Below are 144,179 nucleotides of genomic sequence, written 5' to 3' on the forward strand. Positions count from 1 at the left end.
ACTTCGCCCTTTGAATTCAGGCCTCCTGTCCTGCTCTGTCACCTGTCGGTCCCTAGAGCAGCAGGGGAGACTGCCTGCCAGCCTTCTTTGAGCAGGTCAGGTCTTTGTAGTTGGTGACACATCCGCTTGGCTCTCACATGTAATGCACACCACTAGGACTCAGAGGACAGAAGAGACAGCACAATCACAAAGTGAGGGGTCCTGGGGAACCCTGGAATGTTGGGAGCTAGGAAGTAGGACTTCCTGATGCTCTGCAGAGAGATTGCTTGGGGCCTCAACTGTGATGATGCTCATTGGTTGGTATTGAGGACAAAGGTCTGGAATCCGAATCACACTTGACTACAGGGACCGGAACCTCAAACTGGGGCCACACTGCAGACCAGAGTACACTTCAGTGGGTTAACTTACACCACATCGACAGGGAGGGAGTTGAGTCCTGGGGAACAGCTGTGGTTGCTGTCCTGCTACTGCCACCAGGTAGGGACCTCAGCTCTGCCAGTGACTCTCTCAGCCTCATCCCCACCTTGGGCAGCCAGGATATGCTGTGCCATGGTCCCTCTATCTGGTGGCTGACACTCCACAGTCTCAGATCCTTGAGTCTGGTCTCACTGTTTCCTGGGTGGCCGGGTCATTGTGACAGCTCCTCTGGGTTGACACAGTGTGAGATGAGGCATCGCAGCAGGGCTTGCCTACTGCAAAAGGAGGAGGGGCCCGCAATCAGACATTTTCTAGGACATCCAGGGGGACAAGGCCTCTCTTCTTCCCACTGAGGACTCTGATGAAGCCGTCCTGTTCTTCTTCAGAAGCCAGGCAGATCTGAATGCCAAGGAAAGAAAAAACAAATGTCAACAAGAAAGAAGCTAGAACCTACACCGGAATCACTGCTGACTGAGGTCAGCGGGGCATTGAATTGGAAAAGAGAGAGCAGTGTTAGGGTGGGAAGTTGTGGCTCTGTGAGAAAAGGTTTGATAACAAATTAGGCAGCCCTGGCCAGGCAGCTCAGTTGGTTAGAGCATTGTTCTGATACGCCAAGTTTGCAGGTTCACATCCCTGGTCAGGGCATATGTAAGAATCAACCAATGAATGCATAAATAGGTGGAACAAGAAATAGATGTTTCTCTCTCTCTCATTAATTTTCTCTCTCTCTCTTTTTCTGCCTCTCTCTCTCAAAACAATATATATATATATATATATATATATATATATATATATATATATATATATATATATTTAAATTAGGCAGAACCCTGGGTTTGGAACTAGTCCAGGGATTGAATGTTTTCTGAGATTCAGCTTGATGAATGAGGATCAAGAAAAGCTTGAGAATCTACCATTTTAGGAAGCAGTGGCAGAGCTGGGAACGTTTCCTTTCATTCAGAGGTGGAATGGAAAGACCAGCTCAGAAGATTGATTGTGAGTAGAAAAGGGTGGGAGCTGAGGGAGAACCAGAGGAGCTCCTTTGGGTTGAAGGGTCACAAATAGGGTGACAAACTTAGTTCGGTTTGCCCGGGACTTTCTCAATTTTAGCACTGGACCTCCCATATCCTGGGAAATTCCTCGGTCCCAGACAGGCTGGATGGCTTATTATCCTAGCAAATATTTAACTCATTAGGCTACATCAGAGACACCTCAATTGTCTAAGGAACCTGTAATTCCCTGCTTTCTGCATTCATTCATTCATTCATTCATTCATTCATTCAACAAATTTTTACTGGGAACCTACTATGTGCTAGATACCATTCCAGAAGCTTGAAAACGAGTGAAAACAGACAGACTCCTGCTCTCATATTGTTTATTGAGCAGAACTGGGAAGAAAGACATTTCATTGAGTAATTTCGTGCTTGTTGAGTGCAAGGACCATGCCTGTGTTAGTCACTGATCATCCAGTGAACAACACTTAGTAAAGCTGACTGACAGCTTAAGTAATTAATATTTTTGAATGATTAATGAGTAAAGAAAAAGGTGCTGATGTGAAATTATATGGCAATCTGATCTCACCTAGCGGGTAACTTTGTGGCACTTTGGAATGACTAGCTAGAACAATGCAGCCAGAGATGGAGGTGGTGAATGGTGTGAGATAAAGCCGGAAAGGCTGCCAGGGCCAGGAATGTGTGGACATGCAGCCATGCTAAGCCTGCTAAGTCCCTTCGCTGACCTTCTGACCAATCTCATTGACTGGACCTGGGTCACAAGACAACCACCAAAATAATCACCAGGAAGGAGAATAGGACCCATTCAATCAGTTCAGTTAGGATTTACCTGAGTCATAGAAGGTACAGATGGACAAGAAAACAAAAATCAGGACTCTGCAGCATGGGAAAAAGGCAAAAATGAATGTTGGCATCAATCAACAGTTGGGCGTTAAAGGATTTTAAGTGGAGAAAGGAGAGGGTCAGATTTATTTAAAGCAGTTCTTTTTTCCACTCCTCCCCTCCCCCCTCTTTTTCTTTTGCTACCTGTTGTCATCCTTCTGTCGCTCCTTTTTCATTCTCTTCCTTTCTTCCTCTCTACATCCCCTCTCTCTTTACAGCCAAAAGACTTACAAAGGCTGAACCAATTTTCTTCCCACTGCTGACCAATCCTGACCTGTCTACTTGGCTCACTGATAATGGTATAGACTTGACTTTGATGCATCATGTGTAGCTGGGCATCTCAATACCAAGGTGGGTGCAGCATATACAGAACAGAGGCACCTCACATACTCAGTATACCATCTTCAGCCAGCCCAGTGCTTAGCTAACTATCAAGCCCAGCTATAGCCAGCCCCGCAGCATCACTTGGAGACTTTGCCTTTCTAATATGAAACAGATACAAGTTATTATTTTCTGTCTTAAGAGATTTACCTCATTTCTTCCCTGATCTCATGCCCCAGAGCCTAGACTCTTTGCTGGGTTGCAAATTCAGCTTCGTAGTTATTCTTTAACACTTAGCATTCGATCTTTGTCTCTTAGTCTATATTATTACTACTACTTTATCACCAGTCATCCATGTTTCTGCTCCAGTTTGTGCATTTGTAGCTCTATCACTCACCTATTCTCACTCCTCCTAGTTTTTAAAGACAATGGAGTGGGCTGGATTTTCCACACTCTTGTCTCAACTTGATACCTGCTTGCTGACTCACTGCCTGGCCCTCTGCTTCTTCTCCTCCATTGTCTCAAATTCTGTTGCGTAATGGTCAAGTGCCCCTATTGGCTCATTCCCATTTGGCCTTGTCTGGTTAAAATCCTGAAGTCTTCTGCGATCACATATACTTAATACCATTTAAGGTTGTCCCCTGCATGTCCTCCAAACTCATTAACATTAAAATGATTGCCACTCATAGATGAGCAATTGTTTTATTTAAAAAGATTTTTTTTTTTTTTGCCTGGCACTCTTGGATTGAGTCCTCCTTCCCTCAAAATACCTATGAAAAGATACAGGGCTGGAGGTAGAGAAGAATAGTCATAACACTAAATGCCAAGACTGACGGCCATTCAGAAGCTGATTGGAATTTCTTTAAGACCTTTGGTGTTGAACTCAGTTGATGACTGAAGCAAGTTGTGCTGCTATGTCAAGGATAAATCTACCAGCCTAAAAGAGATCTCCTCCTCCAAGGTCTGTCTCAGGCTCAGAGATTCAGCAGCTGCCCAGAGCTGAAAACTGGGCAGTCATTTCTCTATTACTAAGGGCTCTACTCCTTCCAATCAATACTTTTCTTTCTACATTTGTTAGAAGTTGTGATCCTCCTAGAAAAGGAAATGACAGGAAGTAGGGCAAATTAGATAAATGTGGCACAAGTGTCTCCTGGGAGTTGAGGTCCCAACAAATAAAACACAGTGGGTGGGAATGGAGACAGATAGACTATGGGGGTTTCATACAAAGCTGAAAGTGGTTTTTTTATGTATTCCAGGAGTTCAGAATGTTGGGGGGAAAAAGCAATGGCAAAAGAAGCAAATCCTAACTCAACTTAGCAGATCAACATTAGATAAATGCTTCTTCGCTGCCAGAAGTTAGTACGAGTTATGCATAATTACCTGCTCCTCCAACGGAGTAGACCTGAATACACCTGAGTGGACCCTGAGCTGGATCCACACTGATCCATTCATCTTTTCAACTGGGCAACCTCCACTCTGCACTGATCACTCCTTGTTCTAGGATAAGTAAATGGCTGGAGGCTGTTGGTTGATATCCACAGTAATTTCTGCTATTTTCCCACACAGCAGAGTTCTGACTTCTGTTGTCTTTATCTCTGCAGCATGATTCAGGTAAATCCTAATTGGTGCAAGTCTGCTTCTATTCCCCTTGCTAGTGATTCTCTTAGTGGTTCCAGCCAAGGAACCAGGGTGGCAAAGTGTGTTTTCCTCTTAAAAGAGATGCATTAGGAAGAAAATGTCTCTCCTCATCTGGAAGGGATTCTTGGAGTGGCTGCAGCCATCTATGACCACGAGGGGAGGTGGCTAACATTGCGACGGTGGCAGAGCATAAAGGTAGAAAAATCTGAAGCCCTGACCATGGAATCCAAGAACTTCCTTGAATCCAGATCTCTTATTATATGAGTAAAATATACCTTCTGAGCTTGACTCAATTTGAGTTTTGTAACTCGAGATGTGTATTAGTTTGCTATTGTAACAAATTACTACAAACTTAGTGGCTTTAAACGGCACAATTTATTATCTCACAGTTCTGTAGGTCTGATGTCTGGTGGGCGTGGCTACTTTTCTCTGCTTTGGGTTTCACAAGGCCAAAATCCAGATGTCAATGGGGCCATATTCTTTTCTTTCTTTTCTATTTCTCTAGGAGAGAATCCAGTTTCAGGCTCACTTAGGTTGTTGCCAAATTCAGTTCCGTGTGGTTGTAGGACTGAGGTGCCTGCTTTCTTGCTGACTGTCAACTTCAAATGCCACCTGTATTCCCTAGCTTGTGGCTCAGTCCTACATCTTCAAATCCAGTATGGGTGGGTTGAGTCCTTTTTACACTTAATCTCTGATCTCATCTCTTTGGCCCTCTTTTTCGGCATCTCTGACTCTAGTCAGATACATTTCACTGCTGTTAAGGGTGCAAGCGATTAGATTTGGCCAACCCAAACAATCTAAGAGCTCCCATCACAGGTCCATAACCTTAATCTATCTGCAAAGCCCCCTTTTGCATTAGTTTCCTATGGCTGCTGTAATAAATTTGGCTACTTGATAGAACACAGATTTATTTTCTTGCAGTTCTGGAGATCAGAAGTCCTAAAATCAAGGTGTCAATAGGGCTGCATTTCTTTTGGAGGCTGTAAGAAAGAATCTGTTTCCTTGCCCTCAGCTATTCGAGGCCACCCATATTCCTTGGCTCCTGGCCCCTTCTTCCATCTTCAAGGCCAGCAGCATAACTTTTTCCAGTTTCTCTCTCTGACCTCTGCTTCCATCGTTATGTCTACTTATCTGACTCTGACCCTCCTGTCCTCCTCTCATAAGAACTCCTGTGGTTACACTGGGCTCATCTAGATAATACAGGATAATCTCCCAGCTCAAGATCCTAAGGTTAACCACATCTGCAAGTCTTTCTTGCTATGCTAAGGCAACATGCTCAAAGTTTTCAAGATTAGGACATGAGGCTGTTATTCTGCTTACCACAAGATAAATGGATCAAGGTTGTTACTATGAAACATAAAAAAAAAATTGCAGAGAATATGTGCATATGTCCAAAAGAATAAGTGGGTAGAATAGGTTGAAGGAAGACTTAGCCTTGATGTTTTAAGGAAGGACTCTCTTGAGGTTAAGTGTGATGTAATGAGAACATGTTGCAGAAGAAAGGGGGCTAATTGAGAAGAAAACACTACAAGGAAATGATCATGAAATTAAAATCTGTGTGAGAAGCAATGAAGGACTGAAGTGAAACTTCAGAAAATTAAAGTGAAGCAGGTCTCCTGAAATGTTCTCTTCGGAAGAAGTGGAGAGTGATACATAAAGTAGAAAGCGATACAGAGATTAACACTTGAAGGGAAATATGATAAAATGGAGATGGTTCAATCAAAGAATTACTAAGTTTCTGAAGGGAGAAGCATTAAGATTCAAGGCCAAATGATAGATCAGAAAATGCTGGCCACATGTGGTAAACCAGTTGTAAATATTCTTAAAAGACAGGAAACTTTTTCAATAGTGTAAGAAAATAGGTAAAGTACTCAAATTGATTATTTTATAAAAGAAATATAATGCCTAATACATATGTAATAACATTTCAACCTCTCTAACTATCCTGGAAATGCAGATTAACATGAAATATTATTCACCTACCAAGTGATATAAAAAATATTAATGTTCAATTCTGGCAAGGATGTGGTGACCGGAATATTCTCATAAACAGTTGATGTGGGTATAAATCAGCCCAACCTTTTTAGAGGTGATTTTGAAGAATGTATCAAGAATTGTAAAAATCTTTTACATGTTGTCCTATAAGCTCTAAAGTCTATCCTTAGGATGTAGTCAGAGTTATGGAGAAAGATTTAGGTTTAAAGATGTTTATTGTAGTTATCAATAACAGTTAAACAAATAAAAACTCTAAATATCCAACAATAGGAGAATACTTAAATACTGGTACATCTGGATTAGGGGTCGGCTAACTTTTTCTGTAAAAGACCAAATAGTAAATATTTTAAAGCTTTTGAGGCCATATTGTCTCTGTTGCAATGACCCAACTCAACCATTGTAGTGTGAAAACAGTAACAGATTATATATGTGCACAAGTCTATGTTTTAATAAACTTTATTTAAAAGCCAGGCCAGATTTGATCAATGGGTTTATCAACCTCTGATTTATATGACATGTTTGTTATACAACTATAAAGAAAACTGTGTTTGCATAAACATTTGTGACTAAGTCTAGAAAATTAGTTGGGAACTAAGCAGAATATAATAACAAAATATAAATTAGAAGAAAAGTTTGGTAGGAAATATACCAAAGTGTTTATGTTAATAATAGTTGATGGGTGAATTACTTGTGATCTTTATTTTCTTCTTTATACTTTTCCAAATTTTCTCCACAATAAATGCAGTCTAGTTTTATAATTAAAATATTTTTTATTTATTTAAAGCTTTATAGAACACAAAGAATCAATGAAAAACAGTTCTGTAGGGATGGCAGAACTGTGGAATGAACTAAAAATACTTTCATGGTGCTTAACGTTGATTTAATAAGGATACTTTTAAAATTTCAAAAATGAAGAAAACATACTCATGTCATGGCAGACTCTAGTTGTGTTCACAACAAAAGGGTAACTTAATTCTATTTGGGAACAGAGGCTCTGTGAAAAAAATAATACAATGACTGTGAGACAAATTTACCCTAGAGGCAGAAACATGATTTAATCAGAGATGCATTTATTTTCAGAATCAAATTTCTTCTATTTCTCTGCTAATGAGTTTTTGTCTCTTCATATTTTTAGGGTTATAAATATCATACTGGCTATTTTTGGATGCTTAGTAGGTAATTTTAGGTGGCATTGGCCACTGCAGATGAATTCCCCATTTAGGCTTAACTCTGAGTGATGGTGGCAGCAAAGGAAATGACCTTACTAAGCTTCCATCCTGGCCAGGCACTGTGCTGGGACTTTATACAGGTGATAACATTTAACCCTGACTGCAAGTCAAGAGGGAGATGCTACTATACCCATTTTACAGATGGGAATGTTGATATTCACAGGTGACTCTGCCAAAACCACGTAGGATATGGATCCATTTCGGTGTGGCACTGGAATCCATGTTTTTGTTACTACATTGTACTCCCCTCCATTAACAGGCATGCTTTGAAATTTTATAGCTAAAATAATTTAGGATACTAAAGTGGAGACAAATTTAAGTTTTTTCCTCAATAAAAGATTTGTAAAACGTAAATTTTTGCCCAGCCAATGTGGCTCAGTGGTTGAGTGTCAACCCAGGAACCAAGAGGTTGCAGTTCCATTCCCAGTCAGGGCACATATCTGGATACGTCCCCAGTAGGGGACGTGCAAGATGATGTTCGTCTCTCAAGGATGTTTCTATCTCTCTATTCCTCTCTCTTCCTCTCTCTCTAAAAATCAATAAAAACATATTTTTAAAAGATGCAAATTTTCTTCCAAGTGGCTGACACTGAAATTGGTTGCCACATTGACAAAGATTGAAAATAGAGAATTTGTGTAGCGATAAAGAGACCTCAGTGGCTTTTGTTGATCAATATGTAATTGGAAATAAAAATGCCTTCAGTTCTCACAGAGCTATAATAGGACTTAAAGTGAGGAAAGGAAAATGAAGGTCATTTTCAAACATTAACTTTGATCAGAACACTTGGGGAGTGTGTAAAAGAGACTGATTCTCTGCCTTTTATCCTGAAAGGTTCTGCTTCAAGGGGTCTAGGGTGGAGTCAGGAATTTTGCATATTCAGCAAGCTCCCAGCTGATTCAGGTGGTTGAAAGACCACACCTTAAGAAACACCAGGCTGGGCACCTCTCAGGGGTTATGTTACTTTCGTACAGAATTACAGGCAGATCTATGTGGTTCCAGGTTCAGGCTGAAAGCTGTGTTGTGTCTTAAACATCTATAATAATAGAAGCATAATATGCTAATTAGACCAGGCATCCTTCTGGACGTCCTTCCAGACGAAGCCGGGGCTGTGAGGGAAGCCCGGGTCCCGGGTGCCGGAGGGAAGCCGGTGCCAGCAGCCGGGGGAAGGAAGGCCTACTCTTGCATGAATTTTGTGCATCGGGCCTCTAGTGTCTAAGTGAAGAGGCTGGGTGGTATGCCCTACCCAACCCTACAGATTGCCATTCAACCATGGAATGTTGCATTTCTATCAGCAGCAACCATTACAATTAGATGCAGTAATGGTGGGATGTGGTAGTGTGTTGTGTGAGTGTGTGTGTGTGCCTGAGCATATGCAAAACTGAGGCCTAGAAAAATCACAGCAACCCTGTGTACTTTTACATCATTAGATTCAAAAGATAAGATTGAGTGTTTTTAACTTTGCTTCTTTTAAAATGTAGTTTTTAAAACTTTACACCATGAAAGTAATTTAAATGCAAAGAAAAAATCCACTTAAACAAACCTTCCAATTTTTTCTCTTTTCCCTCGTGTTTGTATTACTTTTCCACTACCATTGTATCATTAATACTTCACTTATTCCTCTGCTGTTTATAAAGCCATCATTTAAAATGGCGACACACTATTTGAAGGTTTCGATCCCCTCTCTTAGGTCTGTCCTCAGTTCTGCAAAGGGAGACGGTCCGATTGGAAATGTCCCAGGGGGTCTATCATCATCTATTAAGGCTTCTCCTTTCTGGTCCCTCTGGGAGGTCATCAGGCTATCTTGTTTCCTGTGCCAGTTTTCTCACACTCCTTCCTGACCCATCGTTCTCCTATGGGCCACCTGGTGCTGTGGGGTCCTGAGATTCAGACGGGCCTGTGTGGCAGTGGTGCAGAGGACTTTCAGGCCCCAAGTCCCCTCAGATTCACTGTTTCCAATAATCAAAACACGGCACCAGGCCCCATTTTCACCTCTCCCTTTGGGTTTACCTTGGGAGAGTGATGAGCGGGATCTGGGTCTGGATTCCAATGAGACTTGATTAAGAGAGAAAATAAATTTCTCATGTCTAATTTCTGAAAGCATCCCCAAATACATCAAGAGCAAACATGGAGGTCTGCGCACATTATTTCAGTCTACAGTGAGGACACAGGCTGTGACACGAGGGGAGTTGCAGTCCGAGAAGAGGGGGCAGGAGGGAAGCCTCTCTCTGCTGGACTAAGGGCTCAGCTGTGCCTGTCTTGTCTCTTTGTCTCTGTCGACATTCCAGGAGGGAATGGGGGAGCATGAAGCAAGGAGGTTGAAGTCATATACACTGAGTGGCCAGTTTATTATGATCTCTGAACGCATAATAATCTGGCCACTCAGTGTGTGTGTGTGTGTGTGTGTGTGTGTGTGTGTGTGTATGTGTGTGTGTGTGTATTAGAGGCCCGGTGCATGAATTCGTGCATGGGTGGGGTCCGGCCAGCCTGGCCAGGGGGAGGGGACATGGGCGGTTGGCCAGCCTGCCTGCTGGTCAAACTCCTGGTTGAGGGGATAATTTGTATATTAGCCTTTTATTATATAGGATATACACTAAGTGGCCAGATTATTATGCGTTCAGAGATCATAATAATCTGGCCACTCAGTGTAGGTACAGGGGGTTCCTGCCTCACTTCTCAGGAAATTGACGTCATCACAGTGAACCCCACATTCATCTCTACCTTAGATGTAGGGAGATATCCAGGGCCTAGGCCTGAGGCAGTCCCTGGTTAGGGAGTGTCATGGTTTCCAGGGAGCAGGCAGAAGCTTGGAATCTGCACAAGGAGACTTACGAGGGGTCTTTGTGACTGAAAGCAAATGCAATGAACTGTGCAACCCAGCAGCAAGTAACGGCAAAATATCCCCAAGAGACCATGAAAAGTGAACCACACATTCCTGGAGACCAGCACAGAGCCCCACCTGGAGTAGCTGCCCACATCTGAGACCAGTGATCCTCAGAGAAAAGCACGGGGACCAGACGTCCTCATCCTGTTGCCATGACGTTATGTACATTTCCTCTTGTGGACAGACACCACCAAGTCAGCTTCCTAACATTTTGATTTTGCATGTTTCGATCCTACTGCACTCATATGGTTGGAGTGAGGATATCTTTTCTCAAGGTGAAGACTTGGAATATGACCCTGCTCATTCAGATTTGTAGATGGCTGTTACTCTGTTTTGGTCAGACTCAATATTACTCACCTGATTCTCTTTCAGTGTTATCTGCCCCTGTTCCTTACACCCAATGAAGGTTCTAACACATCTAAAAATCTTCTCATTCTGCTGTACTCTCTGAACAAAGTTGGCTGGAAAGAAGCCAATCCTGTCTTGAATTTTCCCCTGAAAGAAAAAGGAGACATGCATCCACAATTCGTTGTAATTATACCATTCATTGTAATGACAGTCACCAAATGATTCTTTTTTTTTTTTTTTTTTAAAGAAAGGGAAATACTTACTTTCCACCAGTCTTCATTGGAATCTTCTAGAAGAGTGATCATGTCTCCTGGTCTAGAATGAAAAGTGAATGAGTTGGGTGAGAAAGCAGAAGGGGATAAAACAACAACAAAAATGCTACTTAGAAGCTGAAAGCAACAGTTTTTCATTTATACAAATGATCCTAAAATACATACTAGTAGAAATAAAGTAAACATGACTTTTACCAGTTCTTCCCACTCATGAAAATAGCTTTGTTACATATTGAAAGCAAGTAAAATTTGTATAGCTGTATTAAAAAATAATTCTCAGCTTTATTTTAATACACAAATAATCATATTTGCATTGTTAAAAACTCCAAAATTTGGATGTTGACAAGTTTCAAGGTGCAAGTTGACTTCATATTCTGCCCTATAATCTCCTCTCATTGCCCAGAGGTGACCGCTGTCAATGGTTTCCTCCTAGATCCTTCCCATACACTTACATTTTTATGTGAGTATGTATATGTATTTTGATTTTTTTGTTTACTATTGACATCTAAAATTAGTCATTATCTACATTTTCTCAGTACCTTCTTAAAACCTATTATACTTTTGCTTAGCTCTACTTTCCTGGCCTGCCACCTTTTATGTTGGCATAATTTGGAGTTTTGTTCTAGACGTGTGTGTGCGCACACACATGCACACTGTCATTCATCAAGAATTACTTGAGTTTAACTGAAGACTTACATGTTTTTGTTGATGTGGTGGTGATTTGCCTTGCCACTTCTTGTTTGATTTTCACATCCGCATGTGTGTTCGAGTGTGTGGATGTCTGTTTTAATTCCTTCTATACATTGTCATTTCTATTGGACGAAGCAAGTCATGAGGCCATTCCAGACTCAAGGGATGGGGTAATAGGTACCACCTCCGTGGTAAGAGGAATTGCAAAGTCTCATGACAAAGGGCAGGTTGGGGTGAAGAAACAAGCCTCCAGAGACAACTCATGCTCTTCAGTAAATTTGCCGAGTTCAGTGTCTCTTGGTGCTCTTACATTTACAGTTATTTCTTCCTCCCCCCCGAGCATTCTTTGGTCTCTGGCATCTTCATTGTTTTCAACCCAATTCTATATCCTAGGCTGCCAGGAAACTCCCAAGATTTTTGGGTCTCTGATAGCATTATTTCTTGTTTCCTAGTACTGGTATGGATGTACTCTTTACAAAATATATATTTTCTGACATTTTAAGGGATTGTAGAAAGAGGGGAAGTAGATTTGTGTGCTCATTTTGCTCTTCTGATTCAATCTCCTCTGCTGTCATTTTCCATTCTCAGTTAATATCTATCTTCGTAGGGGATTCCAAATAGAACAGGCTGTTGCCCCTGAAACATTAAACACAACTGGCATTTTGGTATTTCAAAAGTCACAGTTTCATGCTGATGCCACAGAACGCAAGATGGCTGAAAATTACTCGTTTCCCAGGTGAGGGATTTAATTAAGCAGCAAGGATGAAAGTCGATGCAGAAAAATCTTTCCAGCTCCAGCAGATTTTATTTAACCCAATAACCTGAGAAACCATGTGTTAGTATCAACTACAAAGACTTTGCTGATGGTTTGGTAGAAATTGTAAGTAGAAAGTAAAACTGGAGGTTGGAGGGGGCACCTTTTCCTAAGGGTGGAAGAGGATACTGCTAAATCCAACCTCTATTTTTCTAGTCTAGCTAGAGCCTCTCTGTGCCCAGAGGTGGACTGTCCCTGTGCGCATGAGCCATGTTAACTAAACACGAACGAGGCACTCCCTGGATACCAGCTATAATTTTATGAGAAATACCAGACATGCTCGTGACATTGTGATGGGGATTGTTTTTTTTCCTTAAAAAGAACTCCACCAGAATAAAAAAATTGCTTGGTGAGTAAGGAGAGTTACATTCACCCATTTATTGTTTCATTTATTTTTATTCACTGACTCGTTCAACAAATATTCTAGAATGCCAACTCTGAAAGAGCCATTTTACTAGGCACGGTCTATACTCCGGTGAATCAAGTAAGTCCCCCCCCACTGGAGCTAATATTCTAGTGAGAAGATGGATAATAAACACGCAAATATATAGTGAAACACTTAATAAATATATAAATAATAAATATATAATGTGCATATGTATAATTGCAAATGGCCTTCAGGGCAATGAAGAAAATGAACCGGATGCAGTCATAAAGAATGAGTAGACTCCTGCTATCAGTCCCTGCTCTAGTCATCTGGTGAAGACGGCTAATGCCTCTTTTTCACTGTAGGGAGGATCTTGCTCTAGGGCAGCCCTGGAATCCAAGACAGCTGGCTCTCTGCATCTGGGTCAGCTGTGGGAGTTGTGCTGCCCCATACTCCTACCTTGCCTCACCCATCCATCTCAGGATGCTCCCTGCTGAGCCTGCACTCAGAATCCTTTTCCACTGGGCTCCAGGCGATGGATCTGAGTAGGCATGCAAGATAAAACCACTCTGTGTAATATAATGTTTTAAATTTATTTTTTAAATGTGTCTTGACCCAGTTTTGAAACTCTGGGTAGAGACTAGAGAGCTTCCCTTAAGAGCCGATTAAGTCAACATCCCAAGCACTTCCCCTTGGAGCTCTCAAACTCCAGCCACTAGGCACCAGCCCCAGCCCGAATTGCTCCAGGGCCACAGACCAGACAACTAGTTACTGCTTTTGTGCCTGGGAACCTGTGAAATTATTCAAATTAGCTTATTCACAGGTAGCCTGGGAAACCTAGCTAACCCCAGGGACTGGCCCTACAGCTCCAGCCTGCTGTTACCTGACTCTCAGGTGCTAGCCCATGTGGCCCTTTTGGCAGCCCTTCTCAAGCCAGTTCTCACCTTAGTTCTCTTCTCCGTCCCATGGTGTTGGGTGCTATGCCTTGCCATCAAAGAACTAAATCCAGCCCTGGCAAGTGTGGCTCAGTTGGTTGGTTGTCATCCCATGCACCAAAAGGCTGCAGGTTTGAGTCCCAGTCAGGGCACATGCCCCAGGTTGAGGGCTTGATCCCCAGCAGGGGGTGTGCAGGAGGCAGCTGATTGATGTTTTGCTCTCACATTGATGTTTCTTCTCTCTCTCTCTCTCCCCTGTCCTCTCTCTCTAAAAACCAATAAAAAATCTTAAAAAAAAGAACTAAATCCAAGCATTCTGCCTACCTGCTCTACATAGGGGGAGCCTTGCCATTGTTGCCAAAAGAATGGAAGCCTAATGCCTAAAATTCTCCTTGTGCTGATTGGTCCTAGGATGGACACTGCCAGTCAGTGCATGACTCTCTGCCTCCAATTGTTTCATGCTTCTGTGGCTGACCAAGCCCCACCCCAGGGAACAATTCTTTCTTATTTCAGGTTAGCACATTTCAAACATGTTCTAAGTAAGTCCAGCTCTGATCTAACAGCCATTCTCTTTCTTTCAGGTGACCTGATCTATTATGTGTAGATTTTATAATTTAAATCTATCTTTATTTCCAAATTTTTGAGGATGAACCTGTCAGACTCCAAATACTTAAAAAATTTACCTTTGCTTAATTTAATCAGAACATCCTCAGCTGAGGTACAAATTCTGCCTGTACTCTAAGCCAGAATTATATACATAGCATGATACAAAGTATAGCACAATTCATATACCATGAAAGCATCCGCTTCCTACAGGTCAGGGCACCATAGCTGACCTCCCCATTTGGTTTGCTCAGTCAAAATTGTCTTAGGCCCAGAGGAAGAGTCTCAGGTTGGTTATATCATGATTTATGGAACGTCTTGAAATGATGAGGGAACTGTGAGCTATCAACAAGAGTAGGAGTAAGATAACAAAAGCTAATGGAACTATGGGTCAGTGGTGCAAAGGACAGAGTTTCTTTGTGAGTGTGTCTGTGTGCTCATGTGTATTTGCATGTGAGCTTGATGGTTGCTATCTGGGTTCATTCTCAGTAGTCCTTTGCCACCCTCATTTCTCAGCTTTCCACGTGGACATAGGAACCCATCTCTTCTATCCCCAGATAAACTGGTTTCAGGGATGCAGGGGGCACAGCATGCACTGATTATAAGAATGATGCCTGCTGAGCCCAGCCAGCTAGAGGGAACTCTTTTGCAATGTGTTATGAAGAGGGTTTGGTCTTCGATGGGTGGAAGCTCCTGGAGGGTGGAGTGTGAGTTGTCCTGAGCTCCCCGCCCCTGCTCAGCTCTCGCCATTCCCCAGGAGAGCACAGATTCCTAGGCGTGGAGATACTGACACCCCCTTGTTGAGGTCACTGTTTCTGAGAAACACCTTCCCCACGGTCTGGGACAACCTGAGCCCTCTCACCGGCCCTTCTTTGGAAGTACAAGTACAAGGCAGGCTGCTCTGGGCCTTCTGTGCTTTTACAATGTTTTGGATATACTGCATATTTTGGAATACAAAGGATATTATCTTTCTTTATCCTGCTATCTCTGCCTATTGGGCTGAAGGAAATTATATGACAAGTATTTATTGAATGCTCATGACAGGTTAGGCTTGGGCGTGCACTGAGTGTACAGAGGTGAAAAGATTTGTCTAAGCATCAGTTTTCTTATCTGTAAAGTGAAGATAATAATAGTACCTATCTCCTCAATATTTCTGATAATTAAGTGAGGTAACACTTGTAAAGCACATTTAGATAAGCCTACAATAGATGGTGGCTATTATTGTTGATAAGACATAGTTACTAACCTTAAGATGTTGGTAATTTTAAAGGGGAAAGACATGTAAATTGGTAATCTATCTCTCTCTATAAAACCCTAATATGCAAATAGACCGAACAGCAGAACAACCGAACAACTAAACAACTGGTTGCTATGACGTGTGCTGACCACCAGGGGGCGCACACAGAACATGGCGGGCATCGGCTGCGGTGGGATGGTGGAGCAGGCTGGTTGCTGTCATCTGGGCAAGCCTCTGGTGGTTACTGAAAATTCTTTGCTCCCACACACCATGGTCCTGCCCAGTACTTGCACCTGCTGCTGATGCCAGCCCGCTTGCACCCGCTGCTGGTGCCCAGCACCGGCCCTGATCGCTCGGTGCCATCAGCAGGTGTGAGTGGCAGCTGCCGGCCCTGATTGCCCCTCAGGGCTTTTCCACCTCCCCCTGCTCCTGAAGGGTGATCAGGGCAGCAGCCGCTGCTCCCACCCACTGACAGCGCTTGCCCTGCTCACACCCGCTGCTGGTGCTGGCCCCAATCACTCTGCCATCAGTGGGTGCAAGTGGGGCAGGCACCGTCAGGGTGTGGGAGCAGTGGCAGTGGGCATGGGGCTGCCACAAGACAGGGGACCAGGGGCCATGGCGGGAGGGGCCAGGCAGGGGTGCGGAGGATGGGCTGAGACCTGCCCCTGTGTCCACCATAGCCTTGCAGCACACAGTTCCTTTCAAGGTGCACAAATTTGTGCACTGGATGACCGAACGACCGAATGACTGGTTGATCAGTTGCTATGATGTACACTGACCACAGGGGACAGATGTTCAACACACAGTATCGGGCTCCCTCCTTTCTGGATTGGGCCTGTGGGGATTTGGCTGAAACTGGCTATCCGACATCCCCCAAGGGATCCCAGATTGTGAGAGGGTACAGGCCAGGCTGAGGGACCTCACTGGTGCTCAAATCCGTGCACTGGGCCTCTAGTTTATAATAAGTGTGATTACTGAAAGAGAACTATGCTGGGGGCACAAACAAATGTGAAATTTACCCTCTAAACAAAACAAAATATCTATGCCTTTAAAAGACTCAGCTACCTCAATTATGTTTCTATAATTACATATTATGCACAACAAATAGATAATGAGCTATATTTACTTTGCAAAGTCATTGTGTGGATTAAATGAGGGTGCATATGCAGATGTCTTTAGCACTGTGACTGATATACAATAAGGATTTACAAATTCTAATTTCTTCCTAAAATGTAATTTTTCACTTGGAAATTAGAAGATGTAGTGATTACTACTTTTTAATTGAGTTTCCTCTTAGGTTTTGGCAGGGACAGTTGGCTAATGAAATAGCCTTTGAACTCTCTTGTCTTAAGTGACTTCAGACACTAATCTTTGGGGTGATTCAGAGCTTCAGAAAAGCTTCTTCCTCTCTTTACATTCCCCTTACCTCTTGTCCCTCTGCTTTAGGTAGTGACCACAGAGGTATGGGAAGGCCTGAGGGCCCACCACCCGGGGCCTGATTGCTGTAAAGAGGCTGAACAGATTGAGGAGGACAGCTAAAGAGCCTTGGAGGGGGACAGCGATGTTCACTGAGTGAAGTGGGCATGACATGTTGCGTTGCCACATGAGAAAGAAGGTTTAGGGAGACTTCACCACTGTAGGCAGGGTTTGAATCCATTACTAGCTCCACTAGGGCAAGCTGCCTCTTGTTCTACTCAAGCCTTGCGAGAAGTCATCAGAACCGCCCATTTTCCTCTGCAGGCACTTGGAGATATCTTTAATATTTCTCACTCCTTCCCATTCATTAGGCAAAAAGAACCCCAAATGAAGCTTACAGCAACCATAGTCACTCAGCCAAAACAGATGTCCTGGAAAAACCAGGCTAAGGGAAACAGAAAAGGAAGCCTGCCAAACGGCTCCATTCATTTTAGATCTGCTGCTTAGTTTTTTTTTGCTAGACCCATTTCTCATTTTCCATCGTCCTGGTCCAGAGCCTCTTCCAGTCTGAGAACACGGGTAGGTAACAAGGAACTCCGGAATGATGCAATTTGATTTTGTCTGAAGCCTGGTATACATAAGACTGCCTGCACTTTCCCAAGTTCATGGACCAGCTCAGAGAAAAAGCTTTCAGCGAGAGGGCCGTTTGGATGGGATTTGGCGAATGTTCCTGAACTGTCATGGATCACGCTCCCCAGAACCTAATCGGAAGAGGCATTTGAGTGAGAGGGAGGCTGCTAAACACATTAGTGACATTCGGGAAGATCTGGGTTTCTTGACACAGTGCAGCATCAGAGCATAAAATGCATCAGAGACTTTCCTCAAATAGCCCTAATTGCATTTTGATGTCCTGGTGACTGTGAAGATTATTTTTAAATCAAATTGGTGCATTAGAATTACATTTAGTTTTAATTACGTTGATGCATTTGCCAAGCAGTAATGTACTTAGAGAATGGAAATGAGACACCAAGGGAGTCTTATTCTGTCTTAAGGGCTCTCCTCTTGTTTTATGGCAGGTGTATATAAGGCCTTACACAGGGAAGGACATCATCACATGAGTTACAAGCCAAAAATCCAATGAGTGTACTGAACCTCAGGCCTGAGACTCAGGAAACCTGCATTCTGGTTTTGGGTCTGCCACTGGCCCACTGTGTATTTTTGGATCAGTTGTTCTCAAATCTGGAGGATAATCAGAATCTAGAGAAATATTTAACATACATAGTTCCAAATGGGATTTGACCCTTTAGGATTGGATGGAGCACCAGGAATCTCTATTTTAATAATATTCTCCAGCAGGTCCTATGGCTGGTTAACAAGTATGAGCATCCCAACCATAGTTTTCTCCTCTGTAAAATACTACTTGCTTGGGTAACCCAACAGAGGGGCTGTCAGAAAAAATTGTGAAAGACTTCGAAATGGGCGAAAAAGATTGCTGATCTGGGTGTCTAGCTCACTCTCCCAAGTCATCTCCCCCCTCCACCCCCCCGCCTTCAATATCTTTGAGCTATTATTTCTCATTTCTGCAAGTTGTATAAAACTGATGATGATGCCAATGACTCTTGTCTGTCCATAGACATGCATGTGAATCGTGTCTGGTGGAGTGTAATCAATGATTACCCTGTGAATACTGACCAGCGTTGCATGTCTTTGCAAATTCACATTAGCACCCTGGATCACCTGCATATGTGTGATGCTTGAATTCTCCTTTGAACCAGATGTGACATATTACTGGTTCTCTCATTAATGAATGAGTCTAAAAATAACTTTGACATGTGTTCATTTTATATTTGTATAAGAGTCATGATTTCATCTTAATTAAAAAAATTATCCTTGAACAGGAGTGACTTTTCGTGAACACATTCTATAGATAACTAACTTCCTGGTCTTAAAAACAAGCGTAACACTCCCAATAGACTTGTAAGAAGACATGGGGTACCTTAATACACTGTCCGAATCTGCTGATTGACATATAATCGGCACCCTCATCACAGAGGAATCCTACCACAACAATGTAGGATGGAAAGCCAGGGATAAGAAAGACGAGTTGGACCCCAAGTCTGCCTCCCTGGGTTGCAGCCCTGACTCTACTTTCTATCTGTGAGTTCTGGGTTCTAGTTCTCCCACCTTATCCCACCCCCACCCCAATATGTAAAGACCTATAAATCGTCTCATTTAAATCTGAACTAAACAGCTAAGTGTCCATTCACTAAGCTTCACTGAATTTTAAGACAGTCTTTTCAGAATGAAGACGGGAATGGATGCAATTATCTAAATAAATACGCCGCTGAACCGGCAATGATTGCGCACCACCTCTTTTTGTAATGAACTTTGCATTTGCACCCCCTTTGGTGACTTTTAAAGTAATTCTGTTGGACTGTTATTTGAGCTATTCTTCCCTTATCCTTTCCTTGCGGTAAAGAGAGAATGACTGCGCACTAACGAGCTGAAGCCCTAGCATGGCTGTGATGCCACCTCCTTGCAGTCTTCCTTGATTTCCCAAGGCTGCTTGGGTGCCTCCCCACCCACAAGACCCCACACTGAAGTGCACCGTCTTATCTACTCTTCTGCCACCCACCCCAGCCCTTGCCCGCTTGAGCTTTCTGAGCACAGGGCCTGTGAATTGTTCCTCCAGCAGAGGATAAGGGTAGATGCTCACTCACGATGTGACGAGTGGAGGATAGATGAAACAAGTCCTGGAAACAGCCATGCACGGGTTAAAGTCAGTTTTAAGGTGCTTTGAAAAAAATCGGAATGAGATGAATTCAGGCCATCCCATCTCCAGAGCTTCTGACGAATATTAGCTAATGAGACAAAGAGCTGCCTGGTTTCATTCAGACGCGCCCATGGAAAAATCTGAGGTCCAGGCTGCCAGGAAGGAGTCTGGTGACTCAAGGATCTCAATCCTTATTTGGGGTCACAGAAGAAGACAGGTTTCTCTTTGAAGCGCCCTCCCTCCCCCCGATTTAGGTGTTCTGACACACTGAAGTGGCAATTAATTTGTGTCTTTCTTAGAATTGAATAAACTTGGAAAAGCAGTTCCTGCTTTCCCTCTCTTGGCTCCTAAGCTTTTTTTCCTCTTTCTGTCTCATTCCCCGCTCCCTCCCTCCTCCCCCCTATGAAACATGGTCATTATCATATAAATCTGTTTGGGGAGAACTAATAAAAATGAAAATGACTTAGATGTGGGAAGCCAAAATAGGTTCTTTGGTACAGGCATTATAGGGCCACTGAAATATGCATTGGAATCTTTAAGTCTTTTATTTACTCTTGATCCTTTATTTCAGAGTTCTTAAGATGTGTAGGGGTTTGTGTTGACTTGGAGTTATTTACATCTGCTGATTGCTTATGCGATATATCAACTCAGCAAAGCCATAAAAGTAATTCTTATTGGTTTTTAAAAAGTGTGTTGGTGTGAATAACAAGCAATGGCTCTAAGACTCTGTTTTTAGACTTCTGACCCCAAAAGCAGTGAGGATAATGGGACTGGTTACTTTGCATATGGAGGGCAAAACTTTCTTATTTAAAAAAAAATATTTTTTTTATTGATCTCAGAGAGGAAGGGAGAGGGAGAGAGAGATAGAAACATAAATGATGAGAGAGAATCATTGATTGGCTGCCTCCTGCACGCCCCACACTGGGGATTGAGCCCGCAACCCAGGCATGTGCCCTTGACCAGGAATCGAACGATGACTTCCTGGTTCATAGGTTGATGCTCAACCACTGAGCCACGCTGGCTGGGCAGGATTTAATTTCTTTAAAAAGCTAAGCATGTATTATCAAGCTCGCGCTCATGATGTGTGTGTATGAATGTGTGCACATGAATGTGTGTGTGTGTTCGTGCAGATCTGACTGTGAGTGTGTGGGAATGGATGTTCATAGGTAAGTATATCACACACATACCCACCCACTTGGCCAAGAGGATGATTCGGCACGAGGCAGTATGGGATGATAATGATGTCAATACTGATGAGAATGGGGTTCTCCAGTTTGTATTTCAAGTAGCATTTTAAAGAATTTTGCTCATGAATTAGGCTGGCAGTCCATAAAGTGTCATTTACCAAGCTCTTTATAAAGCTTGGTAATAAGGGTTATTGGTGGACATTGTCTAAGACCCTTAATTACAGAAGGTTATCTACTTACTACACAAGCTCCTTCCACTCAGAGGAACTTGGGTGGCTCATTAATGTTAGGAGACAACAAATTCTCAGCCATGAACTGAAGGTCTCACACACGATGGCATCGTATCTTTCATGTCAGGGGTAAAATTCCATACCTATGACAAGTCACACCAGCAACTGCAAAACCTGCTCAGAAGATGAGGGACAGGGTATCACAGCCTCCTTATCAATGGGCCAGTCAGAGTCTTTGACTGTGTTAGGGTTGTGTTAATGAGGTTGTTCAGAAAACTAGGAAATGAAACCTATTGTGAAAAGATGCAAATTATGAACAGAAGGCATCTAAACTATAGTGTGCACCTTGCTTTGTCCTGGGAATGAAATCCTAGCTTTTATTTGAAATTATCTCATTAAATACTCAGTCACCCTAGGAAGGAGAGAACAGAGAAGAAACAGTGTACTCAACTGAATGCAGGGAAAGAGAGGTCTCTGGTGACTGGAAGCCTGGGCAGATGGTGATGTCATTCACCCTAAGGAGCAGGTTTGTGGGAGGGAGGGAGGAGCTGCTCTTGCCATCCACTCCCAGGGTAGGCAGGTAAGGGATATGCAACTGGCAGTCGGCATGGAGATCTGGACTGCTAGCTGTTGGCAGAAAAGGCTTTCCTTACTATTGAGCAGGCATATGACAAATGCTCCGGAAGTGATCTATGACTGTTGGGCCTTCTTTGCCGTCAAGCTCATACTCCTAACATTCCCTGTACTCTCGCTTCTTTTGTTCTCTTTCCCAAGGACAATACCCAGCGTGCCCCCTGGATCAGAATGCAGGTGGATGAGAATGGTTATTTTGTTAAACAGAATTTGTTTTTCTACTTTATGGCTTAAGGAGAAAACGATAGTTCACAAAGCTCCGGTTCATTCACGGAATTACACGAAATCCCCAAAGCATAGCCTCACCCATTCTAAATCAAGCGCCTGGCTTTTAAAATGGGAACCTAGAATCTCTTGGCAAAAGAAAAAAAAAGTAAGTCTGATTTATCACTCTATTCTTGTAGTCGGTGTAATGCAGACATTTCCCTCCTGGGAATGAACGGTCCTGTGTGCCTCGCAGAGGGCTGTAAACGTTTGGTTCGTGACCAGACAATCTGGCTGTTAGAGGCCTGCAACCCACTAAAATAAGCACGGAAAGTTATGACATGTCACATCAGCATCTGCCTGACCACCACCGGGCAGCTAGACGACATTCCTCAGTAACATTCTATATTTATCAGGAATTGTGTTATTTATTTATTTATTTTTTAAATCTGATGGCTTCAGATAATTTTCTAATATAAACCGGTGGGACCCACACAATAAGTTGTTAAATTTAAAATTTTAGATGCCCCAAATGACAATCTCAAGAAGAACAAAATATGCTGTATTTATTGCAAAGTAAATATGTCATCCTTGTCTTCATCAGCAGGTAGTCCATTGGGGACCATTCGCTGAAGGGCAGGTACCACCCCAGTGACGAATCCTAGGGGGGCTCTAACCTTCAGGGCTTGTTATGTCCCCGCTAGAATAGGGCTGCACTTGACAAATGCCATCTCTCCTCCTGCACCCATGCCAGACAGTTCAGGTGGTGTTCACAACTCCAGCCAGTGACTTCAGTGTGGCAATTCCTACCCAATGGTGGAGAAAACTCAGAGCCTAAACGTCTGCAGGAATCTAAGGAGCCAAGATCCGGGCCCTGAACTGTGCTCTGCAAAGGCCCAAGAATGCCTGGGAGCAGACCAGGGCGGACACTGAACACAGCTGACCTCAGTGTGAGCCAGGAGGTACCAGATTCCGGCGGGATACGCCCATCTGCTGTGGAGTCTCACTGAATGCTGCACCTGAGGGCTGCAGGAGTTGACCCAATGGCCTATGGAACCAGGGAAACAGGGTCTAACTGGAGCCTTTTTGGCAGCTCTGTCCTTTGGAGGGGCTTTGGGGAAGAGGAAGAGGAGCGGCTGATTCCCACTGAGGTGGGAAACCACATTCAGGCAAGGGCACAGGGACTATTCCTGGGACGTGACACAAGCCGAGGACGGAGAGAAGCCCACATAGCCCAGGGCGGAGGGACAGGGCCCTCTGGACGCCATCTAAGGGGAATGACATGACTGTGACTTGGTCTGCCTGGCATTCAGGCAAGGGGAGTCCACCCCAAATGGAGGCGATTTCACTAAGACTGACATTTCAGTAGTTTTTAGTGTTAACATCTCTCCATTCTCTTCGGACTTGGAAAGAACCAATGTGCCGGGGCCCATTGGATGAGAAAAGCAGCCCTTTCTCCCCTGCTCTGGGATTGGGGAACACCAAAGCCTTCTCCCCAGATGACTTACGTTTTAGGGTCATGAATGGAGGAGGGGAGCAAAGCCTTTCCTTGGGGACAGGCCAGTGAACACACCATATTATACAGATTGGAATAACTACCAGTTACTGAGTGTCCGCAATGACCGGGCACCATGCTATATGCCGTATGCACGACTCACTTCACCCTCACAGGTATGGTAGGGGGAAGAGGTCATCCTTATTCTTTTATGTCTAAGATGTTTACAAAGCACTTCAGGTCACGCAATAAACAGGACGTGAGCAGAGGACTGACTCCACACTGAAGCACAAGGAACAAAAACTGGGGTCAAGAGAAAGATTCCCAAAGCTCACCTTCCCGTCCCCAAGTGTCAGTTACCATAAGTGGGATGGATCCTTGTGAGCCAGGCAGAGGTGCCAGTCTCCAGCAGGAGAAGCAAATGGCTTTAGTTTGATTCTTCAATCAATGCTAATTTGGGGATGAAATACAAGTTTTTTGATTCCCTGGGGACTCCACAGGATGCCAAGTGCATCTGATGCGCAACTTTCATGAAAACTCCCATTAGCAGTTCTGTTGGCAAGGTGCTAAAACCGAGCTTCTTGAGGTGTGGCCCTGGGTCAGCAGCAGCGTAGTCACCGGCAGACCAGTTAGAAATACTAGAAATTCTCAAGCCCCGCCCCCAATCTGCTGACTCAGAAGCTGCCACTGGCCCAGCAATCCCCTGGAACCAGCCTTGCAGGTGGTTGCATGCGCACTAACGTTTGAGAATTGCTCTAAATCTCCCGGAGGTAACACAAATTGAATTATTTATTCTTTCTTTCATTCTTGCTTTTTTCTTTTCTGTAAAAAAAATGCTTTTACCTCATTTCCAAATCTTCATTCTCCTGTGGTACAAATTTGTACAAGGCAACATAGGTGTTCATCTGTAATGGGTCTTTGGAAAGAGGTCCCTGAAAGAGGAAATGAAGACAAATCAGAGAAGGAAGGAGGAAGAAATGGAGAGAAGCAAGGAAAACAAAACAAAACAAAACAAAAAAAAGGAAATGGTGAAGTGAATGCAAAGTAATTCAGTGTATGGCTCTTAAGTGTTAAAATAGCTAACCGTTATTAAAGGCTGTTTCAACCATTGATTTATTTTTTAATTTCTTAGCTGAGATTGATCTTATTGCAAACCATTTGAAAACAATTATGTGGAGGTCTTTGTCAGAAATACTATAATTTTTTCCCGGCTGGTGAGGCTAAGGGGTAGAACCAAGAGGTCACTGGTTCAATTCCCAGTCTGGGCACATGCTTGGGTTGTGGGCTCAATCCCCAGTAAGGGGTGTGCAGGTGGCAGCTGATCCATGATGTGTCTCTCTCATCCATGTTTCTATCTCTCTCTCCCTCTTCCTCCATTTCTCTCTAAAAATTAATAAAAACATTAAAAAAAGAGAAATACTACAATTTTCTTAAAATAATATTTTTATATAGTTGTTCATGAAAAGTGATACAGGATTGGCCCCAGGAATGAGAATATTCTCTCTGTAGAAAGAGGGACATGTGAATAGGAGTAAAAAAACTTTCACTTCCTAAAATTCAGTTTTTAAAAAAAAAATTATTTTTCAATTACATTTAACATTCAATATTATATTAGTTTCAGGTGTACAGCAGAGTAGTTAGACATTTATATAATTTGCGAAGTGATCCATAAAATTGACTTCTTTTCAGTAAGCCTAAAATTTGGTGTCTCAAGTATCCAAGGGAACCAGGTATATATACATGCCAATTAGTTCATTCTTTCTGTGAAGAAAGCACAGATTTTGCTATCAGACAGTTTTTGGTTATTTCATGGGATCACCATCTATTGGCTGTGAAGCCTTGCAATAATGATAATAAGAACTACTGTTTTGATAGTGTACTGTGTGCCAGGCAGTGTGGTTACATGCATTAGCATACTGGATCCTCACAACAGCCCTGTGAGGTAGATTTTATTGTTATCCCCAATTTGTAGACTATAAAGAGTATTGTGTTATATAAATACTAGAGGCCCGGTGCATGAAATTTGTGCATGGTTGGGGGAGGAGGATCCCCTCAGCCCAGCCTGCACCCTCTCCAATCCAGGACCCCTCAGGGGATGTCCAACTGCTGGTTTAGGCCTGATCCCGGGGATTGGGCCTAAACCAGCAGTCGGACATCCCTCTCACAATCCTGGACCACTGGCTTCTAACCGCTCACTTGTCTGCCTGCTTGGTTGCCCCTACCTGCCCCCCTGCCGGCCTGATCACCCCTAACTGCCTCTGCCTGCTGGCCTGATCGCCCTCAACTGCCTCCACTGCCGGCCTGGTCGCCCCATGCAGCCTGCTGCTCAGTCGTTTGGTTGGCCCTCACTAACTCCCCTGCCAGCCTTGTTGCCCCACGCAGCCTGTTCGGTCGTTCATTCAGTTACTACAGTCGCTTAAGCTTTTATATAGATAGATTAGCTACTATTATTAACCAATTAAATATGAATGCTATACAAATGCTTACACTTTATAATACATATAATAAATTAAAAATTATATAATATATAACATAACTATATAACATATACACATATGTATATACATATTATGTATTATATAATATATAATTCTATACTATATTTAAATACATTATGTAATAAATATATGCTATCTATAAAACAAACAAAAGTTGTGCACAACTATATCCTTTTTATTTGATTCACTCTGCTATCCAAAGCTCAAGTATCTTTTATTCTATTGATTCTATCGATTTATTCTATTCTGTGGATTCTATGCTAAATATACAAATGAATATGAAAATATAATAAATATATACTTATGTACTATAAAATACAGCCACTATGTTATGTAATTGTATAATTTACACACTGGAGAGTCTGTATGTACTTGTGTGTAACATATATGTGGAAACAAAAACTGCCTTTGCGGCGTCCATAAATACCTGGTGGTTTATGTTCTTCGCTTGGTCTCTGAAGTCGTCCGTGCCGTTTTCTGGATACGTAAACACTGAGGAGACAAGGGAAAGCGGGAGCTTTATGGATCCAGTCACCGTGTTTTGGAAACGTGATTGAAAACTGTGGTTTCTGACTCCCTGCAATGGAGTCTATTTCACTGCTGCCTTTTCCTTGTTCTCGGTGGCTCAGCTTGCCCATTGTCTGTGGGATGCCACCCTGACTCCCCGGGCGGGCTCTGCACCGCCGGCTCTGCACACTCACACCCTTGCACACGCCTCCAGCTGGCACATCCTCTCGCTTGCCTGGCAGTTGCGTGTTTACAACTGGGTCTCCCTTGGCAGTGCTCTTCTCGTGAACAGAAACCGCGCCCTGCGTCTCTGTTACATGCATCAAATCACTTGTTAGGGGATGGAGGGTGATGTAGGGCCCGATTTAATTGGATACGAATTGCCTTTTCTAAATACCGTTTTTTTCTGATCTATTGTCCATATCTTGTTTCTAGTTTGTTAATGATATCTACATTTTATTTTTCAGATTAAAGTGTTTTAAATTTCAAAATAGTTCCTTGTCAATGCACCGAGGCAATTATTCGGATTAAAGAATAAAAGCGTGGTTTCTCATTTGGTTTGTTCTTGGGAATGCAGAATTCTCTTCCTTTTGCATTTTAAGCAGCCACTTTGTGGCCTTTGATGAGAACAGGGCTCTGAAAATGGGCAGCAGTTTCCGCTGTCCATTGCACAGCCGTGGGAGGTCCCTGGTGGCTGTGCGGGCTCTGCCATGGCCCGTTCCATGAGCCGACCAACGGCATGGCCTTATTCTCACTGCGTGTCTCCTCCTTAAACACGAATGTGGCGAATGTTTCCAAGTGTATAGAATACCGTTACGGTGTCTGAATTAACCCACCCTTGAGAAGACTCCACATTTAAACATAACACATGGCTGCTTTATTCTTCCTTTGGTCTCCCTTCAGATTACTGAGGCCATCTCAGTAGAGGAAGAGACACACACCACAGAGAGCTCGGCCCCTGCTTCAGTCAGTGCATCTCCACTGTCCTTAAGAGGGACTCAGTAACGGGTGTAGAAAACACGCTTCCGAACAAGCGCCCCTGTAAATGTGCCGAGGCTGAGTAAACATCTCTTCTCCAATTTATCGTTCCAGAGCCTGTGGACGCGATCCCATCATCCCTAGGAGGCCAATCTGCACTGGTCAGAGGAGCTCGGGTTTGTTGGTAAGTGGAAAAGGGAGGCCCAAACCTATGGGCCTTGTCTGCCTCAATATTTGGCCACTCCACAGTTGACAATGAGTAGAGGCCAGTTGATATAATGTGATTACCTAAAATCTTGGTGTAGATATTTGATCCCCTAGGTAGGAAACCGGAAACTTCTAAAAGAATATTCAATTATTGAATGAAAACACACAGAGAATCTTCCTAGATAATTCTTGATTGGAGCTAAAAAGGTGACGTACATAAGGTGCATACGCAATGAACAGTTTGGATGGCATTTACAGTTTTGTAATTCCACATTATTTTAGCTTTTTACTGAGTATCCCTTAAGTATCTGGTTTGAAATGTGTATCATTTTTGTGAACTACATTAAAAATCATTTGAAGTGACCCCAAATGTGTTTTTAGCTATATTGTTGCCAGCAGAACTGAACAGTGCCAAAATGATTTTTAAAACCCATTCCTGGCCCTGGCCAATTTATCTCAGTGGTTAGAGCATTGGCCTGTGGAACCGGGGGTCTTGGGTTTGATTTCCGGTCAAGGGCATGTACCTGGGCTGTAGGCTCTGGCTCTGGTAGGGGCGCTGTCAGGCACGTGTGGGAGGCAACCAATCAATATGTCTCTTTCACATCTATGTTTCTCTCTCTCTCTTCCCTCTCCTGCCTGCCTTCTACTCTCTAAAAAAATCAATGGGAAAAATATCCTCGAGTGAGGATAAAAAAATTAATAAATAAAACCCATTCCTTTCAAAATCAAGTCTATTTACCAAAAATATATCATACAGCTTTTGTGTTTGCTGCTTTAAATTTATTTTATTAAAAATAATTTGATTGCTAATTTCATTCAGAACAAGTATTCAAAGAATATATCCCTGATGCAGGCATATTTTTAAAATTAAATTAATTGGGGTAACATTGGTTAATAACATTATATAAGTTTCAATTGTACATTTCTATACTACATCATCTGTATATTGTACTGTGTGCTCACCATCCAAAGTCTAGTCTCCTTCTGTCACCATATATTTGACCTTCTTTACCTTCTTCATCCTGCCCCCATCCCCCACACACTTTCCCTCAGGTCACCACCATACTGTAATCTGTGTCTCTGAGTTTGTTGCTTTCTGTTTTAGAGCCTACACTAGTGGCCCGGTGCACAAAATTCATGCATGGTGGGGGGAGGGGTGGGGGAAGTCCCTCAGCCCGGCCTGCACCCTCTCCAATCCGGGACCCCTCGGAGGATGTCCGACTGCCGGTTTAGGCCCCATCCTGCAGGGCAGCAGCAGTTGGACATCCCTCTTGCAATCTGGGACCACTGGCTCCTAACTGTTTGTCTGTCTGCCGGCCTGATTGCCACCTAACCGCTCTTCTGCTAGCCTAATGGCCCCCAACTGCCCTCCCCACCCTGCCCTCCCCTGCCGGCCTGATCGCCCCTAACCTCCTCTGCCTCGGCCCCCACCACCGTGGCTTTGTCTGGAAGGAAGTTGGGTGTCCAGAAGATGTCCGGTCACCTGGTCTAATTAGCATATTACCCTTTTATCAGTATAGGTATGAGTATAGTCATATGGTTCTTATCCTTTTCCATATGATTTATTTCACCTAGCAATATTTCCTGGTGTTATAGATGCAAAATGAATCTTTAGTTTTGCCACATCCCCAAAAGACTTTCTTCTGTTCCTTTTCTATATTCTGTCTTTCTTTTTTGCTTTTGAGTCCTGTGAGGCCCATGTTCACTACTGTGTTTTCTAATGAGATGATTATTTTTATCTTTAACCTGATAATGCAGCCAGTTACATTATTGGCTTATCTGACATTGACCCAAATTTGCATCCCTGGAATAAGTCCAACCAGGTAATTATGCATTGTCTTTTAAAAATACATGATTGGATTCAGTTAACTAAGATTTTGTTTCAGATTTCTGCTTCCATGTTCAAGAGGGAGACTAGCCTGTGATTCTCCTTTCTCTTACTGTCTTTGTTGATTTTAAGGTCAGATTTATGTTAGCCTCATAAACTAAGTTAGACAATGCTGCTGTCCTTCCTCCTTGCCACTTTTTGTTGTCCAGGAGGAGCTTATGTAATACAGAAACTCTCTTTACCTTAAATGTTTGGTAGCATTTACTTACTAAGTTGACTGGGCCTGGTCTTTTCATAGTGCAAACATTTGAAATATTGATTCCATTTCTATCATGATTAGAAGCAAATCCAAGGTTTCTACTTCTATTGCTTCTTGAGTCAGACTTTGCTCAATGGCATTTCTCTTGGTATTTGCCTATTTAAAAATAGTTTTAAAATGTATTGGCATGAAGTTGGCCATGAGATTCTTTTATTTTCCTTTTGATCTCTGTTATATTCATTCTTTTTATTATTGCCTTTTGTTTTATATCTCTATTTTATTCTTAAAAATTGTTAAATTTTATGCATTTAATTTTTTAAGAACCACTCATAGGATTTATGATCTATCTTTGTCATTTAATCATTTCTGTTCTAATCTTTATTTGCCTTTCTTTCATGGGCTCTATTCTATTTTTTCTGACTTCTTAAATATAATGCTTAGATGATTATTTTTTAGCATTTCTTATTTTTTAATTGAATAGTTTCAAAGGTAAATAGTTACAACTTTAGCTACATTCCACAGTTTTGATATGTAGTGTTTTCCCTATTACTTAGTTTTAAATATATTCCAATTTTCATTTCTTTTTTAATACACGAGCTTTTAAAAAGTTTATTTTAATTCCTCAAATTATAGGTTTTCCTACTTATCTTTTGACTATTGATTTTTTGGTTGTCAGAAAGATGTGTTCTATATAATATTAATTTATGAAGCTTGCTTGTGGCCTACCATATGATCAATTTTTATAATTGTTCCAAGTGTTCTTAAAAAGAATGTGAATTGTCCATTTGTGAGATTGAGTGTCTTTTTTAAGTCAATTAGAATTGTCAAACGTGTCCTCATTTCCTCTATGCCTATACTAAATTTTTTTGTCTATCCAACTTGCCAATGATTGAAAGGTGTGTTAAAATCCCTCACTATGAAGGGGAATGCCAATTTTCCTAATAGTTCTATCAATTCCTCTTTGAGTTTCTGTAATTTAAAGGCTACACATTAGGTGGACGGAAGTTTAGAATTTATATCTTCTGGTGAAGTGCGCTTGACCATGTAATGATACTATTCTCTAGTGATGCTTCTTTTTTGGGGGGTGTTAAAGTTCACCCTCAATTAATATAGCTATATAATCTTTCTGTTGCTTAATATTTGCCTATAGTAACTTAAAATTTAAATTCTTATTTCAATTACAGTTGACATACAATATTATATAATTTCAGGTGTATAGCACAGTGATTAGACATTTATATAACTTTTGAAATGATCACCCTGATAAGTCTAGCACCCATCTGACATCATACACAGTTATTACAATATTATTGACTATATTCCCTCTGCTGTACTTTATATCCTTGTGACTGTTTTTATAACTACTATTTTGTTAATCCCTTCACCTTGGCAACCATCAATTTGTTCTCTGTATCTATGAGATTGTTTCTGTTTTGTTTTGTGTGTTTTATAGATTCCACATATAAGTAAAATCCGATGGCATTGTCTTTCTGTGTCTGATTTATTTCACTTAGCATAATACTCTCTAGGTCCATTCATGTTATTGCAAATGATCTGGATACTAATTATGTGTTGCAAAAACACACCCTAATATTTGCATTTGTAATTTGGGAATTGTCCACTGGAGGGGGACCAGAACCAGGGGCATCTGCCAACAGAGCCATTAAAAGATTTGCTTCCTTTTTTTTTTTTTGTGACAACTCAAAATTTGAGAGAGAGAACCAGTGCCTACTAAAGGCAAGCATAATTTCACAAACATGAGCTTGCCATTTTTCTTCCTGGGCAGAATTTCTTCGCTTTAGTGCAACGCAAAGTACTATTCAGCTTTGTAATATCCTCAAGTGAATGTGATCACCCAACCCTTTTAAAAGAATAGTTCTAGGAATCTGTCTTGCTTATGTTCTTTTTCCCCTGCTTCTCTTCCAGGAAAGTTATGATCACATCTAGTAAGACTGAAATGCAATTATTGAAGGCAGCCAGGAACATCATTATTTGGCATTTCATGCTGAAATATGCAGCCTAGTTTTTTCTTCTCACTTTGCTCATTACCTTGCTTCCAGTGGAGTCGCTGGCAGTTAAAGCAAAGGTGAAGACCAACAATGCTTCCCGTCTGCATTTCAGCAGTAGTGTTGAAAACAACAAACCAGAAACGCTCAGACCTGCCCAAGATCTTCTCTAAAGAAAATGCAGACTGCACTCTTACCAGTAAAGAAATGAGCATGAATTGTACCCTCTTCTTATTCTTTTTTTTTTTTTAAAAATATATTTTATTGAATTTTCTACAGAGAGGAAGGGAGAGGGAGAGAGAGTTAGAAACATCAATGAGAGAGAAACATCAACCAGCTGCCTCCTGCACACCCCCTACTGGGGATGTGCCCGCAACCGAGGTATATGCCCTTGACCAGAATCGAACCTGGAACCTTTCAGTCCGCAGGTTGACGCTCTATCCACTGAGCCAAACCAGTTAGGACATGTACCCTCTTCTAAGGTGGCTTTAGAAATATTCCTCCAGGCCTGACTGGTGTGGCTTAGTGGTTGAGTGGCGACCTATGAATCAGGAGGTCACAGTTGATTCCTAGAGAGGGCACCTACCCTGGTTGTGGGCTTGATCTCCAGTAGGGGGCGTGCAGGAGGCAATCAATCAATGATTCTCTCTCATGATTGATGTTTGTATCTCTCCTCCCTCTCCCTTCCTCTCTGAAATCATTAAAAATATATCTTAAAAAATAGTCCTCCAGGATTTGACATGCTGCCTGGCTTGGCAGAAATAATATCTGTGTGCACTGTGCATGTTTTAGAACATAAAGGAAACATGTGATGCAAAACTGCTTGTGTCTGGAAGCCCAGGCGCTGCTTCTGCAAAGCCAGCACTGTCCTCGCCATGACGGTGAGAAGACTGAGGGGACCTGGGACCCCATAAGCAGGGTGTTTTCTCTATGTTGTTTCTCAAACTGCATGGACAGGGGATTAAATCAAATCAAAGAAAATGTTCTGAAGCAAACTGCTGCATAATTAATCTCTTCTGCTTCCTAGGGTGCATTGTAAAGAAAGCTACTGCTGATCAAAGGAATGGCTAATAGATCTCCAAAGCTTTTTAGAGGTTTATTGCTTGCTAAGTCCTTTTAACAGATTTCTTTGAATAAGGCGGTAAAAATGCCCCTTCACATAAAAGAGATGGCGAATAACCAACTTTGAGTCTTTGAGTGTATTACTCAGTGCCTTAGTTTCTTTATATAACAGGATGTGTTGTGTGTATTGGGGAGGGGGGGGGGGAAGAGCGGTTTGTTCCATGATTTCTAATCCTGCTTCTCAAACTTTAACAAGATTCATATCACAGATTCACATATAGATTCTGATTCTGGTCCTAGCCGGTTTGGCTCAGTGGATAGAGCGTCGGCCTGTGGATCAAAGGTTCCTGGGTTTGATTCCAGTCAAGGAAGGGCACATGCCTCGGTTGCAGGCTCCTCCCCAGCCCAGGCCCTGGTCAGGGCACGTGCAGGAGGCAACCAATCAATGTGTTTCTCTCACATTGATATTTCTCACTGTCTTTCCCTATCTCTTCTACTCTCTCTAAAAAATCAATGGAAAAATATCCTTGAGTGAGGATTAAAAAAAAAAAATCGGATTCTGCAGGTGTCCTGGAACAGCCTGAGATTCTAACAGGCTCTCAAGTGCTGCCCAGGCTGCTGGCCCATGGGCCACACTTGGAGTAGTGAGGCTCTAGGCTGCATCTCTGACACTTGATGACCTTGGGATGACTTAGTTAAGAGCAATCCTACTTCATATTGATGATTCCTATATGAATGATGACTCCTTCACATTATAAAATCCTATGAAGACCACTTTTGGAGTAAAGAAACGCCCGGACAAATAAAGACCATAACTGTTAAGGGAATGGGCGAATGACAGCTTCAGTAGAGCTGGACCAGGGTGACTGAGGCAGAGAGGCAAGGTGGGGGGCACATACTGGGCAAGATTTTGAAGAGCAGCAGAGAAGACCTGCTGAGAGATCAGATAGGAGGAGTTAGAAGAATGGGGAGTCAAGGCTGATGCCCAAAGGTTTGGCCTGATCAACGAGTAGAAGAGAGTTCCTATTTACTGAGCAGAGGCAACCTGGGAAGAGCCGGTGTGGGTGTGTGGGTGAAGGAATCAAGCGTTCAGTGTTAACTTAAAATGCCTGTTCCACATTCAGATGACCATCACCAGTAGGCTTCAGGGGTCTGGAGGCAGCAAGGAAGCCTAGTTTTGGAAACGAGGTTCCAGAGTCATCAATGCATACATGGAATTTTCTTTAAAATTTTTTTAAAAAAATTGATTTCAGAGAGGAAGGGAGAGGGAGATAGAAACATCAATGATGAGAATCATTGATCGGCTGCCTCCTGCATGCCCCCTACTGGGGATGGAGCCTGAAACCCAGGCATGTGCCCTGACTGGGAATTGAACCATGACCTCCTGGTTCATAGGTCAATGCTCAACCACTGAGCAATACTGGCTGGGCCATGCATGGTATTTTCATTCATCATCTCATTTAAAGATAAAAATATCCTATGGATTCGGTGATAGGATTATCCTCATTTTACAGATGAGCCGATAGAGGCAGAGAGAGGCTAGGTCACTGCTTCATAGCCATGTGATCACCAAGTGAAGTCCAGCAGTCTGTCTCCAGAGCAAGGAGGGGTCAAGGACCAAATATATCCTGGGTGGATAGTGATGAGAAGTGTTGAGAAGTGTCAGGTAAGGGGTGCAGGCAGAAGTCAGACTCAGGGTCAGAGCAGCCGACCAGACCTGAAGCATTAAAATGCAGGCACGTCTGGTTTATATACCAGTCTCTTGTGAGTTTGTTCTGCAGATGCTTAAGGACTTAGGGTTGCTGTCCAAATTCAGTTGCTGGACCTGTAATGCTGGACAGACTTGGGCTGGATGGCCCTGCCGTGTCTCTGCTTGTTGCGAGGGTCCCCTGGCCGCCACACTCTTCAATTTGTCTCTCCAATGGCTCTGCTAAGCGCTCAGTGCATGTTTGCATTGGCCTGAAGTGCAGTTTTCCCCACGTGGTGCGAAGGAATCCTTACCCTCGCTGTGTGCTTTCGCAGATGTGAGCAGGCCTGGAAGGGGGCCCGTACTGAACGCTGGTGCTTATTTAGGGGGGCGAGTCACGGGGGAAGCTAAGCATGTGCTGCCTTCAGGAACTCACAGAGGCCCAGATCTCACTAGACTAGGGGCACACAAGAAGGAGTTCCTAGAACTGAGGAAGTGAAAGTGATACCTTGTCAGATAGCCACTGCCAAAGCAGCTGTGGGATACCGTTTCCAGTCTGGAAAAGGCAGGACAAACAGTCAAGTGGGAAACCGATCCAAGGGCCACATCCCCACACTTTCTGTGAGAGTCAGGAGGGGTCACCTTGAGGATGCACTCAACCCAAGTAAATGACTCAAGTCGGTACATGCAGCCTCTCTAGATTATGAGCCACCTGAGGACAGCATTGGTGACCTAGGTACCTTTGCAGGTGATGGTAAATGCTCCATAAATTTTTTTTTTTTTTAGTAACGGAGTGGAGATTAAGTAATTATTCACATTAGAGAGAATTGGCAAGATGAATTCATAAGAGGCTGGTTATGTTTCCTTAAACTCTAGTTTGGCAGCTTTTTCTTAATGTTAGCAAGCAATATATGTAGTTAGCATCTAATAATTATTTTAGAAATCATTGTAACAGGGCATAAGCAATGAAAGAATAATAGTGTGGTGAAGGAGGGGGGACAGGTGCGGATGGATGGGGGTTGTGGGGGGAAAAGAGAACATCTGTAATACTTTCCACAATAAAGATAAATTTAAAAAAAAGAATGTTTGGCTAGATTGCACATACCAGAGACTTAGTTTTCTCTGCTGGGAAGGAGCCAAATGTGAGACCCCTACTCCCCTCCCTGGCACCACACCCACCTGGTTCGAGTACTTGAGGTGCAGCATGGAGTAGCTTCTCCGTGGCTTTGCTGATCTTACACAGGTCAGTGGGGGGAATGATGCATTAACAGAAGGTCTGGAAGTGACTCCTACACCCCTTTATGTTAAGCCCATAAGGCATGAGAACGCAGGAGACAGGACTCAAGGAACCGTATAGTCAAATCACGGAAATCCACCAGCAACGATGCCCTGTTTCTCCCCAGAATGCTGAGCACTTGCCCAGGGTGCATCCCAGGGCGAGCAGAGAAACGAGGGGACTGGACATCGACTTTCCCTGCCCCCTGACTCAGGCTAATGCGATTCACTTTTGCGCTGGGACCTGATGTCCCGTTCCCTCACTCACCGCTGTTGCTGCGTTTCCGTAGGTCGTACCCATCGCCTGGCCCGTCGGCTTCTTCAGGAACCTCCACCAGGTCGGAAGTCTTGGAGAAAAGAGGGAATAGCATGGGATGAGCAATGTCACAGCACTGGGCCAACGGAACAGAGATTTCCATGTCTGAACATCGAAGGTAGAATCTGCAGGATGCTGTCCTCAGAATCCAATCGCGGCTGTCTTGTCTGCCTGGCTGACTTCAGAGGGTGTGTTCTCCCTCTTGGGCACCGTCCCTTTTTCAGATCGCCTCTTTCATAGGGCCAGATGCCCCCCACTTCTCTCTGCTTGGCTCCATAAGAGAGGAATTTAAGGGGCCTCGATGGAGAGTCACACTTTTCAAACATTTTATGTATATATTATCAGAGGAGGGCAAAGCTCTCTTCCTACCTCTCCCAGTCAGCTCTAGAGCAGTTTAGCACCAGTCTCCAGAGACTTACTTTTATTACAAAAAAGTTAACTCTAAGATTTTCCTCAGCCATTCTTACTTTCATGACATATCAGAAATAAATGTCACAGGGTCTCCTAGTCATCTGCATCCTGCTCCTCTGAAGCTCACTATTCCTGAACCAAAGTTGCTATTGTGTTAATTTTATGAAACTGAAGGCTATTCATAAGCTAGTCAGCCAACTCCCAGAAAGTGTTTTGAATTTGGTTTCAGCATGGCCTTCCCCAAGCCATCAAACCTTTTATATCCTAGAGCAGTTGAAAGCCATTAAAGGAGACATAACGATTTAGAAAGAAGCCAGGCAGCGACTTCCCGACAATGTAAAGCAAATGGCTCTATAGCCCTGGGAGAAAATCAACCTGTGGGCCCGAGCCCTGCGATGTGGGAATATGTTAGCTTGAGGGCATAACACCGCAAAAATGGCAAGAGGCTGAAATGCATTATGATTTGCCCCTGCAGAAAGGAAGCAAAAGCATTTTAAAGTACCAATCCATCGTTTCTGTTTTCTTCCGTGAGTCCAGTTGGACTCCGGGGAAAGAGTGAAGTGACAGATACTTAAGCACACTTGGATTTATCTCGGTCTCCCTGCAGGTCTCAGAACAATGCTGTCACAGAGCAAAATTCCAAGAAATCCTCACTGATGGAACCGGTACCAGGAAGCGTAAGTGGACTGTGATAAATGGACACCTTATTGGCATTCCGAAAACGATGCTCTTTGCTCCTAAAACCAGCCTGTAGGGTCCAGACATTGCTAGAAACAAGGCTATTTTAGACATGAAAGAGAACTGGACAAATGGACTCTCTGATGGGCTTGCTGCTTCTTAGCTTGAGCCCAGAATGTGGAGGCCGAAATGGCCATTGCCTGCTGGGAGTGTATCTGAGGCCGTCTCCTCCCACGGGAGCAGCGCCATGGGGTCGATGTGGACAGGTCAGGCCACCTCTGGGGAAGCCTTTCTGCTCTTCCTTCCCGGCTGGCTTTGCATCTGCCTTCCACACGGGCCAGCCTCAGGCGGGCGTGGGGGATGCATGAGCTGAGGGGATGAGGATGTAGTGGCTCACACCAGAGATGTGAGAAAGGCCTGCTCGGGATGCAGGTCAAGGTGGATGGACAGAGGTCTCCCTGCTCTGGCCAGCGCTGTCTGTGCTTTTCTTTTGGATTGCTGGGTGGTGGCCACAAAAAGTCTTGACATGCACAGAGCACTCCTTTCCAGTGAGGTAAGACATAGGAGAGGTGCTTGGGAGGGGTGACTGTCCCCTGGAGAGAAGCCCCACTAAGTCATGGGTCAAGCACCTCTGGGGAGGGTGTTTTTTTCGGTGTGAATCCAAGGGGTATACCTTGCCTTAGAGAGAAAGGATTGAGGAAATGTGAGAAATGGCTGTATTGTTGAACTGGGATGGAGCTGGAGGGAGAATGGGGCACAGTTGGGACTCCCTGCTTCTGCCCATTGTTTGAGTCAAACCTTTCTGTGTTGTTCACATGTTATCTAACATTGTTGGGGAGAGGGAGTATACAGAAGAGAAAGTCAAGGAACATGAAGCTAAGAGCGAGGTCTCTAAGGGGGAAAGTTCAATGATTCCTGGGTGTTGGCAACAGAAAATGAACCTTTAGTGGCCCAAAGCCCTTTGGGTTTCCATTTGGAGGCTCACAACAGCCCCGCCCTCATGATGCATTTAGGTGGAACCCACAGACCGCAGTGCCAGAGCCCCACCCTGCCCAAGGGCACCAAGAGGACAATTACAGAGGTTCTGTGAGGGGAGTCCGAGCCACTGCCAGAGCTGCTCTTCTTGGTCCTCTGAGCCAGGGAGGTGCCGAAGCGGAGGGCCTCGTAGACAGGGTCCACCTTATTGCCACAGGCTGCAACGGGAGAGAAAGCTCATCTGAGAGAAAGGCTTCTTCAACTCACTGTCAGGAATGCAGCCAATCACCATTCACATACCCTGGGCTGCATCAGGCATCGCCCATCACATGCACCCGAGAAGCAGGGTCTGAGCAGCAGACCCACTGCCCCCTGGAAAATGGGGCTTTGTGGTCAAGCTTTCCTCACACGTGTGTCCCCCATGACATGTGCCCATTTGCTAGGGACCCCCACTACACCTGGCACCCTCTGCTCCCAAATGCTTCCTGATGGATTGATTTTCCTCTTTTTTTTTTTAATCCACCCCCCCAGACTCCAATATCAAGGTTCTTTCCAAAGATCAGCTTTACTTCCTCGAGTGCCGAGTGAGGCTTTCCCAGGTATGAAGCCTTTGAGACCCGAAGTTTGCAGGAGGAAGCAAGTGTTTTTGAAAGAATTGGGACATTCCCAGGCTTCATGAATTGTAATGCAAAACATTTTAGTGTATAAATTTTTAGTTTACAACTTGCCGCTCTGCTCCCTGAAAGACAAACATCGATGTAGAGATTTTGTTAGGGAGAGAAAAATAGAAGTACACTGAATGGTATTGTTAAAGAATAAATTCAATGTCTATAAACATAAGGCATTTTTTTGGTCTCAGTTGAAGAACAGTTGATATTCACTGAGTTCCTCTCCAGCATTCGTCTATAATTTATATTTATTTTTTACAACAATGATAAAAAAAAAACACACACAGCCATTACTGTTCTCATTTTATAGAGTCTGACAGGTTGGGTAGCTTGTGCAGACACACATTGGTCAGTGGGGAAACTGGGATTTGAACCAGGTCTGTGGAATGCCATACCCCACGCTCTTTCCGCTCCATCATGCTGCTGATGGGTGGGTTAGCATATCAGCAGCCTTTGGGATTTGGGTACTGTTTGAGCTCCATTAGGGAGAGGATGCATATTCCTGCAGAATTGAGTCCACCTTATCTTTCCCTTCCAGCAAAATACACAATCATAACCCCATCAGCCACCAAACAAATGCACAAACACACCCCATGGGTTTTGCAGTCCTGGGAGAACAGCAGCCATCAATGCTGATGTTGCTGCTCAAAACCCGGCTCAGCCCATCAATGGCCCAACTCACCAATGGGCATAACTTCTTTAATGCATCCAAATTGTTCATGAATGAGCAAGGGGGAGCTGTAGTAACGCCGAAACCCCTTTGGCTGGGGAGAGAATGAGAAAGAGAAGGGCTTCATGTCACTGATGAGATGAAGAGAACCACATAAGAACTCTAAAAATCAAACCAGCTGATTTTTCTAGGGGCACCTCCTTCTCTCCCTTCAAGATGTTGACTTGTGCTATCATATACCCTTGGAGGGTGGCAATAAGCAAGCCACACTCCATCTAGAAAGCGAGCCTCAGCCCTGCCCTTCCCTGTCCTGCTTCTTCCCTCTCTGCGGCCCACTGCAGCCTCCCTTGTGTCTGGGGATCCTCATTCTCTCCCAGGATACAATGGACCATTATGCCTTATTTCACTACAGCTCATTATTGTGGTTGGTTAAAATCAGCTTCGGAATGGGAAAGCAGACGCCAGGGGTTGGCTTAAAGGCCTTTCTCTGTCTGATGAGCTCTACCAAGAACCATCTGCTTTGTGTTCTAGATTCCATTCTGTTTTCTGACTTCTCATCCACGGTCTTTGCCTTGACTTGTGGAAATAATCTTTGGAGGAGGAGGTAGGGTTTTAAAGAAGAAGGCATTGTCAATCAGAGTAAGTTGATGAACTCTCTAAGAACCTTGACTTACTATATTCCAGTATTGAAGGAAACCGTATTGGCCCAGCCTCTACTAGAATTCCACAGTCCTCTCCAAAGTTCCTGGCAATGGTATCCTCCTTTGTTTGGACATTGCCAGTGACGGAGGATGGATGGGGGAGCTCTCACTAACCCTGGAGGTAGGTCTTTGGTGACTTCATCTCTGACTGTTAAGACTTGGTACACACTGATCCTAGGTCTTTTTTCCTGGAGCCACTGAGGACAATAGAATCTCTCTTCTGTGTGATACGTCTTCTTCTTATTTTATGAAGATAGCTGTCATGCCCTAAGTATCCCCAGGGTAGAAATTCTTGGTTCCTTCTACAATTCTTTGGCCATCCTAGTTTTGAAATCTCTGGGTTGCTTTTTAGTGATGTGTGGCACCAGTGCTGAATGAAGCCCACACTCTTGAGATGGTATGATCAGTCCAGAATGGGCCAGGGTTACCCAACCTCCCTTGGTTGGGCCACCATGAGTCCATTAAAGTGCTGTAGATTTTTATTACTCTCTCCACTTTTGGGAGGGTGGTTAATCTCTATCCTATTTATGACTCCCACTGAGCTGTCAGCTAATTAAGTACTAGAATGACCAGCCACCCTAGTTTGCCTGGAGCTGGGATATGGTTCCTAGGGTGCTTAACTTTCACTTTTAAAACCTGGAGAGTTCTAGGATGTGGGACTTCCAGTGCTAAAGCTAGGACAAGTTGGTCACTGTGTGGAGCTTTCATCCCTTGGGCTGACAATGCTCCTCCTCTGCTCTGTCACTTTGCCAATCAGGAAGCCAAGTAGGCAGACCAGGGGTTCTAGGGCTGCCTTCCTGGTGTCCAGTTCTCACGGGTGCTGCGGAGAAGGAGTTTGAATGGAGTGATCTCAGGGGCAGGCCCTTACCAGTTTGCCCATGCACCGCTGGGGTGCTAGGCCATCCATGCACTTGTGGTGGATGCTCATCTTACAGGCTTTGCAGCGTAGTCCATGCTTAGCATTTGTTCCTGTCAGATATACAGTGAGCTTTGGTTAGGATACAACCCGCCCTTTGCCGGTGACTAGTATGAAATCTCTGGGAAAGTGATTACTTCCATAACCCAGGGAATTCTTTTCTATGACTTTTGCATGAACCTTTCAAAAAGGGCAAACTATTATGGTAGATTCTTTTACCTTCTCCCCCACTTTCTACCTAAGGTGTCAGCTTCGGTCCCCCCCACTTTTCTATTCATTACTCTAGAACATCTTAGCTGCCTCCACTTTCATTGTTCTCTCAATTCAAGCCAGAAAATTCCACTTTCTTTGCTCTCTATATAGGTCACCTGTTTCTGCTCTTCTGTATGTGCGAGTAGTGTGAATCCTGAATGATTTGGTGAGAACCCACTTTTAACTTTATCTCAGGCCAACCCCTTCTTGTTCACTATGCTCTAACCACATGATCTTCTTCAGGTTCCTTGAGAGCACAAGCTCTTTAATGCCTCGGGGTCTTTGCACATGTTGCCCTATAAGCCTGGAATGCTGATTCTGTCACTCTTCACTTGTCTTGCTACTCCTCATCCTTCAAATCACTTGTCATTTCTTCAATGAGGCTTTCTTGGAAACATTCCCCTTCCATTGTCTAAATGATCTTTTTCCTACTATTCTTTTTCACAGCACTCTGTCACAGTATTTCTAAAACCACATTTATTTATTTGAGAGTTTGTTTCTATTTGCCTTTTCCTCTGGACTATGAATGCAATGAGGCTAAGTTTGTCACTGTATAACCAGCTCTGAGTATGATGGGTGGATGTATTACATAAATTAACAAACAAATCCTTCCATAGTCACATATGTATTAAAACAGTGGTGCCTGATTTAGATAATAAATTGAGGTTGATTCATTGATGGCTTAGAGATGACATTCAAGAGCTGAAAGAGGACTTGAAGATCATTTATATGTACGAGATTATTTTTTATTTATTTTTAAAATATACATTTTCTTTATTTCAGAGAGAAAAGGAGAGAGATAGAAACATTAATGATGAGAGAGAGAGCCACTGAGTGGCTGCCTCCTACATGCCCCACACTGGGGATCAAGTCAGCAACCTGGGCATGTGTCTTGACTGGGAATTGAACCGTGACCTTCTGGTTCATAGTTCAACGCTCAACTGCTGAGCCACGCTGGCCGGGCTGTATGAGATTATTTTGCAGATATACAGCCTGGGTGTCTAAGCAGTGAAATGATTTGCCTCAGGTCAGAGAAGGTTCTGCCTGGTTTCACTCTTTCACTGCTTGACCCAAATATTTTCTCCTTTTATTTGGGTTGCTTAACCTACATGAAGATGTACTTGGTGATAATAAGGTGATAAAATTTGACATTCAGTGGAAAAAAACCAATGGGCAAATTTTTGATTTGGAAAGTACCTGGAAACCCTTCACGAGGTAATACCTGAAAAATCCTTTCAGGAAGGACTCATTTAACACAAAGCATGTCTGCTGTTATAACCACAGAAAGTCAAAGCGATGTGTAAACACATCATAAATTACTGGCTATGTGTGCTTGTTCATAAACAGTAGTTGGAAAGTCTTCTTTTCATTTTCGAGAAGAACAACTTAGCTGAAAGACTGCAATGCCTTCAAAAGACCGGACTTCCAAAGAAATCACTTATTTTTTGTTTTTGAATTAGGGAAAGCTATTTGTGCCCTTTGTGAAAATGTAAGTAAAAGCATCAAAGAAGAGAGTTATTTCATTGTGTGCTGGACTCTGAAATAGCACCATTATATATTAAAGAATGTTTTCCTTCAGACCTGAACACCATAATTTCAGTTTTCCTTGTCTGTTCTAACACAATCTGTTTTGTACGAGTCAGACCATCAGCAATTCTTTGGTTTTAGGTGTTCCAATTTCTACTCTGGAATAACAAGAATGATTGAAGAGGAAAGCTTGTATGCTGTGGCTCAGAGAATAGTTCAAAAGAATAACTCACATTTGAAGCAAGATATGGGAAATCTGTGGTCTGACATGTGCTATTAATAGTTACCACCATCACAAAGACATCACTGAACGTAACCCTGATGCCTCAATAGAGTGAGAAAAACATGAATTTAAATTCAAATCTGTCTTATTCTGGCTCTTTAAACTTAAAGAACACTACTAACATTCCTAGAGCCTCAGCTGTCTCTTCATAAAATGGTAATAGTATTAACTACTCTCAGGGTTTCTAATAGTTATAGTGTCAAAATATATGCAAAGGGGATTGTATGGGTTGAAATACTTGAAACATAAAGTATGTTTACTGGACACTGAGTAAACATGATAGACTTGCCACATGGTTTTCAATACTTATTCATACCAAAAATCCATTAAAATCACAGCCCACAATTAAAAATGGTATAAATCTCAAATAACAAGATTACTGAGAAGAGTAGCAAAAATAGAAGAGAGTTCAACATATATTTGGAAGACAGAAATTGGAGGACTGGCAAAAAATTTAGCAGAACAGAGGAAGATTGGATTTTACAACAGCAATTTGAAAAATAGAAGACCATGGACCTTCAAAATCTGTGGAATTTCAAAATTCTGAGAGAAAATAATTTTCAACCTAGAATTTTATATCCAGTCCAATTACCAACAAGTATGAAAGCAGAGTAAACACCTACTCATATCTTTAGGGACTCAAAATATTAACTTTCTATTTACCCTTTCTTAGAAAACTAATGAAGGATGTGCCTTAGAAAGATGAGGGAATGAGTCAAGAAAGAGGAAATTGCACATCCTGTGAACAACAGAATAACTGACACAGAGAAGTAAATAATATGTCCATCTGAAAACTCTGAAATAGCTCTAGACAGGTGCTGCAAGATGAGATAAGATAGTAGACTTGTGGGAAAACATGGAAAAAATTTTGAAGTTTATTGATGCTTTTGAGATTTTAATATTGTAATAGATATTGCATTTGTCAGCTATATGGGAACACTTGAAAAAAAACAATTATAGGTACATGAAAGTCAAGAAAATGGAAAGGGTAATTTTTAAAATTTTCTTTATTGATTAAGGTATTACATATGTGTCCTTATCTCCCCCTAACCACCCCCACTCCATTCATGCCCTCACCCCTGGTGTCTGTGTCCATTGGTTATGCTTATATGCATGCATACAAGTGAAAGGGTGATTTTAAATTTGAGGAAATATAAAATCCATGTAAGGAAAGAAATGTAATCACAGTACAATGCTTGAATCAGAAGTTTGCAATAGTCACAATAGTGTATAAACTGACTATCTAGTGAACACAAAATTGTGATAAAACCACTTGGGAAGATGAGAGCAAGGGAGCCAAGACTGTGATATAACTGTTTTGGGATGGTGAGAGTGAGGAAGAGGAAACAAGGGAGAGGGTGTTGGATGAGTGAGAGCTGAATGCTCATCTATTGCAGAAAACCAATAAATATTTGGTTAATCAATAAATAGTAGTAGAGCCCTAGCTGGTTTGGCTCAGTGTATAGAGTGTCAGCCTACGGACCGAAGGGTCCCTGGTTTGATTCCAGTAAAGGGCACATGCCTGGGTTGTGGGCTCAATCCCCAGTAGGGGGTGTGCAGGAGGCAGCCGATCAATGATTCTCTCTCATCATTGATGTGTCTATCTCTCTTCCCTTCCTCTCAGAAATCAATAAAAATATATTTGAAAAATAGTAGTAGAAGCACAGCATTTAGAAATATTGAAATAAATGTTAGAAAAAACCAATGAGGTTGAAAGTGGTTGCTCATTGGAAGTTAGTCTGGGTTATAGGATAAGATAGTTTCTATTGTAGAATTTTCAGTACCATTAGTACCTTATTTAAACTAGTCTCATGTACTACTGTGACAAGAAGAAAATAAATAAAGTTGCTGGAAATTGGGTCAAGTCAATCCCTTGGAATGATGTGGCCCTTGGTATTTGAAGGTCGGATTACAGGCTCCACTGCTCTAGAGCCCAGTACAGACCCTTGAAAACATGCAGAAGGAAAGTGCAGGAAACAGAGAGTTCTTCCCACGGCTGACTCTATTTCTAAGCCCTCTAAGCTGGTGATTACTCACACAATCAATAATGCATTAGGAGTCAAGGCCGCAAATGCATTAGCCGATATAAGTGTACACTGCTGTGCCTAGTTTTGATATGCTCTTACTCATGGAGTTATTTTTTTTGTTTTGAAAATGACATTGATGTCATAAGTGCCTTTAATAAAAATAGTTTTCTCATCTTGGTTGAATCTTTTAAAAGGAAGAGTGGAGCTGGAGGGGAGAAGTACAAATGGAAGAATACAAAAGTACAAAGGCAGGGCAATTGTTCTACAACTTATTACAACTTCCATGCATAAATTGTATTACATGTGTATGTTCATATCTGGATATGTGTGTTTGTACTTGCATACATGATATATAAAGAGATCATGGCGGGCTGGAAGAAGTCCTCAAAATGTTTAGATATTAGTCCTTAGCTCTGAGACATTGGACAAGGCACTTGATTATCTGAGCCTGAGTCTCCCCATCTGAGAAAGGGTGTCATGAGCACAAAATGGGAAACCCAGGGGATATAACTCACTATGCAAAAGAAAGCAGTGATTTGGCTGGAAGGTGTATTATCTGAATAGTGACTTTCTCTGAGAACATGATTCCCAGTTCCTTAAGGCTTAACTGGATGTTTTAAACTCATGACTGGATCAGGCATGACCCACGTAGAGCATGGTCTACATCCTACTCTCCTGTGTGTACCAAATCCAAATCCATCCCTTATAACTCAATTTACAGACAAGTAAGTTGATCCTTGTTTTGTAAAAGTATGTATTAATGTGATAAGTTAACTGGCCTCTAACAACCTGAGGTAGACCAAAATAAGTTTAAAAATTTTTCATATTTATTGATTTTAGAGAGAGAGGAAAGGAGAGAGAGAGAGAGAGAGAGAGAGAGAGAGAGAGAGAGAGAGAGAGAGAGAAACCTCCCAATTCCTTCTTTGAAAAACACCTATATTCTAGGAATGTGAAGATTTTGGCAACAGAATGGAGGACCTCTACAGAAGAAAACCCTTCAACAAGGCTGATCTTGGACATTAATTTAGGCAGATTTTTTGTTTTTGTTTTGTCTTCCTTCTGAGGAGTTAGACTAAGAGTCAGAAAAGTTTTTCTGTAAAGGGCAAGAGAGCAAATATTTTAGGTTTTGCAGGCTACGCGGTTTCTATGCTGTTGTAGCATGAAAAGAGACATAAACTTCTTCTTCTCCTCCTCCTCCTTCTTCCTCTTCTTCTTCTTCTTCTTCTTCTTCTTCTTCTTCTTCTTCTTCTTTCTCCTTCTCCTTCTCCTTCTCCTTCTCCTTCTCCTTCTCCTTCTCCTTCTCCTTCTCCTTCTCCTTCTCCTTCTCCTTCTCCTTCTCCTTCTCCTTCTCCTTCTCCTTCTCCTTCTCCTTCTCCTTCTCCTTCTCCTTCTCCTTCTCCTTCTCCTTCTCCTTCTTCTTCTTCTTCTTCTTCTTCTTCTTCTTCTTCTTGCAAAAAGCCCGTTACCATGCTAATGTAGGTCTTTCTTAAAAGTGGAGTGGGACACCCTTTCCTTTATGCCCTTTTGGCTTATAAAAGGTTTCATAGAAATCAACCTATTCAACCTACAGTTTCCCCATATCAGCTGATGGCAATATGATTCTTCCAGTTACTTGGGCCAGCAACCTTGGAAGCATCCCTGTTTTCCCCAGGCAGCCCACGTACAGAAAATCTTGCTGGGTACCTCCTTCAAAATATTTCATGAATCTGGACCATTCTCAATTCTTCCTGCTGTACTGTCATCTTTTTTTTTTTTTTAATATATTTTATTGATTTTTCACAGAGAGAAAGGGAGAGGGATAGAGAGTTAGAAACATCGATGAGAGAGAAACATCGATCAGCTGCCCCCTGCACACCCCCCACCGGGGATGTGCCCGCAACCAAGGTACATGCCCTTGACCAGAATCAAACCTGGGACCTTTCAGTCTGCAGGCCGACGCTCCATCCACTGAGCCAAACCGGTTTCGGCTGTACTGTCATCTCTTACCTGCGTTACTGTAATAATACCCTCCTAATTGTCTTTGCTTCAATCCTTGTCCCCATTCCAGCAAAGTCTGTTCTTTACATAGTAGCCAGAGCATCCCTTCGTAAAGATAATTAAAATCTTGTAGTTACTTTACAGTGTAAAAGCCGAAGTCCTTACAATGGCACAGGATCTCTGCCCTCCTTTCCTCTTTGCTCTTCATCAATTCTGCTGCACCCCATGCTGGCTACCTGGCTGGTATTTAAACATAGCATGCTCCTGCCTTAGGCTTTGCTCTACGTGTTTCCTTCACTTGGATGCTCTTTCCTCAGAGTTGTCTCATCTTCAGGTCTTGCTCAGATCTGATCTTACCCTGACTATCTCATTGATACAGCAACCTGCCCTTTGTCTAGGGACTTCTGATCTTCCCACCCTGCTTAACATTGTTCTTCTTTCCACATTACCCATCACCATAGAAAACTCCGTCCATCTGTTCGTCCGTCCATCCATCCATCCATCCATCCATCCATCCATCCATCCATCCATTGTCTCCCCAACTAAAATGTCAACTCTACAAGGGCAAAGATTTTTCCCTGGTTTGTTCACTGATGCAGCCTAAGTGCTTAGAGCAAAACCTGGCCCAGAGGAGATACCCCATAAATATTTGTTGAATTAGTTCCTATTTAAGTTGGGAAGAAGACCAAGATGCCTGATGTTTCTAGTACTCAACACTCTATCTATACTAATAAAAGGGTAATATGCTAATGAGACTGGGAGACCTTCCAGGAGATCTTCCGGACGTTCTTCTGGACAAAGCCATGGTGATGGGGCCAAGGCAAAGGTGGTTAGGGGCGATTAGGCCAGGAAGGGGAGCAGTTGGGGGTGATCAGGCTGGCAGGGGGGCAGTTGGGGATGAGCAGGCCAGCAGGGGGGCATTTGGGGGTGATCAGGCCGGCAGGGGGGGCAGTTGGGGGTGAGCAGGCCAGCAGGGGGGCATTTGGGGGCAGTTGGGGGCAATCGGGTAGTGGGGGGCAGTCAGGCCGGTGTGGGGGGATAGTTGGGGGCGAGCAGGCCAGCAGGCAGTTGAGCGGTTAGGAGCCAGCGGTCCTGGATTGTGAGAGGAATGTCTGACTGCTGGCAGTCGGAAATCCCCCAAGGGGTCCCAGATTGGAGAGGGTGCAGGCCGGGCTGAGGGACACCCTCCCCCCCATGCACGAATTTCATGCACCGGGACACTAGTCTAATCTAATAATAGACAAATATGCAAATTGACCATACCTCCGACATACCCACAAGCCACGCCCACAAGCCACGCCCGCCATCCAATCAGACCGAGTATGCAAATTAACCCAAACCAAGATGGCTACAGCCACAGAGAGCAAGGTTTCCTAGGTAACAGAGGAAGCCAAGCTTTCTGCCAGCCGTTGCAGGCCTAAGCCTCCACTCAAGCTACAAAGTTTCAATTATAGAAGGTAAACAAATTCAAACAAATGGAGGCAGAATGGAGCTTGAGAGAGCAGGCCAGGGTTGCTGCTGGCAACAGGGGAAGCAAAGCTTTCCACACACCCTGGCCAGGCTCACCCGCTTAAGGCAACATAGTTTCAATTATAATCCCAACACAATGGCTGCGGCCTCGGAGGGAGCCCCAGGCTTGGCTTGGCTCCACTCCAGGCTACAAAGTTTCAATTGTAGAAGGAAAATAAATTCCAGATACCACGGCCTCCGCTTGGGTTACCAGGGGGTGTGGCCGGCCTGCAAACCACCACAGGCCCCTCGATCAGGCCGCCCTACACCCCAAGGGAAACCCCACCTGATCTGGGACGCCCTTCAGGGCAAACCAGCTGGCCCCCACCCCTGTACCAGGCCTCTATCCTATCTAATAAAAGAATAATATGCAGATTGATCATCACTGCAACACACAATATAGCTGCCCCCATGTGGTCAAAGATCCTGGACACAAGATGGCCACTACAAGATGGCCAGCAGGAGAGGGCAGTTGGGAGGCACCCGGCCTGCAAGGGAGGGCAGTTGGGAGGGATCAGCCCTGCAAGGGAGGGCAGTTGAGAGGGACCAGGCCTGCAAGAAAGGGCAGTTGGAGGTGATCAACCCTCCAGGAGAGGGCAGTTAGGAGTGACCAGGCCGGCAGAGGAGGGAAGTTGGGGGCAAACAGGCTGGCAGGGGAGCTGTTAGGCATCAATCAGGCTGGCAGCGGAGTGGTTAGGGGGTGATCAGGCTGGCAGGCAGAAGCGGTTAGGGCCAATCAGGAAGGCAGGCAGGCAAGCAATTGGGAGCCAGCAGTCCTGGATTGTGAGAGGGATCCCAGATTGGAGAGGGTACAGCTGGGCTAAGGGACAACCCCCCTTCGTGCACGAATTTCGTGCACCGGGCCTCTAGTTATTAAATAAGAAAAGAAAAAATATCCATTGACGGGATGCCAATTTTCTCCAAGTAGTTCTGTAAATATACCAGAATTCTAGCTGAAATCTCAATGGGATTTGGGTGGGGGACTTCAAAAAATGATTCTAAAATTAATTTTGAAGAGTAAATACTTGAGAATAGCAAAATATTTATGAAAAATAATCTACTATAAACCACAATAATAATTAAACCAGAGAGCTATTGGTGCTGAACTAACAAAATAACCAGTAAAGTAAATTGAAAATGTAAAAAATATACTTAAGTATCTTTAAGAATTTAATGTTTGATAAAAGTGACTTTCAAATCAGCAGTGAAAGAGGAATTATTTAACAGATATTGATGAGTCACCTGGTAAATTATTTTGGGAAAACACTAATTCATAGCATATCTGAACAAAAGTGTGGATGGGTTAAGAAATTTACATGGAAGTTAAAACTATTATATTAATTGAAGAAAATACAATACCAGCTTATTTATTCTTAAGAAGATCTTTCTAAGTAAGATTTTTATGAGAGAAAACAATATACCAAAGGTTGGTAAATTTGATTACATAAAAATATACTCACTAGTACAGATAAATTGGGGAAAATATTTGCCTTATAAAATTAAGGGTATTATACTGTAATATATGAGATTTATGAGCATTTCTTTCAATCTAAAAGGAAATGATAAATAAGCCAAAAATATATTGTCCAAGACATAAACTGAGGGCTTATAAAAGAAATTGAATTGAAAGTTAAGCATGCAGTGCAGCAATTTTCAATCTTTTTCATCTCAAGGCACACATAAACTAATCACTAAGATTCTGTGGCACACCCAAAATATATTTTTTGCTGACCTGACAAAAACAATAGGTATAAGTTTGATTCATTCACCCGAAATGCTATTGTTATGTTGGCTGTTGTCATTTTTTAAATTTGAGAATCTAAGGGAAAAGAGGTCAGTGCCCCTCACTAAACAGTCAGGTATTGCATATTTTTAAAATGCTTGCGGCCCACTAGTTGAAAATCGCTGATTTAATGAATGGCAAATTTAATTAGTAATCAAAGAACTAGAAATGAAAATAGCAAGATACCCATTTTTTCTATCAAATGTACAAAGATGTAAAGTAATGAAAAAATAACTGTAAGTAGTTGGATGTGGGGTACAGGCGCTCCCAGACACTGCTGCTTGGATTAGAAAATGGTACCATTGTTTTCAGGTCACTTTGGGGACATGCATCAAAAGCTTTAGACATGTGCATAATTCTTTGATACAGCAATTTCAATTTCAGAATTGGGTCTTAGGAAAATTAAATATGTTTGCAAAGGCTTAACTACAAAGATACTTACTGTAGCTTTGTAAGTAATATTAGGAAATGGAAAATGACTAAAATATCACAGAGTAAAGAAGGCATTAATTAATGCAAGTTTGGTGCATCCATAAACAAAATACTTTGGTGCATCCATAAACAAAATACTGAGATAATTTTTTATTTAATAATAACTGACATAATATATTTATAATAAAATATTAAAGTGTCAAAATCAGGATAAATACAGAACATTCAGAAAACTCTCATTTAAAATGAGCATATACATGCATGTAAAAAGGTCTGGCAGGGCACATTAATAAGATTTCTATCTGGGTTGGTGGGATTATAAAAGCTTTTTAGTTCTTGTTTTTATTTGTGTTTTCTCATTTTCTAGAAAGAACACATTTTCCCTTAGTAATGGACACATGTAATACCTTAATCAAAAAAGAAATTGAAAAAAAAAAAGAAATAAGAGACTACATAGTTTCGAAAGGAAGTGTTTTCACTTTTGAAGAATTATCAAGTCATGTTGAGAGGAGTCACTTGGGTGGTGTTGATTTTGGAGCTTGCATTGTTGGGAATTTGTGGTTGGGTCGGGAGTCCAACAGCTTAGGAAACAAAAGGTAGCAGCGACTCTCCTCATCTCCACTTGCCGTGACCTAGGACTTGGGGAGAGCGCTGTCCTGGATGCCATGTCCTGCCATCATTCAGCGTGGCCCGGCTCCCCCTCCCTCACCCGCTGCAGGCCCTGTGCCCTGTGCGTGCTGACATGCTCAGCAGGCTTTGTTTTCCTTTCCTGGAACTATGTCCTTCAAGGCTGGGCCTTCCTCTGAGTTACCCAGGGAACATTCTGTAGCAGAATGTCAAGCTGCTGACTTCACAGACGAGGCCACCTCCATTGCCTCTGATTGACAAGGGGAAAGTGCCCATTTCATTTCTCTTTATTTTTGCTTCAAAATGTAATGGACAGCTTTCAACGCTTTATCGTTTTCAGAGAACTTTTTATTTTTTAAATCCAAGTTTTCTGAGCAGAGTTTTTCAGCCTCTACACCATGGACATTTGGGGCCTGCTAATTTTTTGCCGTGTGTGTGTGTGTGTGTGTGTGTGTGTGTGTGTGTGTGTGTAGGGGCAGGCTGTCCTGTGCCTTGCGGGATGGTTAGCAGCAGTTCTGGCCTCACACTTGATGCAGAAGTACCTCTTCCTGAACTGTGACAACCCAAAACATCTCCAGATATTGTCAGATGTCCCAGGGGCAGGGTTGCTAGATTAAATATAGAAAAGTCTAGTTAGCCCAGCCAGCATGGCTCAGTGGTTGAGTGTTGACCTATGAACCAGGACAGTGGTCGACAAACTGTGGCTCTCGAGCCACATGCGGCTCTTTGGCCCCTTGAGTGTGGCTCTTCCACAAAATACCACGTGTGGGTGTGCACGTACAGTGCGATTGAAACTTCGTGGCCCGTGCGCAGAGGTCGGTTTTCGGCTCTCAAAAGAAATTTCAATCGTTGTACTGTTGATATTTGTCTCTGTTGACTAATGAGTTTGCCGACCACTGAACCAGGAGGTCACAGTTCCATTTCTGGTCAGGGCACATGCCTGGATTTCGGGCTCGATCCCCAGTGTGGGGTGTGTAGGAGGCAGCTGATCAATGATTATCTCTCATCATTGAAGTTTCTATCTCTCTCCCCATCTCCCTCTCCCTTCCTCTCTGAAATCAATAAACTATATTTAAAACAGAAGAAAGTCCAGTTAAATTTTAAGATAACAAATTATTTTTTAATCTAAGAATATCTCAAATATTGCATGAAACAATTATATCCCCAATACTGCCTGTGACACACTTATACTAAAATGTTATAGGTTGTTTTTCTGAAATCCAAACTTAATTATTAGGTGTCCTATCTTTTTATTTCTTAAGTCTTGAACCCCTATGTGCGAGGCAAAATTGCCCCCGGTAGAGAAAGGGATGTAGAGCAACAATTATTTTTGGCTCTCTTTCCTAGCTGAGGGGACTGAGGCTTGGGGAGGGAAGTCCGTGGTCTAAGGCCACTGGAGAAAGGGTGCAGAGATGAGATCTGAGCCCAGGAATCCTGATTACAAATTCTCTCTTCTTTCTTTGTACAGGTAAGAACTGCCCTTTTTTTATTCCTGAAAAGATGAAAACTGAGAGACCGTCACGATTAGAGCCACTTGATATGGGGATTGTGCTTAGGATCACCAAGAATGAAGAACTTTCCACAAGTCCTAACACAATGATTCCTTCAAGTTAGTGTTATTCCACATTTAACAGATGGAAAATTGGGCATTGGAGAGTTTAAATCATTTATCCAGGATTATTTAGCTAGTACATGGGTAGAGCTGGATTTCTAAAGCAGATCTGACTTAATCCACACCTGACATTGCATCTCTGTTTGGTGTTCTTTCCTGATTTTTCTCCCCTTAATCAACTAGGTTTGACTGAAACCTTTTCTGATAGCATCAAGGTACCAGATCTTTGATCTATCACATTTGAACATCAGGGATAAAACAATGAATTGGTCCAGAACTCTTTTTAAATGCTATTTCAGAACGAAGCCAAGTAGTGTAACCATCTGATTTGCCTTCTGGATGTGGTGCCTTCCATGTGAGGGGTCTACCAAAAAAACAGGGAGGCGGTTAACGGGGATAGATTTGTAGGCTATATCACTTTTGAGAAATTAAGAGCTGACTCTGTTACATTTTTCTTTAAAAAATATATGGCATGTTTCCATTCTTTGTACTCAATGGGAAGGTACTTCTAAGAATTATAATGAGTTTGGTAGAGTGGGCATTAGAGGATCAATAGAACCGAAATAGGAAAGATCAACAGAGGCATTTATAAACAATGAATGCCATTAATTTTTTATAGCTAAGAAGGGGTTGGTCCTCTATTGATCCTCTAATGCCCCACTGAAATGCCACATTCATTATGGAACTTTCTTTTTAAAAAAAAATATATTTTATTGATTTTTCACAGAGAGGAAGGGAGAGGGATAGAGAGCTAGAAACATTGACGAGAGAGAAACATCGACTAGCTGCCTCCTGCACACTCCCCACTGGGGATGTGCCCACAACCAATGTACATGCCCTTGACCGGAATCGAACCTGGGACCCTTCAGTCCGCACACCGACGCTCTATCCACTGAGCCAAACCAGTTTCGGCCATTATGGAACTTTCATTGACATCTTTGTCCTCAGGTAGAACGACTGTTCCCTCATTGAGGCTTCCCAAGCACTTTGCATATACCTTGGTTCAGATATTTACATGTATGAACCCATATATTTGTTAAGTACCCCATATTTATTTTCTGAAAAAAGAAAGAATAAAATGAATATCTACACGAGAAACAAAATTAGAAGTCTTATAAAAATTTAGAATTAGCTATTTTCTCTGTTAATTCTGTACTTCATTTTCTCTTTCTCAGGTACCTAAGGCCGTCTACACAATTCTTAGGGACTTTCTGACTTAAAAGTGTAACAGAATTGATTAGGAAGATACCTTAGTGCCTTGTAACTTAAAGTGGGGCCCATAGTCCAGCATCATTGACATCACCTGAGACCTTGTAAGGAATGCAGAATCTTAGGACCCAAGCTGGACCCACTAAGTCAGGATGTGCATTTCACCAAGCTTTGCAGGTGATTTGCATGCATATTCAATTTCTGAGAAGTCCTACCTTAGAGATCAGTAGCCTGGGAGTGGCAAATACATAGTATAGGTGTTGAAGAAGCCTTTCATTTTGTGTACATGGCAGACATCACTAATCAATCACAATAATTTTCTCACTGGGCTATGGTGCCACTTCAGAAGCTTTTCTGGGCAATCAGTGTCAACCAATTAGTATGGAAACCAACTTGCCTTCTCAGATATAGCTTCTCATTTTGCAGATAAAGAAACTGAGGCTCAAAGAAGCAAGATGCTTTGACAAATATTACACTGTTCCTCCGTGGCAGAGCAGGAATTAAAATACTAGTGTCCGGGCTCTTGGGCTAATGGTCTTCCCATTGCAGCATGCTGGGAAGGTAAGCAAAGCTCAAACCAGAGTTTACAATGACCAGTTTCTCACCACCCTAAAAGGACCCTAGGTGACCTGTCACTGTCCTCAGAGTGGTGTACTGCAAAGAGCTGGAGCTTTGGAGTTAAAGCAATACAGCTTAGACTGCTCCTAAGCTTTAGATATCACTCAGTAGTTAGAAAGTTTTCTGCTAAAGGGGAAAAAGGGGGAACATATTTTCCATCACACTTGAACTCCAGACCTTGATTAAAAATAACCCATCCTATCTCTCCCCCGCTATGAGTTCAATTGAACAAGACGGTTTCCAAGTTTTCTGGGAAATTCAGTAATATAGTCATTCGCCAGTGACTTGAAATGCTACTAAGCAAGCAGAAAGGACCATTAAAAATTGTGTGAAGACCCCTAGGCCACTTTCCCCTGCCTATATTACCCACTCCTTGCTACATTACAACTTTTCCAACCCCTTCTTAGCTATAAAAAATTAATGGCATTCATTGTTTATAAATGCCTCTGTTGATCTTTCCTATTTCGGTTCTTGACTACTAGTGGAAAAACTCTCCCTACTTCCCCCGCCCCTCACCCGCACTGAACTTTAAAAATAGTAACAGGAGTTGGGTTGGCTCAGAGCTTTGAATTTGGAGTCCATAGCCTTTCCCCCCTGGGTCATCAGTTCACATTGAATATCATGGCCACCAAGCTGTCCTTCTGTTATGTGTGTTTGGCTTAAAATTCTGAGAGGAGATGTCCTCCAGGATAACCACTTTCTCATGACCATCTGGGAAACGTCTGGACTTGATACCCTTGACCCCGGTGTTAATAATCTCTACTGTCTGCCTCCTCTTCTCTGAGGTCTGCGGTTTGCACAGTCTCATTTGCTTTCTTCACAACTATTCTTCCAGCCTAAGGCTCGAGAATTTGTATGTATCCTCAGGTCTTCCAAGAATGGATTGGCCAATTGATGTGCTACACCCTCCCTGTCCGCTCCCCCCTCAAAGTGCTTTTCTAGGAATTTGGCATAGTACTAGTGTCAACCTTTCATGCATAGAGATAGCTTTAATAATAGTGAACAGTTTTTAAGTTTTATAGTTCACAAAGAACATTCATTTATGTCACTTAATTTGTCAGGAATTCCATGTATTAGGTGTTTTCAATGCCATTTGAAAGACACTGGGTTGAGAGAAGGTACATTAGTGGTCCAAGGTCAGTTGAGCTACTAAGTGCAGAGCCAGAATGCAAATACCCACCTGTGACCCCTGCACCATTCTGCCCCTCTCCCGGCTCCCTCTTGCAGGTCTGTATTGTGAGTTTGTTTGTAATGATCCACTTACTTATAGATGCTCACCAGTGCTATTGATGATGACTGTCAAGAGTAGCGAACAAAGTTTCACCTTGTGCAAATCAGATGGGACAAAGTCCTTATTTCTTCACCTTTATCAGCTCTCAGAGGCTATAGAATAAGCACCAAGCAATTCTTTAGGCAAGGAGGCAGTACAAGCATTCCTGAGAAAATCAGCCATTCAATGTCTGTCTGCTTTCAGAAGAGGTTTGGCAGCATTTGTAGAGATGGATAGAAAGAACATCATTTAGGAAGTTCTTGAAACAGCTCATGTGAGATGTGTTGAAGACTGGACTGGGGCAGGAGCAGAGAGGAAGAGAGGAGGGGGTCTGACCATAGAGAAAGCACAGAAGTAGAATAGACAGTTGGTTCATAGATGGGCTTTCTGGAGAGCGGGAGAAGGGAGGATTCCAAGATGGCCTTGAGATTCTGGCCAGGTAGCTGAGAGCACACAGGTGCCATCTGCCCCAGCAGGAGAGGACCTCAATGAAGTGGCAGATCGTACGGGGGAAGAAGATGCGTTGTCCCACTGTGGACACATTTAAGTATTTTGGCATCAACAAGGGATCTGGCAGCAAAGTTCTGGCAGTTGAAGTGAGAGGCTAGACCTCGGGAGAGAGGGCAGGTCAGCAGCAGGGCAGGAAGACAGGGAGATGCCTGTCTTGTTACTAACTGAGCCCTACTGCCTTTGAGTACCGACTCAATCTTTATATCACCTCTAGCAGATAGATTTTATTTCTCTCTTTAAAATCAGAAAACAGATGCTCAGAAAATGTTCCTTGAAATCTCTTTTTCAAACGGGAATACCAGGCAGATCTCATGCAAAGTGATCTAGCCCTTCTGGGTGAGAGTCAGGCTGGTTCATTGTCCCTCCTCTCTTTTAATGATATGTGACTCTTGCTACTTCTTTTTATGGCATTATGAACAGAGTAGGATGGTGCTTGGGTGTCAGGCTGAAGTGGTTGTGAATTCTTTAAAACATGATCCTGCTATGTCAAGGGAAACACATTTCCTGTGTGGTGAAGGTGAGAGAGTGTGTGTATGGTGCATACATCTACACACGTGTATAAGTATGTGTACACATGAACTTGTTTGTTGCCATGTTGTTGGGGTGGGGAGTGCAGCAGAGCTATAGGCTTTTGGGTTTCCTTTCCAGATAAGCTTAGCATGTGAAAAAATAACCTATGTTTTGTTTTTCTGCTTGTGCAACCAGGTAGTGTTGATAAGCTACAAAGAAATGCCTTAGTAGGATTTAACCACGTATTTCTATTGCCCCATCCTTTTTCTTTAACGGCTGGGTCACAATATATAGGTGTCTCCCATAGACACACACAGAGGGCTGTCCCATTTTTTACTACTGGCCCCGTTCTGTCCTTTTATGACTTGGTATCCACCGTGGCAGCACACCCAAAGTGACCATTCTAAAGTAGGTCAGTGGAGCATTCCCTGTATGGCAGCTGAATGGAAGTGCAGGGTACACATTTTCCAACACGTCTTTATCTCCCTGTGTTTATAGCAGGAGGTGGCCTTTTCCTACAGATCCCTCGCTTCCACCATGGCACTGCTCATGGGTCTAGAGGCAGGTGGCCAATCTACACTTGTCTGTCATGCTTGGTCTGAACCTCAAGCAGGAAAAGAGATTGTCCCTCTTAAATTATAGATCATGATGTTTGCAAGGAAGGAAAGGCATTTCAGATGTTCCAGAAGCAAAATGCCAGGGCAAGGTTTGCAGCTTCAAGTTCAGAAAACTCTCCAAGTGTATCCAGGATTCACAGCAGTGTCTATGTTCTGTTTCCAAGCTCCATCTTGAGTGAGTTCTCCTCCCTTCCTTCTACCTGGGCACCATTTTTATTTCGTGGTGAATGGGGCAAGGAGAAAATAAATGAAGCACAGTAGGTTGGAAGAACATGGAAAAAATATATTTTTATGTATATATATATATTTGTGTATACACACACACACACACACACACACACACACACACACACACATATGCAGTATATATTTGCTGTGATGTTACTAAACAGCATGTAGCTGGTGACCTATAGGAAATGACTAAAATTTAACAAAAGACCATTTTAAATTGTCATCTCCACCGTGGTCAGTTATATACACAGTGAAAATACTTTCCTGTATTGTCATTTCTTTCTGCTAAGGTATGGTCTTAAATGGCTCCTAAAATACAAATACACTATTTTTCTGAAAGATCACCTCTATGCCATGATTCAGCACTTGCAAACATCATGATCTATAATTTAAGAGGGACAATCTCTTTTCATTGGCTGGCATTTTAAAAATTATTTTTCCCAAGTTTGACCATTTAAGCATTCACTCAATTACTGGTAAAATAAATAGTTCGCAGGAATGAAGTTCTGCATTTTCTTTCTTGCATTGATAAGATAGCAGCAGTATCTGGCAACTTGGGAAATTTTTATTTTCTGGAAAGTTGCACATATATAAAGATTCTCATTTCACCACTTGATCCCTTTCTTGTTCTTTTTCTTTCTTTAAAAAAAATACTTTTATTTATTTCAGAGATGAAGGGAGAGGGAGAGTGAAATAGAAACATCAATGATGAGAGAGAATCATTGATCAGCAGCCTCCTGTACGCCCCCAATGGGATTGAGCCTCCGCAACATGGACATGTGTCCTGACCTGGAATCGAACTGTGACCTAGTTCACAGGTTGATGCTCAACCACTGAGCCATGCTGGCTGGGCACTAATTACTATTTTTAAGTGCCCACTAGTTGCCAGGTGTGTGCTCTACTAGCTGCTGTGGGAATAGGCACATAATTCAGACCTGGTCATGTCTTCAAGGAGCTTGCTCAAATCTAGTCTGTTTGGAAAATGACATGCAAATTCAGAGAAAATAAGTGGTCAGGCAAGACCTGCTGGGAGAATTTTAATTGGGTCTTGATCGATTTGAGACTGGAATAGATGGAGAGACAGAGAAGGAAGGAAAGGCATTCCAGATGTTCCAGAGCAAAATGCCAGGGCATAGAAAATGGGCTCAGGAAACAATATTAGGACCTTCCACAAGGAAGACGTCTGAGGAAGAATGATGCGCAATATGGTACCAAGGCTAGTCCTCTCCACCTCCCTTGTCCTGTCTTCTCTTTTGGTGGCAGGTCACGGGTTTTTACCTTTTCAAGGCGATGACCTGCAGGTCCCATGGATGCCCCAGAGCATCACGCTGGCCCCCAACACGTGTCACTTCCATTTCTGTGTGAGACTCTAAGAGACCTCCTTCCTGAAGGCCAGCCCATCTCCATTTCTGCTCCATCTTTGCTGGATGGAATATGGTTTACTTTCTCATCTAGGTAATTTTCAGGGAGAGACTTCTTAAAAGAAACAGTGCTTGGCAGCAGGCATACAATTTCAGGAAACTAATAGAAGATGCTAGCTTAAAAGTATTTTGTGTCCCTTTAGCTCAACGGTGCTGGGTACAATGTTTCTTGAGAACATTGGGCCTGAACTGAAGTCTTAATAAGTCTTTAATGAATTTGCTTTTGCAGGCATCAGAAAGGCTCTCTGCATTGGTCACAGTGCAGAGATACATGCCAAATAATGGGCAGTAGCAGTCAAGATGAATTAGGGAAGAGTAGATGTTAGGAGAAAGAACTCTTCTGTTATAATCCATTTGCTCCACCACTGAGCACAAGACTTGGCAGTTTTCAGGATAGAAGGACTTTGAAATGGTAGTGTGCTATGAATAGCCAAGGGGAGGATAGTGTACAGAATTTTCTAAACATATTTTTACCCATCTCCTCTCCCCAAATCTATAGTGTCTATTTCATTGTTAATCCTCACATGTGGATATTTTTCCATTGATTTTTAGAGAGAGTGGAAGAGAGGGAAAGACTGAGAGAAACATTGATGTGAGAGAAACAATTGGTTGCCTTCTGCATGCACCCTGACCAGGGCCAGGTCCGGGGAGGAGCTTGCAACCATGGTACATGCCTTTGACCGGAATTGAGCCTAGGACCCTTCAGGCCGACGCTCTATCCACTGAGCCAAATTGGCTAGGACTATAGTGTCTATTTCTGAAATTACCTTTAGGAGCTCCTCCTTTTAGTCTTGAACTCTGCCTCACTGTATCATCCAAGGGTCCACTCGGGGCCCTGGGGGAGTTTAATCCCTCTGCCAGACAAGGTCTCCTCAGCTATTTGAAGACAGTGATCAGGCTCCCCCAAGTCTTCTCCAGGCCAGTCACGGCCAGCTCCTGCAAGCATTTCTCATCTGCTCAGGTCACCATCTCCTTAGCCTGACTGGGCCCCAGTTTCTTACTCTCACATTCAGTCGCCAGAATCAACATGAGTCTCTTGAGGGAACCAGATGAGCAAAAAATACAAAGCAATTACTTCTGTTGAACTGGGGATTCCATGGCATTTTTGTCCCCTAGTAAAAAAGTTAGTTAAGTTATGGCTACTTTTAAGCAATTAAAACACCAGAGATTAACAATCCCATTGGACAACCCACTGAGGTCTGGGCACTGTATTTTAGGAGGGACCCATCCCATGGCTCAAAGGAAAGTATCTACTGGAAATTAAAGAAAATGTTTCTAGAGAGCATTTGTATTTTCTTATTTAGGCTGTACAGCTCCTAAAATAATGGTCCAGTTAAATGATTGATGGCACCACAGAGTTTTAATTCCATTCTGAGAATACACAAATTTGATATTTGCTTTAAGTTTTTTTTAAAAAAATATGTTTTTATTGATTTCAGAGAGGAAGGGAGAGGGAGCGAGAGAGAGAGAGAGAGATAGAAACATCAGTGATGAGAGAGAATCATTAATAGGCTGCCTCCTGCATGACCCTACTGGGCATGTGCCCTGACCTGAAATTGAACTTCATCCTCCTGGTTCATAGGTCGACGCTCCAACATTGAACCACACAGGCTGGATGACATTTGCTTTTTAATATTCCCCTTGATTTCTGTTTGGCATTTCCTGTCAAGAGACAACTTAATTGATAGCTTTGTCTTTTTTAGGTGTGTGTGTGTGTGTGTGTGTGTGTGTGTGTGTGTGTGTGTGTGTTCCAGTCAAGTTTGGTTGATCTGGCTTTTTCTAAGCAATTGGATGAGGTCAGAATAGGTCAGGAAACAACTAAACTAATGGTCAAACAAGAGCAGAGCAGAAAGGTCCTGGACTCAGCGTGATGTAATATTTCCTCATGTTATATTATCCTATATAATAAAAGGCTAATATGCAAATACAGTGTGCTCCCACAGGGGAAGCGCTGCTCAGCCAAAAGCGGGGCTCATGACTGGCAAGCACAGCAGCGTGGCAGGAGCCTCTCCCACCTCCACTGCAGGTGGGCAGTAAGGAGTGAGGGGTCCCGGACTGCGAGAGATCCGGACTGTGAGAGGGATGTCTGATTTTCATGCACCGGGCCTCTAGTTTATTATATTAGTAACACAGTGTTATAGGTACAACAATGCCAAGGGTCCAACTGCATTTTAAATTCATTCCCAGTGGAGGATGCTTTTATATTACATCTTGTAGAATTAATATGTTTACAAAGGTTGTGATGCTGTTGGTGCCTTGTCCAGATCTTATTTATCATACTGATGCTGTGAATGATGGCTGCTAAGGCTCACAGTTGCCTTTTTTTCAGAGAATTGTTCTCAGCCTAGTGGGTCCTCCTTGCCTGGGATGTCACATCCCCACTGCCTCTTCGGGGCAGCCATGGCCAATGACTGAGTGACAGGAATATACAAAGGCCAGCACTTTGTCTCAAGGTGGTACCACCAGGTGAAAGCATCTGTGTTCCTGAGCTCCCCATGGGTAGGACCAATCTGAAGCCAATTCCAGCTGAGACCACATCCTTTCTCCTTCCTCTGACCCTCCTGCTTCTCTGACTCCCCTTCTCCTGAGGGCACCCCCCACAACAAACCACATTCACAAGAACCTCTATCTCAGGCCCTGCTTTAGGGACTTTTACCTAAGACAAAGCCATTGTTATTTCCCCCCTCGTGGTTGCTACTGGACAGATCGAAAGTGGATGATTCATAGACTATGCATTGAATGTATAAGGAAACTTGAAGTTTTAGGCAGTGAAATCCAGCCATTTTGCGAAATATTTGTATAGAAAACATGAATTTATTTAATATGCTGTGTCTTGTAATTGAATGCCAACTAAAAAACATGTAGTTAATTTAAAAATACTTTTTATCTATTTGTAAATAGAAGAATGGAGTTCCTTGGAAAAACTTCCTTGATTTTTGGAGTAGTGCATGTTGACTTTTTCAAGTCTTGAAACTTCAATAAGATGCAGATTACCACAAGGAAATCCAAAACTCTCTTGAAATGAGTCTTTGTAGATAGTTAATTTAATGTAAAGACAGAGTGTCATAGATGGAATATGTTAAGTTGATGCACAATGAAGATGAGCTCCCACCAAGGCCTAAGGATGGCAAGAGTGGATGTGATTGGTGGAGGGAGTATGTTTATCTAACCAAGTACAAGAAGATTCTCCTAGTCTAAGACTGAGTACTGAGTCCTTTTGACTCAAAGACTGGGACATCCAGCATTGGGTAGACAGACACACCTGACTATCTATTTCTCTGGTGTCTCCAAGAAAGCTTGGATTGATCACCTTGAGCTTGTATAGGAGACCAGAATTTCTGGAAAGGGATAGTTTAAGGAGGATCAGAAAGGGTAGCAATGTCCTAGAGGCTTCTTAACCCAAGTGGCATGGGAGCCAGATCAGTTGGGGAGGAACAGCCTCAGGTGTCAAGTCCAAGGGCAAGGGCAAAGCTGAAAATAGGGAATGAGTTACGGAGTGAAGGAGCTAAGGAAATTATAATCAGATGGGCAGGGACTGAGGCTGGGGTCCAGGTGTACTTTTACTGGTCACTTTCTTGTGGCAAATGTGTAGCCTTTCCAGCTTTCAGGCACAGCAGTCAGGCGAAGCCCAATGTGAGGCTTTGTAAACCCAACTCTGCATGTCCATTCCAACCTAGAAATCCTAGACAGCGAGAATGCCAGTTTCCTTTTATTTTTAAACAAATATCCACCAGCTGGAAACTGCTAAAATGAGATTTGATTGTTCTTGGCCATCATTATATAACCCTTGGTTCTCCTTGGAAGGAAAAAGTACCTGCTTTAATATATTTTCTGAAATGTCAATCTAAGAGGGTAACAGCAGGTGGTCTTTCCCTCAAATTTAGAATATAAAGATGACCTGTGGCTTGAAGAAGCAAATATTCCAGTGAGAATATTTGAGAAAGGAGACTAGATTTGAGGAACAAAGAGAAAAGGGGCAGAGCAACCATGCTCTGTTATCACAGATGACAAATGGCAGGCATTGTTTCAGGAAGTTAAAGCACTTAGCAGCCTCTACTTCACCTCACTTCTCTTCCTCTCCTCACCTCCTTCCTCTTCTCTCTCCCTGTTCCCTCCTGCCTCTGTAATCCCTTTTCTCATTTCCTAGAAGGAGCCTACTATTTGGTTTGCTTTCTCATCTTTGAAAAGAACAGCATGCCTTGCTGACTGTATTTTTTTCTCTTTCTTTCTTAAGAAAAAAAAGGCAGCTACAATGTACATTTAATTCTGATAAGAGAAAAGTATAGTGCAATTCTCTTCAGCACAGGGTCTCTTTGTGTGTGATTTTTTTTTTTTCAAAATAAAGTCTCAAAATTGTTGCTGTGCTTGAGGTGTACCTAGAATCCTGTTTAGGGTAATGATGGTGGCATTCCTCAGAGGTGAATTCATTTCCCTTACTCATTTTAAAAACACGTGTTCTGTTTGTCTTTTCACACTGGTCACAATGAGATTTAAAATAGAGACTCATCATCACCTACTTCAGGGTTATGAATAGCACTGCCTTGAAAAGGCCTGGTGGAAATTTGTGTGGAAATTGATGCATCAGACTCAGAAGCTAAGGAGGCAGACACAAAAACTAAGTTGGAGGCCAAATTGCCTAAGTATTCTGAGCTCGGAACATGGTGAGACACCTTCCCCGCCATGCTCACAGTCAGATGCCAGGCATCACTTCCAGGTGGAAAAGTGAAATGGATGGGTGGTATGGATCCATGACTTAGCAGAATCTACCAAACAAAATAGTTTAATGATCCAGAGGCCTTCCTCAGCACTGTGATAGGTTGAATGACTGACCCCATTCTTCACGTATCCCTCTACCTGTGCCCTTTGCCAGGTGGCTTTAAAGTCCCTGATATCAAGGCAGAGTGAGTGCACTTCTCCATCCCTTGACATGGGGTTGGCCCCCATTTTCCTGGAGGAATGCCAGTAGAAGGGCAATGTTACCTCCAATCCAAAGGCTTAAGAAGAGCTTTGTAGCTTCCACTTGTCCTTGCCATGAGAAGAACATGATATGGTTACCCCACTGGTCCAAGGAAAGAGTGAGAAAATAAGGAACAGAGAGAAGACAAAGTAACTGAGCTGAGTCTGGATCAGCTAAACCCCAAATGATCTGAAGATGCCTGAGTGAGAGTAAAAGTAAACTGCGTTAACTGCAAGAGTATTTTTTAACCAGCATTACTGTGGAAATCCTTGACTGACACAAGCACTGATCCTCGGTGTGGCCCGTTTGAAGGAAGCACATGAATAATAGTGATGAGAAAATGAGAATGTGAGTAGATAATGGTTTTCAACAAGGATGGCCCTGTGTGTACAGTCACAAGGGGGGCTGACATTGCTCTCATTCTGAATATTATACTCCTTAACTGGGTCTTGGTCAAAGGTGAAGGGAGTTGCAGAATTCTGCCTTCCTGACCATATTGGAAACCACAAGTTCAGGTTCAATGATGACAGCTATTGGCTTCTTTGGGAAGCAACAAACATGCCATGTTTCATTTGAAAGAATATCAGATATTTAAGTAAAAAAAACAACAAACTTTTGAGATTATCTATGCCTGACAGAAGTTAAATCACATGCTACTTACAAGACAAGCCATTCAATGGCAGGTCAAATGCATCAGTTAAAAGGTTAGATTCTCACTCAGCCAGCGTGGCTCAGTGCTTGAGTGTCAACCTATGAACCAGGAGGTCACGATTCGATTCCCTGTCAGTGCATATGCCTAGGTTGTGGGAGGCAGCTGATCAATGATTCTCTCTCCTCATTGATGTTTCTATCTCTCTCTCCCTCTCCCTTCCTCTCTGAAATCGTTAAAAATATCTTTAGAAAAAGGTTAGATTCTCACTGACATTTGCCTTTTAACTTTACCCCTTATTTCCAACCCTTTCCTTTTAAAGCCACATAAAATGGGCCTCTTGATTTTTCCAATGCAGTCTTTTAAAACACAACTGTACATCTTACATCTTTTCCACACCAAACTCCCAGGGTGTCCCCACAATTTTATGTTGACATACCTGGAGGAAGTGGCAGGGGAAAGACTTACCCACGATCATGTGGTTGCAGACATCACAGAAAGTGGGCTTCTTGAAGATGTGCTCCTGAAAGGCATGGGCCTTGCTGCTGCCTGGGTGCAGGCCCACCCTGGTGGGCGTGGATGTCAGGCTTCCCGGGGCGGGGAGGGGGCTGGAGCTGGGGCTGACCTCAGCCAGCATGTCCCCTTGCAGCTTCACGTCGCTGTTGGTTCGCTGGAAGAAGTTGTCAGCACTTTTGCTCCGTAGACTCTTGGTCTTGAAAGAAAGTGATCGTTTTAGTTTCTGGAGCTGCAATGCAATGACAGAACAGACGCTCTTATGATCGATCGTGCAGACTCATGCTGGGGGGAGGCGGCTGCTCCATGCACTGCACTGTTCCCACTGACACCCTCAGCCCCTGGAGGCTCGTAGAGGTCCCTGTGTGGGTGGGCTGATGTCAGTGCCAGAGGGAACTCGGCAGCCAGACTACAGAAGGAGGTTCCTTGTTGCCTGAGCTTCTGCCACTGCTCCTCCTCCCTGCCTCCTTGAGGTCCCTCCAATGTGCTGTCAAAATATTCCATGACATTGGATTTTGATACCACTTGCCTTTAGAATTTGAATTGTGGATTGCCTTTAGAATTTGAATTACAGTACAAACTCTTTGGGCTCCAAGGCTGGGTCTGTAAGGCTGGGGCCTCTGCTGGCCTTTCTCATGGTCACTTAGATGCTCTTTGTCTCTTTACACAGCAAAGCAGGTGAGGTCACCGTCAAACCCAGAATCAATCTGGCTTAACCATCCAGAGAACACAAACCAGTAACTCTCAGGCATGCTTCGGTCTGAAGCATATGAATAAGTAACTTGTGTATATGTGTGTGTGTGAGAGAGACACAATGTGAAATTATCTGTTTTATATTCTCTGCTCTTTCCCTTGCCCTTCTGCTCATTTTTGGCCATTTGGCAAACTAGACTATTTCTTCTTTTCCTTTGGGACTCATGAAAAAGCTTGGAAAAGTTCTAACTTCCAAAAGTCTGGGGTTGGTCCAGTCCTCACCTTGGAGCTAGAAGGATTTTTTGGAAACAGAGATGTGAGCATGTGTTTAAAATTCTTTACAAAGTTTCATTTCTTCTTAAATTTAAATGAAAGCTCATTGTCACAGGCTCCAGTGACTGGCAAATTCTGGATCCCAAGGACAGTGAGCACCACTGTCCACCTTGCTCTGTCCAGCCCAGCCACAGTGGCCTTTTAAAAGTCTCTGGTACTTACTATGCATTCTTATCACATACAGTTTTCTCTCTGCCCAGATAAAAGAAATGAACCACTTAGTGGCTACCTGACCTACATGCAATAGGTCACTTTACTTTTAAGATAGTTCACATAAGGTGGCTGATCTGGCTCTGCATCAAACCCCCGACTTCTCTCTAAGAAGATCAGAAAGATGGGATGATTTTAGTGCTGGGCACAAAAACACCATAATTCTCTACCTTTCCCCTTACCCATTCCCCTTTGCAATATGACTCTATGGCTCCTCCCATCAAAGGGGGAGCATGTTTCCCCACTTCTTGAATCTTGTTGGTTTGGGGAATTTGATCCATGGAAAGTGGCAGAAGCGACCTTAAGCGAGTTCCAAGCCCAGACCTCGAGGTGTATTGTATGCTGCTGCCGTCCCTGTTGGAACTGTGCCAAACTGCCATATGAACAAACCCAATTCAGCCTGAAGGACGATATGAGACACATGGTCCAGTCACTTTCCATCACTCAAGTGAGACCCCAGAGGCAGAGCCACCTGCTTCCCTGCAAGGAATAAAGGAGTCTCAACGAGAACAGAAGAACTGTCCAGCTGAGTCCCGCTCAAATTGTCAACCCATAGAACCATCAACTAGAGAGATGGCTAGTCTTTTAAACCAAGCTGGGTGTCTATTGTGTGTACGCGACACAATACTGTTCTCCTCACTTTCCTAGTATGTGGTGGGAATGTACTTTGTTGCTCATTTGAAGTTGACTGTGGCCATGTGAGACCAACTTTGCACTTCAGGTTCAGAGGGGAGGCCCTGCAGGGTCCTCTAGAGAAGCCCCACCGGGCATCACCAGCCAGAAAGGGCTAGCCAGAGAAGCAGCAACATCATTCACAGAAAGGTCAGAACCAGTGGGCCAGCCAAGACTTTTCTCTTGTCTTGTTCCCTCTGCCCTACAGTCCAAACCCACCCGAGGAGTTGGGGCTGTTGAGGAAGCAGGAAGAAGGAGATGCTCCTGAGTTATTTTGGAGTTTGTTGCTGTACCATAACCTAGCACATCCTGATGGATGTAGGAGGATGGAGTCATGTGCCCCTGGGAACACCACGCTTATTTGGAAGCGGACCCTCCATCTCCAGCAAAGGTAAGCGAGAGGGAGGTACGAGACAATCACTCTTTGAGACTGAGCCACACTGAGGTGAGCACCTGGAGCAGCACAGGAGCAGAACAGACTTTGTACACTTCAAGTGCTTCTGGCTATATGCTGGCCTAGTGTGGAGAAAGGGAGACAAAGAGGAGGTGAAATTGGATTTTACTTTGAACAGGTTTTAATAAAGTGACCAGGAAGTTAAGGAATCTGCTGAGATCTTGGCATGGGCTGTGCAAACCGGGGGGAGGGAGGTTTTTCAAAGCCAATGCCACCACATCGCAAAATAAAGTCATAAAGCCATTCAGATGGTTCACTAAATTGGCTACCTTTGTAACAAAAATAGAACAATAACACCTTCTCTGATTATATCAGGGCACAATTGTGAAGGTAGTAGAAGATAACATATGGAAGAGCTGGGTTGTGGGCTCGATCCCCAGTGTGGGGTATGCAGGAGGCAGCCTATCAATGATTCTCTCTCATCATTGATGTTTCTATCTCTTTCTTTCTCTCCTTTCTTCTCTGAAGTCAATAAAAATTTTTACATATATAAAAAACTTGTCCAAGGTCACACAGTGTAGGTGAGTAAACACCAAGGTTCAAAATTAAATCTGCCTTCCTCTAACCCCCATGCTGGTGAGTTGACAGAGATAGATGTAGGGACGGAGAGAGCTACCCCTCATTCCCAAGGGGATGGAAGTACTGGTGGTCAGTGAAGGTGGGAAGGGATGCAGAGTGGGAAAGAAAATCTGCTAGTTGGAAGCTACTTAGTTTATTTTATACTAGAGGTCCTTTGCAGAAAGATTCCTGTAAGAATAGGGCCCCTGTCTCTGCCGCCCTGCTTGCTTCTCCGCAGCTTCGCTCCCTTCTGCAGCACTTGGCTTCCTTCTACGCTGTCTTCAGTCTTCGCTCCATGCCTATGTATGCAAATTAACCACCATCTTTGTTGGGTTAATTTGCATACTCACTCTGATTGGCTGGTGGGCGTAGCGGAGGGACGGTCAATTTGCATGTTTCTCTTTTATTAGTGTAGATATTTCAAATTTCTTAAAAATAACAAAGGGACACTCCTTGTTGATCAAAGCGAAGCATCAGGCATCACTGTCTGGTCTTCTGCTGCTAATACAGGGAAGGGATGGGTGACACCTGCATGTGTGCAGTCTGGTCTCCCTTCTGTGCTCATGTGCTTCTTTTCTCCCTTCAAACCCATCCATCACCTGCTGTTCTGTGTTCTCCAGAAGTTTAGTACGATGCCAAGAAACCTGTTGCATTATCCTTGCTCTGAGAGATGTAGCTGGAAATTGTCAGACCTTCCGAGCCTGCCTGCTTCAAAAGCTGGAGAATTTGCCTTGGAAGCCAATGTGACATTTCTTATTCAAGTGGACAGCTTAAGAGAAATGCCTACAAGTTAAACAAAGTCTGAGCAGCGAGTTCAAAGGAACCTGCTTTCTTCAATTACCCCTACAAGAGCAGAGGCCAGATGGGAACATACAAAACGCAGAAATAGAAGTAAACGCTGATAATAGCAGATGTCACAAAATGATTAGCTTCCATACACCACTGCCACCTCCCGTCCATTCTATTTATAATAATAATGGTAAAAGGAACAGATAGTCTTGGGTCCTTTACCGTGTGCTAGAAATTGCTCCAAATACCTTACTCCCTGCAATCATCCCAGGAAACCTGTGACTAGAGAATCATTCATTCATTTATTAAAATAGTTCATTTAATGAATGGGCTACTACTATGAGTCAGACATAGTCCTTGGCTTTGGTGATATAGCAGTAAAATAAGCAAATTCCTTCTCGTTAAGGTTTTAATGTCTAGTGGGTATAGATAGAAAATAAATAAATAATCAAAGATATAGAATAATATGGGTAGGGGTAACAGCTAGAGCCAGGCTTTAGAAAGTGACAAGCAGGGCTTCTGGGACAGGTGACATTGGAGCAGAGACATGAAGGAAGTGAAGGTATGAGCTACTTTGGAGAAGAGCATTCTGGGTAGTGGGAAAACCCAGGGCAAAAGCCCCTACAAGAGAGCAAGAAGGGGTGTTTGAGGAACTCTAAAAGGGCAATGTGGCTGGAACAGAGTAATGAGGGAGAGAAAGCACAGAGAGGTCAAGGGCCAGCTTCATGCTGGAATTTGCAGGTCATGCCAACGGCTTTGGAATTTATCCTAAGGGTGATGGCTTTGAGCAGGGAAGTGACAGGGCCTGACCCTTATTTTAAAAGGGTTACTCTGGCTACTGTGTGGAAAATAGACTATAGGAGGGCATGGTGGAAGTAGGGAGACCAGTTGGGAGACTCTTGCAGTTATCCTGGTGAGAAGTAATTTTGGCTTGGCCTAATATAGTAAGACATGGTTGAATTGGGGGCACAATTTGAAGGTAGAACCAATTGGATTTATTGAGAGACTGGATGTAAGTATGAGGAAAAGAGAAGAGTCAATAATGATTTCAAGAATTTGGGCTTGAGCAACTAGGTAAATGGGGGCCACTTCCTGAAAGAGGGGACACTAGAGAAGAAGCAAATGGTGTCGGGAGTGGGGTGGGGATCAGAGTAGAGTTTTGGGTAAGTTTGAAATGCTTGCTTTGAATCCCAGTGTTGCTGCCAAGTAGGTAGTTAAATACATGATCCTGGCATTCAGAGGACAGGTCCAAGCTGCAGTAATACACTTGGGAGTCACGAGCAAATAGATGGTATTTGAAGACATGAGACTAGATGAGATCACTGCATAGTGAGTGCAGACACCGAAGAGAAGTGATCTGAGGACAGAGCCCTGGACGTCAAGAAGATTAAGAACAAACAGTTAGATGTCAAGAAGATTAAGGACAAACCAAGAAATCTGAGAAGGAGGGGCTAGTGAGGAAGGAGAACAAAAGAGAGGGATGTTTTAGAATCTACGGGAAGAAAATGATTCAAGAAAGAGAGAATAACTGGCAGCTTCCGATGGAGCTTGGATGTCAAGTCATTGGAGGTGGAGGGGTTGGCCATTGCATTTGGCAAAAGGAATGTCTTTGGGAGATCTTGCTAGTAGCCTTAACAGGAACTTAACATATTCGGTGAAGTGGTGGGACGAAAACCTAACTGACCCGATTTTAAGAAAGAATGGTTGGAGGGGAAGTGTGTGTGGGTAAAGCATGGGCAGTTTTGCTATAAAGGGGATTAGTAAAAAGAGGCAGTCATGGAGAGGTTTTCTGGTTTGCACTGTTTAAGTAAAGAAGATTATTTTAGCATGTTTTTAAGGACTCAGGAGAGAAGTGATGACCTTGAGCAGATGAGAGCTGATGAAGTGCAGTGCATGGGAGGAAAGGTTGACTTTAAATTGGAATGAGGCAGGTGTCCATCAGGAGAGAGATGCATAAGGAGACAGTTGGAGCTGGGTGGATCTTCTCTTTTGATTGTCTCTGTTTTTATCAATGACAATGGAAACAAGTCTATCTCCCGAGTGAGCAGAAAGGGGGAGCGGACAGAGGAGATGTTGGAAATTGGAAGGAAGAGAAGATACAGAAGAGCTATTTCAGAGAGTAGAGAACAATGCCCAGTAGAAGGATGGGAGGGTGGCACAGAGGGTCCATTTCAGGTTATGACCTCATTTTACAGAGTCAAATGGCTAGTAAGTTGCAGAATGAAGATCCACATATGGGTCTCTCTAATTCCAAAGCCTCTTAAGCCCAAACAGACTTTCAGGAAAAGGTTTTCCACCCTGACTTCTTTTTGGTGAAATTCCTCTGCTTCGTGTGCTTTAGAGCCAGCTGGAATTTCAGCAGTAATCCATGTGGTTGCCATGTTGAGAAGCACTTCGATGGCAATTAATTGGGGGAGAGCAGAAATCAGGCGTCATTAGAGCAATGGAACACAGAATCACAGCCTGAAGGTGACTATAGTGGCATGCCTATTGATTTACCAGTCTGTTCTGCAGTGGCCCATAAAGTTAATTAACCAGCATGTGCTTGATCATTACAGTCAGGATCTGAGGTCTGCACTCTGTGGGGAAGGGGCAGGGGGAGGTTTGAGAGCAAACAAGTCTCTGCCCACACAGGCATAAACCAGGAGACACAGTCACCATGTCAGTTCAGTTTCCTGTCGGTTGACATTTAACCATGAAGTCGCCTCTATGGACATTTCCTTTGCTATTGAAGACCACACCAATAATGCACTGGCTTTTGATCCAGAATGGAAATGAGGTCATCAGAGAACATTCCATGAGCAAATGTCCAAATGTCTCATCCAGGATGCTCATGTGTGATCTACATCTTTGATTTTAGGATGAACGTGCTTTTCCTTTTCACATTTTAGATTTTTTTAAAAAATGAAATAGGGCTGTGCCTTTTGTCGAAATGCTCACTCTTTTCTTTGTTTTCCTGAAAAGTTATTATTAAATCAATTGATGACAAGGAAATAGGTTATTTGTCATGCTGCAGCAAGCTGCTCAGTCCCTGCGAATTGCCTCTGAAACCCAGCTCCCTTCACACTCCATCAGCCACGCAGCTTCACTTCTTCTATTCCTAGTTAGGCTGTGGTTTGTCAGAGCTCTTCCCACACTCGCCCTAAATATTTCACCCAGGGCTCTACAGGGAGGGAGTGAATATTGGGGTCTTTAGACATGTCATGCCCGTGATGAGGACCAACTTTCTTGCCAACATTTTTACCCACCAACAGCCTCATTTCCTTGAGGCAGGCACAATATATTCCAGCTCCTGCTTTGATTTAGTTTGGATAGAGAAGTCAAGGCAGAAACCATCTTCTTGCATCTACCTGGCTCTGTCACAGCCGCAAAAACCAGTGGCTAACGAATATATCAGTAAAGCAACAGCTCTGCCACCAATGAGTTGTGTGGCTTAGCAGGTCCCCGAAGCTCCTTGACTTGGGTTCCACCAGTTAATGGAGAGGATAGGTTCAGTGGTTGCTAAGTTCCCTCTAGCTCTGGCAATTCAGCACAATGAGGGAACACAAAAGACTTTCAACAGTCTCTACTTATAGGAAGTTGCAGATCTAATCTGGGGACAAGTACCAATGCTTAAAACGATCTGAGGGTGACATAAGACCCTATCTTTGTATTATCAAGTGATGAGTAGAGTGTTTTGATTGCTGTCTGCTGTAATATGTCAGAAAAGGAGACGATCAATGGGGGCTGGAATAGTCAGAGACATTCTTTCCAATCTTGAAGGATGAGCCAACTATAAAACATGTAATTCAACTGTTTACTAGTAAGTGCTTTGATGGCCCCCTCACTTCTAGGTCATAACCAGGTTCCTTCTGTGGGATATAAGACCGTTCCTGATGGATGGGGGCACCCACCTGCCCATCGTTATGTCTAGTCACCCCTCCTTTACCCCAGGCACACAGATACACTAAGACTAGCCACCAGCTTTTCAATGATTTTTCAAAGGCCTTCAGTGCCTTTATCTGCCTAGAAGATGCCTGACTCAATCTATGTGGGAAAATGCTGATTCTCCTTAACTGCTTAATTCTTTTTGGCATCCTGCTTAAACTTCCTGGCTGGTGATTTGAGACCCTCTCTTCTGTGTGGACCCAGAGTTGTCCACTCCATGCAAAGTAGACAAAGGTGATGATCTAAGATAGAAGCAGACTGTTTTGTAACTCTGCTAAACACCTTACAATAGCTTTTCATTACACTTACAATAACCTCTAACCTCCTTTCAATGGCGTATAAGGCCCTACATGATCTGACCATTCTTAACACCATCCTCCATCACTTACTCTATTTCCATCCCTCTAGTCTCTTTGCTGTTCCACAAACACACCAGAAACACTGCTGTGTCAGGGGCTTGGCTTCTGTTGTTCTGTCTTCCTGAAATGCTCTTTTCTTTTCAAAGTTTGCTAACTTCTCACTTCTATCAGCCTTTACTCCAAGGTCATTTCACAAGGGACTTTCCCTAACCCCAATGCTCCATATTCAGAGCACTAATTATTATTTTTTAAAAACTTTATATTTTGAAAACCTTTTAACCCCCAGAAATCTGGCAAGAATATTTCCAGGACTGCTGATAATACCTTTCACCTAGATTTACCAATTATTAACATTTTGCAAAATTTGCTTTTTTTTGTTCTCTCTAAAATATAGATATTATTACAATTGTTGTCATTGCTTTTATCATCATTACTGAACTATTTGGGAATAAGTAGCAGTCATTATCACCCTTTATTTCTCAATACTTCACTGGGTATCTCCCCAAAACAAAAGTATTTTGTTATGCAAATACAATATAACAAACTCGTGTTGCAACACTATTATCTAATATGCAACTCATTCAAATTTGGAAAATTATACATATTTTGAAAAAATATTCTTGACAGCATTAAAAGGTCTGCTTCTAATATTCAATATGCATTACTTTTAATTTTCATGTATTTTTAAGTCTCATTTAATTTGGAATAGTGTCTCAGCTATTTTTTCTCTTTTGTGACTTTTTATTTTATTTTAAAGAGTACAGAACAATTGTTTTGTACTACGTCCCCCAATCTGGGCTCATCTGATGTTTCTTCATAATTAGATTCAGGTTACATATTTTTGGTAGAAATATCACAAAAGTGATGCTTTGGCCTCGGTATTTCATATCAGAAGGCATATGATATTTATTCCTGACTTTATATTTTATGTCATATACTCATTTACTTGCCTCCCAAGCTAGAATGCAGGCCCCATGAGGACTGAGGTGTTTCATAGGCTCACAGACTTCTCAGCACAGTCACGTTATCCCCGGGAACATTGGGAAACTTCTGCTCTACTCATCACCTCTCCAAGGTGGGCCATGATTGAGTCCTAGAGCTCTTGTTTGTAAAATTCCCTATTCATTCAAAAGTGGGAGAGGTGTGTGGTAGGTGGAGAGGAAAAGCAAGGTGGAGGCAGAGTGCAAGGACAGACCACTGCTCACGTTCCCAATGCAGGTTCTCAACCCAAGGGTTGGCCTGAGCTGGGGTGTTTGTGGATCGAAGCAAGGAGACGGTTTGGTGGTGGGGATGAGGGGAAGAGCAGCGAATTCACTGTCAGACTAACATTTTGCTTCAGATGAACTAAACTCTTTATTGATTTCAGAGAAGAAGGGAGAGGGATAGAGACATAGAAACATCAATGATGAGAGAGAATCATTGATCGGCTGCCTCCTGCACTCCCCACATGGGGGATCAAGCCTACAACCCGGACATGCCCCTGACTGGGAATCTAACCATGACATCCTGGTTCATAGGTTAACCCTCAACCACCGAGCCACGCCAGCCAGGCTGGACTAAACTTTTAATACCTGACAATGAGATTCTTTATGATCAACAGCTATGACATATGCCCAAATGTTGTTAGGATGCAATGAACAAAATTCTAACCAACCATGTTAGAAGAGTGTGAGAGGAGAAAAATAAGGCTGATAGCTGAGGGCACCACACCGAGTTCAGGCCCTTAATAAACTTGTTTCCTTATCTCTATGTAAGAATGATAATTAGGGGCAGGGGCAGGACTTGAACCCACGCTTCTGAGTCCACGTCTGGAGACCTTTCCCATAGCCTGATTCGGATATTTTGTCTGATAGTAACTCACATATTTATGTCTTGAAAAAATGTGGCTAATAAAGTCAACTTCTATGCCGAATCCTCTGTGTGTCTCCTACACTGTGCATGATCCTTGACTGTTCCTTTTCAAAGCACTGCAGAATGCTTAGATTTACAGGAATCTAGTGAATGGGTTTCGATTAGACAGCTTGCAGCTTTAAAGGCTGCTTGGAGAATCAGAGCAGCAAGTAGTACCCCAACTCTTTAGAGACTCATCAGGCCTTGCTCTGGTTTTAACAATCTATCTCACTAAGGATAAGATAAGGGCAGTTTCCTTTGCCAAATGAACAAAAAAACTCTGCTTCTTCTTCTAGATAAGAAAACAAACCCAGGGTCAGAGTATACCAAATGAAAGACTACAGATTTTAAACATTAGCTATTAGGTGTTGGCGAATTATTCTGAACTTTCGATTTAGTAGGCTGTGGATTGCTTGTCTATGAAAGAGCAACCCAGTGATGAATTGCATGTTTTATTTCTTTTTTTCCAACTTTTCACTTTAGAATAATTTTACTCACACAGGAAATTTGTAAAATACCTTTCACCTACTTTTCCCTAATGCTAAGTCTTACATAACCATAGTAAATCAGTAGCAACCAGGAAATAAACTTTGATATAAAACTATTAACTAATGTAAGTTCTTATCAGAATTTTGCCAGTTGTCTCATAATGTCTTTTTTTTTTTTTTTCTGGCCCAGGATCCAGTCCAGGATTCCACATTGCATTTGGTTATGTTTCTAAAGTCTCTTCAATCTATATCAGTCTTTCTTTGTCTTTCATAACCTGGACCCTTTTGTAGACTACTAGCAGTCTTTTTTTTTATTGCATAGATTTTTCTTTTACTTAAAAAATATGTTTTTATTGATTTTAGAGAAAGAGGGAGGAAGGGAGAGAGAGAAAAACATCAATGAGAGAGAAACATCGATTGGCTGCCTCCTGCACTCCCCCTACGAGGGCTGGAGCCTGCAACCCGGGCATGTGCCCTGAACCTGTAACCTCTCAATTACTGAACGACACCAGCCAGGGATATTTTATTTTAAAAATATATTTAAAAAATTTTAAATTACAATTGATGTACAAGATTATATATTTCAAGTGTACAACCCAGCGATTAGACATTTATATAATTTAAAAAGTTGATCCCCCTGATAAATCTAATATCCATCTGACACCATATGTAGTTATTAAAATATTATTGACTATATTCTCTATGCTGTTCTTTACATCCCCATGATTATTCTGCAACTTCTAGTTTGCATTTCTTAATCCCTCCACCTTTTTACCCATCTCCCCAACCCCCTCCCATCTGGCAACTGTCAGAATGTTCTCTGTGAGTCTGTTTCTGTTCTGCTTGTTCATTTATTTTGCTGTTTATAAGTGAAATCATCTGACATTTGTCGTTCTCTGTCTGACTTATTTCACTCAGCACAATACCCTCTAGGTTCATCCATGTTGTAGCAGATGGCAGGATTTCATTCTTTTCCATGGCTGAATCATATTCCATTGTGTATATGCGCCACTTTATCCTTTCATGTACAGATGGGTATTTAGGTAGCTTCCATGTCTTGGCTATTGTAAATAACGCTGCAATAAACATATGGATATGTATTATGTCTTTTTGATTTAGTGATTTGGGTTCCTTCAGATAAGTGCCCAGAAATGGAATTGCTGGGTCATTTTTTGTCCGTTGTTATTTAGCCTTTGTTTTAAAGTTTATTTTGCTTGGCATACTAGTAAGTATTGCTACCAAGTGTTGTTTTTTTTTTTTTGGTTTGTTTCTTTGTTTCCATTTTAATGAAATACCTTTTTTCATCCCGTTACTTTCATTCTCTGTGTGTCTTTCTATCTGAAGTGAGTCTCTAGTAGACAGCATATGTAAAAGTCTTGTTTTGCTATTTATTCAGCAACCGTATGTCTTTTGATTGGAGCATTTAATCCTGGCTGAGGCCACTTAGCAAGATGCACGGGGCATGCTGAGGCCAGGTGCAGCTTATTAGGGATTTGTGAACCTTTGAGTGATTTTAGGAAAGTCAAAAGCATGAGCCAAGATTGGCTGTTTCTATGGGAAAGCCACTGAAAACTGCTTGGGTTTGGCTGGCCAGTTGGATGGGGCGGGGTCTCAGACACTAGGGCGGGGCTAACGGTGTTGTCCAAGTTATTGGAGTCTCAGTACATGGCTCCCACGGGCTTTGCTGGGGGAGAGCTCAGCAAAGGAACTACAGCCGCTGCGGGCACTGCTATGTGGGAGGAAGCTGCCCCTCCAGCCTGATGCTAGGCTACTCAGCTCCAGCCCGGATGTCCCTGGTGCCTTTTGAGCTGCTGCCCCATCGCTGGAGCTTTGAAGGAGTGAGTTTGGGTAAGTTTGGGAGTGAGTACAGACCCATTAAGAGGAATGCCTGGGACCCCAGCAGCCCCCCGCTGCTTTTCACAGTCATAAGTTATGGGGACTTTTTCTTCCCAGCCCTAGAAATCCTGGGCTTGGGGGGCCTGGTGTGGGGCTGGAACCCCTGGCTCTTCAGGGGAGAACCTCCACAGCTGAGATCTCTCTCCTGATTTTTATCTGCCACACCTGGGTGTGGGACCAGCCTGGATTGCCCAATGGTGATGTTCTATTTCCATCAGTCCTTCTATATTTATTTATTTTTGTTTATCTTGCCATTGAAGTCAAATCCACGAAAACATCTCTGAGACCAATATCCAGAAGCTTGGTACTTAAGTTTTCTTCTATGTATTCCATCTGCCTCTTTGCCCCTCCCACCAGTCTCTATGTGGCTTCTTTAGATCCTTCGTTGGAGGATTTATGTTCAACTAGGTCCGTGGTCGGCAAACTGCGGCTCGCGAGCCACATGCGGCTCTTTGGCCCCTTGAGTGTGGCTCTTCCACAAAATACCACGGCCTGGGCGAATCTATTTTGAAGAAGTGGCGTTAGAAGAAGTTTAAGTTTAAAAAATGTGGCTCTCAAAAGAAATTTCAATCGTTGTATTGTTGATATTTGGCTCTGTTGACTATTGAGTTTGCCGACCACTGAACTAGGTGGTTCTAAATGATGGCTGTTCTATAGCAAGCATGTCAAACTCAAAGGCTAACACGGGCCAAATAAACAAGGTTTAAGTTTATGTGGGCCGCAAAGAAACAAAAACTTCAGTTTTCATAGAAACGTAGGTTTATTTCGGTAGAGACATGCTGAATACAAGGGGCTGAAATAAATAATTGTTAACATAAAATAATAGAATATTTTAATAAAAATTAATATTTTTTTCTTCAACATAAACTGACCAGACACTGAATAACTGCACAAGTTAATAAGCGTAACACAAATAAACCTATTTTTCTTGTTCTCCGAAAGCAAAATATTTCCTGTTGCATACACCAAACAAGTCAGTCCAAGACTAATGATGTGGCCATCGGCTGCTAAAATATTCGCTGCTGGTATTAGTGGAGAGAAATGGTGTGCCTGCACGTAAGGCACGTAAGGGAAATGAATGCAACACGATTATAGTAATCAGTCATTAGCGAACATTGTAGTTCGTTATTAATAATTATGTATAGCAGGATATTGTAAAAATTAAGTTACAAAATTTTGATTAAAATGTTTCTTACATACGTTTATATGGGCTGGGCTGCAAAAATATTCATTGTGGGCCGCATGTGGCCTGCGGGCCATGAGTTTGACATGCTTGTTCTATGGCTTAGTTGTAATTTTGACGTGGTTGTGGGAGGTTCTGAGTACCGTCTTTTCCTATGCTGCCATCTTGACAAGAAGCTCGACTAGCCAGTGTTTTGTAGAATGTTCTTTAATTTGTTTTTTTCTGACGTTTCCTCACTGTTAGATTGAAGTTATATATTTCTGGTAAGAATAGGACAAAAGTGATGCATTCTTCTCAGTGCAGCAATATGATGTCAGTGTGTCCCATTACATGTGATATTAACTTTGGTCTCTGGGTTGAGGTAATATTTGCCAGGTTGTTCCACTGTAAAGTGACTAGTATTCTCTTTGTAATGAACACATTTCATGGAGGGGAAATACTTTGAGACTATGCAAATATCCTGTTTGTCATCAAACATTTGCCTTCTAATTTTAACATCCATTGGTGATTCTTGCCTAAAAAACTTATTACCTGGTGTTTGCCCAATGGTGATGTTCTATTTCCATTAGTCCTTCTATATTTATTTATTTTTGTTTATCTTGCCATTGAAGTCAAATCCACGAAAACATCTCTGAGACCAATATCCAGAAGCTTGGTACTTATGTTTTCTTCTATGTATTCCATGTGGCTGACATGGGCAGAAAGTAAATGCTCAAAACTTAATCAGTTTTTCTAGTAAGTTATAGATCTTTTCATTGATATGTAAATGTTTTGTAGATTTAGGAAAACTGCCGTTTGTGTGGTATTTTTCTCAGTTTGTCATTCATCTTTGACTTTATTCACTGACTGTGTTTACAGTGGATGGATTTAAATGTTTATGGAGTCAAATTTATCAATGGTGCTGCTGCAGCTAATACCATAATGACCAACATTTATTGGGGATTTACTATTTGCTTGTTCTAGGTGATCCCTGAGGCTGTGGTACCACTCAACTAATGCTGTGCACTCACAACGACTTCCTGTCTAGCTTAAGATATAATACAAGATCTCTACCAACATCCACACGAATACTAAAGTGATCATAGGAGGCCTCCCTCACTATATTTAGGCACAAATTTCAGATCTTGGAGACCTCTTTTCATTTATAAATGAAGGAACATAAAACACACACCAATAATACGGGGCCTGTGAAAACTCCTAAAACAGAAAATGAGTAAGGATTAGAATACTCAAGTAGAAAAGGAAGAACTTAATTATAAATATACTGACAATATTGGAATAAAAAGTAGATTTTACATATTCTCTACTTTGTGCTCTCAATAAATTTGAAGAAATATAATTTTATTATGAAAATATATAAAAATAGAGTAAGATATGAAAGCTGAGATGATTAAAGTAGGTTAGAAAGGGAGGGGTTTGGGAGGGAAGAATCTGTAGCAACTGTAATAGCCCAGTAACATTTAGCCAAAGAACTTATATGCATACTAGAGGCCCGATGCACGAAATTTGTGCAAGGGGCTTGGCCCTCCGAGCCTCAGCAGCTGCCTTGGCCCTCGCAGCCTGGCTTCATCCGGAAGGTCATTCCACTGTTTGGCCGTCCGGTCTAATTAGCATATTATGCTTTTATTATTATAGATATGCATAACTCATGGACACAGACATTAGTGTGGTGAGGGTCTGGTTGGGAGTAGTTGGGTGTGAACTGGAAGGGGTCAATGGGGAAAAAAGGGGATATCTCTAATACTTTTAACAATAAAGATAAATTAAAAAATAGGGAAATGTAAAAGTGAGAAAGGTTATTCAGTGATAAGGAGGCATGTTTGAAAAGCTCTCATGGAATACCAAGTAAGTTGAAAAATCATTAGAGAAGATACTATTAGAGAAGATCTAAAGAAAAAGTTGGGTCCTGAAGACTTCAGAATGACTGACTAGAGCAGAAACATTCATAGATAAGAGAGTTCCTGGGCTAAAGGAGGAACGAAGATCAGATCTGTCAGGAGGGAACCACGTTGTATCGGGTCAGCCCAGTGAAAAGAAACATCTCTTTTCCTGCCAGTGGGTTAGAGTGCCTGTCAGAACCTTCACGTGTCAGCGTGGAGCAGGACATCCACGCACTCAGGCAGCAAGATGGGTCATCCACGGAGAAAGAAACCCGAGCTTCATTTCACACTTCTCTTCTATCACACGAAACAATGTAAGATGAAGCTATGACCCAAGTGTTCTTAGCCCAGACAAATGACCATTCATGAGCAAAGAAAACAAAGGATTGGAAACTATGGAAAACATGAAGCATAAAAGGACTTGTGCTTGGAATAATTTAAACATGGTTGAATTAAAAATGACTGCTATAAACAGTTCACGAAGAAAATTCACCTGTTATAAATACTTAATGAAACAGATGACACATAATTTAGAAGTGTCTTAACAGTAATAAAAATACCATGACTTGTAGTAACAAAACGCAAGCAGTGGAGGCAGGTGGGGAGGGGGGAGTGAGGATGGGGGTGGGGTTGGGGGAGATGGAGGAGAAAGTCAGGTTGTGAAGTAACAAGACAACAACAACAATGGCACCTGTATTAGTTATAACTGACATTGGAGTCCTTACTATGTGTTACATACAGTTTAGGACCTTAGCTGTATCATCTCTTTTAGGCCTGCAATCCACCCTATCAGACAGGTCCTATTTTTATTACCCTCATTTAGGGTACAGGAGGAGACGGATATGCTATTTCATTCCCAATATTAATAATTAGGAGCACATAGTTGCAACGTGTTAGTCAAATTTTAAAAAATAGACATTAGTATATTTAAAAAATTGGATTGTCTTCAATTTATTGGGAAAAAAGTTCAGATAGAAAAGAATAGTTTTTTAAAAAGAAAATAAAAGAGTAAGAGCATGAAAGCCTCCAGAAACAGAAAATAAAATGACAGAGATAAAATCAAACACATGACAGTAAATGTTAACAGTTGTGTTCCTCATTAAATAAATTGAAAATGTAGATTAGAAGATCCCTACTAAAACCAAAATAACTCCTGGAGATTAAATAAGAGAATGAGCAAAGAGTGACAAATGCTGGCAAAGGAGATAATATTGCACAGAATAGAATTTAAGTTAAAAGAGTTCGTGGGGCGGAGTGGGAAGTTAGTCAATGGTGAGTGGTGCAATCATAATGTAGTTTAAACTGTTATGCACCAGATCACAGAACATTAAGAATATATAAGAGGCAACTTTTAAACTGTAAAAATGAAAAAGAAAGAAATGAATCAGTAATGAAATGCTTTAACTGGTTTCCTTCAGTCCATGACAAATCTAACATCGTAAAAGAAAGTATAAAATATCTGAACAGTTGAATTTATAACGTATTTTTAATCATGAGTATCAAGCTCTTTACACTTCAGTAAATACATATTCTTTTCAGGGCCTATAAGACACCCACCAAAAATTATCTGATAAGCAACCACAAAGGAATCCTCAATGAGTTCCACAAAATAGATGATTAGACAGGCTACATACAATGAGCACAGAGCTATAAAATAAGAATTTAATAACCAAAAGGCAAATAACATAAAAACACCTAACGAATTGGAAATTAACCCCCACCTTCTCACTCGCTTGCATGTGCACACACACACACCTACTTCTGATTTACAGTGCTCAGAAAATAATGATGGGAATAATAATCATAAAAATTGAAGAGATATAATCATGGTTGTATTCAGGAATGATTGCAAAGCCATAAAAGCTTTCATCATAAATGACAGAATGAAATTTGATGAACTATGAGTGCAACTAAAAAAATTATAAAAAGAACAAAGCAAGTACAAGTAAATCAGGGGACAGTGCTGAATAAATAAACACGGAAATTAAAGAAAATCATAGATAAATCCAAGAACTAGTTTTTTGAAAAAAAAAATTAAAAATAGAAAGAAGTCTAATCAAGAAGAATGAAAAAACATCTCCACTAAAATATGCAAAATTTTGAATGATAAAGGAGGTATAATCATAAATGCAAGTGATTTGAAATCCTTTACTGATTTACTTGAAAATTTGAATTGGAAGGATGACTTTCTAAGGAAATATACATTGCTAAGATTAATTTAGAAATGTCAGTATATCTGATTAGCTCAATTACTATAAAAATGAGAAATTCTTTTAAAATAATTATCTGCAAAAAGGTGGCTGGACCCAATGGTCAATGGGCAAGTTGCCCCCAAATTTAAAGGACACATAAATTCTATGCATAGATACAAATGGGTGATGTTCCAAATGCATGCTGTTGTTCAATCTAAAATAAACACCAATGCTAGAAGTCAATGAAGAGAAGGTGCCCAAAATTATACAAACATCCACATTATATATATAAAACTCCCATGGGTATATGCAGATTTTTGAGAGTCAAAATATTATTGCAGGAAAGTAAATCCCTGCAAAATTGTGAAATATGAAGAAACTGACACTCAGAGAGGTTAAGTGTTTGCCTTTACTGTCATGCTAACAGTAAGTGGTGAAGTCAGGAATCAAAATCCAGGTCTCCAAAATTTATGACTGTGCCCCATCCGTGTTGCCTCATCACAGGATGTGCGTGCTGCTTGCTGTCACATCCCTTGGCCTACTGGAGATTCAGGCACCTCTCACTACTGCCCCTCAGAGATCACACCCTAGAGGAACACTCTTTCCTGGGCTTAACGCCCATGGCCTCACTTCCTATGATGGGGGTGCAACTTTGTTGTAAAAATATTGCCTATGTTACTTGGATACTTCTGTAAGAGCCACTTTATAACATTCCCTACCAGCACCCTTCGATCTTGGTCACTCTCTCAACCAGAGATGGGAATGTATTCTGTGTGTTTGAGGAATGGTAAGGAGCTTGGCTGTTCAATGACTGGAACAGACTGAGAGAGGAGGAAGCAAAGGATAAAGATAGTTACGATGCAGAGGCTAGATCCTGTAGGACCTCAGAGGCCTTGGTAAAGATTTTGGATTTATTCCCAGTGTGATGTAAAGTCATCGTCTGGCTTTGAGTGAGCTGTATATTAATACAGGATTGCACTGGCTTATGTGTGGAGAAAGGACCACCATTCTATAGACAGATGGTGGCTTGAGCAGGGCCATGGCAATGCAAATGGTAAGAAATGGTATGTTTTGGACATATTTTGAAGTACAGTCAACAAGATTTCATAGTGGGTTGGATGTAGGGTGTGAGAAGTGAGTAACCAAGGATGAGTCTAAGGCTTTTGGTCCGAGCAGTTGCCACTGGAGAAGCAGCCACTCACTGAGACGATGGATAGTGGGAAGAAGCATGTTTGATGGAAAGAGGGGACGAATATGGGGCAATTGTTTTTGATGGGTTAATCTTGTGATGACTTTAGATATCCATGTGAAGATGTGGTGTAAAGACACTTTAAATCCTCTAAATTTACAGTCCTAAACACGGCACCAAACTGTTTTTATAAGCCAGAGGCCAGATGGCAAGGCACCAGAGTGAACCGGATGAATTATGAGATATGTTTGAAGCTGAAGACAAAGATCAATCAGGAATTACAAACAGCCCGAGTGTCTAGCTTTTCAATCTCAATTTGTGCTGAACCCATCATTATGTTACCTAGAAGATGGGTATGTTTATTTGTTTGGTTAATTATCTCAGCCTGAGATATGTACCAATTCTATTTTAATGCAGATAATAGAGAGAACTGCTTCCCTTAAAGATTTTCCTCCAAAACAAAAATATATAAACACGGTTGTTATACAGCATGGTAATGTAATCAATGACAAAGGGCTCTGGGGAACTGATTGCCCAAAATGGTCAAGCTGCCTGGGTTTGAATCCTGGTTTTGATTCCTAGTAGCTCTATTAACCTCCTCATGAATGGAAAACATAGGCTGTTGAGATCATTCAAACAGACAATCTCCATAAAGCTCTTAACACAGAGTCTGGGACATAGCTGCAACCCAATAAATATTAGCTGTTATTTCTTAACTTCACAGAAGCATGCAATACAGACACACAATCCATTGACCCTGTATCTTTACACCCAGGCACTGATAAACACACAGTAGTAAATCTACATCTATGGTACATGCACGCATATGCTGTAGAAAAATGCCTTAAATTTTCTCATTCCCTCACTGCCTGTCTTTGCCTGCCTTTGACTTGATAACATTTCCTTTTCATGCTTTTCAAGAATGGAAAGATTATTTTCTTTTTCTTCCAAGAGCTGTCTGTTACTACGGATGCCTGCCATGGCTCATGGCTGGCTGTCCTCCTGAATGAATGACAAATACTCTCAGTAAGTCACTTTTCTCTAAAAATAGACCACCACGATGATCTTTAGCTTTAATTCTCAGTTCCATACACCTTGGAAAGAAAAATTTCATTCCTCTTAGATATTTACTGCTAATCTATCCCAAGCAATGTGATTTGGTGAAAATGAACAAATATCCTCTCCCATTTTGCAAAAGCCCTAGTTTTGCATTATCTGTTGATTGGATTTATATAAAATAGAAATGTGGCAGATTTCTCCTCTCAGTTGGATATTCATTCTGTTTGGCTTTGGGGAGCCTTTTACCTGGAGTACTCTATCTGGATAACTTAATGCGTGACTTGCCTGCTCTATGTCTTCCTCCAGATGCATATGAATGAATTGAGTGGGTACAGGATACCTTCAAAGTCAAAGTCACTGTGTAGAAGGAGCTAGATTACTCTTAGCACTATACGCCAACTAAACGTTTGATGGACATTCCTCCCCAAGAGTTCACTTGGCTTTCTGGGGCAAGGTCTACTCAGTTCACATCATCTATACTGCTGCAATGCATGTTTTTGGCAATAAATAAAAAAAATACAACACTTAGAACACTGTATATGGAAAAATGAGCACTTGTTGGCACAGTGCTAATGGAGCCTAAGCATGAATTCTATTTATCTCCTTACAACCTTAATATCCATAAACCAATTAAATTTGGAGTTGGACCACCCTGCTCCCCTGATTTGGGCTGGAAAGAGGTAATCAATCAAAATCTTAAGAGGAGCATCTGAGATCGTGCTTTACAGCCTATTTTACCAGTTTGGCTCAAACAAAGTAATAAAAAAAGAGATCTTAATACCAAATCATTAACAGCTCCTCTGAAGCTGTCTTGGCACACTTACTCTGGATCTTCCCACTGGGGAACCCAAAATCTGGAAGGCTACTGGAAATATGTCAAATCTATATTTATGTCCTAGATATCACTCAGTAAAATCAGGGGCAATGGATTTTGCGAATTTCATGCTGGTGACTTTGATATCATTCTCTGGACAGAGGTAGGTCCTCTCTACATTACTGCTGTTTTTATCTTTTAGCAGTCATCATCATTATCATTATTATTAATATTTCCAACCATAGTATGTGAAGAAAGGAAGAAAGGAAACTATAATATTTTGCACTGATACACACACACACAGACATAATCATTTAGGTACCTACAGTGGCAAGTATTAAAACACCTAGAGTCAACCTGGCTTAGCAATAAAGATATTACCTCAGAAAACATGAGGTGTAATGCAGGGAGACACTGGAGATGGAAAAGTCAGTAGCAGAATGACATCATGAGGGACTCAAGTACTTTTCATCAATTCACTTTGCCTTCCTCATTCCAGCCTTGAAGCTGGCTTCCTTCATGCTCTGAAAGGCTACCTGTTTGCAAATATTCAGTAGCAGAAGGCTGATGGCACCTTCCCTTAGTCTGTCCTTATCAGCCTGCAGACCCTTTCCCAGACTTCTCATCAGAATTTCCTTCTCTCATTGGCCAACATTGTAACACATGAAGGACACACATGTCCTTCCTCAACCAATCACTGGTGAGGTAAATGAAACCACTATGAGGATTTACCTCTTTGGTAGAGAAATTGAGAACAGTGTTTCCTAAAGAACATGGCTATATAGAGAAGAGTGGAAACCTCAGAGCAGTGTTAGCATTCTATGAGAAAGAGGAGTAAATGGCTCTGGGATTGGCCACCAACAGTGTCTTCTAAATATCCAGGGACCCTGGTGGAGAATGACTGGAATAGTGGTAGGCGAAGGAGGAGCTGGAGGAGGTGGAAGGGGAGGCAAAGTGAAAGAAGAAGATAAGAAGGACTTAGGGAGCAAGAGTATGTAATTCCCTCCCCTGGGGTGTGGGCAGGGCCAATGAATATGATGGGATAGTCACTCCCTTGGTTAGGTCCTATGACATGAGAAAGGTGTGGGGAAATCACTCTGGTGATTATTATGTTATATTAAACTCCATTCTAGCAGACTGGAGTGAGACCATCCTGTTGGCCTTTAAGAAGTATGTTTTCATGTCATGAGAGGAGGGTGGCCACGTGGCAAGGACCTGAGGTAGCCTCTAGTTACTGAGAGCATCCCTGGCCTGCAGTTGGCAAGAAAATGGGGACCTCAGCTATAAGGCTGCAAAGAACTGAATTTTTCCAACAACCTGTGAGCTTGGAAGAGGACCCCAAGCCTCAGATGAGATAGCAGGGCTGGCTGACACCTCAGTTTCATTCTGGTAATATTCTAACCGAATGGGCCCTCTGACTTGTACCTAGTTTTTTGATCCATAGAAACGGTGAGATAATAAGTATGTGTGGTTCTAAGGTGGTAAATTTGTGGCACTTTGTTATGCAGCAATAGAAACTAATACACCCACTATTGACTATTGGATGAGTGAGAAATCAACGTATTCTTTGTGTCAAGCCATTAAGCTTTGGTGGTTCATAGCAGCTAGTGTTACCTTAACTAAATACAGTGGCATTAATAAGGATGCTCATGGAAAGGCAGTAAATGCCCCATCAATTGTGCAGGGACTGTCTCCTCTGGAAATCTTGTCCTGGAGAGGGTCTCCTGGGGCTGGCCCACAGCATTGCTGTACCTGATAATGAAATGGAATTCAGAATAGCAATGACATATTAGTTGTCACCTCCAAATTACAGCACTTTTCATTTATGGGATCTGGCTTGCTCCAATTAATTAGAATCTGGGCCAGATACATAAAGCATGATACCTCTGAGAACCATCAGGACTGTCTGTCACATTTATGCAGTAGAAAAGGCATTGTATTTCTGGCAGGACCTAAGGTGGTTGTTGTTGTTGTTGTTGTGTGTGTGTGTGTGTGTGTGTGTGTGTGTTGCTTTGTTTTAATAAAGCAAGCATGCTAACATCTAGTCTACTCCAATAGGGGACTAGGATTCCAGACTTTTTCAGCTTTAAAATGTCATGTAACTTTTAGAATAGACCCCCTGTCTCTCACGTAAGTGAACATATAGTTAATACCAGGCACTGTGATGGTAATTCATATATACTTTCTCATTTAATGCTTACTATACCCTGAAAAGAAAGTATGAATGAAAAAGGGGCTATGTACAAGTTTAGTGACCCAAAGTGACCCTTCCTCCCTATCTCACTCCTTCCTAATATATTTTCATAGATGGTACTAGAATATTATGAAGCTTAAACTGGCAGGTGGCATTTTAATCTCACCATTGGAAATGAGGTCAAAGCTTATGCTCTCTCCATGGGCCTCTGTCTGTCTCCCGGCTGCTGTCCAGAGCCTAGGAACCCGGTACACGATCCGTGAGGGCTAGATTCAGGCGCTCCGTGCAGCTGCCTGACCAGGCTGTGGACAAACTTATGAATGAAGTTCCAATGAAGAACCAGAAGGGGTCCTGCCATGAAGCTAGATGGCTGGGCATTTTGCTCTTGGATCCTGACAGACAAGTTTAAAATACCTCCCATCTTCAACCCCATGATTTATTACAAATCAGATGATCAGTTTTTTGACTTCCTGCTGTCTGCAAAAGTCACCTTATGGGTAGTCTATGATAGGAACATTGCCAAAATAATTCTAATCATAAGAACAAACAAACAGGTGATCACATAGGAAAGAATGTATATTACTTTCTGAGACAAATTCATAAAATCCATAAAATTTTAGAGCACGGGCATCATCAGAATCAGATTAATGTTATTCCTTCTGGAAGAAAGACCACTCACAATGATTAAGAAGCAGCACCTGCCCTGGGCGGTTTGGCTCAGTGGATAGAGCATCAGCCTGCGGACTGAAGGGTCAAGGGCACATGCCCGGGTTGCGGGCTTGGTCCCCAGTGGGGGGCATGCAGGAGGCAGCTGATCCACGATTCTCTCTCATCATTGATGTTTCTAGCTTTCTCTCCCTTTCCCTTCCTCTCTGAAATCAATAAAAATAAAATAAGTTAAAAAAGAAGCAACACCTTTGAGGGGCTGCAGTGGGGCTGAGTTGTGGTTTGACATGAAGCCTTTTGCCTTTTACTCATGTTCTTTCTTCTATTCATCAGAAGAGCCATAAATTGCATGTTCAGTCCTCACCGAAGAGTATATTTTTATTGATTTTTAGAGAGAGAGGAATATCGATGTGAGAAACATCAATCGGTTGCCTCCCATATGCACCCCTACCAGGGATCGAACCCACAACTTATTGGTATATGGGATGATGCTCCAAACAACTGAACCACCCAGCCAGGGCAACTGTACACTTTAATTTGGTAAGGTGGATTTTTTTTTTCCCTTTTGCCATCCCCCCCCCCATTTTTTTTTTTTTTTTTTGCTTTGTGCAACTTATTCATGAGATGCTTTTTTGATCATTTCACTTACAGGCTATCTACCTGAGTAGAAGAGATAAAGTCCAATATAGCAGTTAGAAAAAAATTCACTCCATGGAAATCGATAATAATGAAACCTCATACCTAGGAATTTATCTTTTAGAATGTTATTTGGAAGGTCGTTGTCCACTGGGGATGATCACTAGCAAACTGATCAACATATTAAGCATCCGGTAAAAATGTGTTAATGAAACAAATGAAACCAGCAACTTCAGCTTAATCACATTGCCTTTTCAATAAGAATGAAGGACTATCAAACCTAGCAGGGAAACTCAGCAACTGACTTCTAGAAAATGCAGCCAAGAACTAGGAAATGTAAGCAAAACTTCTGAGAAATCACTACCAGGCGAATCATTAAGTAAAAATTAAAAAACAACAGCATACTATTCCTCACCCCCCAAATCCTCTATTTCATTGCCTGATATTAGGTTCCATTTCTATTTTGCTTTAAGGAACACGAAATTCCAACTAGTTGGATGATTTATTTTCCAATACGAAAGCAAATTACAAGGAGCAAATTAGAAGCCTCAAAGAAGCCTGCAGAGAGAGAGGGCCTTTGTGTGGGGAGAGTGAAAAATGTTGGACTCACACAGCAGTATGGAGTCATTAGTACAAGGGAAGAAACGACACCACGCAAAAGTTCAATAACTGGTGTTTAAAAGGGCGATTCTGAGTAATCAGGAAAAGGAAATTATAAAAACAATATAATTGCTTTGAAACTTACAAAGCATTTGCAGTTCTGTTGTATAGGACTGAAATTCCACACAGCGTATTCTGCTCTCGACAGTAAGGAAATAGAAACCAGATTATAGAACAATTTGCAAGCAAAATTCCCAACAGGGAAATGCTTGGGACATAAAATGACATGTTCTCTCTTATCAGGACGGCTGGCCTCTCCAAGATGCCTCCTCTCTTGAGCACTCTTGCCTGATGAGGTTTCCCTGCACTTCTTTGCGATGGAAAGAACTCATTTCCCCCAAAATATGGAACTCCAAGAAAATGTGTCAGGAGGAAAAGTAGCAACTAACTTTGTAAAGTAGCAATAACGTGTTATCAGAAAATTATTTTAGCAATTTCCAATCATGAATCTCATTTAAAAAGACTCATTGCATTTGTGCCATGTGATTTTTGTCATTTTTCCAAGGAACTTCTCAAATTTCTTAATGAGACTTGGTAGGAAAATATTGTTCCATGAACAGAGATCCAGTCTGCAGTTGACTTTTCATAGGTACACCCAAGTCATATGTATCCCACTTAATGAAACTTTGGTTCAATATCTGCTGAAAAGATATAGTTAAAGAAACCAGTCTAAAAATCTCATTAAGCTTATTGAACTCCAGGGTGGGCACTTCCATTGTACTTTTAGAAAAAAGATTAATCTGGGGAGGAGGAAACAGACCTGTGCCAAAATGATGATGAGGGATGTTTTTCTATTATAGAAATAACTAGTAGCCCTGCGCACAAATCCATGTGTCAGTAGGTCACTGCTGCCCTCCTGTAGCTCTCTGCCTGCTGCCCCGCCCTCCTGTAGCTCCCCCTGCCCCCCCATAGCTTGCTGCCCTGCCCCCTCCTGTAGCTCTCCGCCCATCCCCCCTTGTAGTTCGTTGCCCCACCCTCCTGCAGATCCGTGATCCAGTCGTTATGTGGTTGGTCATTAAGCCTCATGGTGTAATGGATAATTAGCATTTTCCTCTCTCATTATATAGGATAACTATTATTTACTAGCAAGACCCCCTGACTGAAGGAAATTATTCCAATCCAAGGCCTTACTCATTGACCCGCACCTGGTTTTACATTTTGTGGAGAGATGACCTATGCCCATGGACCCCCAAAATCAAAGTCTTTTCTTGTTGGACAATTCTGGTCTTTGTTGCCATCTTCTTGCCACATGAGGAGATTACTGTGACTCACAACCAATCCTTCCAACTCAAGGTTGTCTGTCAACCTACATGGACCAAACAACATTGCAGAGAAGAGCTTCAGTAAAACACGATGTTCACAGTCTGAATTCTTGATGACTTTGTTTCTACCTCATTCCATCCTGCTTATTTTCTTTACTGCTAACATTGGCTCTTAAATGCTCTCTTGACTTCCTTACCTCACCCTTTGAGATTTTCCTGTCTCCATGGTTTTCTCATCTTGCTATTCAATTATTCTAGTCGCTGACTCTAACTGTAGTCTCCGGCCAGCTAAGGGCCCTCTTGGTTGAACCCAGCGTCCACCCCCAATCAATCTCTGTGAAGTGACTCTCTGAGGAGGAACCAGGCAATTTTACTTGTCTTTGAAAGTTCTTTCCTGTGTGCTCTTTCCTCTTCCTTCCCATTTTCCCTCTGTCATTTTCTTAAGACTGAATTGCTCACCTCCCTGGCTTTAGGTTCTCTCTATGACAATCTTCCTTCACTTCAATATTACACCATTAATGGTTCCTCTTATCCTCACCCTTCAAAGTACAAATGTGAGCACTGCTATTTAACTCTCCTGACTCCCAATCCAGATCTAAGGAACTAATGTTATACAAACAGAGAACTACAAACAAGGGTGTTTGCAGGATAGGAGCACCTAGCAATCCTGCCAGAGTGATGAGGAGATGAGGTTGAAGGAAGGTCTCTGGCTGTCCTACAATAACGCATCCAGAGAGGTTAGAAATATTTAAATGAAATGGATAATTTTCTGGCAAAATAGAAGCTAACCAACCTGACTTGAGCAAACTTAGAAAAAAAAATAGAATGAAAAAGTGAAAAGTTTTCTAAATTTTTTTAAGAATGGGTGCTAGATTTAGGTATTATTGACAGTTTTTCCTCCCCGCAAACATTCAAAGAGGAGATGGGTTCTATAAACTGTTCCACAGAAAAAACAAAAACATCCGTGGAATCTTCACAAATCATTTTTAAAACTTGGCATATTCTTAAAAATAAAATCTGACCAAGGACACAAAGTTACAGTCAGAGAACAATCTCCCTTATGTATATAGATGTAAAAATAATAAAGCATTGGCCATCAAAACCCAGCAGTTTATTAAAAGAAAATCCCCATGGCCAAGTAGGACCTTTTCCAGGAATGTAAGAAGAGTTTAATATTAGGCTATCTATTAATATAATCCATCACATAAAGAGGCCAAAGGCTCCCCAAATCACATGATTACCTTGATACTTGCCAAGAAGTCATTTGAAACAATTCCACTTCCATTCCTGATGGAAATTCTTAGTAAGCTAAGGAACATTACCCGTCTCTCACACAAGAAAGACAGTCTTAATTTAATTGCCACATGAATGGGAAATTTGGACTTTGTGTAGAAGGGGGGCTTGAGGAATGATTTAGTTGGAAATGGATTTGTCTTGAAGTGAAATTTGCAAAGCACCACCTTATATTTCTCAGGCTGTATGTCTAAATTTGCAGTGGTTTCCAGAGTGGCTTGAAATATAATAGAACTGAGACCACGCCTTAGCACTAAAACTGCACAGTGCATACTTATAGACAATGTACACTTACAGCAAAACATCGGTCCTACCCTACTCCCCCGAAAAAGGGAGAGAATGAGAAAAGCAAAATTATTATTGGAGATATTATGACAATCTCATATAATAGCTAACATTTACTTACTCTGTACCAGGTGCTATGCACACACTAATTAACCCAAGTGACAGTGCTTCAGAGGGCATTATTGTGCTCACTTTGCAGAAAGAACAGTGATGCTCAGGAGTCAAGGACAGAGAAGCTTGTTAAGTGGCATCCCAAAGTGGCACAATGGGATTTCAAGATGGCTGCGTCTGATTCCAGAGCCCATGCGCTGAGCCAGTAAGCAACACTGTATTTCTTTACTAATGAGTAAGAAATATAATCTAAAGTATCTTAGATTATAAGATTAATATAAAGCAAATGTCCTAAGTCAGCCATAAGCAGTTAAGAAAATATAAGAGATGGTTCTTAAGAGTAACCCAGAACAAGAGCTAACAGAGAAGTAGGCAGGCAATTATTTGAAGAACATTACCAAGCATATATGAATGGCATAAAAGACATCTTAGTCACTAAAGATATATACTATATTATTGGATGAGAAATTTCATTATTTGTAAAGATTTCACTAAAGTTATCTTAAAAGTATGCAATTACTTTCAAAATATAATTTTCATAACTTGAAGGAAAAACAAAAAGGTGAGTGCAGCTAAATAAATAAATAATAAAACTCCCAGGAGGGTACTTGTATTATCAATTGTCAGTCTATTATAAAGCTACAATAATTAGCCCTGGCCAGTTTGGCTCAGTGGATAGAGCATTGGCCCATAGACAGAAGGGTCACAGGTTCGATTCTGGTCAAAGGCATGTACTTTGGTTGCAGGCTCGATCCCCGGCCTGTTTGGGCTGGTGTGCATGGGTGACAACAAATCAATGTGTCTCTCTCACATCCTTGTTTCTCTCTCTGTCTCTCTCCCTCCCTTCTACTTTCTCTGAAAAGTAATAGAGAAAATATCCTTAGGTGAGGATTAATAGCAACAACAAAAAGTTATAATAATTATTTAAATAGTAATGGCAAAAGTACAGTGTAGTAATAAATGCAATTAGAAATAATAAAAATCATTAGAATGTAACAGATGACTCTAAAAGAGAACCCAATACATATTGTCATTTATTACATAATAAATGTAACATTTCAAAAAAATACATTATTCAACAAATGGTTATAGAAATACTTATTAATCATTTAGGGAAAAATTGTATTTCTTCTGTACCCCATATCAACATAAATTCCAGATGGATTAAAGTGATAAAAGTAAAAAAATGTATATGTTAAGGATCTAGAAAAACATATGGGTTAATATTTAATCTGCTCCCAGGGTGGGGAAGACTTTTCTAAATATAAATGGAAAGAAGGAACCATATATGAATTTGTGACATTTAACAACATAGAAAAAAAAAAGAAATCTTCTATGTTGAAAATGTAATAAAATTGAAAACAAATTATAAGTTGGAAAAATGTTAGCAACATATATGGAAGATCATGGTTTTAATATTTACAAAGAATTCTAAAAAATCAATAGGAAATGGATGAATACTTTATTGAAATGTACAAGGACATGGATAAAGAATTCACGAAAGAAAAAAGACAAATAATTTGAAAAATATGTAAAACAATCCTCTCTAGTGAATAAATGCAATTCAAACAATAAGAAAATTAAATGTATCTTTGTCCTTCAAATTTACTGGCTCAGCAAGAAAACAACCCAATTTAAAAATGGGCAAAGGCCTTGAATGGATATTTTTCCAAAGTACACAAATGGCCAATAAGCACATGAAAGGATGCTCAATGTCACTAATATTAAAGAAATTCAAGTCAAAATCAAAATGAGATATCATTTCACACCCATTAAGATCTAAAAAATAGAAAAAAATAAGTGTTGGTGAGGATGTGGAGAAATTGGAACCCTTTGCATTGCCGGTAGGAATCCGAAATGGGGCTGCCATTGTGACAAACAGTAAGATGATTCCTCAAAAAGTTAAACGGAATTACCATGTAATCCAGCAATCCCACTTCCTGCTATATATTCAAGCAGAGACTTGAACAGATATTTGTGCACCCAAATTCATAGCAGCATTATTCACATAGCCAAAAGGTGGAAACAACCCAAGTGTCTATCGACAGATGAGGGGATAAATAAAAATGGATAAACAATTGTGGTATAGGCACACAATTGAATATTATTCAGCCTTAAGAAAGAAGGAAATTCTGACACTTAACATAGATGGACCTTGAAGGTTTATGTTAAGTGAAATAAGCTGGTCACAAAGGAACAAGTATTACATGATTTCTCTCACATGAGGAATCTAGAGAGGTCAAATTCATAGAGACAGACAATAGACCAGTGGTGGCCATGGGCTTGAGTGAGAGGATGGAGAATTAATATTTAATGGGTACAGAGTTTCAGTTTGGCAAGAAGTTCTGGAGACAGATGGTGGTGACGATTGCACACAATGTGCATGTGTTTCATGCCACAGAACTGTACACTGAAGAAATGGTTAAAATGGTATGCTTTATGTTATGTATGTTTTACCACAAATAGAAATAAATGTAGGGGGTGGGAATTGGATGCCTACATGAATTGCAGATCTGAAAAAGAGGAAGGAATGAACTAAAAACAAACTTCTCACCACCTTAGGCAGATGATCAAGAAATCTAAGCATAGCTAGTAAATGAATGAATGAATGAACGATTTCCTTGAGAATTCATAATCACAGACCTGGGGCTCAAATTTTGATCTGGGAAGTCCCCACATGCAAAAGTAACGCAATTATGTTCTCAGTTAATGAGACCCCAAATGCAAAAGTAATGAAATTCTGTTTTCAGCTAATGGCCGAAGAAAACACACCGGTGTGGAATATATTATTGGAAGAACTTGTCGTATAAACATGTCCTCTCACTCCAAATGGATTTCTAGATTTATTGCAACACCAATCAAAATCCTAGCAGGTGTTTTTGTGGAAATTGATTAGCTGGTTCTAAAATGCACATAGAAATGCCAAAGGCCCAAAGAAACCAAAACCATTTTTGAAAAAGCAGAGCAAAGCTGGAAGACTTAATCTGCTGGATATCGAAACTTTTTCATAAAGCCTTTACATTAAGACAGGGCTGCCTTGGTACAAGGATAGACAAACAGACCAATGGGGCATTATAGAAACCTCCACGTAAACTGGATATGTCGTCACCTGATTTATGGCAAAGTCGGTGGTGCAGTGCAATAATGAATCTTGACCCCCTACCTGACACCATACCAAGAAACCAGTTCTGAATGGATTAGAGAGCTATGTTGTTAGAATTCTGTCAATAAGTTGGCAGGAGAAAAGACATTCATTGAAATAAGGGACGCTGAAATGGGAATTTTTCCTTAGTATTCCATGTTCTCTGTCAAGCACTTAGAAAACAAATTAGGTTGTGGTTTTTCTGGACTAGTTAGTGGAAAGATAGATGGGTGAGGTTCATGGCTTTCAAACTCTTTCAACTCAACTAATTTGATGAAAAAGAAAACCATATGAACTACATTGCCACTTGTGCTTACAGGAAGTTGCTCTGAGGAAACTGCATTGGGGTATCCAAAGTTCAAGACAGGGTTTTTTTTAGACAGGGGTATTGCCAGTAACTAGCTGTGTGATCTTAGGTAAGTCACCACCTCCCTCTGGGCCTGGATTTACTCAAGAGACAAAATAAAGGGGGATATTTAAATAAACTTTGAAGGTATAGACGCCTTACTGATCTGGTATAAGCTAACAGTCCATTCCCCAGACGATGCACATGTCCATGTGCTTGCACAATTTTGAATGTTCTGGTTGTTTATGGATCTTCAAAAGATCATTCATGAACCTCCAAAGAATACATTGACCCTGGAACACCTGGAATATGTGATAATGGGTTTATAAAATGAGGCATTGCCTTTTAGAGATGTGACCTGAAATAGTTATGGATGAAATAATTTGATGTCTGGAATTTGCTTTAAAATTATCCAGTGTGTGTGTGTGTGTGTGTGTGGGGGGGCGTTAATAGATGAAACAAGATGATAAGCTGATAATTGATGAAGCCAGGTGATCAGGTACATGATGTTTCTTCATACTGTTTTCTCTACTTTTGTGTCTGTTGAAATTCTCCACCATAAAATAAATTTACATAATGAAATTACCCATCATTTAAAAATTACCTGGAATGGGGGGATCTTTAGTGTTTCCAATTCTGATACCCCAGGATTTAGCATTCCAAAGCGTCTGCAAAGAAATGCGTTTCGGGAAACATTTTATGGGCTCCAGGCATTGAATCATCATCATTCCTCTTCCATTGAACCCTCTGGACTAAAGGGTTTGTCCTGGGCCCCACTTTCCAGACGATTCTGTGATATTCCACTTAATTACTTCCACAAATGTACTTTCAGGGAAAGGGCAGCAAAACCAGAATCTAGAACCTGGACAAGAATTGGTTTGTAATCATTTCATGCGGTACTGTGGCTCAATTCATTTTCAAATATTTCTTAAGATGAGAAGGCCAAAATAACTGCTGTAATTGACTCTTAGTGGCATGTAAAAGACTTGGTTAGGATGTTAGGTGAACTGGGAGATGTGCTGTGGTTGAGAACTCACACTCCAGACCAATGCCACCTGGGTCCCTGTCCTTGCTGTGTCACTCAACTACGAGCTCTTGAGGGTTAGGTCACCTTTCTGAGCCTCCACTTCCCTATCCATAAAATGGGAATACCAGTGCAATTGCCCTCAGAGGGTAATCCTGAACAGTCGGGTTGTGCCCAACATGTAGCAAGCATTGAGTAGATGCGCACCACTGTTCTCTCAATTGTGCAAATGTAAAAGAGATGAAAAAGGACATATGACATAGGTCAAATATTATCAGTAGCTGCCTGTGGGTTGAAACCAATAGGCGATCTTATTCTTTTCTTTATTTTTGCTTGGACTTTGCAAATTTCTACAAAAGTGTTTGTTACTCTTATCACCAGAGAGAAAAGTTTCCTTAAAAAGTTATTTTAAAAATGTTTCTTGAGAAAGTTTAATGCCCATGATTGAACCACTCAGCGCTTAGACAAACAAAGCACTTCAGAGGAGTGAGATGGAATGATTACTACTGTCTTGCTCACATATTCCTCACCAGGCTCTCATCTGGAAGATTCTTGCAAATGCCAGTGAGCCTTCAGATGTGGCATTCCCGGTGTAGAATGAACGGAGGCTTCCCCTGCCCCCGTTTCTCGCCATCCTGCCTCCTTACCACACATTCCTCCACACCAGAAGTTAGCTTTTCGGAGGGGCATGGGACCCTTAGAGAATATCACCAAGGCCATGCCAAGAAGAATTCATTCAGGCACACTGTCTTGTATTCAGTGTGCTGGGGCTCATGTCCCTCCCCCACCCACCACCTATTAATGCACAGCCCTTCTCCACTGATTAAGAGCACCTAAGCCATGACAGCAAATTTAGGAATGTATAAACAGACTTCAGGCGTGTTTGAGAAAAACTGACGGGTACAAATCCGAAACCATAAGCCAGATAAATTGATGGTTAATTATGGGTATTACATAGGTAGTTTTTGTGTTGCCAAAGAATTTACATTAGGTTATCTATAAATAGCAAACCCATGTGGTGTGCTTGAACCCTGCTGCTGTGTATCCAAAAGCTAAGCACTTTCCAGAACTCGCCTACTGCAGACAACAGGCCCAATTCAAAAAGTTCAATGCCGTCCTGGCCGGGTGGCTAAGTTGGTTGGAGCATGATCCCATGCACCAAAAGGTTTTGGACTTGATTCCCCGGGTCAGGGCACATACCTACCTAGGGTGTGGGTTCGATCCCTAGTTGGGGTGCCTACAGGAAGCAACAGATTGATGTTTCTCTCTCCCATTGATGTTTCTCTCTCTCTGCCTCTCCTTTCCTGTCTCTAAAACTCAATAAATGCCAGCTTCACTCTTGAGCAGGCATCCTCAAACTACGGCCCGCGGGCCACAGGCGGGTGTTTTTTGCCGTTTTGTTTTTTTTACTTCAAAATAAGATATGTGCAGTGTGCATAGGAATTTGTTCATAGTTTTTTTTAAACTATAGTCCAGCTCTCCAACGGTCTGAGGGACAGTGAACTGGCCCCCTGTTTAAAAAGTTTGAGGACCCCTGCTCTTGAGTATAGCTACATTCATTTACAGTATTCTAGATCACATTTGAAATGGCCGCTAACCCATATCACTTAGGTCAGTGGTCAGCAAACCGCGGCTCGAGAGCCACATGCGGCTCTTTGGCTCCTTGAGTGTGGCTCTTCCACAAAATACCACAGCCTGGGCGAGTCTATTTTGAAGAAGTGGCATTAGAAGAAGTTTAAGTTTAAAAAATTTGGCTCTCCAAAGAAATTTCAATCGTTGTACTGTTGATATTTGGCTCTGTTGACCAATGAGTTTGCCGACCACTGGCCTAGGAGACTGATGGGGAAGGACGGACAATGAGACACCCAGACCCTTCTGCTTGGAGAAGAGTGGCGCATGTGTGTGGGTTGTGCGGCTGCTCTGGAGCCGATCATCTGGGGCGGGATGGATGCTATCTCCTTTTCTCAGGTGGGAGTATACAGGGTGGACTGCACGATGACTCTGCAGAGTGAGGCTTTTGCCCTTCTTTCCAAGTGTTTTAGAAAAGTTGACACACATGCCCCAGGTCAGACATCTAGCAGAAAAATTTGCATAAAAATAAGAAGCATGCAGAGCTCTCTGTCTTGGATTACCTTGGAACTTCGGGGGCTGGGATATGTACTGGGCGCTTAAACTGAAAGCCACTTAGCTGTGATTTTGCTCCTTTGATGTGTCAGTGGCTTCCAGGGGTATGTGGGAAGGCAGAGAAGGGGGGTTCCTTTGCCCCCTCAGACCTGCCCTCCAAACTGTCACCCCTCTTTCCTTCACTCTTACACAACGAACTCCCCTCCCCCCAATATGCTGGGGGAACTCACTGGGAGAGCTGTATAAAGAGCCGGGAACCTTGCACTTCTAAAAAAAAATCCATCTAACTACCAACTCCATCTCACAATTCTCACTCCAAATGGCATCTCCCTGCCAGCAGCGGCATTTCCCTTGATCCTCTTCCAAGGTTTCCAAACATGTGCCTGGCGCCCACGAGAGTGTCAGAGCAGCAGGGGCAGGAGAGGTGCTGCGGGTCGGTTCTGTGCATGTGTTAGTGGAACTCATAGAAGCAAAGGAAAGTTCTGCGAGTGTTAAACTTCCACCAGAGGAGCATCCACTTTCCCGCCTTCACAGCCTTTCCCACCGCCTAGTTTTTCTGAAACCCTCGGCATCGGAAGTGAGGGCTGAGCTCTGTTAGCAGAGGGTCTCGGAGACCCTTGGGATACAGACCCCCCCTTTGCTGGCCCGCAAACGCCCCGGCTTTTCTGGAGGAATATCCCTGGGCTGTCTTGTCCCCTCAGCCCCCAGAAGCCGCCTAATACCTGCGCGCCTTTGGGGCACAGATAGGCAAAGAACAATGAAGCCATCACCACCCAAGAGAGCGATCCCTGACCCCGGAGTCCAGGTGAACTGCGGGAGCTCGCGGGGTAGAAGCCCCGCGAAGCCTGGGGTGAAGCCTGGGGTGCGTGAGGGCGAGGAGGCTGGGTCCACAGGAACGTGGTCCCGCACCCTTAGCAGCGAGTGGAGCCGCACAGCCAAGTCTCCAGGGAGGAAGAGTCCTTGAAACCCGGTGGACTTAGGGCGCACGTCTCAGCTCCCCCCGCGCCAGCGCCAGTTGGGAGGAAACAAAGGTGGCCAGAGAGAGGGAGCCGAGGAGAGTTTGGTTCTCTCGGGGGGCATTCGGCGCGGTACCTTGGATTCCTGGCTGCCGGTGGATGCTGGAGAGGGCGGCTGCTCGGCGCTCGCTGCCTCCGGGGGCAGCCGGTCCCCGCCGTCCTGGCGGGCGCAGCTCGGAGGGATCATAGCGGCGGGCGGCGCGGGAACGGTGTTGGGCTCCCGGAGGAACCGCGGGGCTCGCCTGCCTTCCTCCGGCGCGCCCTCCCCGCCGCGCGCGCTGGGTCGGTCGCTCAGCTCCGGGTTCCAGGGACTCCCATCCTCGCCGAGGCTCCGAGGCGCCCTCCACCGGCCTCACCCCCGCCCTGCCCACGTCCCCCTGGCGCTCCCGTGGGGAGAGGAGAGCGCGCCCCGCCCAGCCCCGCCCCGCCCCGCCGAGCCCACAGCCCCCTCGCTGGCGACCCAAGGGTGGTGCCTGCCCCTCGGCGGCGGGTGAGCGGGCTCAGATTCAGGCTCGATCACCCCGGAGAAGCGGGAGGCGGGGAGCCGGCTCCGGGCGGGGCTGCGGGGCCAGGGCCGGTGGCGAGGGCAGGCAGGGGCGCGCGGGTGAGAGCCAGTGCTGGGGGCTGGGCGCGCGCCCGCCCGGGTCGGGTCGGGTCGGGGCGATGCTTTCGCAGGGGTCGGGGAACATTCAGACCAAACCCAGAATGAATAGAAAACCCGAGAGTGACTCAGCCAGGAGGAACCACCTGCAACAGCTCCCTCCCTCCTCACACTGAGAAGCAGCCACTCCAAGGGAGGCAGTGACTGAGCCAAGTTATTTATAGGGTTCGGTGACGGAGATCGGGGACCGAAGCTGGGGTTCCCTGGCTTGAGAGCGATCGGCTTCCCGCCATTGAGCGTGGGACTAAAACCGAGAGAGAAGGAAACGCGCTTGTGTCCTCACTCGGTTGTGCTTTCAGGAGCTGAAGCCCCATCAGGCTTCTCATCTCACTGAAAGCCCAGAGCCACTCTATTGGGCTAGGTGGGTACCACTGCTTCCATTTTATAAATGAGGCAACTGAGGTTTTAGGGAGGCCAAGTGCTTTGCTTTAAGTCACTGAACTAGAAACAGTGGGGCTAGAACTGGAACCCATTTTGGCTTCAAAATCCATGCTCTTTGGACTGGGGAGCTTCCAATCTCGGCCAGATCTCCATCGCTGTAGAGCAACTGGGTGTTGCCCTGTAGACATGAGTTCAGGGCCGCTCACAGAGAGGCAGGCCATTCTGCCTGAACAGACTTTATGGAAACATAGACATGGCCCCTTTGGATAAAGCGGCAGAAGGAGCCAGTATATGTTTTTAAAATATATTTTTACCGATTTTACAAAGAGGAAGGGAGAGAGACAGAGTTAAAACATCGGTCAACTGCCTCCTGCACCACCCTACTGGGGATGTAGCCCACAACCAAGGTACATGCCCTCGGTCTGGAATCGAACCTGGGACCCTTCAGTCTGCAGGCCGATGCTCTACCCACTGAGCCAAACCAGTTAGGGATTTATGCGAAAGAAACACATGAGCCAAGTCTTGACCAGTTTTGGAAACTACAGGTTATTCCAGTTTCCTAGGAGAGGTAGCTATTATTCATCAGACCAAGGATTTCTGTTACTAGTGAACATGTTACCTAGTCAAATTGTCTTATTCTTCAAAACACATCTCCAAACATTTTTTTTTTTTTACTCTTGAAATCTCCTTCCTTGACCCCATTCGTCTGATTTAAAGTCCCAAACCATGTTCTCATGGCAACCTCTCCTAAGTAATCAAGGATGAAGCGGCCTGTCCTCCCGCTGGGCTGTGAGCTGCACGAGGGCAGGGACCATGTCGTGTTCATCTCGTTTCCTCAGCCTCTGGCACCGTGTTTGTTAATGAGATGTGAAATGAGATTGCCCGGGTAGCCCCCTGAGCCTAAACGTAGCCTCGGCCTTAGTTACTCCAAGTGCCCTCCGTGCCCTGAATGGAGAAAGACACCGGATGTTTCTACAAAGCAGTGAGATTTAAAATTACACAAGCTTCTTGATAGTAAGGATTTGGTATTGATTGGATTGAGAGGCTCTTAAAGCTGAGAGTCACGGCTGTCTGTGAAGGTGCGGTTCATTGGTTTGCATGAAGGTAAAGGGTCACAGCTCATCTCTGGAAATAGGAGTGGGAGTGGACAGGGTGCTGCTTTGTCTGAGCCTGTGGGTGGAGGACTGATGGCAGAAATAGATGGCGCTCTATTTGAGTAGGATGCCTTGAGGCTTGGGTCACACGCACTGCTGCTTTGGGACTAGATGGCCATGCTGAATCTAAGTCCTGGAGGGATGAGTGTCTTCCCACGTTGTCATGAAAACCAGCCCTGACCTGGTACTAAGGGGACGTTGAAATATTGATAGTAATGCTCAGAGGCTAGTGGAGAGGACTGATGTCCTTCATGTATTGGAGGCCAGTGGATGGTAGGCCAGCAAAGTGATTCCCAGGGGACACCTGATAAAGCACAGATATGAACAGAAGTGTACTTTTTCATGGTCCCCTGTGAGATACCCCTCAGGACTCCCCCTTAGACTGGGGGTGAGACCTCACAGAAGACTGGAGGTCCTGCATCAGCAGCTGTGGTGATGTTTTAGCTATGATGGCCGAGCTTACTTCTTCTGCAGGCTGGTGAAGCTTGGGGAAATTCAAGTTGCAAAGAATTACCCTGCGTCTCCAGTTTGTATCAGGACCCTGTGATTTTTGTAGCTTCCTTTCATGGTCCATTTATTTCACTTTGGTTGCTGGTTAAATATCCAGCCAGCAGAAGTATGAGGCATACAGAAATTTATCTCCACAAACTTGAGCTGGAAACTCCCACTGCTGGTTCATTTACACATTTATTAATTTCTAAAAAGGGCAAAGCCTTCCCCCTGATCACATACACCTGCGTTCGCAGTAACACTGCTCAACAGAACAGTGTATAATGCTTTCAACTTTCTCTCATTGCTTTGCTCCAAATCTGGATAAAAGTTTCTCATAACTATTGGTTCTTGGTTTTAGTAATTAGCATTTAACTTTGCATACCCTCTTCTATGAGTTCGGGGTAATAGTTTCAGAGGCACAAGATCCTGCCTGCCCTGGCCTTTTTGCCCCTCAAAAATGCCAGGTCTGTTCGCTCTCCCAGCTTTGATGCGGGTGGCCATTCCCTGCATCTGAGAATCCCACCGTGATTCCCAAGGCCAGCTCCCCTCTGCTGTTGGACCTCATTGCCTACCATCTGAAAACATCCTGTTTTTCTTTTCTTCTTTGGTGTCTTTTAGAATATAAGCTCCATGAAGTTGAGGGCCTTTTCTTTCTTCTTCATTATATATCTCTGATGTTTGGGTGCTCATATGATAGGTCCTCTGTGAATATTTATTTAATGAGGGAAAGATAAAATGTCAGTGCTGGAGAGGAACTTAGAGGTCTAATGAAAAACCATTTTGTAGAAGGTGAAATGGAAGGTCACATGGTTAAAGCTTGTGCAAAGTCAGTTAACGCAGGGCACAATGAACCAATGTTTATTTACTTGCTTACCAATGATCTCCACAGTCATTGCTTTAGTCAGCTTTGTGATATATGGCCACACTCCTAGCTGGACAAATTTCTTTTCTGAGTTTTCAAATTTATTATGACATTGTGCATAGTGCGTCTAAATACTCTCTTCCCAAACATTAGTTTATCATTATTTAAGCAGTATTCAAAAGAATACTAAAGAAATGAAAAACCTTCCAAAATTCCGTAACCTCTTGGTAATAGTTACTAGCATTTTAGAAAACCTTCTTTTAGAAGCACATGCATGTATAAGTACATTTTACACTTATATATTTACATACAAATGATCTCAGGACACTAGGTGCTTTGTAACTTCCTTTCCCTTCAGTAGGATGTCATAGAGGTAGTTCTGTGCCAACAAATATAAGTGTACTAGAGGCCCAGTGCACGAATTCATGTACCAGTGGGGTCCCTCAGTCTGGCCTGTGGGATGGGGCCCAAAACCGACTCTCTGACATCCCCCAAGGGGTCCCAGATTGCGAGAGGGCATAGGCCAGGCTGAGGGTACCCACCAGTGCACAGTTGGGGCCGGGGAGGGACACAGGAGGTTGGCCAGCTGGGGAGGGCTCCAGGGCATGTCTGGCCAGTCTTGCTCAGTCCCCATTGGCCGGACCCCAGCAGCAAGCTAACCTACCGGTCGGAGCGTCTGTCCCCTGGTGGTCAGTGCACGTCATAGTGAGCAGTTGAGTGGCCTTAGCATATCATTAGCATATTACACTCTGATTGGTTGAACGGCCGACCGGACACTTAGCATATTAAGGGACCATGCCATTAGAGCCATTTTGTAGGTGAAGTCATCGGAAGCCTGAGAAGCTGTATGACTTCCCTAATTGGATATGGTAAGTGCAGAGTAGAGAGTCCAGTCCCCAGGTCTGACTCTAAACCTCAGGCTCCTCACAGTGTAAGCGGATGTTGTATAAGAAGTCTGCACAGCATGATTTGAGGGCACAGGCAGGGGAAGGATGAGGTCCACCAAGGGAAGGGATGTTGGAGAAGGTTCCATTGGAATTGGAAAGGTGACTACAGTCTTCCCTGGAAGGAATCCTGAGCAGAATATATAGTATCAGCAGAGACATAGAAGTGTGCTTGTGCAGGGGATGCTCAGGTTTGGTTCTTAGAACACCATGGTTTCTTTTATTTTTTTTCTTTAAATTGACTTTTAGAGAGAGAGCAAGGGAGAGGGAGAGAGAGAAAAAAACATCGATGTGAGAGTGAAACAACGATTGCTGCCTACTGCATGGCCCCTACGAGGGGATCGAGTAGGTGCCCTGACCGGGAATCGAACTAGCAACCTTTCGGTGCATGGGACGACACCCAACCAACTGAGCCACACCAGCCAGGGCTGTTTTCTTTTCTTTGTAACTTTTAAAATGCTTAAACAAACAAACAACAACAGCAGAGGGAAAGCCTGGAGCTGGAGAAATTCTTTGAGTAATCATTTTAAGTAAGTTTACAAATGGCTGTTGGAGAGAGCTGGATCTCTGTCAGCTGGGAAAGACAGTTTTGGTTAGTAAGAGAGGGAGGGAAAAAAGCATCATAAGGATTCCTGGAGGTTTAAATGGGTCACAGATTATGAAAGGGCCAGCATGCCGCGAGTTCTAACAGACACATAGAATCTTCACTCCTGGCAGCCTGGCACGGAGAGCTCTGGTTCCCCGAGAGGCAGGGACCCATTCTGTACATAGGGCCCCAACATTCAAACACACGTGTCACCTGCACATTTACAGTCTCTAAAGGATCATGAACATTCAACTTGTTCATCCTTATGTATCTTAAACGACATCCCTAAAAGTGAGTAGTAAGACTTTCAAAACAGAGAACAGGAACTCGAGCCAAAACGGGGAATAGTTCCTGCTCTTTATCTGAAAAGCTTTGCACTTTCTTTGAAATGTGTTCCAAAAAGCTTGGAGAGTCGTGCTGGGGGCCAATGAATCTCAAAAATTCTCTTTCCAGTGTTTTCCAGGGAGGGTTATATCACGGCTTTGTCCTGCTTTCTGTAACCCTCTGTTCCTCCAGTGACTTGGCAGCCCTGGGCCATCCGTTAGGCCCTTGACAAGTGGCCTGGAAAAGATGACTCAGCCCTTAAGCCTCCAATGCCATGTTCTTCCCTCCATAGCTGAGGACAACTTACCCATAAAGCCTGGACTTAGGAAGCATACCTGTTTCATCCGTCTTTATTATTGCAGAGTTGGCCAGAAAATGGGGCTTTTGTCTCTTCCGTTAACAATGATAAGTTATCAGGGTATATAGTGGGAGACAGTATCGATCCGGTTGTTATTCAGACAGACCAGAGGTGCTTGTTGATGGCATCTTTGTCCCCTGTTTTCTCCCTGAAATGCAAGCTGCCACGATGCCCAAGTCTACCAAGCAGTGGTCTAATACTTTGAGGAAGCCATCTAGTGAGTCACCATGGAGTGTTGCTTCTACTTCTTGTGTGGTGGTGGGGGTAAGGAGTTATTATTCAGCTTAAGATAGTTGAGAACATTACAAAATAAGGTAGAGATGTCTAACTAAGTGAAGTCCTTATTTGCTAACTTATTTATCAATAGTTGCTGAGACTACTAGGTACCAGGTACTTTATAATTCTAGGCATATAGAGAGAAATATGCAGATTCCCTGAACCAAATGAAAATTCAGCTTCACAAGGAAGGTAGACTCAGGGACAAATAATAACCACCGAGGAGCTAGGGGAAGATTCCCCAAAGGGAAAAACATTTTAAAAAATTTCAGAGAGGGAGAGAGATAGAGAAACATCAGTGATGACAGAGAATCATTGATCAGCTACCTCCTGCATGCCCACTACTGGGGATCAAGCTGAAACCCGGGCATGTGCCCTGACTGGGCATTGAACCATGACCTCCTGGTTCATAGGTTGAGGCTCAACACGGAGTCACATCAGCCAGGCACCAAAGGAAAATGTTTAATATTGACAGGTAAGTGGCAGTTTTCCAGAAGGAGAAGAGGAAGGTCATTCTGGGCATCTTAAGATGAGCACACTTCTCTGCTTATATTTCCTGTGTTTGTTTATTTTATTATTGTTATTTTGGGGGTAATGAAGGGACCTAGAATTGTCATCATTGTTGCTTGCAAATTCCCTTTCTCATCTTAATTCATTTTATTAATTGTCCTGAATATAACCCAATTCCCACTCAAAATTTCCTTCATTCCATGACACCCCCTATAATGTTTTACAGATATATGTCTTACACATGTAGGGATATTTGTATGGATCTGTGGAAAATATGTGAAGTTCATTAGTGTGTGCGTTTTAAATTGCATAAAACATTGTGCTGTAGCATATTTCCTCTTTCTAACTTCTTTCAGGAAAACAGAGTTTTTAAACTACATTAAAAGTAAACTATGCAGAGATCATTTAAAATGGATGGAGAGTTATGCTGTTGAATGTATTCTCTTTCGTTGCTGTGCAGAATTGGACTGTCTGAGTCTGCCATGATGGATTTAATCCTCTGTGTGGTGATGGACTGGCAGCTTGTTTTCATTTTTCGCCTGTCATGACCAGTGCTGCTTTGACTATTCTCAAACATGACTTTTGGTGCCAATACATAAGCATGGATTACAACTGCCAGTTGTTTTCTCCCGCGTGGATACTGCATTATTTCTAATTTTATCTCTGTGGCTTTATTTGCATTTCCCTGATGACCACCAAAGTTGAGCGCCTTCAGGTGATTTAACTCCTATGAAAACAAAAACCTAACTTTTTAGATGATCTGACTGGGGAATCTACTTCTGAGCACATGAACAATTTTTTACTACATTTGCTTTCTTGTAGTATGGAAAACTCCCAAATCCCTGCATCTATCTTAAAAATCCGTACGAACCTGGAGAAGCCATTCCTGTTTACATAGTTTTTTTTTTCCTCCTATTTTCTACTGTTTATTCTTTCTTCTTGGGACTTACTTTCCCCTGATCCCACATCACACAGTCCCAAACTTTTGGAGTTTGAAATGATCTTAGAAAGATAATCTGCCCATGAGAAAACTGAGCAGGTGATGCACCTCGTTAAGGTCATCCAACCCTCTAGCACGGTCATTCCACTCAGTGACATCCCTGTTTTAGTTTTTTAAACATTCTCTTCTTAATAGCCAGCCTTTACCTCCTCAACCTTCCAGGCTTTTTAAAAAATAAGAAATAAAGGAAAGAAGGACCATGCCACAAAGCATCTGCTGAGAAGGGGAAAAGTTAAGAAGGGCTACTTTTTGTGTTTTTTTTTTGAGAAAAAAAAATTTAAAACTACATATGCTTCTTGCTTCAAAAAATTTCCACGCAGTTCCAGAGTATATATAGTAACATATAGTAGTGTTTGGTCCCAGACAGCTTGATAGGCGATCCTTCAGTGTTGTCAACCTCTGTCTTAGATGAGGGTCCTACTACATTGGCTATCATGGCTTGTCCAAAAACAGCGGTCTGAGCCATACTACCTCAATCACAGAACACATCCAACAAGAGTCAAATGCTCTAGCCAACTTCAACAAGCATGTACTGAGCGCTGGTTATATGCCAGCCACTGTTTTCTGCGCTTTTATGTGCCTTGTCTTGCTTAGGCCTGGGAGGTAATATTATACTTTGTGGATGAGGAACCTGTGGCCCAGAGAGCTGACACATCTTGCCCAAGAGCTATTAAGTGAAGGCATTCTTATTACAGAGCCACACTCTTGTGCGTTATACTGCCTCCAAATTGAACACCCTACTAGGATTCAAAATACAAGTGGGAGATTCAGAAGTATTCTTTTTAAAAAATATTTTTATTAATTTCAGAGAGGAAGGGAGAGAGAGAGAGAGAGAGAGAGAGAGAGAGAGAGAGAGAGAGAGAGAGAGAGAGATGATTTATGAGAGAGAATCATCGATTGGCTGCCTCCTGCAAGCTCCATGCTGGGATGGAGCCCACAACCTGGGCATGTGCCTTGATCGGGAATTGAAACATGACCTCCTGGTTCATAGGTCAACGCTCAACCATTGAGCCATGCCAGCCTGGTATTCAGAAGTATCCTTATGACTTATGTACCATATCTTTTATTTATAGGCACATATAATTCAAACCGATGACATAAATCAGTTCAAACAAATGGAGGAACTGATGCTCTGAACATAAACACGGCTCTTATTGAAAGCTCCCTCATTAATTGTCTTTGTGGTTGGAAATTTGGTTTTGTAGCCCTTCCGTATGTTCTTAGAGACATTCATGTTTCAAGTTCAGATAGAACTTAGACTAAGGATGTAACAATGCTGTTGCCCACCAGGAAACTGCTATTTGTAAATGCATTACTAAAGGTTCTTTTGATAATTGTATTTGGAGGATAAACCTGCTATCTTGAGCAAAGTTTTGCATTTCAGGATTACTACAAGTAAGGGGAGCACTGAGGGTCGGTGGAGCCCAGTTCAAAGCTGTGAGATATTAGCATATAACTAATTTTAAAAAGGGGAAAACATTCAAAATGTAAAGATTGTACAGTAATTTGCAGCTACTTTAAATTTACATCAATTTCTGACTTCAATGGGACTATAAACACTCATGTCTATTAGATATTACTTGAAGTTACTTAAAATTAAATCTACATTATTGGAAAGGGAACATTCACATAGTTTCTTAATTGTGTTCCATTAGGACAGAATTTTAATTTTTAGAAAATTAATTCTGTTAGCCTTGATGTTTCAGATAGAGAAGTGGAAAGAATCGAACCACTTAGCATTTAATTTTTTTCAGAAGGCCATTAGCAAACCCACATCTTCTTCCTGTGATGTAGTCAAGTATGATTTTCCTCCCCATGGGAGATGAATCAGGAAGATATCATGTTCCACTGAAGTCACAGAAAACAGAAAATTCAGCTGCTCAGACTTAGTTGTGCAGAGGCAATGCTTAAAAAAAAAAAGTTGAATTTAGGAAAAAGAAAACCTATAAAAACATAGCATTTCACCAAATAGCATTTTAATACCTAGTATCTGATGTATGAAATATCCAAATAAACTGAAAACAAACAAACAAACAAACAAACAAACACACCCCACTGTTTACTTTTAGAACATGTCCCAGGAAACTTTATGGTTCTCATAGTTACAGCACATATAGCATCCCATTGGGCCACTTCTGATCTCTGGAAAAATGAAATTCTGGGCATAAGTATGCAATCGTACTATTAGTCACTAGCTAGTGTTGGCACTATACGTATTTTCCATGCATCATCTATTTAATACTCTCAGCAACCTAGGAGACAATGACTATTATTATTTCCATGTTACAAATGAGGAGACCAAAGTTTAAAGAAGTGAAGTAAATTATCCAGAGCCACGGAGTGTACCTGTTAGATTTTGCTCTATAACAAACCATGTTCAACTTGCTTAGGACAGCAATCACTCTTCCTCTTTGAAATCTGTCGCAATCAGGGTGGGCTCAGCTGGGCAGTTCCACTCCTAGTCTCCCTAGCCTGCCTCATTGACACGACTGAGGTCACCTGCTAGCTCTCACAGTCCCAACAACAGGCACATGATGGTCTCAGTGTTCCCAGCACCCAAAGAGAGGACAAGCCACACTGCTCAAGTGTTTGTCAAGCTTCTGCTTGTGTCACAAAGCAAATAACATGGCAAAGCCAGATGCAATGAGTAAAGACATGAACTCTACCTACTGATTGAGAAGGGCAGTAGAAAGATTTGGGCTGCTTTTAAAAATCCACCATAGTAAGTGACAGAGCCAGGCTTTGAACACTGATTCCAAAGCCCTTGTCCCCAATTCTGACCCTATAGTGCCCCTCAAAACTGGATCCCTATAGTTTTCAAGGATACGGTCCCAATCTTTGGTGGGACCTTTGCCTTCTCTTTATGTTATAAGCCCATGCTCTCCTCCAGCTCCTAACAAAAATCTGTTCTCTCTGTGCACTCCAGTGGTATACATTCATTCATGGAAACATGTATCCCATTATAATGAAGCATTTATTGTAATACAGTGTTCACTCTCTAGACTAGGCAGGGATTATGTCTGATTATTAGCTATAGCCCTGATGGTTTTCATTTTTCCATGTCGCCTTTCAGTCCTTATCCATATACATAGGTAGTTTTTTCCTGGTTGCAATCATTGTCAAGAACGTTTTTAACATTTTCACTTTGTGTTATACCTTGAAAAATATGTCAGTCATCTGACTTTCAAAGGTTCAAGTAACAAGAATGAGGTAGGGTACCAGTGTTTTCATCTACAGTAAGTTACATAGTTCCTTATGTTTACATAATGGTCGCAGGTTTTCATATATGCATTTTTTGTTTAGCACAGTAATCTTGGGAGATTAAAATAATAAAATACGAATTATTATAAATAACATTTTGAGTGCTTCCTATGTGCCAAGCCCGTTCCAAACATCATTATCCCTATTTGACTCTCATGAAAACCAAGTGGCTTACTCAATCTCACAAGTCCAGTAAAATGCTGAAATAAGTCTAAAAATCCAGATCTTCCAGCTGTCGCTCCTTTCTTTTTTTCCACTTTACCATCCGCTTCCAGAAAACCACAATTGGGTTCCAGTCCCTTCGTGGCATACATTTCCACTGGGCACGTGTGTGCTGCCAGGTGATTTTCTGTTTCATTGATTCATGTGCATGCTTTTAAAGCTTGCTTTGGCTTGGGCACAACCTCTTATGTTGGCAGGATCAGCTGGTATAACCTGTAGGCATTTATTGTAGGCATTTATTGTCTTGAAGCTCCTATATAAGCCTGATCCCAGTTTTTAAACCAAGAGCAGGAAAAACAAGCAGGTCAGCAGAAAATCCAAGAGGAACTTCTACCCTTCACTTTAAAGATGAATGCTTTCTCTATCCGTGTCATTTCTGTGAGTACATATTTCTTTTTCCCGGAGCACACGGAATCCAAGTATTGCCAGCTCAGATGTTCTTCTTTCACATGCAGTCATTTGATCTGGCATTATTAAAAACTCTCAAATCCAAGCATTTGTCGCTTTTCATTAAAAGGTTCTAGATAGGGATTTAGAGTTGAGCTGGCAATTACCATAAAGCCAAAGATAATTGTTGTGGCATGGCAAAAATAACGTGGCAGATCTATTCATTGCCTTAGGTTTGTTTCCTTTTGGTCAAATCAGGACCTTCAGGGAGATGTTCTTTATTTTACTATTCTACCTGCATCCTTTCTGCATTATGATTCTGTTGCTGTTTCCTGATGCATTCATCCACCTACAACTACCTACTTTGCCAATTGCATGGTTGAAATTTTAAAAAATCTGTATCATCACGAAGATATTTCCATGACAGCATCCTATGTGTCTATTTTCTTGTTAAAACAACCACATCAAAGTGCTACTAGAGTTTTTAAAATCTTTTCTGTGTGGGTGCCTGAATTATGTTATGTATTCACTGAACACATAAATATTAGCATTGCTAAAATTATGAACATGATGACTAATGCCTAGAGGAAGATATATAAAATAGCCTAAATGCAAAAAGGAGACAGAACTTCTAAAACTGAAACCAAATGCTGACAAGTATTCAGCCTTGTAATTCCCATTTTATGATCCTTGAAGTGTGTCAATTTTAGAATTTATCGTTTGTTTGCAGGACCAGGAGATCAAAAGGGACTTTACTATTAAGTTCATTAGACTTTTTAAGCTTATCAATTTGGAAAAAAATACATGTGGCATAATTGTGTTCTAGCAATAGAACACAATATATTGAGATGACACATTTTTTAGGTAAGAATGTTCTTAATATTGTTAATAAGCAATTATTTTATGTTTTAAACATGTTAGTTTTTATATATTCTTTGTATCTAAACTCACCAGGAATTCTGCAATCCAGGCACTAGGAATTCTAAAGTTTAGGAAGTTGAGATTTAGTGAGCAACTAAAACATTGTTCTCAGAGTTGATATCAAAGAGCAACTCAGTTTTCTACTACTAATTAGTATACAGAAAACAACCACTTGCTTAACTGACTGATCATATTTTATTTTCTTGAGTATATTTTTCAAGATTTTTCTCCTTTTCTCCCCCTCTCTCCCTGCTCCCCTCCGTTTATCCTTCCTTCTTGTTTGCATAAGTACAAATAAGATATAAAACATAAATATTAATTACAAACACTCATGCACAAATGATTCAGTTAAAAATAGAATACTATTCACACATTCACTGTCTCCCCATCAACCCACAGCTATGGCTTCATGGGGAGTTTCCTAGGACCAATTAACAGAGGAGATAAGTGGTGATGTCTTAGTCTATTTGGGATGCTATAAAATACCAGAGACCGTGTAGCTTGAAAGCAGACATTTATTTCTCACAGTTCTGGAGGTGGTTTCTGAGAGGGCTTTGACCTAATTGGCATTGCTCAATGATGATGTGACAACTCTGTGATCTCACGTTTTCCCGGTGTTGGAATTTGGAACTTTTATAGATAAGAAGAAATGCTGGATGTGTTGGGACAAAAAAGGTGAGCTAATGGGTGTGTCTGTTTGAGTCCCTGATGGGTTTAGGCATAGGTGTGGGTTTCCATCCTTATGGAACTTATCCTATACTAGAGGCCCGATGCACGAAGATTTGTGCAAGAATAGGCCTTCCTTCCCCTGGGTGCCAGCACCGCTTTCGCCCCGGCCCGGAGTCGCCTTCTACTTCTCGCTCTGGCCAGAGCTGCCTTCCGCCTCTGGCCTTGTCATGTCAATTTGCATATTCCCTCCTTATTGGCTGTGGGCGCCACCATCTTTGTTGCGGAGTTACGGTCAATCTGCATATTCCATCTTTATTAGATAGGATAATGAAGCGTTAATATGCTAATTAGACCGAATAGCAGAATGACCATCCTGACGACCATCTAGATGACCTTCCAGATGAAGCCAGGGCTGCGAGGGCCAGTCAAGGCTGTGAGGGTTGGCCGAGGCAGCTGGGGCTCCAAGGACTGAGCCCCTTGCACGAATTTCATGCACTGAGCCTCTAGTCATCTAATAAAAACATTGAATAGGAAGGAAAGCAACTTTATTTCATTATCCTTTCAGCTGTTTTATATACATTTGCTCAAGTAATTCTCCTAACAGTTCAATGAAGAAGGTGTTTCACCTGCACAGATGAAGGAAGTGAGGCTCAGGAAGGTTAATGGAACATTTAAGCATCTTTCCCAAAGTCTTACCACTGGAGCATACCAAACCCTAGTTATAATGAGGCTCATTTGCCCAGCAGTAAGCCAAGATTTATTGAGCACATACTATAAGCCAGGCATTGTTCTCAGAACTTCACATACATTACTAATTTATTCCTCCCTAAAGCCCTGTGAGGTAGGTATAAATATTAAAATCATTTTCCAGCTAAGGAAATTAGGCGCAGAAAGGTAGATTTCCCAAGTGGTCTCATAGGCAAGAAGTGGTGGGTCAGGGTTTGAGTCCTTTCAGTTGAAGTCCAGAGCTCACATGCCTATCCATCGTTCCACAGTATCATGTCTAGCCCCAATTGAGGGCTGTTCTCGATCTTGTGGGTCAACTCCAAGAAACATGTGAGAGAAGCCAACTGATGTGGCCATCTGGAGAAATGGTCTGCGTGGTGCTGGCCAAAGGGTCTGCTTCCTGCCAAGTCAGATGCTGGGCAATCCTGCGTATGGTTGTTCCTAGAGTTTGCTTACGTAGGGGATGGATGTTGTCTGGTTCTGGAGAGAGCAGCAATAGCTGAGGCCCTCACTTTGCATCAGAACCTTGCACAAAATAGAACATTGCCTCCAGCTCTCCCAGAAAGACCTCACCCTCTAAGCTTATTTTTCAGAATCTGGCTAGAGCAGATTTTGTGCCTTGCTTCCACCTCCACCCCTGAAAGCCACTGAGATATGGAAATGTTGAATTTTTCTCTGAACCTCAACTACCCCCATTCCAACATAGAGCATTTTATTTCTAGCAATATGAGACAGTTCAATTACGGAAGGTAGTTAGAGCAGAGAAAAAGAGAAGGATGTAAGGAGTGATATAGCAAAATGTTAAAATGAATAGTATTGTTATTTCTCAGATGGCATAGTTGTCTACCTGAAAAGCACAAGAGAACCAACTTAAAGACTATTAAAATTCATTAGAGAGTTCAACTGGGTGGTTGGTTAGAAAATTAAAGTGGAAATAGCAATAGCTTTCCTCTCTACTTGTAATAAATGAGAAATATAATGCAAACAAGGTCTCATTTAAACAAGAATACTTTTTAAAAATCTTAAGAAATAGACTTTATAAAATTATGCAGAGCATATACAGCATGTCCCCCCAAAATATATACACACTTTGAATAATAATTAATTCCAATGGGTTAAATCTGAAAAGAAAGAATCATTAATTGAACTATCAACTTTTAAGTGTGCATATATTGTTTGGGATACCCTATCCTATATAATAAAGAGGTAATATGCAAATTGACCATCACTCCAACACACAAGATGGTCGCCCCATGTGGTCAAAGATGGCCGCCCCCATGTGCACACAAGATGGCCAGCAGGGGAGGGCAGTTGGGGGCAACCAGGCAGGCAGGCAGGCAGGCAGGCAAGCAAGTGGTTGGGAACCAGCAGTCCTGGATTGTGAGAGGGATGTCCAACTGCCCCTCGAGGGGTCCCAGTTTGGAGAAGGTGCAGGCTGGGCTGAAGGACACCCTCCCCCGACCCCCGTTCATGAATTTCATGCACCGGGCCTCTAGTATATAATAAATAAAATAAAATAATAACAACAAAAGCTACTACATGCCTGATGCACACACTAGGCTCTTAATCCATAATTGTTGACCCAGTAAATGGAGAGCAAAACTTGAGATTTTTATAAATATATTTTAATGATTTCAGAGAGGAAGGGAGAGGGAGAGAGAAATAGAAACATCGATGATGAGAGAGAATCATTGATTGGCTGCCTTCTTCAGACCCTCTGGGGATTGAACCAGCAACCCCGGGCATGTGCCCTGACAGGGAATTGAACTATGATCTCTTGGTTCATAGGTTGACGCTCAACCACTGAGCCACCGCAGCCAGGCAAAACTTGAGATTTTAATAGATGGTGAGAAGTTTCTTGTTTCTGGATGGGAAGACATATTACCAAATAGATATTGAGTGTCACCAAAATAATTATCAATTTTATTTCCCTTAGTCTTATGCTTGAGATTTGGGCAAGTTTGAACCCGGACAAGTCAATGAACTCTCCCGTGTTTTCATTTCCTCATCTTTATTTTATTTTTATTTTTTTATTTTTCATCTTTAGAATTCAACTCATCTCATGAAGTTGTCAAATGGCTTAATAAGTTGTCTTTGAAAGATGTTTTTATAATGTGACAGGTTATACACGAACCCTTTGGAAAGAGAAGTCAGACCTGTCAGTAGACTCATGCTACTGAAAGGGGTCACTTGGACAGGGTCAACACTGACAGCTTATTACTGAACAACGGGGACCCGGGCACTTCTTGGGCATGGCAGGCAGGCTCCACATCCGAGCAGGCAGCCATGAAGCCAGGTTTCAGGCTTGGGCTCTCTGACACTGCTCAGAGTGACCTGAATATGACATGTCACTCAAGTTGAGGACTCAATTTGAGGACTCTAGGATCTTTGTGCTCTGAGGTAAGGACTCTTTCAGCTTCTACAGAGACAACTGAAGACTGTTCTCCAGCTGATGTGCTACCCCATAAACGTCAAAAGGGGATTATGATCCCCACCAAGTTACTGGGTTTAGCAGAAAGCTTAGGGGAGTATAATTATGTGGGCAGATATTTTTCACCTGAAACAGGAGCAAAATGGGCAGAAGAATTTGATAGTCTCATGCAGAGGTTCTGATTGGAGTTTACATGGCACCTCAACTATGCTAACCCCACCTCCTGTCCTAATTTGTGGCCCAAGATTTGAGATCGCTGAGGTGAACACTTCACTGGAATCTGTGGTGAAAAAGCAGCCACCCCTGAAAACACACACACAAACAAACCTGGAGCACGGCAGATGCAGGAGTGTTCCAAATTAGTCTTGCAGCTCAAAGCTGATCATGTAAATCGCCTTGGGAGGACCACCTAAAGGGAGCTTTCTTTGGAAAGTCTATTTTTAGCTCAGAGCCTGAGAACAACAAAGACCCAGCAAAAACACCGCTCCTGCTTGACAAATGATGGAATGCACATATACTGGAGTGGGCTCGCCTTCCCTTTCCTCCAGCACCAGCTCATAAGGGTGAAGGTGGAACCTAAGGATTAAGGGTGTCAGGAAAAGACGGCGTCACCTTGTGTCCTTCATGCTTGTGATTCTGATTTTTCTTCATTTTCTTGCTGGCAGATTTTTCTATCTGAAGGGATTGAAAAGGAGCGGGGAACTTCTTAGCTGAAGCACTTTCTTTCAAGCACGGCACACCCATCCCGACCTTTATCTGCATTATGGCTGCCCTATTCTGTGCCTTAGCTGCTTTCCTCTTCAGCAGGTGAAGGGCAATGGCGTCACCTATGAGTAGCTGTGCTTCTCCAGCCCCTTAACCCTTCCCGTGACCACCTCTCCTGCCACCTTCTATCCCCATCAAAGGAAAGAAATGAAGAAAAATAAAATAATGTAGCACACCAGCTCTTGCTTGCTCCATTAAAATCAACTCCCAGATGGGTTCTCTTTCTATTGTTCTGCCCATTCTTCTGAAAACTGCTGAAGGGATATTTCCAAAACAAGCTGATCATGAGTCCCTTGCAAGTTTATAGGCTCCTGGAAGGAAGCAATCATCTTTGTGACCTTGGCTCTGGACCCAGTCCCTGGCTCATAGTGGATGCTGAACAAATGTTTGCTTGATTGGGATAGAACCCAAGGTCTGTCATTCATTAACGTGCAGGACAAAGCTTTCTCCTGAGAGTAAGTGGAACTCTGTGTGTGAGTACCCCCCTCACACACACCCCTCCCCAAACCTCCACAGGCTGTGGGACTTCCCAGTTAGTCCATAAAACGCTTTGTTCTACAAATGTTTCCCTGGCAAGGAGTTTAATTACCTACCAAGTCTTAAAACAAGTGGGAAGAAGCAAGCTGGGAAACTGTTGAGTTCTGTGTAAAAGCTTTTCACCAACCCGTGAAAGATGTTCTGCTAAACAACCCATTCGTCAAAGGTGTGCCTTTAAGAGTTGTTCCTAAATCGCTGTTATTAGACATTTCATGACAAATAAAACAGCAATTTCACATAGTTCAATATAGTATTTACTGAGAACCTACTATGTGCCAGGCTTGCAAAGAATATAATGGAGAGTAGGCAGACTCAGTCCCTGCCTTTATTGGCTTTATAAGTCTCACATATAACATGTGCATTGGGCTTTGTGAACAATAAATGTCAGGTGCTATAGAAATAAATGAAGGAGGGGGTAGAGAAGGGAGCCTTGTGGCTCCCCTCCGCCCTTTTTTTTATTTTGCCCAAATCCAAATTCTCCTCCTCTTCCTGGGAAGATGGCTGGAACATATTTCCCAGTCTCCCTTGCAGTTAGGCATGGCCATATGACTGACATTTAGATAATGGAATGCGAGAAAATGTGATGTGTGTCTATTTTAGGTTTGACCCATAAAATCTTCCATATGAGCTCCTCCATACTCTTAGCCTATTCCAGCTGACCAGGAAGGATATAATCATGGTAACCTTAAAAGCCATGTGCTGAAGAGGTTGGATACCACATTAGTCTTTGTCCTTGAATTATCCTGTCTTGGACTGCTACATGAGTGAGACACACTTCTATTATGCTTGAGTTATTTTTGTGTTGCAATCTATTTGTTACAGCAGCTAGCTTTACCCTAACTAATACAGAGGAGGCCTGGTGGAAGCAGCATTTGAACTGAGACCTGAAATCTGAGTTAACTTTATCAAGGCAATGCTTGAAAGGGAAAGTTTGGGCTTAAAAAGGAAAGCTGAGACTTACAGGATCTTTTAATCATGTTAAGAATATGATTGGATAAGATCTGAGGATCTATATATATAAAAGGCTAATATGCAAAGTGTCCCCTTAGGCATTCGACTGGGAGAACAGGAGTTCGATCGATCGCTATGATGTGCGCTGACCACCAGGGGGCGGCGCGGAACATGGCAGGCGATCAGAAGTGATGGGGTGCTGAGGGAGCGAGGGAAGGAGGGGGCGGGGAGGTGGCGGGGAGGTGGCGGCGAGGCGGGGAACCTGATTGGCCTTGATCACCGGCCAGGCTTAGGGACCCTACCCATGCATGAATTTCATGCACCGGGCCTCTAATCTTATATAAAACATGAAAAAAAAATATATGGGGCTTTTGTTTTTCTGGGAGAAATCAAGGAATTTTTGAAGAATTAGAACCAGGGAATGACCTAATTACATAGAACAACATGTAAGCCCTTTGGGTAACATTTCCCTGAGTGGCTGTGGCCCTCTACACTTGCTCTTGCCCATTTTTTTCTATCCCTGGAAAATGAGTGTGCTTTGTGAAAATCAAACACAGTTAAATTACTTTCTCCTCCTGCACCAGATCCTCTTCTCTCAGACCTTGCAGCTTGGAATTTGTGAGATTTTGGAGCAAAAAATAAGGTTTATAAGCCTTTTGAGTAGGAGTTACTTCTCCAGACAGAGTAGCAAGCCTAAGAAGGCAGAGATGGAAGATTACCTTTGCTGTCTCTCTTGTAGTCTTCATAGAGCATATTTCCCCACTTTAAATGCCTCGTACATGGAGCACAGTTTATTTATTCATCTATTTATATAATAAATATTTGGTGAGTATCTACTATGTGCCAAGAACAATTTTAGGCTCTAGAAATGATATATCAATGAATATGACTGGCAAAGTTTATGCTTTGTGAATCTTAATGTAGGAGATGGACAAAAAAAAAAATCATGTAATCATGCAAGTCAGTATAAATTTTGTGGAAAACAATAAAACTAGGAAGCAACCCAAGAGGAACTGCTATTTTATATAGATTTGCAGGGAAGATTTTTCTGTGGAAATAATACTTGACCCAGGACTTGAATGAAATAAGAAAGTAAGCCCTAATACTATCTGGAGGGAGAGTCTTCCAGGAAGAGGGAGAAGCAAAAGTGAAATTCCCTGGGATTGGAGTGTGTTGGCATACAATGATTAAAGAAGTAAAGGAGGTATGATGATAATGCCCTATTAAATAGAAAATATCGATAACAAGATAGAAATCATATTAAAGAACAAATGGACTTTCTTGAGTTGAAAAGTAGACTAAATGAAGTAAAAAATTTACTAGAGGGGCTTCATTGTAGTTTAAACTGGCAGAAGAAAGAATCAGAAGAATTGAAGCTAGATCAAGAGAATTCATATGATCTGAAGAAAGAGAGAAACAATGAAGAACAATGAACAGATTCTCCGAGAAATGTTGGAGCATTAAGTGTATCAACATTCATGTAATGAAAATATGAGAATGAGAGGAAAGAGAGAGAGAGAATCAGAAAAATATTGACGAAACCATGGATGAAAACATCTCAAATTTATTGATAAACACTAACCTACATATCCAGGAAGCTCAATAAACTTCAAGTAGAATTGGTGTGCAAAGAGATCCACAAATAAACTCATCACAGCAAAAATGCTAAAAGGCAAAGACAAGGAGAAAATCTGGAGAAACAGCAGGAGGAAAATGACTGATCTTTGACAAGGGAACCCTGGTAAGATTAACATCTTATTTCTCAGCAGAAATAATGGAGGCCAGAAGGCAGTAGAATAACATATTTAAAATGCTGGAGGGAAAAAACAGTCCATCGAGAATCCTATATCCAGTAAAGCTATTTTTGAAAAATAGAGGTGAAATAAAGACATTTTGAGATAAACATAAGCTGAGAGAATTTGTTTCTAGCCAACTCATCTTAGAAGAAGTACTGAAGAAAGTTCTGATTGAAAGCAAGTGACTCCAGATAGTAATTTAAAACAATGATCATTGATGAAGGTAACTATGTAGTTGTAAAAGATAGTATACATGCATATTTTCTTCTCTATCTTCTTATTTAAAATTTTATTTTTGTAAAACAATATATGTATAATGTAGTATATTTACCAACGGCAGCACAAATGAGGTAGGTTGGAGCAAAGCTGTATTAGACTAAAGTAACGGCTCCAGGTGGTAACTCAGATTTACAGAAACAAGTGAAGGGAGTCAGAAAAGAAAATAAGAGCATAATATTTGCCTAATATCTAGATAATCCCCAGGACCATTGCATGTGATTCCCAGGCATCTTTGATATATTTCAGAAGGTTTTCTTTCCCCTCCTTCCCACCTGTGATGGATACTTTTATGTGTCAACTTGGCTGGGCCATGGTACTTGGATATTTGGCCAATTATTATTCTGTTTCTATAAATGTACTTTTATATATGAGATTAACATTTAAATCCGTAAACTCTGAGTAAAGCCGATTACCCTCCATAATGGGGGTTGGCCTCATTCAGACAGCTGGAGTCCTTTAATAGAAAAAGCGTGGCTCTTCTGAGCAAAAGGAAATGCTGTTAGTAGATCACCTTTGCACTTGAACTGAAACTCTTTTCCTGAGTCTCCAGCCTGCTGGCCTGCCCTGAAGATTTTGGACTTTTCAAGTCTCTACAACTGCCTGAGCCAATCCCTTAAAATCTCTCTCTCTCTCTCTCTCTCTCTCTCTCTCTCTCTCTCTCTCTATATATATATATATATATATATATATACACACACACACATACACACATACATATATATATATACATCCTATCTAATAAAAGAATAATATGCAGATTGATCATCACTGCAATACACAATATAGCTGCCCCCATGTGGTCAAAGATCCTGCCCCCATGTGGACACAAGATGGCCACCACATGATGGCCAGCAGGAGAGGGCAGTTGGGAGGCACCTGGCCTGCAAGGGAGGGCAGTTGTGAGGGATCAGCCCTGCAAGGGAGGGCAGTTGAGAGGGACCAGGCCTGCAAGAAAGGGCAGTTGGAGGTGATCAACCCTCCAGGAGAGGGCAGTTAGGAGTGACCAGGCCGGCAGAGGAGGGAAGTTGAGGGCAAACAGGCTGGCAGGGGAGCGGTTAGGCATCAATCAGGCTGACAGCGGAGTGGTTAGGGGGTGATCAGGCTGGCAGGCAGAAGCGGTTAGGGCCAATCAGGAAGGCAGGCAGGCAAGCAGTTGGGAGCCAGCAGTCCTGGATTGTGAGAGGGATGTCCGACTGCCCGTTTAGGCCCGATCCCAGTGGATCGGGCCTAAACGGGCAGTCGGACATCCCTCGAGAGGTCTCATATTGGAGAGGGTACAGGCTGGGCTGAGGGAGAACCCCCCTCCGTGCACGAATTTCGTGCACCGGGCCTCTAGTATATATATATTCCTCAAAATATATACACATACTTTGAATGATTATAATAGCAGTGTTTATTAAAATTTATTTTCAAAATTGAGATATCATATATAGCTCCCTTTTGTTATGTTTCTCTGGAGAACTCTAATGCACTAGTAAAGAACAAAATAATTGAAAGTTAAAAATCAAATTTTAGGGCACTCCAGTTTAATATTCTGCAATAACTTTACCTTGAACATATTAATGCCTATAAAAATTGACAAAATGCCCAAAAATATTTCTCCTATTCCAATTTAGAGTATATGATAAAGAATTTCTTAATATTAGCTCTTTATGTTTTACTATACACATTTTATAACACCTTTAAATTTGCTTGTTTCTGTGAAAAGACTTTAGCATTAAGATTTCAAATAGAAAAATTCCCAAGTGTATTTGTAAACCATTTTAATTTTTTAAAGACACCTTTTACTAGAGAAGTTGCAGAATCTGTGACCACAAAAAGGCCAAGAGACAGAAAAATTACCACCCAAAATTCAGCTAGGGGAAAATTATGTTGACAACCATTGTTCTAAATATAATGCCATTTATTAATGTGTGATCTCTACTCTCTTTCCATCTCTTTTAGCTTTGGTCCAACAAATCTTCTCTTTCCAAAACAAATTTATGCCTGAAATACAAGAAATAATTATTGAAAACACACAGAGCTCATAATTTAAAAAATGCAATGTGAATAATAGTGATACTCTAGTTCATTCCATTGTGCCCACTGCGATTCAGTACCCTTGAGGACTGTAAGCCATCTGGAAATAATAAAATAATCTCATACATCTAGCCCAAATATCGCAACCTATTTATCCAGCCAGCTCACATATACACAGTTGTTCCACAAAGAAGTTTCAGAAAACAATAGCTTCTTATTAAAAGGTGGAAATTGTACATTCTCGCTCAAGTAAACTCCGCAATCTTTGAAAATTATCTCTTTAAATTTAATTAGCTACCAATGTAATTCATATAATTCTGTAGTTTCAAGACCAAGATTCAACTTATACTATAACTGATTAGTTGATGATTAAAGTTTTAGGTAAAATAACCTTTTATTATCACTTAATAGTATATATTTATTGTATAAACTTAAAAAATTTATGGAGGCATAATTTACATACAATAAAATTCATACATTTGAAGTGCACAGGTTGATAACTTGTGACAAATATTAACCTTATGTAACCAGTACTGCAATGAACATATAGAATAGTTCACCTCTCCAGAAAGTTCTTTCATGTCCCTTTGCAATCTATTGTATAAATTTGTTACATACAATTACTTTTACAAATTTAATGGGTAACCCACATTCTGAAGCCTTCTCTGTCCTCTTAAGCTTCCTATGGACTAGGCCAGTGGTTGGCAAACTCATTAGTCATCAGAGCCAAATATCAACAGTACAACGATTGAAATTTCTTTTGAGAGCCAAATTTTTAAAACTTAAACTATATAGGTAGGTACATTGTTATTAACTTAATTAGGGTACTACTAAGCTGGCCTTTGCTAAAAGCTCAAGGGGCCAAAGAGACGCATGTGGCTCGCGAGCCACCATTTGCCGACCACTAGACTAGGCTCTCAGTTCCCTCTACCATTAATCAGGTTAGTGCTGTACTGAGGGTCAAATAATGTCATGGTTAACCATGGGTTCAGCTAGATCTCTGTAAGCATTCATCTCTTCCCCAAGAGTGTTCAAAAGTTCCTGCTATATTGTTCTGGCCCTCATCTTGGCCTAACCTTCAAAAAGGCAGTGTTTTCCTTTATACCAGCTTTTGGAAAGCCATTACCACCCCCGTCAGGTTTTAGGTCCAAGATTATAATTTCATAAAATGATCTTTGAATTGCTTCCCTTGAGGCTCCCTTGTTTAATCACCCCACCCATATCTAAACTTGGCCCTGACTGTTGACTAAAGCAGTCCTTTGAGAAACTTCATCTTGGAGGGGGGGGGGGGGGTGGAGCCCATTCTGCTGGTCCCTGGCCAAGGGCATTCTCAGCCGAGCAGTGCAGCCAGGTTACCAGGAGAGATGGGCTCACCCCCTGCTCGCAGGCCCCTTTCTTGGTTCTCTCCTCAGGGTGGGTGGGTCGAGCTGTCACCTCCGTTAAGATAACCGGTGGCCATGTTTAATCTGATGCAGGAGGAATATGCCTTGTTTGGACCTGGTGTAATCCTGAGCTCTTTGGGTGACTCGAGGTGTCTTAGTTTAAGCTTCTTAGAAGCAGAGATGGAGATGGGGATTTTTGACTTAATAAAAGAGCGTGTTTTTTTTTTTTTTTAATCAATCAATCAATCAATCAATCAATCAATGGTAGAGAGAGACTAGGGTGGCAAGATAGGAAATGGGGAGAAGCTGAGCAAGGGTGTGATGTCTGGAGAAGTCTATCCCTGGCCTGACCCACTGGGGTGATGGGCAGCAGCCGTGCAGCAGAGGGTAGTGCAGTTGTCATGTCTTGGGGCCAGGGGGCAGACTTCTGTGCCCCTGTGCCAGTTGTTCATCAGCTCTGGGCTGTTCCTGAGCAAGGAGAGTATGACACACCACAAGGTTTTGGTCAAGGGCACTTCTCCTGCGCAGGGACATCACTCACAGACGTTTGGGAATGGGGACATCCGCCTGTCACAGAGGGTCTGGGGAAGCATCCCCGCATCCAGCACACATAGGCACTCTGACCCTGCAGAAATACAGCCATTGAGAAGACGGCTGGGGGAGGCATAGGGACACTCGAGGTGAGTGAACAGGCAAAGCCTGCATGATCTGTTCTTTGAGTTTTCAGCACCGCGCAGTGTGGGCAGGGACAGGGAGCTCGCCTCATCATTTGGAGTGGCTCAGCAGTTAGAAGGCCAACTCCCCAGCTGTGCCCTCCCTCCCACCGCTTTCCCACTTGTGGGGATGCTGTGCTGGGGTTCTCCAGGGTTCGTCCTCTGAGCTGGGCAGGAGGAGGTGCTGGCTGGAGGTCTAGCATTTAAGCACATCTCCAGGGAGAAGCACATGCAACAGTAGGTGATTGTTTACCGGAAGGAAAGGCTACCCCAAATGATCTGTCCGGAATACATTGTTTTTCCGGTCAGCTGGAGCTGAAGCGTGTTGTGAATAAGCTGCTGGAAGCAGGTCTGCTCCTTGCTTTTCAGTGGGTTTGTGGCCTAGGCTACCGGATGAACTGCTGGAATCCATTTGTGATGCATGCCCCGTGGTCCTCGCTGGGGCACTGAGAGAGGCAACGGACGTTTTTCAGGTGATGGCTTTGTGGGCTAAATTCATATGAGTCTGATTTTGGAGGTAAGGAAACAGAACGAGCATGTTCAGATGGCTTATCCAAGGACAGACAGCTAAGAAAACCAGTCAAAGTTCACATCCAGGCCGAAAGCCCTGAGATTTCTACTTAACCATACTGCCTTCTATTATAAATTTAGAAAAGTTAAAAAAAAACCACACCAAACTAACTCAGCTTATTCCCCAGATGTCTGCTCATTGAAGAAACTATATTTTTTCAGCCAAAACACATTGTATGCAAAGCCTGAGCATAAGGCAGAAATTGGCAAACGTTTTTGTAAAGGGCCAAATAGTAAATATTTTAGGCTCTGCAAACCTTACGGTCTCTATCCAAACTACTAAACTCGGCTGTTATAGCATGAAAGCAGCCATATTGCAGAAAACATGGAGACACACGGGATGGCTGTATTCCAATGAAATTTAAGGACACTGAAATTTGAATTTTCTATAATTTTCACTTGTCACAACATATTTCTTGTTTTACTTCTCAACCATTAAAAAAAGAAGTAAGAACTATTCTTAGCTCCTGAACTATATCAAAACAGAAGGGCAGGATTTAGTTTGGCCTTTGGGCCATAGATGTACACACACACACACACACACACACACAACACACACACGCACACACTTACACTGCTTGGTGGTACTTACAACATGAAACTTTTTGAATGTAGAGAGGAAGTTTTCTAGTGCTGAATTTTTCATCAAAATATACCACATACTTGTGAAATAGCTGTGTGTTAGACTTCGTAGAGAAGATATAAAACATGATAACCACAGTAGCAAAACAAATCACAAGTAACGAGTTCATAGCCTTGGATAACAGTTAAGGTTGGATAAAACACCTAAACCTTTCTGAGTGCCTGCGTCCTTCCCTTTTAAAAAAAGAATTCTAAGAGCTGCCCTGGCCGGTGTGGCTCAGTGGATAGAGCGTCGGCCTGCGGACAGAAGGGTCCCGGGTTCGATTCCGGTCAAGGGCATGTACCTTGGTTGCGGGCACATCCCCAGTGGGGGGCGTGCAGGAGGCAGCTGATGGATGTTTCTCTCTCTCATCGATGTTTCTAACTCTCTATCCCTCTCCCTTCCTCTCTGTAAAAAAAAAAAAAAAAAAGAATTCTACTAAGAGCTTTTTCGTGGGGTGATGAGGCAGGTTCAGTGAGTTGATGCACTTAGCCCAGTGTCTGCTATATGTAATTACTTAATTGTATGTAATTGCTGAATTACACATAATTGTCTCATAGCCACAATATATATAAAACACAGCACTGGCAAAGGCAAGCTCTTCAAAGGTGAAGAAACGATTCAGGGAAATGTTATGATTTCCTCAAGGTCATGTGTTCAGCAAGAGCGCTGGAACACGGAGCTCTCTAGGTCTTCGAAACCCGAGGGCATAGTTTTATCAGAACAAGAAGAATGAAACCAGGTATCTATTTTGGTACAAAGGTCTTAATGAAAACTGGAAGGTCATGGTCCCTCCTTAGATTTTTTTTTTAAAGAGATAAAATAAACATCTGAATATTTGGCGACAGTAGGATGACTGGGTGGTATCTTTTGCTCATCTTCGGTCTGAGGGATGTCCTCTTTGATGAAATTGATTTGTCACTCCCTGCATGGCTAAGCCACTGATCTCAATTGAACTATATACAATCTGGGAGAGTTGGAGCAGTTCCATTTTGCCAGAAAATGATTAAGACCAACTCCAAGAATATTGTGAGCTTTATCAGGAAAATCAATTCCTCTAACAAGGAAGTGGATCACTATTGATTTTTCCCCTTCTCGTAATTGGACCGGGAGCCCTGACAGCTTTTCATAAGTGGCGACAGTATGCTTTCAGCAAATGCATTTCTCACTTTGCGGTGGCGTCTAACAGGCTCTCACAAGCCTGTGGCACTCTCGTTTTCTCATTTGTCCCCTCTGCTGAAGGTTAACATGGAAACTTTTAGCCATCTGCTGCTCACAGTGGCAAGATGTTCATTAGGCAATCTAAATGGGCAATCTCTGTGTTCCTTTAATGTGTATAGACTTGGGGGTGGAGAGAGACTGGACTCACAGAAGAGCTGATACACAGTGAGAAAAAGGCTAAGGCGTAACGAAGGTGATCAGTGAAGCAGCCAGCCCATACACTTTCACTCCAAGATGCCTGCATGAATGTGCTACATAGTTTATGAGTATGATAGAGCCAGCAACCTTCCTAGAGAGAGGAGGGCACCTGAGCATATGCCTGAGGCCTCTGGGTGCATGGCTTCTCTAACCAGGTCGGCTCCGTCATGACAGGTGCTAGGAGAACTTAGGGCACTGCTGGGCATGTGAAGGTGGGAGAGAGGTGGAGGCTGGACAGCAACTCTGATGCTCTCTTCTCTGTCATCAGGCCCCCCTGCTGAGAGCCTGCCTACAACTAATTCCCTCCCCCCAAATTATTATTTAAATTGAGCATCTTGACTTTGATTTAATAGATTTAGTTGCTGAGATTTTAAAAAAATACTTATCATTTAATTCTTCTTCCAGCTCTTAGACTTTTTTCTTCGTTCCTGTTTTCTTTCTTTCTTTTTTTTTCTTTCTGTTTTTACTATGCAGATCAAGGTTAACGCAACAGGCTTGGGTTGCTTCAACCCTGCACATTCCCGGGAAAGGCTTGTTTTCAGGGCTGGCAAGTAGCTGGCTCCTGGGGGAATGAGCTCTGAGCTCTTGGGATATTCTGGCTGATGAAAGTTTTCTTGTATGCTTGAGGCCTTGGGCCATGGGATACTGGGACTACCAATAGGATTTATGGTGAATGCCTGGTTTTGTATACTCATTGGATAGCTAAGGACAGCTATGCAGGTGCTACAAGCTTCGCACCCCCCCTCAAACCCTCACTACTCCCTCCCCCAGTCCCTAGATACCAAAGCTCTGCCAAGCTTCTCTGGATAGATATTTTGTGTAACTTTCATTTTTTTTCTTCCCTCCTTAAATATTTCTCTCTCTCTCTCTCTCTCTCTCTCTCTCTCTCCTCTCTCTCTCTCTCTCATCTCTAGTGGCTGGTAGTGCAATTGTGTTGTAAAATATATGTATGTCAAAGGGGAAATGGGGAAATGTCAATAGTTTTTTTGTAAGCGCACATGCAATTTATACTTTTCAGCAAAAGTGAGAATTGTTGTTGCATATCCTTACCAACATTTGCTATCATATCTAAAAAATTTTTCCCACTGACACAGAGTGAAATTGTATCTTGTGCTTTAATGTACATTTTCTTAAGAAATAATGTTGAAACTTTCTTACCATATGTACATTGGCCCCTAGAATTTCCTCATCTATTCATATCTTTTACACATTTTTCCTTTTGAGTTGTCTGATTTTTTCTTTAAAAAAATATATATTTTATTGATTTTTTACAGAGAGGAAGGGAGAGGGATAGAGAGTTAGAAACATGGATGAGAGAGAAACATTGATCAGCTGCCTCCCGCACACCCCCTACTGGGGATGTGCCTGCAACCAAGGGACATGCCCTTGACCGCAATCGAAATTGAACCTGGGACCCTTCAATCCACAGGCCAATGCTCTGTACACTGAGCCAAACCGGTTAGGGCTCTGATTTTTTTCTTACATGTCTTCGAATTTGTAATATTGGTAATATTTCTTTACCAATTTTTGAATTGGCAAATACATTCTGACTCTTTTATTATTGTTGGAGGAGGTCATCAAGAAGGTATGACCCACAGCTGGACCTGGGCAACTGGAGGTTCCTCATCCCCTCCCCTGCCCTTAGAATGTAGTTCCAGCCACCATTAGCCCCCTAGGAACTGTTTCAAGGTCGGAATCTTGAGAGAGTAGGTGTTGAGACCGCCCGGAGGCAATATGTGGCTGAACCACCTGTAGGCTCTAAATAAACTTTTAAGATTCTGGCCGGAGGTTTGGGGATCCATTGGTCTAGCTGCCACACGAGACAAGCCTCCTTGGGGGACACAATTCAGCCCATAGCTTATGATTTCTTCCTTGTTAAACCTGCCACCTACTAATCTGGAGGGGCCACATTCTATTTGGTCTTTCTTGTTCTCCATGTACAGGGGCCGCCGAGTATAAAGAAATTCTTATTTTTGAAGTAGTTGATTTTAGCGTTTTAAAAATTGTGGTTTGCTATGTGTATGTGTTTTTTTAAATCTTTTTTTTTTTAATCTTAAAACCTTTTCTACCCAGAGACCTCTATAAGTTTAACTTATTTTAATATATATGTATTCTACTTGGAATTGTATTTTTGATGACGATAATATCCGTGTATAGTATATTTATAATGGTATTTTTGGGGTATTTGTAAATGCTTTAAAATTACATTTTTCTAAGTGTTAACTGTATAAAAATGTGATATTGTTTTTATAGGTAACCAGTCTTGCAAAAATCTCTTACTTAAGTTTGAGTCACATCTACATCTCATGTCATCGGCCATGGTGTCGGGATTGTGTCTTCTGATCACTTATTTTTTTCCCCCTTATGACGCTGGCTAGGACTGTGAGTAAAGTACCAAGTATAGGAGGTGATGGCAGTTATCCTGGCCTTGTTCCTAATCTTAGTGGAAATGCTTTTGCTATTTCAACGTAAGATATTTGCCCTATTAAAAAATATATGGTGTGTTGGTTTGCTAGGGCTGTCATAAGAAATTCCTACGGACTGGGTGGCTCAAATAGCAGACATTTATTTTCTCTGAGGCCAGAAGTCGAAGATCGAGGTGTCAGCAGGGTTTTCTTTTTTTTGTTTGTTAATTTTCTGCTGAGGCCTCTCTCCTTGGCTGTCTTCTCACTGTGTCCCTATGTGGTCTTTTTCTGGTGTCTCCTTTTTGTGTCCATGTTTCCTCATCTGGATTAGGTTCACCCTAAGGCCCTCATTTTAATTTCATCACCTCTTTAAAGGCCATATTTCCAAACAGTCACATTCAGAGGTAAAGGGGGGTTAGGGCTCCAATGTGTATCTTGGGGGACACAATTCAGCCCATAGCTTATGATTTATTTTATTCTTATATTTAAAAAAATTTAAATCATGACTATATGTTTAATTTCAGAAATGCTTCCCCTGGGGGGTCTGTATTTTTTTTAAATTCTTGAATACATTGTTAATTACACCAGTAAAGTTCTAATTTTCATACTTCTTTTCTAAAGTGAGCTTTCATTCTTAGGTCTATTCCTAACAGAAATGCATAATGTATGTATTAGAAACTGTACAAAAATGTTCATAAAAGCACTAAACTAGTAACTACCCAAACACCAATCACCTATTAACAATTGTGATATATTTACATAATGGGATATTATACAGCAATGAAAACAGAGGATCTTCAACAATATGCAACAACACTAGTAATTCCTACAAACAAAATATTATAGAAGAAAATAGACATTAAAAATATGTAAGGCATGGTTCAGTTTTTAAAAGTGCAAAAGCAGCCAATATGAATCTGTGCTGTTGGAAATTAGGAGAGTGTTACACTTAATAGGTGTGGAGTATTGCCAGGAAAAAAACGCAGGAGGGGTTCCTGGGTGCTGGCAATATTCTGTTACTTTATCTGGGTGCTAGCTGGACAGGTGTGTTCGTTTATGAAAATTTCATAAGCTGTATACTTATGATACATACAGACATTTTTTTGGTATTCATACACATGTTCAATAGAAAGTTTTAAAATGGTAGAATTTGCAAATCATTTTCCATTTTCAAATTTTCACTGTTGAATTGAATTGTGACTGTATTTTCATTTTTCAAGTGTAAAGCAACAGACTTTATATCTTTCATGCTATACAGATTGTGAGTCTTTCTTTAAAAAGGCCACATTTCCCCTATAATCTTTGTAATTAGGTGATCTCTCACTCTACAAGCAGCCTACAGGAAATCCTGTCACTTTAATATGATTTTTTTTTTGTGTGTGTGGATAGTTTATTTTGTCGCTTTGGCTCTGCAAGAGTTTGCTGCCACACAGCTGTGCTCAGTCAAAGAGAACGTGCCTTATCTGCTCTGTAAACACAGACAAAACCAACACAGCTGATGTCCAAATGTGACAGAGGGTGCTGTAGGAAATTTAAATTTAAAAATATGAAAAAATGGGGCACTGCATGTGAAATTCTTCCTATGGCTGATTGAGGACAAAAAAAAAAAAAAAGAAATGATTTTGTGTTTGAACTAATTTTTAAATGAGGCCGTGCATATTTTGACTAGCTTATTTTGGGTTCAGGAGGTGGTTTTGATGGAGAGGTATTCTGGCCCTTTGCTGTCAGCTGTCCCCAGGACTTTGCCCCAGTTGTCCTATTGTGGCTCCCCAGGCCGATTCCTGTGTTCACAGCCACCTTGCTGACTCCTCAGTCCCAAGTCTCATCTGTTTTCTATTCAACACAGAGAAGACTGAAAAGCTATGCAAGATAAAGCAATATCAACGTGTATGATTATGTGGCCTTTCACGTTTGGATCTATTTTTTCAATAGGAATTTCTTTTGAGTGTGGATATGGTATAAGAAGAAGTCCAAAGAGTATTCTTTGTTTCATATGTATATTTAAAGTGATACAGCACCATTTACCGAAAGGCTTACCTTCCCTGTTGCCCTGGAGTGTCATCTCTTACGTAAATCAAGTGACTATATGTATTTGGGCCTGTTCGTTCACTCTGATTTAAGTTTTATTTGTCATATTTTTATCCTTATATCACTACTCTGCTGTCCTACTTATATCTTCATGATATGTTATATCTTTGTTCTTCTTTAATATTTTGTTGGATATACTCGATCGTTAGCATTTCCATTTAAATTTTAGGAACTGTGTCAATGAGTATAAAAAGCATGCTTAGAATTTGGTTGGATTGCATTGAAGTGTTAGATCAACTTAGGGGACATTTGAAATATTTGTAATATAGAGTTTATAAATACATAAATGTAGCATATATTGGTCTTATTTAAATTATCTCAATATTGTTTTGTAGTTGAATATAGAGATTTTCCCAAAATTTTACTAAATCATATTTGATAGTTTTGGGTCTATTTTAAAAGATATCAAAATTTAAAATTTGTTATTGGTATATAGTAATACAATTGATTTTTTATAATGAATGACCCATATCCAACAATTATAATAGTTTGTTTATAGATTCTTTTAGATATTTTAGGTAAATTATTATGTCATCTCTGAAAAGTGACAGCTTATTTTTATTTTGTAATCCTTATGCTTTTTTTCTTGCCTTATTCCAATGCTGGCATCCAAAAATTTTAAAAGAAGTGGTGATGTACGCATCCTTGCTTTGTTCCCAATCTGAGGTAGAAAGTTTTCAATATTTTGCCATTGAGTATGATACTTGCTATTAATGAGCATCCTGTTGCTCCATATCTCACCTGTGATTGGTTGTGTATTGTTTTGGATTTTAGCCATTTTGAAGGTATGTGCTGATATGCTGATATTGCCATTATGCTTTTAATTTGCACTCTCCTAATGATATTATATTGAGTACCATTTCATGTGCTTATTGGCCATCTATATATCTTCTTTGGTGAGATGTCTGATAATATTTTCTCAGTTCTTTCTTTAACATATATTTTTATTGATTTCAGAAAGGAAGGGAGAGGGAGAGAGATAGAAACAACATTGATGAGAGAATCATTGATTGGTCACCTCTGGCAACTGAAGACTTACTTTTATTGCTAAATAATATTCCATTGTGTGAATGTACTATTGTATGAGTATATTATTTTATCTTTTAATGAGCTTAGCAATATTTCCAATTTTTTGCTATTACAAACAATGTTGTGAAATACAGTCTTCTAATTGTACCCTAATGCACACCTCTATGTAGAAGTCCTTAATCCTTAGATCCATGGATAGAATTTAGAGAATCCATGAATTTGAATGGGGAAAATATTACATCTTAATATTCATTAACATCAACCTGAAATGCAGTATTTTATTCCATTGCAAATGTAGACAAAAGGAAAACACCTGTAATATTGTCTCAGGTAGCTTTATAATTTTGTCATTGATAGAAATAACAGATTTTATATCACATTATGGTTGCAGATATCTAGAAATATCATCTGCATTCATCACTATTTTGAAATTTGGTAGTTATTAGATAAGGTTGTTACTTATATGTTAATAAGGATGTACAGTTTTACCATAGCACAAATTTATTGTTTAAATACTATTTAAAGTAATAAAAGGCAAAAAACTGTCAAGGTAGAATTCAATACCCAATACTAGTAAAAATGTTTAAAAAATAAATATGAAATAAGGTCTACTTCAGATATACAAAAGCTAGAAGAACTCATCATGAACATGTGTTATAAGACATGTTAAAGAAGTTCTCCTGATAAAAATATGAGTCTGCCCAAATAAATAAAGAGCACCAGAAATGGCAACTACCAGAGCAACTATATAAGAACATTTTCTCATTTAAATATCTTTAACATAAAATTGATTGTATTAGCAAAAATAACCATGTAGTGTGGGGTTCATAACATCTGTGCAAGTCAAATGTATGACACAATGATAACCTAGATGCCAGGAAAGGGAAAATGGAAATATATTCCTGTAAGCATTTTACACAATATGTGAAGTGATATAATATTACTTGAAAATAGATTGTGAAGCATATGAGCCTAACCAGTGGTTAAGGACAACAGGGGGGTGGGGGCATGCGTGGGGAGGGGTGTGGGATGGGAATGGGGGGATGAGGACAAATATGTGATACCTTAATCAATAAAGAAATTAAGAAAAAAAAGAAAATAGATTGTGAAGTTAAAGAGGTATACTGTGAAGCAAAAAAAATAAAGCAGAATCTTATAAGTAGTTAATCAACAAGTGAGACAAAATGGAATCATAAAATATAGTCAATTAATCCCCCCAAAAAGAGGACAAATAAAAAGGGAAACAGCAGATGGAGAAAAACAAAAGAAAGGTGATAGTTTTACACTTAACCATGTCAATGATCACATTATATGCAAATGACCTAAATATCCAATTAAAAGTCAGAGCTTATCTGGTTGGATTAAAAATCAACATCTAGGCCCTGGCTGGTGTGGCTCAGTTGGTTGGGGCATCATCCCATATACTGAAAGGTTTTGGGTTTGATTCCAGGTCTGGGCACATACCTGGGTTGTGGGTTCAATCCCTAGTCAGGGAGTGTAAGGGAGGCAACCAATCAATGTTCTCTTTCACATCGATCTCTCTTTCTCTCTCTTTGTCCCCACTCCCTTCTCTCTAAAATCAATAAGCATATCCTTGGGTGAGGATTAAAAAAAACACACAAAAAAAATCTATATATATAAAAGCGTAAGCAACCGTTGCAACCATTATGACAGATGACCGGCTGGTAGCTGTGATGCACACTGACCACCAGGGGGCAGATGCTCAACACAGGAGCTGCCCCTGGTGGTCAGTGCGCTCCCACAGCCAACCTCCCATGGCCAGCCAACCTCCCATGGTCCCTCCCCCTGGCTGACCAGCCCCAATTGGGAATGGGTGAGACGGCCTCAATTGCCGGCCCAGGCCGAGGGACCCCATCCATGCACGAATTCATGCACTGGGCCTCTAGTCTAGTAAATAATACTGTATTGCATGTTCAAAAGTTGCTAAGAGACTACGTTTTAAAAGTTATCATAACAAAAAAAAATTGTAACTGTGTGTAGTGATGGATGTTATTGTGGTGATCATTTCACAATATGAGCTTAGATTGAATCATAATGTTATATATATAAAATTAACATATCAAAAAATTAATCAATAATGATATGCTGTTTACAAGAAATACATTTTTATATGTTTTAATTGATTTTAGAGAGACAGAAAGGGGGAGGGATAAAGAGAAAGAGCAACATTGATGTGAGAAATATTGATCAGCTGCTTCCCGCATGCACCTGCAACTTGGGGATGTACCCTGACTGGAAATCGAACCCATGACTTTTAGGTGCATGGGACAACGCTCAACCAATTGAGCCACATTGACCACAGCTACAAGAAACACATTTTAAATATAAAGACACATGTAAGTTAAAATTAGAATGGAAAAGATATGTTACTAATAAAAAGAAAGTAAAAATAAACTATATTAATAACAAAGTCAATTTCAGAGAAAAAAATGATACCAGAGATAAACAGATAAAATCAAAAGCTGGCTTTTGAGATCAATAAAAATGATAAATATCTAACCAGACTGTTCAGGAATGAGAGAAAAAACACAAATTACCAATATCAGGAATGAGAGAAATTATTTCACTACAGTTTCTAAAGATATTAAAAGAATAATAATGGAATGTTATGTGAAATTTTATGCCAATCAATTCAGTAATTTAGAGGAAATGAACAAATTCCTTAAAAGATACATAGATCCAAAGTTCACTCAAGATGAAACAGGTAACATACTTGTAAATACTCTTATATCAAAGAAATTGAATTTGTAGTTAAAAATCTTCCCACAGAGAAAACTACTGAACCCAGGGATTCACAATTTAATTCTACAAAACATTTAATGAAGAAATAGTAGCAATTAAACTCAAACTCTTCCAGAAAATTAAACAGGAGGAAATATTTTCTAACACATTTAATGAGGCAAGCATTACACTAGTATCAAAACCAGACATAGACATCACAATAAAATAAGACTATCAACTTTTATCCCCCATGGACATACACACTGATATTATAAGGAGATTTTAGAAATTCAAATCAAATCTATAAAAATAATGTTATGACCAAATTAGATTTATCCAAGAAATGCAAGGTAAGTTTAACATTAAAATGAAATCAATTGAAAAATAGGCATAAATCTTCATGACTTTGGTTTATGCGATGATTTCTTGAATATGACACTAAAAGCACAAGCAACAAAAGAAAAAAAACAATTAAATTGAACATAATCAAAATTAAAACGCTGTGCTTCTAAGCTCAAGAAAATGAAAAAACAACCAGAGAAAGGGGAAAAAGTTTTGCAAATTATTTGATAAGGGACTTATATCTAGAATATCTTTTGAAAAACACTCTTACCACTCAATAATTACCCACTTGAAAATATGCAAAGAATCTGAATAGACTCTTTTTAGAAGAATATATATACCGTATATTCCGGCATATAAGATGACTGGGCGTATAAGATTTTCCTGGGTTAAAAAGTCATCTTATATGCCGGAAAATACGGTGTATATATACATACACACACACACACACACACACACACACACACACACACACCGTATTTTCCTGTGTATAAGACGACTTTTTAACCCAGGAAAATCTTATACGCCCAGTTGTCTTATACGCCTGAAAATATGGTAAGTAGCCTATATGCACATGACAAAAAGCTCGACCTCATTAGCCATCAGGGAAATGCAAATCAAAATCACAGTGTACCACTTCACATACCCTTGGAAGGCTATAAAGAAAATGACAGATAACAACAAGTGTTGGTAAAAATGTGGAAAGGCTGGAACCCTCAGATAATTTTGGTGGAAATATAAAATACTGTCTAGTCTTTAGGGAAACATTAGGAACGGATGTTTGCAGGTTATTTTTATAACCTACATACACATTGTTTACAAAGTCTGCCACAGAGAGCACAGTAGAAGAAAAACTACAGACCAAACAGTTGTAAATATCGACACAAATGTCCTGAAGTGCAGCAAATGTATCCCAATGTGCTTGCTATGCGTGATGCTTCAGGAGATGCAGTGATTGACAAGTTCAAGTGCCTGCCCTCAAGTAGCCAAAATTTAGAATAGGGGATCAAAGTAGAACCATGATTTTACAACATAGTAGGGTCAGACAAGGACTATCACAGATGGCCTGTATATTGCTATGGAGGCTCAAAGGAAGGCACTTGGATATATTTGGTTTGAGTATATGAATAACAACTTGGAAGAGCTGCTCTTTGAGTTGAGTGGTGAGCAATCATGGTTAGGAGCCTTGTTCTGCTCAAGTTGAAATCCCAAGTCTGGGACTCAGTTATTATTAGCTGTTTAATTGGCTCAGTCTCCTATCCAGGCTCATCTTTAGAGTCTGGGTGACCTGAAGAACACAGGGTCACATTAGGTTATTCCTGTTGGAACGGGTTGCCTTCATTGTATACATGCAATAGATTGCAAACATGGCCATGTAGCTCCTCCTATCAAGAAGCAGTCTAGTTCCTTCCCCGTTGAATCTGGGCTGGCCTGTGATTTGCTTTGACTAACATAATCTGGTGAAAATTGTACTGTCCTAACTCCATGCCTAGTCCTCAAGAGGTCTTGCAGTTTCCACTCTCTGTTTTGGGAGCCAAGGGGACGAGCCTGGACTGCTGAAAGATGAGGGGCTGCGGAGAGCAGGTATATCCCAGCCAATTTCATACGCATGCCACTCTACCAAGCCAACCCTGGCTGATGCCAGGAATTTCCAAAAATTTTCATCTTTTTATTTATGAGCAGTGACTGCATTTAAAAATTATTTTATATTCTTTAAAATGTTTTGCTGTGCACAAAACACAAAGTTGACAGACTTATGTGAGCAGTTCTTCTTAAGACTGTGAGGCATGCCTGGCTGGCATGGCTCAGTGGTTATGAGTGTTGACCCACGAACCAGGAAGTCATGGTTCAATTCCCGGTCAGGGCACATGCTCAGGATGTGGGCTTGATCCCCAGTAGGGAACATGCAGGAGGTGGCCGATCAATGATTTTCTCTCATCATTGATGTTTCAATCTCTCTCTTTCTCTCTCTCTCCCTTCCTCTCTGAAATCCATAAAATATATATTAAAACAAACAAACAAAAAGACTGTGAGGCATATGAAATCTATTCAAAAGTGAGTTAGATAATCACGGTTACTACACTAATGAGCAGTAGGTGTTAGAGCAAGATATTTAACTTCTAGGGCTTTCGCTCCCTCACCATGAAAGGAGGGAGAACAGTTGGGTCTCTAGGGTCCCCTTGGGTCTGATGTGCTCTGATTTCAGTCCCTCCTGCTGAGTCACTTTCCAGGTCCATTGGGCACTAGAGTCAGTAGCAATTCTCTGCTATAACAGAAACTAATTTCTATCTTCAAATGTATACTATTTTATTTAGTTTTAATTAAGCTAGTTACTAATATACCAGTAATTCATCAGTATTCAGAAAGTAGAGTATTCAGATATCAAAAAAATCAACATACTCCCATAATTCAGTTATAAATGTTAACACTGTTCCCCGTGCATCTTTATTTCTAATCACATTTGTATTAAAAGATAGAGTTTTAGCACACATATTGTCCTTCTAATAGATTTTTCTGTGTCGGTACATGCACAGATCTCTATGTTGACTGGATGCAGGGTTACTTTAGAGATGAACCACATGGTCTATGGTTCACATTTGGGCTATTGCCAGCTATTACTCTTAGCAGCAATGTTGTGACAAACAGGTCTGAATTCCTTAAATTTGGAAAATAAATACTTGAAAAGCAGAGAACCAAGTAGCGCTTTAGTAAGGATAGTTTCCAAGTGGTGAAAAATAAATCTATATTTTTTATATGCTTCATTTTGGAGTCATGTGTTAGCCACCATTTCCTAAATTCACTCCAGAAGTGGGGCACAGAAAAATTCTGAAGACAATAAAAGTGTCTAGACCCCCTACTGAATCTAATTAAAGTGAGGGTCTCCAGGGCAATCTTTAGATGCACAGCCAGCAAAAGCTTGCAAAGATAGCATTTCTTTAGCATATTTGTTTATTGACCTAATTAGAAGAGTGCAAGACATCAAACCACTTTCCATGTCCCCATTAACTATAGATGACGCAGTGTCCCCAACCTCTTAAAACACATTTGGAGATCAATGAAATGAGCATCTAGAGAAATCACGTCCTGTTTTATTTCCAGATAGGCAGCAGAATTTCATGTTAGCCACAAAAGAAGATTTATAAGCCCACCAGAAACAACATAAGCAGGAGCTATGCCGGAAGAGAAACCATAAAATCTGACCATGCCAGGACTGAGTAGCACACTGCCTCACAGACTGTTGCAGGAGGTGTCTTCCTATCCTGCAGATTTTTTTTTTTGGCCATCTTTTATTAATTTTTCTTGACCCTAAAAAAATTTTGTCCAACTCACACATACCAGGCCAGATAAATACCTTGATCAGATTTAACTTAAAAATATATACACACACACACATCTCTTTTCTTGCCTGTCTCTTTCCTGGAGTGCCAGGCCATTGAGAGTAAGATCCCTGTGTTATTTTGCTTTGACTGCATCTGACACACAGGAGTAATAATATTGTTACTGTTTACTATGTATCAGGCATTGGGCTAAATGATTTGTATGTAGATGGTAGGCTAATTCATTAGACTTTTTATTTCTTCTGTAGGTTTTCCCTCCATGGTTAGTTATCTCTGCCTCCATCTTTGCAGGCCAGCAAGCAGATGTCGTTATCATTAGCTCTTCCCAGTGACTATGACTGGAGAGTTTGTGCTTGATATCCTGGTTGGTGAGGTAAGAGAGTGGAGTGATTATGGAGACAGAAAAGAGCTACATCCCTCTTCCCCAGCCCACAATGATTGAAGAAAAGTTAGAGGTCCAAGCTCCTAGAATGCAGATGTTTTAAACAAAAGTCTCTGGCAAACTTGGATGGTTGGTCATCATAGATGGAGTGATGGTGCCCTCAGAAGGCAAGGTCTGTAGTGGCTGAGCCTGTGATATTCACCTGGAGGGAGAGGATGAACATCACAGGCTCTCCTAAATTTGCCAAAGATTCTTTTGCCCCAAGTGCAACCCAGAAATAACGGTCTGGACCAGAAGACACCATTGAGTCTGTGATGACAGGAATCTCAGTAGAAACTAAGGTAGAAGCATAGAGACTTCCCTTAGTATTGTGAAGTATTTATTGAGCTCCGATGCCAGGTACAATGTAATGAACTGGGGTTGAGGGATGGCTAACAAGTCACTGCCTTTGAAAGACTGAGGAATACAGAATAAAATTTACTTTACACTATGGCAAAAATGGCAACAACAAAAGAGGGAAGCACCTAGGGAATATTTAATAGGAGAAAGGGGAACTGGGATGCCGTTGTAGATATGATGATGACATTGGGTGGATGGTCAACCTCTGCAAGTTTATGTGTGAGGGAATAAAGGAAGCAAGGGTACATGCATTCAAGACTTCCTCAAGGAGCAAGCAATTTAATGCAGATTATATCACACACATTGCAGTGACTTAGGGAAATTCCAAGGCAGCAGATGCAGTGCCAATTGATGTAACAGGAGAAGAACGGAAGTCCTAGGGGCCCCAGACAGAACCATTGAAATGAAGTGGAATGAATGTGTCTCTATAAAATGAAGTTTTGAGTCCAGGGGTCATACTTGGATAGAGAGAGATTGGCAAGTAAAGTGGAAATAGATTAAATTTTCTAACTTTAAAGGTGAAAGTAAGTTAAATGGACAGTTTTCATATGGTAGAGCAGCCTTCCTTCTCTGGAGGTGTACTTGGACAGAAGAGACAATATGTGGAGGAATGATTGTAGGGGGATGATACTGACTTATTTCCTGTCAACTGCATAGTTTGGGCCGTCATGCTGAGGGCTTTTCAGATTTTCTTCCAAAATTCAGACAACATCTTCACCCTCACTCGCCAGACCTCAAAGAGGGCAACTCCAGGTCTTACTTCCTTGCTTCAATCAAAACTATTATTCTTTGTTATGTTTTATAGATTTTAATCAGTTTTATTGACCTTCCAAGTTAGATGTTTGAAATCTACTAAAAATGAAAGCCACCACACTGGACAGTGACTGTGTGGTTCTCGAGGGCAGAAGTAGCTTCTGGCCACCATCTCTGCCCAGCACCGAGCTGTTCCAGAGGAGATTCTCGGTAACCAGCCTAGGAGTGAACGGGGCAGGTCTGGGCACACCGAACTCTGTGGTAAGTCAGATGACTAGAAAGACATAGGGTGTGCATCACTCCTTTTTAAAACACTGGTCACACTTCTCAGAATGTTTAATAAAGTGCAGAGAGCAGTACTGTCCTCAGCCAGATGAAGAGAACTCCTCATAAATAAAGCTGCCATTGATAAATGCATCTCTTTCTCATGAATTGCCAGCTGAGATGGGCATCCTGCAGGGCAGCTCCCAGGATCTGAGAGGGACTAACATGTCAGGAGAGCTCTCCCTCTAATAATAAACTACTTTAATCACATTATATTCGCTTTAAGAAAATATGCTGAGACTCACTGAACTGACTCATATAAAAACTCCCTATAAATCGTAGAATGACAGCCTTTTCTTCTCTTTATTCAAATTCTTTCTCAAACCCAAACAAATCATCAGTACATAGGTATAGTAGTTTAGGGATATAAAAATATGTAACCACTACACGCACCTGGGATGCCCTCATGGAACTGCCCTGGGCAGAGTGAGCTGCTCCATCTCTGAGTTCCCATCACTGTGGTCATGCTTCTAAGATGCACTTCTCTCATACTGTAGGTGGTGGTTTGGTTAGCTCTGTCTCTCACATTAGCTTGTGGGTCCCTCCAGGGCCAGAGCAAGGTGAAAATATTCAGTAATTACTTGTGCTGGTAGGCGGTTTCCTATGTCTCAATTAACTTAATCCATTCAAGTGCTAAGAGGTCAGCATTATCCATAACCATTCTCCAGCTCGAAGTTGTTAAGCAGCAGGAGCAAGGCAAGGAGCAGAAGGGAGATTGAACCCACACTGATCACTGATCCCACTGCAAGACCTCACCTCCATCCACACACCCACGGCCCTGATTTACTTCCTTTTATTCTCAGCACCAGCTCAGTGCCAGCCTATGTTCATAGGTAGTTTGGCAGGAAGATAAAGTGCTTTGTACTGAATTTCTGAGAAGTAGGTGGATAGTGAGAAGGTGGGTGTTGGGGTAGGAGGGTTGATAATAAAAAAGTTAGAGGAGCTGCCATGCAGAAGAGGAAATGAAGTGGAGCAGGGAACTGTGGAAAGAGGTATTGTTATCCTTGATGTTGGGAATTGAGTTTAGAAACCCCAGTCTGAGTGGTTGTGTGGCTTTCTGTTCCAGCAGTGAAATGGAGACAAGGACTATGTTGGGAGATATGACCAAAGATCAGGGGCTGAGGGAGCAGTGGTACATGTAAGGTGACGGTTCAAGTGGTAGCACCTGAGGTCTGATCTTGATAGGGAAGTAAGTGGAGGCAGACAAGACTTAAGAGAGAGGGGGAAAGTTCTAAAAATGACCAGTGCAGTGAGTTGAAGAAAATCTGGAAGCCTTAACGACTGGAAAACAGGGGTATCAAAACTCAAGGTTTCAGGATTGAGTTGAGGTGATGAAGAAGTCCAGCCTGTGGTCAGGGGATGTGAAGCTGAAGAGAAGTGAAGAGGAGGGCTCTGGAGTTGAGTCTTTGGAGGAGCTGAGAAGTCAGGCTCTTGCTTGTGTCATCTGGGGGCACACTGAAGTCACCCAGGACCACGACAGGATGATGTCAGGACATGGAGGGAGAGGGGATGCTGTCAACTAGGTGGCAAACTCCTCAGTGGAGGAAGAGGCTGATCAGAGGTTTGTTCAGAACAACAGGGGCAGCCCTGGCTGGTGTGGCTCAGTTGGCTGAGCGTTGTCCCATGCACCAAAAGGTCACCAGTGCAATTCCCAGTCAGGGCACATGACCTGATTGTGATTATGGGTTTGATCCCCGATGTGGTCAGGGTGCATATGGGAGGCAACTGATCCATGTTTCTCTCTCCCTGTCCACCCCCATCCCCCAATGCCATTTCCCTTCCTCTCTCCCTAAAATCAATTAAAAAATATTTTTAAAACAAGGAACAAGAGGGACAGAGGTGAATTACCTGAATATCTAAAACAAGAGGAGTAAATCTTATACATAAAAATGGCATTGGAGAGTAAGATGATGCTGATTTAATATGCAACATAACCTTGCTAAGAGAAGACCATACAATGAGATGTTTGGGTGTGACCCACTGAATTTCACTGTAAATCTCTGCTGATAAAAGGCAGTTGAAAACATGGCCTGATTTTCTTTCTAGTAAATCAGCCTA

General features: G+C 42.0%; 1 protein-coding gene across 2 annotated transcripts; it reads right to left on the bottom strand.

Annotated features, from left to right (window-relative positions):
- Nucleotides 1–415: 415 nt before the first annotated feature.
- On the bottom strand, nucleotides 416–101,288 carry STAC (SH3 and cysteine rich domain). Of its 2 annotated transcripts, XM_008154062.3 has the most exons (11): nucleotides 101,178–101,288; nucleotides 65,712–65,988; nucleotides 41,175–41,275; nucleotides 39,618–39,699; nucleotides 38,370–38,485; nucleotides 36,156–36,234; nucleotides 26,506–26,570; nucleotides 24,424–24,512; nucleotides 10,988–11,039; nucleotides 10,734–10,871; nucleotides 416–816 (listed from the first exon to the last, which is right to left on the bottom strand). In XM_008154062.3, the coding sequence occupies exons 1-11, from the start codon at nucleotides 101,286–101,288 to the stop codon at nucleotides 718–720; spliced, it is 1,209 nt and encodes a 402-aa protein (XP_008152284.2). In that variant the 3' UTR covers nucleotides 416–717. The 2 variants fall into 2 exon arrangements, with proteins under 2 accessions (XP_008152284.2, XP_054585785.1); XM_054729810.1 differs by lacking the exons at nucleotides 39,618–39,699; nucleotides 41,175–41,275.
- Nucleotides 101,289–144,179: the final 42,891 nt, after the last annotated feature.

This window comes from Eptesicus fuscus, chromosome 18 (genome assembly GCF_027574615.1).
Source record: "Eptesicus fuscus isolate TK198812 chromosome 18, DD_ASM_mEF_20220401, whole genome shotgun sequence".
NCBI classification, from domain to species: Eukaryota; Metazoa; Chordata; class Mammalia; order Chiroptera; family Vespertilionidae; genus Eptesicus; species Eptesicus fuscus.

What these genes read in the sequence shown, in the direction of transcription:
- STAC (XM_008154062.3), bottom strand. Translation starts at nt 101,288, where the DNA reads ATGATCCCTCCGAGCTGCGCCCGCCAGGACGGCGGGGACCGGCTGCCC. An exon ending in CGAAGAACATAAACCACCAG is followed by an intron (nt 24,513 to 26,505) that starts GTATTTATGGAC and finishes TTCCTCTTTCAG; the next exon opens with GGACCTCTTTCCAAAGACCC. An exon ending in AATGAAGATTTGGAAATGAG is followed by an intron (nt 11,040 to 24,423) that starts GTAAAAGCATTT and finishes TTTTCATTCTAG; the next exon opens with ACCAGGAGACATGATCACTC.